Source organism: Triticum aestivum, chromosome 4A (assembly GCF_018294505.1).
Source record: "Triticum aestivum cultivar Chinese Spring chromosome 4A, IWGSC CS RefSeq v2.1, whole genome shotgun sequence".
NCBI lineage: Eukaryota > Viridiplantae > Streptophyta > Magnoliopsida > Poales > Poaceae > Triticum > Triticum aestivum.
In genome coordinates, this window is record NC_057803.1 from 414,644,952 (window position 1) to 414,789,130 (window position 144,179).

Below are 144,179 nucleotides of genomic sequence, written 5' to 3' on the forward strand. Positions count from 1 at the left end.
TATTTATATTCTTATGAAATTCCATTTTTATTTGTGCTTTTTTCTATAGCCTTTTTTCTGCTCAACCTACAGAGATGTGGTGACACATGACATGTAAAACTCTTTTTTGCAGCTCAATAGATGCCATTATTAGGTACTCTAGTCAATTTCAAAGCAACTTTGTTACTAATAAATCACAATGTAATTTCCCTGAAAATAGCTAGACGATTTTTTGGCAGTCTGGTGACATTTTACATGAGAAAATTCATGCTATACTTAACTTTATGTGCTGCAGTATGTCACTTAATACTCATGCTCATTGCCTTCTTTTCATTTATTCACATATATATATACCTAAATTATTTCTCAATTTTCCACCGCAACGCATGGGGTATCCTCTAGTTACTTTAATCTTTGCAAGCAAGCAAGTCTTATTGCAACAATCCTTTCACCCTGACATCTCTTGAGTAATTGTGTGTGTAGCAATATGGAATTAAATTGGCATGTGGATGTTGTATAGAGAGACCTTGGTGGCAAGAGGCTCCTAAACACCTTCTCGCTCTTCATCTCCTAGGTGCACCGCTTTAGCGTGTGCAACCTCGCCGCGTCCATGTACGCATCCCGGCTAGTGGCGGTCGACCTCTAGACGTTTGTGCTACTTGTAATCTGCGTTAGGATTTCCCCGAAGAGGAGGGGGTGATGAAGCACACCAGAGGTAAGAATTTTTCTCAGTTATGAAATCAAGGTTATCAATCTAGTAGGAGAACCAAGCAACACTATGTAAACAACACCTGCACACAAACAACAAATACTTGCAACCCAATGCGTAGAGGGGTTGTCAATCCCACAACGCTATTGAGATAGATTAAATTGCATGAGATTTGATAAATAGATCTAACTAAAAAAAAAGAAAATAAATATAAGAAAATTGCAGCAAGATATTTTGGGTTTTAATATATGATAGGAAATAGACCCCGGGGCCATAGTTTTCACTAGAGGCTTCTCTCGAGAAAATAACATACGGCGTGTAAACAAATTACTATTAGGCGATTGATAGAAAAGCAAATAATTATGACGAAGGCAATGATCATGTATATAGGCATCACGTCCAAGATTAGTAGACTGAAACGATTCTTCATCTACTATTATTACTCCACACATCGACCGTTATCGAGTATGCATCTAGTGCATTAAGTTCATGGGAAAACGGAGTAATGCATTAGGCAAGATGACATGATGTAGGCAATATAAACTCATGTATGAATAAACCCCATCATATTACCCTTAATAGCAACGATGCATGCATGTCATGTCTCTTTCTGTCACTGAGATTGAGCACCGCAAGATCGAACTCATCACAAAGCACCTCTTCCCATGGCAGGACAAATCAATCTAGTTGGCCAAACCAAACAAATAAATCAGAGAAGAAATATGAAGCTATAACAATCATGCATAAAAGAGAGAAGAAGCCATCTAGCTACTAACTCATGATTCATATATAGATCTGATCATACACTCATAATTCATCGGATCCCAACAAACACACCTCAAAAAAGAGTTACATAAAATAGATCTCCAAGAACAATGTATTGAAGATCAAAAAGAGAGAAGAAGCCATCTAGCTACTAACTACAAACCTGTAGGTCTGTAGTAAACTACTCACGCATCATCGAAGGGGCAACAAGGATGATGAAGAACCCCTTCATGATCGTTGCCCCCGGTAGAGTGCTGGAAAAGGCCTCGAGATTGGATCTCGTGGTTCCGGAACTTGCGGCGACGGAAAAAGTATTTCGTCGACTCTCCTAGGGTTTTTGGGACTTTAGAGTATTTATAGAGGCGGAGGTAGGTCAATGGGTGCATGTGGGCCCTACTACCCATCAGGGCGCGATAGAGGCCTCTGGTGCGCCCTGGTGTCTAGTGGGCCCAACAGGCCTCCTCTTATGTACTCCAGAAGCTTCCAGGGTCTCTTATCATCAGAAAAAATCTCTAAAAAGTTTCGTGGCAATTGGACTTCGTTTGGTATTGATATTATGCAAAGTAAAAAACAAGCAAAAAACAACAACTGGCACTAGGCTCTAGGTCAATAGGTTAGTCCCAAAAAATGATATAAAGTTGCTAGTAAATGTATATAAAACATCCAAGATTGATACTTTAATAGCATGGAACAATAAAAAATTGTAGATACGTTGGAGACGTATCAAACATCCCCAAGCTTAATTCATGCTCGTCCTTGAGTAGGTAAATGATAAAAAGTAAGTTTTTTATGTGGAATGCTACCTATCATGTTCATCACATATTCTTTTCTTTTGTAGCATGGAAATTTGGACTTTAAGTGATTCAAAGCAATAGTCTATAATTTGACCTGAAGACATCAATACTCAAGCATATCAACAAGCAAACATGTCTTTCAAAATATCAACACTAAACAAAGCTACCCCTAGCCCATTATGCTCAATCATTGATCCTTTCATGAAAAACACTCAAATATTAGCTATATCCAATGCACAAGTATGATAATAGTGTTCCCTAGTTGGTGCTTTATAAGAGAAGATGGAGACTCAGTAAAAGTAAAAATTGCATAAAAGTAAATAGATATGCCCTTCGTAGAGGGAAGCATAGATTTGTAGAGGTGCCAGAGCTCATAGCTTAAACTGAGAGATAAAATTGCTTTGAGAGGCATGCTTTTCCTGTCAACAAAAATGACCGAAATTTCCAATATCTTCCATGCTAGATAAATCATAGGTGGTTCACAAACATAAAATAAATTTTATTTCCTTTCCTATCCACCCTTCTTCACAATCCATAGCTAGCCGTATCCATGGGTGCCTTCCATACTAACACTTTCCAAGGAATTTATTATTATAGAATTTTTTTCATTTTGGGACTGGGAATCCCTATTACCCACCTCACTCACGTGCAATGACAAGTGAATAAACACTCATCTTGAGAATAACCTACCTTCCATGGAAAGTATTGGCTACCTCCTGTCGCTTCATGAGCGGCACGGGCACACAAAAAGGAAATTCATTTTGAAAATTAGAGTTGGCACATACAAATTTACTTGGAACAGCATGTAAATACCACATATAGGTAGGTATGATGGACTCATCTGGCACAAATTTATTTAGGACTTGGATGCACAAACAGTATTCATGCTTAGTACAAGGAAAGGCTAGCAAATAGATTGAGAAGCAACCAACCAAAAAACAAAGACGATCATAAACAAGCATTGAACATAACTAACACCGAATAATGCTCCACAAGTAGGTTGTAACTTCATTGCATAACTATTGACTTTGTGCTTGCATAGGGAATCACAAACCTTAACACCAATAGTCTTACTAAAGCATAATTACTCACCAACATGACTCACATACTACTATCTCCATGTCGCAAAACTATTGCAAGGAATCAAGTTTTAATATCCAATGATCTTCATGAAAGTTTTTATTATATCCCTCTTGAATATCTATCACTTTGGGACCAAATTCACATTTTAAGCACCATTGCTAATAACAAGCTCTCAAACAAATTTAAGTGAAGCATGAGAGCATAAATATTTCTTCAAAATTTTCAACTTTCAAAATGATATAAGTGAAGCATGGGAGGATATTTCTTCAAAATTTTACTAACTCTCAAAATAATATAAGTGAAGCATGAGAGTATTTCTTCAAAATTTTACTAACTTTCAAAATAATCAAGTGAAGTATGAGAGTATTTCTTGAAAAATTAAACCACCACCGTGCTCCAAAAGATATAAGTGAAGTACTAGAGCAATTCCATAGCTAATAAATAAATAAATAAGTCGAGTGAAGTACTAGAGTAATAAACCACCACCAAACGGGCGACGCTTGGTATACCCGGCCATAGTGCCTAGTCTGTCCCAAGCCCACCTGTACCGGGTGCCACTTGGTAGACTACTAACACTACCTACAAACACTAGAAACTAGTTGCAACTCCTGGACAGAGATCGGGTTGATTAATAAGTCAAGAGAGCTTGGAGTGCCCGGAGCCCAATGTGTGGTAGTAACTGTTCATGGATCACAAACACAGGACTCAGTTCCTGAGGACGGCTTCAATGAGACAACCCACCATGTACTCCTACATGGCCTCTCACCGCTACCTTTACCAAATCATGTTCACACACTTAGCTCTCAACAGTAGGACATGTTCACGACTTTCCAATTCATCCCTGACGAATCAGACCTGACACAACTCTAAGCAATAGCAGGCATCCTACTTATGGTGCATTATTCAGTGTTAGTTATGTTCAATGCATGTTTATGACCATTTTTGCTTTTTGGTTGGCCGCTTCTCAACCTATTTGCTAGCCTTCATTTGCACTCAGAGGTAATGCTACTTGTGCACCCAACTCCTTAAAATCAAAGTTGTGCCAAATGAGTCCACCATACCTACCTATATGATGTATTTCCATGCCATTCCAAGTATATTTGCATGTGCTAACTCTATTTTTTAAATCTCCCCATACCGCCCATGAATCGGCAGGGGGTGGCCAATATTTTCCATGCTAGGTATTTTATTCTCGCGATGAGAGTTTATCCACTTGTCATTGCACGAGAGTGTTGTGACGCCCCCGATTCAATCGTACACTAATCATACACGCAAACATGTACGATCAAGATCAGGGACTCACGGGAAGATATCACAACACAACTCTACAAATAAAATAAGTCATACAAGCATCATATTACAAGCCAGGGGCCTCGAAGGCTCGAATACAAGAGCTCGATCATAGACGAGTCAGCGGAAGCAACAATATCTGAGTACAGACATAAGTTAAACAAGTTTGCCTTAAGAAGGCTAGCACAAACTGGGATACAGAATGAAAGAGGCGCATGCCTCCTGCCTGGGATCCTCCTAAACTACTCCTGGTCGTCGACAGCGGGCTGCACGTAGTAGTAGGCACCTCCAGTGTAGTAGGAGCCGTCGTCAACGGTGGCGTCTGTCTCCTGGGCTCCATCGTCTGGTCACAGCAATCGGGTATAGAAAGGGGGAAAAGAGGGAGCAAAGCAACCGTGAGTACTCATCCAAACTACTCACAAGCAAGGAGCTACACTACATATGTATGCATTGGTATCAAATGGATTAAGGGTATCATATGTGGACTGAACTGCAGAATGCCGGAATAAGAGGGGGATAGCTAGTCCTATCGTAGACTACGCTTCTGGCCACCTCCATCTTGCAGTAGGAGAAGAGAGTAGATGGTAAGTTCACCAAGTAGCATCGTGTAGCATAATCCTAACCGATGATCCTCCCCTCGTCGCCCTATGAGAGAGCGATCACCGGTTGTATCTGGCACTTGGAAGGGTGTGTTTTATTAACTATCCGGTTCTAGTTGTCATAAGGTCAAGGTACAACTCCAAGTCGTCCTATTACCGAAGATCACGACTATTCAAATAGATTAACTTCCCTGCAGGGGTGCACCACATAACCCAACACGCTCGATCCCATTTGGCCGGACACACTTTTCTGGGCCATGCCCGACCTCGGAAGATCAACACATCGCAGCCCTACCTAGGCACAACAGAGAGGTCAGCACGCCGGTCTAAATCCTATGGCGCAGGGGTCTGGGCCCATCGCCCATTGCACACCTGCATGTTGCGAGGGCGGCCGAAAGCAGAACTAGCCCCCTTAATACAAGAGCAGGCTTACGTTCTAATCTGGCGCGCGCCGCTCAGTCGCTAATGTCACGAAGGCTTCAGCTGATACCACGACGTTGAGTGCCCATAACTGTCCCCGCGTAGATGGTTAGTGCGTATAGGCCAGTGGCCAGACTCAGATCAAATACCAAGATCTCGTTAAACGTGTTAAGTATCCGCGAACGTCGACCAGGACCAGGCCCACCTCTCTCCTAGGTGGTCTCAACCTGCCCTGTTGCTCTGCCACAAAGTAACAGTCGGGGGCCGTCGGTAACCCAGGCCCACCTCTACCGGGATGGAGCCACCTGCCCCTTCAGCCCGCAACTCTGAACAGTACCACAGGTAATGTAAAAGTGTAAAGTATTTAGTATATGCCCGTGATCACCTCCCGAAGTGATCACGGCCCAGTAGTATAGCATGGCAGACGGACAAGAGTGTAGGGCCACTGATGGAACACTAGCATCCTATACTAAGCAGTAGGATAGCAGGTAAAGGTAACAACAGTAGTAATAAGGACATGCTATGCATCAGTATAGGATTAACTGAAAGCAGTAACATGCTACACTACTCTAATGCAAGTAGTATAGGGAAGAATAGGCGATATTTGGTGATCAAGGGGGTGGGCTTGCCTAGATGCTCTGGCAAGAAAGAGGGGTCGTCAACACCGTAGTCGTACTGGGTAGCAGCGGCGTCGGTCTCGATGTCTAGCGAGAGAAGAGGGGGAAGAAACAATAAATATAATGCAAACAAATGCATGACGATGCATGACATGACAAAGCGTGATGCTAGGTGTGCCCTAACGCGGTACGAGGTGGTACCGGTGAAGGGGGAAAACATCCGGGAAAATATCCCCGGTGTTTCGCGTTTTCGGACAGATGAACCGGAGGGGGAAAGTTGCGTGTTTGCTATGCTAGGGATGCGTGGAGGACGAACAGGCTACGTATCCGGATTCGTCTCGTTGTTCTGAGCAACTTTCATGTAAAAGTTTTTCCATCCGAGCTACGGTTTATTTTATATTAATTTTAAAAGAATTAAATCATTTTTAGGATTTATTCAATTATTTTGATCCAACATTATCCAAAATAGTGTTGGCTGACGTCAGCATGACATCAGCAGTTGACCTAGTCAACCTAACAGGTGGGTCCCACCTGTCAGTGACACATCTAGTTATCCAGTTTAATTAACCTAATCAGGATTAATTAGGGGTGGGCCCCACTGTCATTGACTGATTAATTAATTACCTAATAGTTTAATTAGTCTAGTTATTTGATTAGTTTAATTAATCAAAATTAATTAAGTTAATTAATTCTTTATTTATTTATTTTTATTATTTTTGTTTTAAAAAATTGTTCTGGGCAGGGCCCATGTGTCATAGGCCCAAAGGGTCCATGCGGGTTAGCGGGCGCGCGGACGTGCGGGTGCGGACGATGGGGCGCTAGAGGTGCCCGACCAGGACGAGGGCCAGCGGCACGGAGGGGCGCCGGAGATGGCACCGGCGAGGCCACGGCGGGGCAGCACCGGGGCTGGGCGGCGCAGGGCAAGGAAGGCACAGGGGAGCGGGAAAGGGGGCGCGTCGGGCAAGGCCGGCGAGCAAGGAGGGGCCGGTGAGGTGTGGCGTGGCCGGTAGCGGCACGAGGCGCGGCGGGGCAGCGGGGTCGCTGTGCGGCGGTGGCACAACGAGGCCAACATGGGACCGCGATGGGGCACGGCCACGCAGAGGCGGCGAGGCCAGGAGGGCGCGAGCGCGGCGCTGGGTGCGCACGGGGAGGGGGCCGCGGATGCGGTGACCGCGGCCGCGAGCGGGGCACGTGCGCGGTGAGCAGGGGGAGGGGTCGACGACGGGAGAGAGGGAGTGAGGAGGGGAGGCGGCGGCTCACAGGGGTGCTGCAGGAGTTCGGGCAGCGGGGGAACGAGGAGGTGGACGGGGACGACATGGCGATGGGGAGGCGAGCGGCAGCGGTGATCCGGGCGGCGTGCATCGACAACGTCCGGTGAGGAGGGGGTGAGGACGAGGGCGGTGATGGGGTCGACGACGGCGGGGACGAGGCGACGGGGTCGGGGTGGCAGGGGGCTCCGGCCATTTGGCTCCAGGCGTCGGGGTTGTTGCCCCCGATCCAGATCGGGGGGGGGGGGGGGGGGGGAATGGAAGGGGATCGTGGGAGAAGTGGGGAAGGGGGTTAGGGTTTGGCCAGGGGAGGCCATATAGTGGACGGGGTGGGCCGGCCTAGGTGGTGGCCTGGTGGGCCTTGGCCGTTTGGCCAACTGGGCCGTGGCCCGGGGGTGGGGGGGTTCTTTGTTTTCTTTCTTTTGTTTTCTATTTTTTGTGTTTTCTTTTCTTTATTTATTTTCTTCTCTATTTTTATTTTAGTTCCACTTTATTTTTACTTAGTAAAATATGACAATAGCTCCTAAATTAATGTTTCAAAACAACCCTCATCCACAAAAGGTTTTAACCCAAAATAAAATAGTTTAGTGTTTTATAAAATACCAAAGGCATTTAAATAATGTTTTTGCTACTGTTTAAATCATTTCAGTGCATATCTACATTATATAAAAATGTGGATTCTTCATCATAATCATCTATGCATTAGCTGGCACAACCCGAACATTTTAGTTCTAATATTTGAAAACTTCTATCGTTTTGCTTGATTGTGATTTTGAGTTCGAACCGGTTTCGAACTAACGCAAGATTAGCAACAGTAATTGAGGTGACGTGGCATCATTAGCAGAGGTTCACTGTAGCTTAATTATCTGGGCATCACAATTCTCCTCCACTATAAGAAATCTCGTCCCGAGATTTAAGAGGTGGGATAAGGGGGAAAGGTCTGGTTACGAAATTCTAACGAATCTTATCGGTCTTGGTTGCTATTCTCGACGAGGTCGATCCATTACATTGACGTCTTCATTTGTCTGCTTCAGGTCACCATGATGAAGTCATCATCTTTTCTTCAGAATTTCACCGTACTTACAAAAGAATAAAGGGTGGGCATTCCGGGAGAACAAACCTCTGCAAGGTCGACTATCTAGTCGATAACATCGGGGAAGGTGTCGGAAAGTAACTCTTGAATTGAACTTAAGAAGATATCGAGAGCAAGTAATAAGGTACCATGAGAAGTTTCAAGCAGGCAGGCAATCGTTCGATGCCTGAAACAGGGCGTGAAGAGGGGTTCAGAGGAATGAGAATAAGTATTGCGTCTGATACCAGAATAGGTCACTAGGAAGGTGGCTCGTGAATTACATACGAGGTCACGCGCGAGGAACAACCTTAAGAACATGGGGTGTATAGGAGAGTCAGGTTTCGATCCTGTGGAACTGTGGGTTATGGGCCCACCATGTGGTTTACAAGTAGGAAGGTCGGTGACATCTTGTACAATCAGGTAAGCCAGGCATGTCAGAGGATAGTCTGTCGGTTATGTCGGCAACAACATCGGTACCAAGGGCGAGGGACGAAGGGAACCATTTTCCTGCTCGATCAACAAGGTGGACCAGTAGGCAAAGTTCTCGTCCATCGGTGGTTACCAGAATGTCATCAACAAAAGTAACAGGGTCTTTCTGACAGAATTGTACACCGAGGTGTTTGCAAAAGCAGGAGAATATTACTGCTTAGATCATATAGATCACAAGAAAGGTTAAACCAAACAATGGAAAGGAAAATGTGATTATCAGATTAAATAGAACAATAGAAAGGAAAATGTGTTTAAACACATGTTCCAAGGGTATATCCTTCCCAAGGATAAACAGAGCATGATATCCATGACAGCGGTGTTTGGATAATTGAGCAGGAAACATTTAGCATTGGGCTTCAAATGTTCTTGTTGAAAATCGGAGTACCACCGACATGCATCGAGATAGCATTGACATGGTCTTCAGGTAAAGATCAGGCTATGGATACACAAAGGATCCATCAGGAACAACTTATAGAATAAGTCTTACAATTTCCTTGTGGGAGAATGGATAACCTTGCCAAAAAGGATAATATAACAATAGGTCCTCCGCCTAGGTGTGCTAGGCATGACAACACCTTACCGGGTCTTAACTCTTGGAAAAATGTTCCAACCATCAAATCTGACCGAGATTCAGATCTGATTGGTGTCAGGATACCTCAGACTCAATATGCATGAGAAGAAAAGTGCAACACAAATTGACGAGATGACACTGTAAGATCCTCGGGAAATGAAGTATGGAAGCGAATCCCGAAACAAGAGTTCATCATTAAATCAAGGAGAGGGTGAGGAGGTGGCTGATGGACTCAACGCCAATTCATTGAGATTTCCAAAAAGATGGATTTCCACAATTACATGAACAAGGACATAACATTAGCTAGATCAAATGACTTAATGATGTATGCTCGAGGAAAACATACACAGTTAAACATTGGTTGAAATGTGCACCCGAAATATGGGCTAGGTAGCATGATCAATGTTCAAATGATGATTCAATAAGCCATAGACGTAGCATGAAACTATAGACCAATAACTTCAAAGCAATAGGGTTGCTAGAAGTTTAGAATTTACACATCACATACCATTTGTCGGTATTCCGATTAGAAACAACACGGGGACCAAGAAAAGAATGGTGATGATGATCATGACAAATTTTGTCGAGAGGTTTCATGGAGATGTAATCGGTCAGCGATGACATCAAGTCAAAGGAATGATGAAGCGAAAAGTTATTGGAACCACGAGTATGCCACAAACTCGAAATCCAGCTTGTTGTTCAAGGCAAAAAAAGATCTGACGTGGAAAGTTGACGTAAGCTTAGCTCATCATCGAAAGTTGTGCTCCGGGATTAAGGACCATGTAGCATAGTTAAAATTTAGCACGATAATGATATAGCCGATCAGGCTTGGAATGACTTGAATGATTATTAAACTCATAAGCAACGAAGATTACTTAGAGTTATCGAACCACAGTCCGGAATCGGTTCACTTACCGGTGTTCTTGAGCGACTTAACAACTCAGAACCCATGAAAAATCAGAATCAGTGAGAAATAATAGCTGATGGAGACTCATAAGGTGCAAGGCAGTTCTTAGAGATACTCGAGATACCAGAGGGTAATACTCGACTGTAGATCAAGGTATAGGTTTTACTGGTGTATTGACTTGCAAAAGACAAGTGCTTTAACTTGTCCGAGAAATGGGATCAAAGAGAAAATATGGTCGAAACCACGATTGCATATGATCAGTTCACAGATACCAGATGATATTATATCAACAAAATAGTTATTATTACAAGAAGCTTTTGTGGTAGGATCTACATCGTGTCCATGGGCATGAACACAAAGTTCAAGGTCGACTCCCACTTCTTCAATGTATAACCTTCCATTCACCTCTCACTTTCAAAGAAGTCGTAGTGTTGAGATTTTTATCTAGCAAAACACCAGAAGAGTATGACTCATGAAAACTTTCGAGTTCACACATATTAAGGAAGGCATAGGTTCAACCCGTCAGGGTATCATGGAAACATATACCACAAGCTTCAATAGTAAATACCACAAGGTCGACAGCAGAGCATGGTCGGTCAATCAGAGGATAGGATTTACCAATGGAGAAAGAACTTCCAAAGTGATTGAACATGAAGGACGCTATCGGATAAAATCCAACAAAGGAGATGGTGGTCCATAATGGAGCTGATGTCAGTATCGGCACACGATCAGAGGACAAAACAAAGCAAGGGCTTTGGATTATAGAAACAACTGACTAATTCAAAGCTCAAGGCAAAGGAATTAAGATTTCCAAATCAAAGGATCAGAAGCAAACGCTTCGATTAAGGATGGATAAGTTGAGTAAGCTTAGGGGTAAAATCGACAAAAAATTGATTGGTCGAGATCGAGCTCATGTTTAAAAACGTCTGAGCCAGAAAGATAATTTAAAAGGATCAATTGATGATTGCGTGCATTCGCACTCATGTTGAATCAAAAGGATCAAAATGATGGTGCCTAAGGATACTAACGAATCTTGCCAGACATATGGAAAGCATCCATCATGCAAGCAGACAAGTATTGCAGAGCAATAAGCTACTAAGGATTTTTGGAGGATCGAATAGTATTTCGAAGACCATTGTGAAACACATGGACAACCGGGGGATGAGCGGATACTCGATAAGTGCGAGAATTATCCGTTGGGGTGTTCATGTGGGTAAAGAACAGCAAGGCAGTAGGCACAAAGTATTCTCAGAACAATAGAGAGAATTTTCGGGGTATCTTGTAATAACAAGATCAATGGGATTGAATGGACAAGTGTATGTAGTTATCCATAATAATATAACAGTGGTAGGGAATTTGCAAGGGTGGTGGGTAGAAGTGTCTCGAGAGAACATCGGAGATTTATCTTCGGAATCTTCTGGTGAAGCAGTCGATCATCTGTAATGAAGGGGCTCTCCGGCAAGAAGTGGTAACGAGAACCTAGAGTTAGCTTTTAGCAAAATCATTTAACTCGAATAGAAGAGAGATCAGAGTCCTAGAGTATAGGTCAAGGAATAAAAGATCCTAATACCACCCAATGGCGACATGGGCCCATGGGGCGCACAGCCATGTTAGTAAAATAGTTTTCATCGACTAGACTCAACTTCGGCCAAGGAGTGTGGAAGGGGGATTCCTACAGGCAGTTGGCTCTGATACCAACTTGTGACGCCCCCGATTCAATCATACACTAATCATACACGCAAAGGTGTGCGATCAAGATCAGGGACTCACGGGAAGATATCACAACACAACTCTACAAATAAGATAAGTCATATAAGCATCATATTACAAGCCAGGGGCCTCGAAGGCTCGAATACAAGAGCTCGATCATAGATGAGTCAGCGGAAGCAACAATATCTGAGTACAGACATAAGTTAAACAAGTTTGCCTTAAGAAGGCTAGCACAAACTGGGATACAGAATGAAAGAGGCGCATGCCTCTTGCCTGGGATCCTCCTAAACTACTCCTGGTCGTCGACAGCGGGCTGCACGTAGTAGTAGGCACCTCCAGTGTAGTAGGATCCATCGTCAATGGTGGCGTCTGGCTCCTGGGCTCCATCGTCTGGTTGCAGCAATTTTGTATAGAAAGGGGGAAAAGAGGGAGCAAAGCAACCGTGAGTACTCATCCAAAGTACTCGCAAGCAAGGAGCTACACTACATATGTATGCATTGGTATCAAATGGATTAAGGGTATCATATGTGGACTGAACTGCAGAATGCCGGAATAAGAGGGGGATAGCTAGTCCTATCGTAGACTACGCTTCTGGCCACCTTCATCTTGCAGCAGGAGAAGAGAGTAGATGGTAAGTTCACCAAGTAGCATCGTGTAGCATAATCCTAACCGATGATCCTCCCCTCGTCGCCCTGTGAGAGAGCGATCACCGGTTGCATCTGGCACTTGGAAGGGTGTGTTTTATTAAGTATCCGGTTCTAGTTGTCATAAGGTCAAGGTACAACTCCAAGTCGTCCTGTTACCGAAGATCACGGCTATTCGAATAGATTAACTTCCCTGCAGGGGTGCACCACATAACCCAACACGCTCGATCCCATTTGGCCGGACACACTTTTCTGGGCCATGCCCGGCCTCGGAAGATCAACACGTCGCAGCCCTACCTTGGCACAACAGAGAGGTCAGCACGCCGGTCTAAATCCTATGGCGCAGGGGTCTGGGCCCATCGCCCATTGCACACCTGCATGTTGCGAGGGCGGCCGGAAGCAGAACTAGCCCCCTTAATACAAGAGCAGGCTTATGTTCCAATCCGGCGCGCGCCGCTCAGTCGCTGACGTCACGAAGGCTTCGGTTGATACCACGGTGTCGAGTGCCCATAACTGTCCCTGCGTAGATGGTTAGTGCGTATAGGCCAGTGGCCAGACTCAGATCAAATACCAAGATCTCGTTAAACGTGTTAAGTATCCGCGAACGCCGACCAGGACCAGGCCCACCTCTCTCCTAGGTGGTCTCAACCTGCCCTGTTGCTCCGCCACAAAGTAACAGTCGGGGGCCGTCGGGAACCCAGGCCCACCTCTACCGGGATGGAGCCACCTGCCCCTTCAGCCCCCAACTCCAAATAGTACCACAGGTAATGTAACAGTGTAAAGTATTTAGTATATGCCCGTGATCACCTCTCGAAGTGATCACGGCCTAGTAGTATAGCATGGCAGACAGACAAGAGTGTAGGGCCACTGATGGAACACTAGCATCCTATACTAAGCAGTAGGATAGCAGGTAAAGGTAACAATAGTAGTAATAAGGACAGGCTATGCATCACTATAGGATTAACTGAAAGCAGTAACATGCTACACTACTCTAATGCAAGCAGTATAGGGAAGAATAGGCGATATATGGTGATCAAGGGGGGGGGGCTTGCCTGGATGCTCTGGCAAGAAAGAGGGGTTGTCAACATCGTAGTCGTACTGGGTAGCAGCAGCATCGGTCTCGATGTCTTGCGATAGAAGAGGGGGAAGAAACAATAAATATAATGCAAACAAATGCATGATGATGCATGACATGACAAAGCGTGATGCTAGGTGTGCCCTAACGCGGTACAAGGTGGTACCGGTGAAGGGGGAAAACATCCCGGAAAATATCCCCGGTGTTTCGTGTTTTCGGACAGATGAACCGGAGGGGGAAAGTTGCGTGTTCGCTATGCTAGGGATGCGTGGCGGACGAACGGGCTACATATCCGGATTCGTCTCGTCGTTTTGAGCAACTTTCATGTACAAAGTTTTTCCATCCAAGCTACGGTTTATTTTATATTAATTTTAAAAGAATTAAATCATTTTTAGGATTTATTTAATTATTTTAATTCAACATTATCCAAAATAGTGTTGGCTGACGTCAGCATGATGTCAGCATGACATCAGCAGTTGACCTAGTCAACCTGACAGGTGGGTCCCACCTGTCAGTGACACATTTAGTTATCCAGTTTAATTAACCTAATCAAGATTAATTAGGGGTGGGCCCCACTGTCATTGACTGATTAATTAATTACCTAATAGTTTAATTAGTTTAGTTATTTGATTAGTTTAATTAATCAAAATTAATTAAGTTAATTAATTCTTTATTTATTTTTATTGTTTTTTTAAGACGTTTTGGGCAGGGCCCATGTGTCATAGGCCCAAAGGGTCCATGCGGGTTAGCGGGCGCGCGGGCGTGCGGGTGCAGACGATGGGGCGCTGGAGGTGCCCGACCCGGACGAGGGCCAACGGCACGGAGGGGCGACTGGCACCGGAGATGGCACCGGCGAGGCCATGACGGGGCAGCACCGGGGCTGGGCGGCGCAGGGCAAGGGAGGCATAGGGGAGCGGGGAAGGGGGCGCGTCGGGCAAGGCCGGCGAGCAAGGAGGGGCCGATGAGGTGTGGCGTGGCCGGTAGCGGCACGAGGCGCGGCGGGGCAGCGGAGTCGCTGTGCGGCGGCGGCGACACGACGAGGCCAGCACGATGGAGGCGTAGCAGCAGGCCGCGGCGGGCGGCACGGCAGCAACGGTCGGAACTCAACCGGAGCTGCGCGAGCGGAAAGCCGCGGGCGGAGCGGGGCAAGGCGCGCCCGGGGCGCGGCCACGCAGAGGCGGCGAGGCCAGGAAGGCGCGGGCACGGCGCTGGGTGCGCATGGGGAGGGGGCCGCAGATGGGGTGACCGCGGCCGCGAGCGGGGCACGTGCGCGGTGAGCGTGCGGGGGGGGGGGTCGACGACGGGAGAGAGGGAGTGAGGAGGGGAGGCGGCGGCTCACAGGGGTGCTGCAGGGGTCCGGGCAGCGGGTGAACGAGGAGGTGGACGGGGACGACAGGGCGATGGGGAGACGAGCAGCAGCGGCGATCCGGGCGACGTGCGTCGACGGCGTCCGGTGAGGAGGGGGTGAGGACGAGGGCGGTGACGGGGTCGACGACGGCGGGGACGAGGCGACGGGGTCGGGTGGCGCGGGGCTCCGGCCATTTGGCTCCAGGCGTCGGGGTCGTTGCCCCCGATCGAGATCGGGGGGGAAGGGGAATGGAAGGGGATCGTGGGAGAAGTGGGGAAGGGGGTTAGGGTTTGACCAGGGGAGGCCATATAGGGGACAGGGTGGGCCGACCTAGGTGGTGGCCTGGTGGGTCGAGGCCGTTTGGCCAACTTGGCCGTGGCCCGGGGGTGGGGGGTTCTTTGTTTTCTTTCTTTTCTTTTCTGTTTTTTGTGTTTTCTTTTCTTTATTTATTTTCTTCTCTATTTTTATTATAGTTCCACTTTATTTTTACTTAGTAAAATATGACAATAGCTCCTAAATTAATGTTTCAAAACAACCCTCATCCACAAAAGGTTTTAACCCAAAATAAAATAGTTTAGTGTTTTATAAAATAGCAAAGGCATTTAAATAATGTTTTTGCTACTGTTTAAATCATTTTAGTGCATATCTATATTATATAAAAATGTGGATTCTTCATCATAATCATCTATGCATTAGCTGGAACAACCCGAACATTTTAGTTCTAATATTTGAAAACTTTTATCGTTTTGCTTGATTGTGATTTTGAATTCGAACTGGTTTCGAACTAACGCAAGATTAGCAACAGTAATCGAGGTGACGTGGCATCATTAGCAGAGGTTCACTGTAGCTTAATTATCTGGGCTCACAAGTGTGGCAGGTAATAGGGATGCCCAATCATGGAATGAAAATAATAATATGGTGATAATAATAAATTCCTTGGGAAGTGTTGGTATGGAAGGCACCCGTGAATATGGCTAGCCATGGATTGTGAAAAAATGGTGGAAAAGAAATAAAATTTATTTTCCATTTGGGAACTGCCTATGAGTTGTCTAGCATGGAAGATATTGGGAATCTCGGTCGTTTTCGTTGATAGGAAAAGCATGCCTCTCAAAATAATTTTATCTCTCAATTTAAGCTTTGAGCTCTGGAACCTCTGCAAATCTCTGCCTCCGTCTGCGAAAGGCCTATCTATTTACTTTTATGAATTTTTTTATTTTGAGTCTCCATCTTATCTTATAAAGCACCAACTAGAGAGCACTGTTTTCATACTTTTGTATTGAATGCAGTTAATATTTGAGTGTGTTTCATGAATGGATCAATGATTGAGCATAATGGGCTAGGGATAACTTTCTTTAGCGTTAATATTTTGGAAGACATGGTTGCTTGTTAGTATGCTTGAGTATTGATGTCTTCATGTAAAATTATAAACTATCATTTTGAATCATCGTTCAAATATCCATGCCACAAAAGAAAAGATTATATGATGAATATGTTATTGGCATTCCACATCAAAAATTCTGTTTTTAATTGCTAGTTTATCATGACGAGTTTTGTGAGAAAGAGTTACTATTATGATGCTAGGAAAAGTGATTGAAATTATCATTGATCAAACTTATACACTATGCTAGCATTCACACTTCATAAATTGTTTCTTGTATCATTTACCTACTCGAGGACGAGCAGGAATTAAGCTTGGGGATGCTTATACGTCTCCAACGTATCTATAGTTTATGAAGTGTTTACAACAATTTTATATGGTTTTGGTACGATTTGAATGGAACTAACCCGAACTGACGCTGTTTTCACCAGAACTACCATGGTGTTGTCGTTTATTTTGTGCAGAAATAAAAGTTCTCCAAATGCTGCAAAACTTTTTGACGGTTTTTTTGAACAAAAGAGGCACTAGAAGCTTCATGCGAGGACCAGAAGGAGAAGGATGTGGCCACTACCCACCAGGGTGCACCAGGGGCCTTGGCCCTGGGTTGGTGGGTAGTGGGCACCCTGTGGCCCATCTTGAGACTAACGCCAAAAAATCCTATAAATAGAGAAACCACCAAAAATAATCCTAGTACTTCGACTCCGCCGCCGCAAGCCTCTATACCTTTGAAATACCATTTGGAGCCCTGTTCCGGCACCCTGCCGGAGGGGGAAATCATGACCGGAGGCCATCTTCATCATCCCGACGGCCACCATGATGAGGAGGGAGTAGTCCATCCTCGGGGCTGAGGGTTTGTACTAGTAGCTATGTGTTTGTTCTCTCTCTCTCTCTCTCTCTCTCTCTCTCTCTCTCTCGTGTTCTTGATTTGGCATGATTTTGATGTATCACGAGATTTGTTAATATAGTTGGATCATATGATGTTTTCCCCTCTCTATCTTGTTTTGATGAATTGAGTTTTGCCTTTGAGATTTCATTATTATCGGATTGAATACTTTTATGAATTTGAGAACACTTGATGTATGTCTTGCTATGAATACCAGTGGTGACAGTGGGGTATCATATTGATTCACTTGATGTATGTTTTGGCACTCAACTCGCAGAATCCCGAGGTGACATTGGGGTAATCTATGCACAGGGGTTGATGCACATTTTCATCTTTGTTTCTCCGGTAGAAATCTTGGGCCACTCTTTGAAGTTCTTTGTGTTGGATTGAGTATTACAGATCTGATGTTGTTTGATGCATATCATATAATCAACTCATGGATACTCGTGGTGACAGTGGAGTATCTAGGTGACATTAGAGTTGGTTGATGTGTATCATATTGTGTTATTTTAGTACGAACTCTTGGGCTGTTTGTGACACTTATAGGAATAGCTCGATAGAACGATTGGAAAGGATAACTTTGAGGTGGTTTCGTACTCTACAAACAATTTTGTCTTATGTTCTCCGCTAGATAAGAACTTTGGAGTGATTCTTTATCGCACGTTGAGGGATTACAATATGAACGAACTATGTTAGCACAGTTGAGAGATTGCACTAGTGAAAGTATGAACCCTAGGCCTTGTTTTCAAGCATTGCAATACCGTTTGTGCTCACTTTTGTTACTTGCTACCTTGCTGTTTTTTATTGTTCCTATTACAAAAATAAATATCTACTATCATTACTAGACTTGTATCACCATCTTTTCGCCGATATACATTTTACCATTGTATTTGGTGCGTTGGGGACATAAGAGACTCTTTATTATTTGGTTTGCAGGGTGATACGTCCATTTTGCATCATGCTTTTATATCGATATTTATTGCATTATGGACTATTATTTCACTTGTCACAATACTTATGGCTATTTTCTCTTATTTTACAAGGTTTACATAAGGAGGGAGAATGCCGGCAGCTGGAATTCTGGGCTGGAAAAGGAGCAAATATTAGAGACCTATTCTGCGCAACTCCAAAAGTCCTGAAACTCCATGGAACATCTTAAAATAAATAAAGAAAAAATCCTCGCCAAAGATGAAGGCCAGGGGGCCCACACCCTGCTCACGAGGGTGGGGGCGCGCCCCCCCTAGGGCGCGCCCCCTACCTCGTGGGCCCCTGGTGGCTCTCCGACGTCCATCTTCTCCTATATGAAGTCTTTCGATGAGAAAAAAATAAGAAGGAACTTTTCGGGACGAGACTCCGCCGCCACGAGGCGGAACCTTGGCGGAACCAATCTAGAGCTCCGGCAGAGCTGTTCTGCCGGGGATACTTCCCTCCGGGAGGGGGAAATCATCACCATCGTCATCACCAACGCTCCTCTCATCGGGAGAGGGCAATCTCCATCAACATCTTCACCAGCACCATCTCATCTCCAAACCCTAGTTCATCTCTTGTATCCAATTCTTGTCTCAAAGTCCGGGATTGGTGCTAGTAGGTTGCTAGTAGTGTTGATTACTCCTTGTAGTTGATGCTAGTTGGTTTATTTGGTGGAAGATCATATGTTCAGATCCTATATGCATATTATTACCCCTCTGATTATGAACATGAATATGCTTTGTGAGTAATTACGTTTGTTCCTGAGGACAAGGGAGAAGTCTTGCTATTAGTAGTCATGTGAATTTGGTATTCGTTTGATATTTTGATAAGATGTATGTTGTCTAGCCTCTAGTGGTGTTATGTGAACGTCGACTACATAACACTTCACCATTATTTGGGCCTAGAGGAAGGCATTGGGAAGTAATAAGTAGATGATGGGTTGCTAGAGTGACAGAAGCTTAAACCCTAGTTTATGCGTTGCTTCGTAAGGGGCTGATTTGGATCCACATGTTTCATGCTATGGTTAGGTTTACCTTAATACTTTTGTTGTAGTTGCGGATGCTTGCAATAGAGGTTAAGCATAAGTGGGATGCTTGTTCAAGTAAGAACAACACCCAAGCACCGATCCACCCACATATCAAATTATCAAAGTATCGAACGCGAATCATATGAACGTGATGAAAACTAGCTTGACGATATTCCCATGTGTCCTCGGGAGCGCTTTTCCTATTATAAGAGTTTGTTCCGGCTTGTCCTTTGCTACAAAAAGGATTGGGCCACATTGCTGCACTTTATTTACTTTTGTCACTTGTTGCTCGTTACAATTTATCCTATCACAAAACTATCTGTTACCACTTATTTCAGTACTTGCAGAGAATACCTTGCTGAAAACCGCTTATCATTTCCTTCTGCTCCTCGTTGGGTTCGACACTCTTACTTATCGAAAGGACTACGATAGATCCCCTATACTTGTGGGTCATCAAGACTCTTTTCTGGCACCGTTGCCGGGGAGTGTAGCGCCTTTGGTAGGTGGAATTTGGTAAGGAAAAATTTATATAGTGTGCTGAAATTTACTGTCACTTGCTACTATGGAAAGTAATTCTCTGAGGGGCTTGTTCGGGGTATCTTCACCCCGTCCAGTAGAGCAAAGAGTTGCTCCTCAACCTACTGAACCTATTGAAAATGAAACTCCTTTTGAATTTCCTTCGGGTATGATGGAAAAACTGCTAGCTAACCCTTTTACAGGAGATGGAACAAAGCATCCTGATGAGCACTTAATATATGTGGATGAAGTTTGTGGATTATTTAAGCTTGCAGGTATACCCGATGATGTTGCTAAGAAGAAGGTCTTCCCTTTATCTTTGAAGGGAGACGCATTGATATGGTATAGGCTATGTGATGATATGAGATCATGGGACTATAAAAGATTGAAGTTGGAATTTCATCAAAAGTATTACCCTATGCATCTTGTTCATCGTGATCGCAATTATATATATAATTTCTGGCCTCGCGAAGGAGAAAGCATCGCTCAAGCTTGGGGGAGGCTTAAATCAATGTTATATTCATGCCCCAATCATGAGCTCTCAAGAGAAATGATTATTCAAAATTTTTATGCTCGGCTTTCTGATAACAATCGCACCATGCTCGATACTTCTTGTGCTGGCTCTTTTATGATGAAGACTATTGAATTCAGATGGAATTTATTGGATAGAATTAAACGCAACTCTGAAGATTGGGACCTCGACGAAGGTAAGGAGTCAGGTATGACACCTAAGTTTGATTGTGTTAAATCTTTTATGGACACCGATATTTTCCGTAAGTTTAGCACTAAATATGGACTTGACTCTGAGATAGTAGCTTCTTTCTGTGAATCTTTTGCTACTTATGTTGATCTCCCTAAGGAGAAGTGGTTTAAATATCATCCTCCCATAGAAGTAAAAGTAGCTGCACCTATTAAAGTTGAAGAAAAGACTGTCACTTATAATGATCCTATTGTTCCTACTTCTTATGTTGAGAAACCACCTTTCCCTGTTAGAATAAAGGATCATGCTAAAGCTTCAACTGTTGTTCAATATTAGAACTTATACACCTCCTATGCAAGTTAAAGTAGAACCTAATATTGCTATTGTTAAAGATCTCTTGTCTGATAATATAGATGGGCATGTTATTCAGTTCGAAGGTGAAACTGCTAGAATTGCTAAACCTTGTGATAAAGATAAACATAGACCTGTGGTAGGCGTGCCTGTTATTTCTGTTAAAATAGGAGATCATTGTTATCATGGCTTATGTGATATGGGTGCTAGTGCAATACCTATTGACTTATACAAAGAAATTATGCATGACATTGCACTTGTTGAGTTAGAAGAAATTGATGTTACCATTAAACTTGCTAATAGAGATACTATTTCACCAATGGGAATTGTTAGAGATGTTGAAGTCTTGTGTGGGAAAACTAAATATCCTGTTGATTTTCTTGTTCTTGGTTCCCCACAAGATAGCTTTTGTCCCATTATATTTGGTAGACCCTTCTTAAATACTGTCAATGCTACCATAGATTGCACAAAGAATGTTGTTACTGTTGGCTTGGATGATATGATTCATGAGTTTAATTTCTCTAAATTTAGTAAACAACATCGTGAGGAAGAATTACCTAGTAAGGATGAGATTATTGATCTTGCTTCTATTGCCGTACCTCCTAGTGATCCATTAGAACACTATTTGCTAGACCATGAAAATGATATGTTCATGAATGAAAGAAGGGAAATAGATGAAGTATTCTTTAAACAGGAACCTATTCTGCAACACAACTTGCCTGTTGAAATTTTAGGGGATCCTCCTCCACCCAAGGGTGACCCCGTGTTTGAGCTTAAACCTTTGCCTGATAATCTTAAATATGCTTATCTTGATGAAAAGAAGATATATCCTATTATTATTAGTGCAAACCTTTCAGAGAAGGAGGAAGAAAAATTATTGAAAACTCTAAAGAAGCACCGCACTGCTATTGGATATACTCTTGATGATCCTAAAGGCATTAGTCCCACTCTATGTCAACACAAAATAAATTTGGAGAAATACGCCAAACTAGTTATTGATCACCAACGACAGCTGAATCCTAAGATGGAAGAAGTGGTAAGAAAGGAAATATTAAAGCTCCTTGAGGCAGGTATAATTTATCCTGTTGCTGATAGTCAGTGGGTAAGTCCTGTCCATTGTGTCCCTAAGAAGGGAGGTATTCCTGTCGTTCCTAATGATAAAGATGAATTGATTCCACAAAGAATTATCACAGGTTATAGGATGGTAATTGATTTCCGCAAATTAAATAAAGCTACTAAGAAAGATCATTACCCCTTACCTTTTATTGATCAAATGCTAGAAAGATTATGCAAACATACACACTATTGCTTTCTAGATGGTTATTCTGGTTTCTCTCAAATACCTGTGTCGGCTAGAGATCAATCAAAGACTACTTTTACATGCCCTTTTGGTACTTTTGCTTATAGACGTATGCCTTTTGGTTTATGTAATGCACCTGCTACCTTTCAAAGATGCATGATGGCTATATTCTCTGACTTTTGTGAAAAGATTTGTGAGGTTTTCATGGACGACTTTTCCGTCTATGGTTCCTCTTTTGATGATTGCTTGAGCAATCTTGATCGAGTTTTGCAGAGATGTGAAGAAACTAATCTTGTCTTGAATTGGGAAAAGTGCCACTTTATGGTTAATGAAGGTATTGTCTTGGGGCATAAAGTTTCTGAAAGAGGTATTGAAGTTGATAAAGCCAAGGTTGATGCTATTGAAAAGATGCCATGTCCCAAGGACATCAAAGGTATAAGAAGTTTCCTTGGTCACGCCGGATTTTACAGGAGGTTCATTAAGGACTTCTCAAAAATTTCTCGGCCTCTGACTAATTTATTGCAAAAAGATATACCATTTGTCTTTGATGATGATTGTGTAGAAGCATTTGAAATACTTAAGAAAGCATTAGTCTCTGCACCTGTTGTTCAGCCACCTGATTGGAATTTACCCTTTGAAATTATGTGTGATGCTAGTGATTATGCTGTAGGTGCTGTTCTAGGGCAAAGAGTTGATAAGAAATTAAATGTTATTCATTATGCTAGTAAGACTCTAGACAATGCTCAAAGAAATTATGCTACTACTGAAAAAGAGCTTTTAGCAGTTGTATTTGCTTGTGATAAGTTCAGATCTTATATTGTTGATTCTAAAGTAACTATTCAAACTGATCATGCTGCTATTAAATATCTTATGGAAAAGAAAGATGCTAAACCTAGACTTATTAGATGGGTTCTCTTGCTACAAGAATTTGATTTGCATATTGTTGATAGAAAGGGAGCTGAGAACCCCGTTGCAGACAACTTGTCTAGGTTAGAAAATATTCTTGATGACCCACTACCTATTAATGATAGCTTTCCTGATGAACAATTAAATGTTATAAGTACTTCTCGTAGTACTCCATGGTATGTTGATTATGCTAATTATATTGTTGCTAAGTTTATACCACCTAGCTTCACATACCAGCAAAAGAAAAAGTTTTTCTATGATTTAAGACATTACTTTTGGGATGACCCACATCTTTATAAGAAGGAGTAGATGGTGTTATTAGACGTTGTGTACCTGAGCATGAACAGGAACAGATCCTACGCAAGTGTCATTCCGAGTCTTATGGAGGACACCACGCTGGAGATAGAACTGCACATAAGGTATTGCAATCTGGTTTTTATTGGCCTACTCTCTTCAAGGATGCCCGTAAGTTTGTCTTGTCTTGTGATGAATGTCAAAGAATTGGTAATATTAGTAGACGTCAAGAAATGCCTATGAATTATTCACTTGTTATTGAACCATTTGATGTTTGGGGCTTTGATTATATGGGACCTTTTCCTGCCTCTAATGGATATACACATATTTTAGTTGCTGTTGATTACGTTACTAAGTGGGTAGAAGCTATTCCAACTAGTAGTGCTGATCATAACACTTCTATTAAAATGCTTAAGGAAGTTATTTTCCCGAGGTTTGGAGTCCCTAGATATTTAATGACTGATGGTGGTTCACACTTTATTCATGGTGCTTTCCGTAAAATGCTTGCTAAATATGATGTTAATCATAGAATTGCATCTCCTTATCACCCACAGTCTAGTGGTCAAGTAGAGTTGAGCAATAGAGAGCTCAAATTAATTTTGCAAAAGACTGTTAATAGGTCTAGAAAGAATTGGTCCAAGAAACTTGATGATGCATTATGGGCTTATAGAACTGCATACAAAAATCCTATGGGTATGTCTCCGTATAAAATGGTTTATGGAAAAGCATGTCACTTACCTCTCGAACTAGAACATAAGGCATATTGGGCTATTAAAGAGCTTAATTATGATTTTAAACTTGCCGGTGAGAAGAGGTTATTTGATATTAGCTCACTTGATGAATGGAGAACCCAAGCTTATGAAAATGCCAAGTTGTTTAAAGAAAAAGTTAAAAGATGGCATGACAAAAGGATACAAAAGTGTGAGTTTAATGTAGGTGATTATGTATTGCTATACAACTCTCGTTTAAGATTTTTTGCAGCAAAACTTCTCTCTAAATGGGAAGGCCCCTATGTTATCGAAGAGGTCTATCGTTTCGGCGCCATAAAAATCAACAACTTCGAGGGCACAAATCCGAAGGTGGTAAACGGTCAAAGAATCAAACATTATATCTCAGGTAATCCCATAAATGTTGAAACCAATATTATTGAAACCGTAACCCCGGAGGAATACATAAGGGACACTTTCCGGACCGTTTCAGACTCCGAAAAGGAATAGGTATGTGGTACGGTAAGTAAACCGACTCCAAAACAATTTTTAAGGCAATATTTCTCCGTTTTGGAATATTTAGAAAAATAGAAAAATAAGTAGCAGTCCGGGAAGGACACGAGGGCCCCACGAGGGTGGTGGGCGCGCCCTACCCCCTGGGCGCGCCCCCTACCTCGTGAGCACCTCGTGTGCCTTCCAGACTCCGTTTTCTTGCACGATACGTATTTTGGTCGGTAAAAATTCATTATATAACCTCCCGAAGGTTTTGACTCCCGTATCACGCAAACCTCCTCTGTTCTTGTTTCGAGCTGTTTTCTGTCAGGGTTTTCCAGGCTAGGCATCATGTCGTCTCCCTCCTCCAACAATGGTGACAACGATGCTTGGCTAATGAAGATAGATCTGAAGAGGGAAGAACCCACGAGGGTCAACAAGGATGAAAGGATCAAGAAGGCCACGGAGGATCAAGCTCCAGCAACAAAAGACACCCTTCAGCTTGATCATAACCTTCTTACCCCAACTGAGATCGAAGCTTTCAAGATGATTGAGTTAGCTCGTATACAAAACAAGTATCTCACACAAGAAAATATTTTGTTGAAGGAGCATATTGTTGCACTCAAGGGCATTATTCGCAAGCTGGAGGACCTCTTACGCTCGATGTGCGATTATCCGTCACCTCCACCTTCTTCACCGACAAAGGAGATATAATCACATGGGTATGGGCACTCCCATTGGCAACTGCCAAGCTTGGGGGAGGTGCCCCGGTATCGTATCACCATCACAACTCCTATCTTTATCGTTTTTCTTAGTTCGATCCTATTAGTAGTATCTTGATCTAGTAGAATAAAGTTTATGGCATGATCTAGTTTTGAGTTTTGCTTTATGATCTCTCTATGTAATCGAGTCCGTGAGCTATATATAATAAAGATTAGTGTTGAGTCAAGGGCTTGATTATTTTTGCCATGATCTTGGGTGAATAAAAGAAAAGAGAAAAAGAATAAAAAGAAACAAAAAGTTCATATTGATCTTATTGAGAGTAATGACTTCACATAGAAAGAGTATGATGATTAAAAGTTGTTGGGAGTTGGCAGACATAGCTTTGGTCATTGTTGCAATTAATAGGAAGTAATAAGGAAAGAGAGGTTTTCACATATAGATATATTATCATTGACATCTTTTATGATTGGGAGCACTCATTAAAATATGACATGCTAAAGAGTTGATGTTGGACAAGGAAGACAACGTAATGAGTTATGTCTTTCTTATATCTGAGATAAAGTATGTTGTCATGGATCCTCTAACTTGTTGAGCTTGCCTTTCCCCCTCATGCTAGCCAAATTCTCAGCACCAAGTAGAAATACTACTTGTGCTTCCAAATACCCTTAAACCAGTTTTGCCATGAGAGTCCACCATATCTACCTATGGATTGAGTAAGATCCTTCAAGTAAGTTGTCATCGGTGCAAAGCAATAAAAATTGCTCTAAATATGTATGATTGATTGGTGTGGGAGAAATAAGCTTTATACGATCTTGTGATGTGGAAGTAATAAAAGCGACGGACTGCATAATAAAGGTTCATATCACAAGGGGCAATATAAAGTGACGTTCTTTCGCATTGAGATTTTATGCATCCAACCATAAAAGCGCATGGCAACCTCTGCTTCCCTCTGCGAAGGGCCTATCCTTTATTATTATCTTCTACCTTATGCAAGAGTCATGGTGATCTTCACCTTTTCTTTTTCATTTTATCCTTTGGCAAGCTCAGCATGTTGGAAAGAACATGATATATATATATCTAATTGGATGTAGGGGAGCATGAACCATTATTGTTGACATTACCCTTGAGGTAAAAGGTTGTGGGGCAAAACTATAAGCCCCTATCTTTCTCTGTGTCCGATTAAAACTCCGTAACCACAAGTATTGCGTGAGTGTTAGCAATTATGGAGGACTAAATGATAGTTGAGTATGTGGACTTGCTTTTTAGCTCTGACATAGACTCTTTCCGATGTTATGATAAATTGCAATTGCTTCAATGACTGAGATTATAGTTTGTCGGAGCCCAATAAGGTTTATGATTTATACTTTTGCATTGTGAATAGATCATCACTTGAACATAAGTAATCATATGACAAAATCTATATATGTTGCTGTTATGAGAATAATCATGATGCCTTCATGTCCGTATTTTATTTTTATCGACGCCTCTACCTCTAAACATGAGGACATATTTATTGTTATCGGCTTTTCGCTTGAGGACAAGCGAGGTCTAAGCTTGGGGGAGTTGATACGTCCATTTTGCATCATGCTTTTATATCGATATTTATTGCATTATGGACCGTTATTTCACTTTATGTCACAATACTTATGGCTATTCTCTCTTATTTTACAAGGTTTACATAAGAGGGAGAATGTCGACAGCTGGAATTCTGGGCTGGAAAAGGAGCAAATATTAGAGACCTATTCTGCGCAACTCCAAAAGTCCTGAAACTCCACGGAACATCTTAAAATAAATGAAGAAAAATCCTCGCCAAAGATGAAGGCTAGGGGGCCCACACTCTGCTCACGAGGGTGGGGGGCGCGCACCCCTCCTAGAGCGCGCCCCTACCTCGTGGGCCCCCTGGTGGGTCTCTGACGTCCATCTTCTGCTATATGAAGTCTTTCGATGAGAAAAAAATAAGAAGGAACTTTTCGGGACGAGACTCCGTCGCCACGAGGCTGAACCTTGGCGGAACCAATCTAGAGCTCCGGCAGAGCTGTCCTGCCGGGGATACTTCCCTCCGGGAGGGGGAAATCATCACCATCATCATCACCAACGCTCCTCTCATCAGGAGAGGGCAATCTCCATCAACATCTTCACTAGCACCATCTCATCTCCAAACCCTAGTTCATCTCTTGTATCCAATTCTTGTCTCAAAGTTCGGGATTGGTGCTAGTAGTTGATGCTAGTTGGTTTATTTGGTGGAAGATCATATGTTCAGATCCTATATGCATATTATTACCCATGTGATTATGAACATGAATATGCTTTGTGAGTAATTACGTTTGTTCCTGAGGACAAGGGAGAAGTCTTGCTATTAGTAGTCATGTGAATTTGGTATTCATTTGATATTTTGATAAGATGTATGTTGTCTAGCCTCTAGTGGTGTTATGTGAACGTCGACTACATAACACTTCACCATTATTTGGGCCTAGAGGAAGGCATTGGGAAGTAATAAGTAGATGATGGGTTGCTAGAGTGATAGAAGCTTAAACCCTAGTTTATGCGTTGATTCGTAAGGGGCTGATTTGGATCCACATGTTTCATGCTATGGTTAGGTTTACCTTAATACTTTTTTTGTAGTTGCGGATGCTTGCGATAGAGGTTAATCATAAGTGGGATGCTTGTTCAAGTAAGAACAGCACCCAAGCACCGGTCCACCCACATATCAAATTATCAAAGTATCGAACGCGAATCATATAAACATGATGAAAACTAGCTTGACGATATTCCCATGTGTCCTCGGGAGCGCTTTTCCTATTATAAGAGTTTGTTCCGGTTTGTCCTTTGCTACAAAAAGGATTGGGCCACCTTGCTGCACTTTATTTACTTTTGTTACTTGTTGCTCGTTACAATTTATCTTATCACAAAACTATCTGTTACCACTTATTTCAGTACTTGCAGAGAATACCTTGCTGAAAACCGCTTATCATTTCCTTCTGCTCCTCGTTGGGTTCAACACTCTTGCTTATCGAAATGACTATGATAGATCCCCTATACTTGTGGGTCATCACAGGGTTGTTTGAGAGAGACCATCTTCATCCTACGCCTCCCACGGATTGATAAACCTTAGGTCATACACTTGAGGGAAAATTGCTACTGTCCTACAAAACTCTGCGCTTGGAGGCCCAACAAGAGTTTACAAGAATAAAGTTGCATAGTACATATCACCTGCATGATCGTTCCTCCTCGATCTAGCCATCGACGTTTTCTGGGACGGCCGCCGGAGATGTTGCTCATGATATCTGGATTGGTTAGATTTCGGTCGTGCGTGCTCATATCAGCCTATGTGGTTCTGAGGGCGGTGCACGAAGCTCTGTTGGTTGATGACACCTTAGGACATGTCGGCTTCTCGATTTACATGGTGAAGACAGCGGTGGAGAAGGTCATGATGGCCGAGATCGAAGGATCAGTTATACGGACGGAGCCTTGGAGGCGATGGAGTCACCCAGGTGTCAGATAACTCTCAGGAGCAGCAGTGATAAGGGGGTGGCAACACTGGCGGATTTCATTTTTTGGTGGTACTTCTCGAGTGTTGAGTCATGACTTTCAGGGTGAAAACCTAAGGTCTGACCTTCATTGGTTATGCCTAGCGATTGCCTTGTTGAAGGAATTGTTTTGACAGCGTGAACTTTCTTTAGGGTGAAAACCTAAGATCTTGGATCGGACAACGACGGAGCTTGTGCACTGTTACCTTCTTGAAGGTGTTGCTTTTGGAGATCTTTTATGTTTTTCGGGTGTTGTATTAGGTGGTGGTAGGTGTGCTGCTGTTGAGAGGAGTCAATCGCTGTGGCGGAACTTTTCTTTTTTATTTATTTCTCTTCCTTTGGCTGTGTGCATCCTGGATATCTTTGTGACATCTTGTAGGTGCAGAGGCTAGGTGTAATTGGTATCTTCGCGATATTAATATATTTCCTTTTTTTAAGTTACACGCATACAAAGTACCAGCTCAGCCTGCAGCCCTCAATTCTCGCGCACAATTACTCCCCTCTCCACCTCTCTGGATGGAGGCTCTCTCTCTCTCCTCTTCATTTATTTGCATCTCTCTCTCCGTTTTTGCATGCATGCGACTATCTCTCTCTCTCTATGCAAGCATGCCTTGGGAAGGGACGGGGAATATGGGAGAGAGAGATGGGAATTATTGTGGCTGCGTGTGCAGCACAGTTGGAAAGAGCAGCACAAAGATGCTAAGAGGGTGCTTGGATATGTTTTAGTCCCATGACTAAAAGTAGTGGGACTAAAACTTGCTAGCCTCACCCATGCTTGAATCCAAATACTAAAGAGACTAAAATCAAATTAATGAGCATTTATTATCCTCCAAACCCTTCAATCCAGAACTCGCATGTGTTAAAGGAGAGGAGTTAAATGAGGAGAGAGAGGACTAATCCATATTTTAGTAGGGGTACTCTTGACTAAAAATTTTTAGTCTCAAGACTAGTTTTAGCCCTTCTTTAGTCAGGGGTGCTTGAAACTTTAGCCTCTTAAAGAGACTATTTTTAGTCAAACTAAAATAAGTCCCTTGGATCCAAGCACCCTCTAAGGCGCAGACCATTGCCAGAAAAGTGAGGTTTCCTTATATGCATACAAAAAAGGATCGGAGGGAATACTATAGTGCTATCAAGCTTTCAGCTTTTCTTTCATGTATGTATCTTGACTCCAAGGTTGCCCCGTTACAACATTCCATAAAATACAAAGTAAAACTAACAAGCATGATGATGCATCTCAATGATTCATAGATCATAGCTGATATTTACTTCAAAAATAAATACGAAAGTTGTGAGAGTGTCTACAAATAAAGAAAAAAACGATTGATGTAGTCCCTAGGCCTTAGACTCTAAACCCTAAACAGACTTTAATTTCCTGGCGAGGTAGAACTCGTCGAAGAAAGAAGCCTGGAACCCATGGACCATCTGATGATCCAGGGCATCCCTATTGGCAAAGATATTGAAGAAGTATGATTAGAATAACTAGTCATCAACCCGTGCACCAGTACGGACTAGACATTTCTCTACTTCTTGACCATTATTGTATAAGTAAATATACAATCATACAATCTTTGTGGTACACTTTGTAGGCCTGAAACACGGTGCATGTTTTTCACTTATATTTTGATATTGTTTTTGTGTTCAAATTTCCATGGATGTTTGCACGTGAATGTTAAAATTCATATATACAAAAAATATTTAACCATAATTTTATAGTAAAGGCATATAAGAACTAACTTTTGTAGATAGAATTTAAGTCGATGTTGGTTCAGATGTTTGTTTCTACGGCTACATATATAGGCATATCATGTTCCCCACGGATCAAATAGGAGGTAAACGGAGCTATATTTACGAAGAGTGTCAGACCCGGCCTATAAATATGAAAGCAAAGCCACATAGAAATTAAAGAGGGAGAAGTGAAAAGTGAACCTGTATTAATTCTCAAGTTCACTGATTAAGCGCATGGAGTTGCTATCTTCAATAACTGATAAGTATAAATAATCTAACATCTTCAGGACCCAAATACATGTTTGCACGCAAAATTGAAACACCCAGGTTTAGATAATCCACTCTCTTGTAAGTAATTATTTATTTCCTCATGTTTTCTTACATCATCATACTCACACAAACAAAATATCTCAAATAAACATCCATTTTCTTTGAATCAAAAGGATGTAGCTGACGCTATAAAATATGGAGTATATGTTTCCTCATACTATCCTATTATTGTTAGAATAGTTGTAGGAATAAGATCTTTTCTTAAATAGTTTGTAAATATGACTAATTTAGACATGGTACATAGAACTTATCTTAACAGGACCTAAGCATGACCGTTCACGTGATGGCATGTAATTGTGTCTGTGTGACCTGTATTGCATCTTGCGTGTTATGCTGCTCCAACCCTGCTTGAAGGCTCTATCCAGCGCATCATCCGATCAGACGGCAGTAGTATGACATAACAGAAGGTACTATGGATGTTGTGCACGCTACAAATATGTACCTCGAATAGTAGAGGCCGGCTTTTAATAGGATTCCATAGAGTTGCTGCAAATTAATATAGTTGACTCCCTGATGAGATCAAACTAAGTTCTGAAGTTCAGAAGTGGTAAACCAATAATGTAGAACAAAATCATATTCTATTATACGACCTCAGGTTGTAGTACGTTGGAACACCTAGATGTGCTTTACATATACACGCCCGCTAGATTAAACAATGGAAGTGGACACATATTAGAGTAAAGCAATGTGACGTTACCTGAAATCAAAAGCCTAGAAAGGGCGATCCAGAAAGAAAAAAACATTAACCGCTACATGGTTGCGTGTCACCCATTGTAATTTCGCCATCCAATCTCATAGAACGGACGTTGGTAGCCAGTGAGGCATCAGCAGGTGGTCGCTATGTACTTCTCAATCTAACTTTTCCCTAATCAAAGAATAGACAGTAGAGTCCAACAACAGCAAGATGCAGAGTAGGAAAATAGGCCGTCAAATCTATTGGCGGAACAACAGAAAAGAAAACCTACTATGACATAAATTATGATTACAAGAATGAAAAATGTCCCTGTGCATTTTCACAATTAGATCTTAACATAGACAAATTTAGTCTTACTTCTATGTGTCCATACTTAATACAAATATAAAATGGAACTAGCAAAGCTTACTATCCCTCCACATGTTCAGGTTACACTTGAGACAAAAATCTGGTCCAACGAAAAGACCAAAAAAACACTAAAGAGAATCCACCAGTATATTACCGGAACATGGGATACCAATATGGGATCGGAAACCTTCAGATAATCCATTTTACCATGTAGGGATAGATCAAAGTTTCATCTGCAATGCAAGCGGTGGAGAGGACATGATCCGTGCATGATTGGGCGGAATATTTTTCTTCTACATAAATAAGCAATTTTGGTGCCAAGAGTACAGTTTATGTAACTCCAAGTTTCCATGTATAGATACAGATTTATACTTCTTTCTTTGCATATAAGTAAACAAATAGTCTAAGCTTTCAATGTAGCATCACTGCCTGTCTTACGTATTATATATGGTCCACTTTTTTGGTTCTCTACCTGCAACGATCAGTTTTACCAACTGATATAGGTACCATGAGTCCATGGGAGATAAAACGAAATTCTCTTAAAGGAATACATGTTGAATGGTATGGGATAGATATTACATACCTAGAAGTATAGCGCTATGGGCATCTTGTTTGCTTGAGCGCAACTTTCTGAGGCAAAACATGAAGAACTCCATTAAGGTTATAGCTAAAAAACTGCACTAAGGTTCAGCCATTCATGCCATATTAATGAAAAACATAGAAATGAATGTGTTTACTTAACAGAAGTAGTTACATAGGTGGAGTGGTGATCGCTCCTAAGCTGTGGAATAAATAGCTTTAGTCTTTCACCATTAAGAAAACTACAACCACACATACCCTGCTATTTGATACTCCCTCCGTTCCGAATTACTTGTTGCAGGTATGGATGTATCAAGATGTATTTTAGTTCTAGATACGTCCATTTCTGCAACGATTAATTTGGAACGGAGGGAGTACATGCAACAAATATATCGATGTGGTATGTTATATTCTTTTCTTTTTGCAACAATAGATCAACTCCTGGTCATTACTTTTGATTCCTGTCTAATTAAGCGGACATATATAGGTAACTACTAATTCTATATTGTTAGATGGCCTAGTAAATACTTGTGTCTCCACATACCACACATAATAACAAATAAGATCTTGCAATCTCCAAACATTATTTAACTGTGTAAGGAATGTATTTCAGTCTATGGAGATTCTACTCATTGTCATACCTCGATGATGCATGAAGAAATAAGACGCTCAATCTTCAGAATAACTAATCATTACAGCGGATCAACACCTTAATCAAGAAATAAGTCGATAGTCAGGTCACAAAGCAGATGTGTGCATTTCAACATGGTCCATTAAAAACATGTGAAAATAGAAACTTCATAATCAAAATATGCTTATTATTATTCATATCTTTACCTAGTTAATTTCGCCGGAGGAGATTCTGTTCCAACAAATAAGCAAGTAAGCGGATGCAACTTGATCTAATGATCTCTTGGACGTCCTTCAATTTGATCTGTCTGTTCGAAAAGCCATTGTATTGAAGGGCACCAACAACTCGTATTCTTATTAATTCTTTACTAACATAAGGAAAATAAGAAGTTGTGATGAGATCACTCCATTCGACTATTTTAGTGGATGGACACACATTTTTTTGTGGGACGCTCCATCTATTAAACCATAATATTAGTGTTGATATCTTATTGAAATAAATAAAAAGTAACACGATAGCAACAATGACATGAAACTATAGAAATATTTATCTGAAGGTCATCTAAGCATTGGCACGCCCTACAGAAATTGCTTCCATATCATCTTGCATCAGCAACGACCTATCAGGAGAAGCTCTATCTCCTGGTCCAGCCGCCGGTCAGAAACATGTTCAGACCTGATCGTTTGTGTCATCAAGGAGAAATCTAATGCCTGAGGCGGCCTATTGGCAAGCTTGGATGCGATGAAAACCTGGACGAAGTTGTGGAGACCTTGGCCAGTTGAACCTCATGAGATGAGAACATGGGGGGGGGGGGGGGGGGGGGGGGGGGGGGGGGGGGCAGACACCTTGGCCCGCTGCTCAGCATGGGCGATGTGGAGTCCACACGAATCTTGAGAATACCATGGCGGAGCTGGTGAGGAGGTGGTGGACTTTGGCCGGCTGTACAGCAAGGGCGACATATAGGCCATGCCGATCTTCAGGATACAATGACAGAGGCAGCGCTCAAGAAGGAGAGGTACGCCTGCATTTCTTTAGGGATAGGTATTTGGTGTTGTTCGCAAAGGGATTCATGGTACTAGACTCCTAGACGATCACGGCTATAGGTATGCACCAATACGTGTAGGCTAGTTCAGTTTTGGTCTTTTTTTTAGAATTCCAAGTTTGGTCTTTGTCACACGTAAGTTGGGTCTTCTTTTTCCACCGTCGGGGTAACGTAAATCATGAGGTAAAGATTGATGTATTAAATAGATCAATGGTGTAATTAATTTTAATGATGTGGATTATTGTGGAGACTCGATTGGTGCATCCAATTAATAAATATAAGATATAAGATAATAGTGGCACTAGTTGATGAGACATAAACTCATCACAAATATAAGCTGATAGAGAAGTAGAGAAAGATCCACATGGAGATGAGCTACGTGGGGAGCTGCCGCAGTGGAGCAAGCCGGCTCCAAAAGGAAGTTGTACCTAAGGGACGTCGGGATGTATGCTAGGAAGGCGGTGGGAGGCGGCATCAGCCCATACCATGGGGAGCCCGGATCCGGATGCACCGACAGTGGGTTTTCTCCATCGCCGCTACCGACCACGTCTACGCAGAACATCCTCCCCTTCCCCAGGTGGCGGGATCCAGCCGGATATGTGACTAGTGATGTGGCCACCATCGCTCTATGTGAGAGAGTGTGAAGCGAGCAACCCCCAGCAAAGAGGCATGTAGCTTAGGCTCCTAGCTAGTATTATGTTATTATGTACTAGTGTATATATAGTGGAGAGCAGTTTTCTTTTTCTCTCCATATCAATATTTTTATATTGCGTACGTGTCAGTGAAGAGTGAAATAATGGTTGCTTCGTCCAACCAACTTATTGTGTCATTTGACTGCTCATTAGTCATATTACACAGCGAAAGAAAGAAGAACGAGTTCCGATGACTGAGAAGTGGTATTTCCATGCAAACAGATCTTATGATGCATGAGTTGTTTGTTGTGTTATCGACCAAAATACCCATACCTCCCTACATGCAGGTTTGTCTCACTCCTATGTGCCCTACCTACTCTAACATCCATCATTTCAGCAAGGGGTAATGCAGTATAAAACTGAGTCCACACAGTACATTATGGGATTTTGGCCAAAAGCTTATGCGCACTATAAAACGGAACAGAGGAAGTATGTTTTACCATGTTTGTATTTCCATGCTAATACTTGGTCGTCGAGAAGATAAGGCATTGATCTATCACTTGTTTCTGAATGAGAGAGTGAATTGGTGATATAGTGATCTCCATTTGAAGGTCTATGATGTACGCATGAGTAAACGGAATATAGGGAGTATGTTGCATGTTGTGGCACGATGTTTTCTTACGCATGTTCATGTGGAAGTATTGTGATTTAAAACCCACTGAGACTAATGCATGTTGCGTGGTAGAGGATTCTTGAGCATACTTCATCAAACGGATTGTAGTGGATCTAGCTGGTAATCCGTCTATACTAGGCCATGTGTCAGTTAATGGAAGAGAGAGGTGCGTACGCGTAATTGCATAAGCGTGCTCAACTGGCAGACATGATGGCATTACAAAGTAAGGCATGTATTGTCACTTCACTGTGAAGACTGGTTGAATAGTTTTCTCTGACCGATGGGGAACAATGCCTCTACGCGCATCCTGTCCAATAACAACAACCACCCACCAAGGCTTCGGGCGCCAATTATGTACCTACTCCCTCCTCCTAGTTTACTACTAGTAGATGATGAGTCCTGAAATACTTTTTGTACTACTACTTTGCAAAAGTACCCAATTCATGGGCTCGGTTTTCTCAAGAAATTGTCTTTACCAATGTATTAATATCGGCAATGCATGCATGCATGAATCCATGCGTGAACAACGAATGATTAAACCTTGCATGCAATTTTTTAACGAAGCTTTGACATGTGAACATGTGAATGTGTGGGACTACAATCCTCATGCATGCATGCAACAGTCACACGTACAAATGCACAAAACAACGCGCGCGACGCCCTAATGCATGCATGCATGCAACACACAAACGTACACATGCATGCACTCATGCATGCATACATGACACAATGAAACACACACGCTCATGCTCAAGTGCTCAACCTACATGTGCATGGACACACACACACAACCAGGGTGAGTTAGTGATCGTATAAACACCAAAAAAATGTATATATTGACCGCAATGAGCATATTAGGAAGTCCATTGACTGTATTTTTATAAATATACAGTGACTGCCAGTGTATTTATCTCGTTTCAAATTAAGCCATATTAACAAGAAAGGAGGCAGTACGGGCTAGCACTACTTTGTTGTGTCCCGTTAACTCGCAGAACGAGTATGCCCTCTCCATCTACCACACGCGCGGTGGCTCGTAGGATGAGGAGAAGCTTTTGACTAATGCAACCTCTCCCTCGCGTGAGGCGGTGGACGTGCAACAGCTCATTCGGTATCAGATTGCCAGAAGCATACACGGTAGTACCATCATTGTTCAACTTCCCAAAGAGGCGAAGAGCCAAGCACAAGGTTTAGTAGTACGAGTAGTATTAGGAACCGCATGGTGGAGCGTCTGCACTCTTATTTTATTTTTAAATTTGCGATAAAGTACACATTTATTTTGGAGAAGTGTGAAAAACGGCAGCCCAATGAAGTGGTACTATTCAAAAACATTGAACATGTATAGATTACATCGATCAACCATGCTCTAATATTTCTTGTCCTCCGTGCGACACCTAGCCCGTCTGTGTTATCGCTCCTCGTCTCTCTCAAGAGCCCGTCTATGTTCTCGCTCCTCATCTCTCTTAAGGAGCGGTGGGTTGGCCATTTTGCCATCAATTGAGATTGGTTTGCTCACACTCCGGTCCCACTTGTCAGTGATATGCCAAGAGGAAGCGCGTTGACCGACATGCCATACACGCATTTGGTTTTGCACCTTCATAGTAGTAGGAGTGGATTCAAGGAAGAGTGTATTGATGGTTGCTTCGTCTGAGCAACTTACTGTTGGAAAGGTGGGGCTTATGATTTGACTGCTCATTACTCACTATTACTGTGGCACAAGGACCAGGCTGAGTCTGCCATGCAGTTGTGCACTCTAATATGGTGCATGGCACATGGACCTGGATGATGAATGGTTTCTGGCAATGCTATCAAGCTTCCAGCATATGTTAACATAATTGAAATTGTACAATGCTCTGAAGAATTCAGCTTCTGTTTCATGTGTGTTGCCAGCTGGAAGGTTCTCTCGTTACAACATCAATCAAATAGAAAGGAAATTAATATCCATGCTCTTTTGCAAAATATAAAAAACTAACTTCCTTGCTAATGCATCTCAATAATTAATAGATCAGAGCCAATATTTACATCATAACTAAAGAAAAAGTTGTGAGAAGGTGTTACAGAGAAAAATAAAAGTGATCCATGCTTTCATTGGGAGCAACTTTCCAGCAGCTCTGTCTAAATCAACAAGACATGTTGGGAAAAAACTAGTTGTCATGAGCATGGAACATTCCGATCATTTTGTGCAGTTCCACTAGAATAGAGCTGAGCGTCCCTATTCCAAAGATATTGAGTAAGTGTGATTACAATAATAGAGGAATGTTGATGAGACAATAAACACAAAAATAGAAGCAGGTCACCTTTGCACTCTCTGTTAAGACAAACTAGTTGGAGAAGATTAAGAAAATAGTTGTAGAAGATTAGGCTCGGAGCTGGATGTGGAGGATAGAGCAAAACCAATCTCCCTTTTGTGCAGTCCCACTGAAATGTAGAAACATTGCCTGTGTGACATTTCAACAAAACTGCACAAAACACTCTTAATAAAAAAATGAGCTGTGCAGTTCACCAAAAGGTCACAATAGCAATAAGGTGAAATGGATAGCCCTGTTTGCAAAAAGATGTATAAAGGAAACAACTATTGGACAATAACAATTGATGACACATACGTCGACAAAACAAAAGCATATTCCTTGTCCTAATGGAATATAGTAGCACAGTTGTTTGTCTAAAATAGTGTGAGGATGCGATTGCAACATGGAGATTACGCTGGCCGAGCAACGCTTTTGGCAAAGAACTAGGGCATATCCACATGCAACGACATGGGAAGATGGGCAGTAGAGCAAGGCCGGAGGGGAGGAAGCTGTACCTGGGGGTTATCGGGATGTAACTAGGACGACGCCGGCGGGCGGGATCTGCCATACCGTGCCAGAGCTTGGTCAGAGAGAATGGCAGGTACCGTAGATCGGGACGTGTTGCCTCGACATTGTCAAACGGAGCAACGATGCACGTCGTCCCTTTCCGCCGGCAGATAGGATTGAGCCAGATCAGTGACCAGCGGAGAGAGAGAGAGAGAGAGAGAGGCCACCACCGTCTTGTGTGAGAGAATGTGAAGACATACCAACCCCAACAGGCAAGCTCCATTGTATATAGTGGAGCGGATTGCTTTTTTCTTGATAACAATCATTTTATATTCTGTACCTGCCATTGAGCAATATAACCTTATTGAAAAATAATGCGCCAATGCATCAAGTCGAACTTTGTTTCGTGCACGCGTGGTACATGACCCTCTATCAAGTAAACAACCACTACACGCTCATAAATTAGCACGTGGGCTGCCTTTTCATATAGAAATGAGCTCCACCGTGTATCCGTGCGGGTGTGGCTGGGAACGAGACATGAGTACGTGCGTTGTGTGTGCACCTATTCTCTTCATGTACGTACAACACCTACGTGGGTGTGTGTGAGAGAGAAAAAACCTAGAGAGAGATGGTGTGTAGGTTCGTGAGTGTTTTTTGGGGTGCGTAAGAGATAGATAGGGAATATGTGTCGATGATATCTCAAACAAAAAATGTAACATATGCGGTGTGTGCGAAACAGAGGCCTAGATATATCATATATAGTGGGGGCGATCCACAAGAAGAGATTGGGGGGACAATCGGCATGAGATATCGACAGAATCAAAGAGAGGGATGAAGTGTATGGGTGCACGCTCGATAAAGGGAGCCAACGTAATTGTGTGTGGCCATGTCAAAGATATAGGGCGGCTGGTCTATTGAACGTGAGAGAGGAGATCTACAGTTTGTGTGTGTGGCATGAATACTTACCTACAATGTTCGACTATCGGTGTGTGTGTGTGGGGGGGGGGGGGGGGGCAGCGACATAACTATTGAGAGGTAGATCGACTGGTATATGTGTGGAGAAGGAGAGAGACCTAGCAATGTATTGAGGGAGATCGATCGGCATCCATGCATATGTTTAGGAGAGGAACAAGGTTGGTAGAGAGACAAAGCTAGATGGTGGGAAAGGCCTACTAGACAAACTGAGCGTACGATTGCAATAACAATCAGAGAGGGGATGCATGTCTCTATGTGCATGTGCATGTGAGAGATGGGTCGGGAGGCATGCATGGATGATGAGAGGGGCGATATGTATGTGGTAAGCAGACCTAACTAGATAGGTAAATCAATCATCGTGTATCGGAGAAAGTGAGAGACATAACTAGTGAGGTACATCAATCGGTGCGTGGGGAAAGAGATTTATAGTCGACCTAGATATATGTAGGGAGATCGATCAGTATACATGCATGTGTTAGAGGCAAATAAGGCCCGGATAGACGGATATATATAGAGAGAGGTATGCAGCTAGGAGGTGGTGCGAGGGGCATACTATGTCGAGATGGGAAGGACTGTGCGAGTGCGAGATCGATCAAAAGAGGGGCGAGAGTGTGCATGTGTGTGGGACCGTATTAGACACAGGGAGGTATGGATAGTGTGAAGAGACGAGGGAAAGTGTGTGTTTGTGGTAGGCAGACCTGGCTAGAGATATATATTAATCGGTGTGTGTTGGAAAGAAAGGGCTGGGGAGACCTGCAAACACCGTGGGAGAATGACCTAAAGAAAAATAAAAAATGTGCTCGATGGAGAGAATGCTGAGGGAGGGTGACGGGAAGGCGGGCGTGTACATGCAGAAGATAAAGTTACTGCTAGCTACAAAGAGAAGAGGATTGTGTGGGTGTAAAGGACTAACTGAGATCATATTTTTTTATAGAACTGGATTTGGATATTTGAATAAGAGATCATAGTGGTTTAAACCCACGCATGCATGAATATAATGGTGATATGCATGGTGTGGTTGTGAACATGTCATACTATATAACATTTTATTTGAATTTGTGATAATGTGTGGCTTTTTCAACTCACGTCTAAATACCTGTCGTAACATAGGGGATGGGGCACTATACATTGTGTGATAAACACATTATACATATGAAACATGGTTTAGATTACGAACATCTAGCTAACACTTCAACTGTACTATTATTTTGGAATCCATATCAAGTGGATTCAAAATTTTGAATTCGAGTTCATATCTAACTTTACAGTAATCATGTGGTGTGTTGTAAAGATAATATACAGATGATGGTTTAACTTGGCAACAATCATGATTGTAGATTCTTATTCCAATAGAGAAATGAATTTGAATTTAGTTCGAATTGTAGCGGCAGTATATACATTTGGAATGCACCAATACGTTTGTACGAGTAGGTTACATACATTACACAACTAGCGAAAAAATTTAATTGGACATAACATGGATTCATAGTTTTGAATAGCATTTGTATAGTAAAAAGGGACAAGACTCTCTCTTTGTGTGGTGCGAATAGTTTTTTTTTGTTGAGGGAAGTGCGAATTGATTTAGTATGTACATTATTACACGTTAGGCTTCACTACTACAGGATGGTCCAAATGCGACAGTAAAATCAGAGACCCTTCGATGAAACTGTGTCCAATGCATTAATCACAAACGATGATGTAAAATAACCGTAAAAATGATACAAAACATTTGCGATGGCGGAGAAAGCAAACACAATTCATATTTTAGTTGCTTGTGCAATGCGTGGCATACGATTAATCCATACAAACAGTTTGCGATGATCTAGAACAACAAAAACGGGCAGCCATATAAAGGTATGTGTGATATATGACATACACGTTCACTCGGTGAACTATGTGCGATTAGGGAACGCAATAGTAACAATCAGCGATATCAAGGTGTGTGTGATATACGACATATAATTCAATCGAATGAATTGTTTTCAATTAGGCAAGACAACATAAACGATTCAACTTAACAAGATGTGTGTGATATGCGGTATATAGTTCACATAGATGAACTGTTTGTGATGAGCAAAAAGAATACAAATGATTCATGTACACAAGATGTGTGTGATACGCGACTAACAACCCACTCAAGTGAACTCTTTGCGATGAGAAAATATAACACAGACGGTTACTATAGTTAATTCATTGTTGTAGAAAAAACTTTGAAAAATGCAAACTAGTTGCTTGCGAGGGCGGACTATCACAAACGATGCGTGTGCGAGTACTCGTGTGCGATGATTAGTAAGTTACACATATATTTCCTTATGTTAACACGTGTGTGGTAACACATCACACCGCATGCGGTTGTCGGTTGTGTGCTCCACTTAGTCTTCCCGTGCTCCAGGGAAGGTTTTCTGCACTCCATAGGGGTGAATTGTAAAATCCCCAATCCCCTAGCCAGTTGCTAGCTATAAATAACCACAGCAATGGCCGCCGGCGGTGACTCACTATTGATCCACTTGCTAGCTAGTTAGTTAGACATACTGGCATACCCCCAATGGCCAACGACATGATGGAGTTGCGCGACGGGAAGGGGTACTGGAGATTATAGTTTAGGCTAATTAATTATACCTCCAGAGCCGGATAATTCCGGCTCTGGAGGTATAATTAATTAACACAATTTGAGATCAAATAACTAAAGCTTCCCCAACATGATTGTGTGCCATCCCCAACTGCTAGCAGTGCATGCGTGCGGAGGGACGCGACCCGAGGGCGCCTCGGTGCCTAAAGGGCGAGCAGAGCTTGTAGAGGGATGCGAGGAGAGTACGCAACAGTCGCCTAAATGGTGAGCAAGCACATGCATAATTATTGCATATAGCAGATGAACATAGCTAGGAATAGCCGCCCAACAATATTATTTTCGATGACATGCATTTCTTAGTTAAATGTAAGGTCAAAGTCTGGTACTACAAAATACAAAGGAGACCAATAAACCACGACGGAGGTAGTATCTATACGAACACAGACGCCTAGTGCAGAAATTAATGATGTTATACACGTGTCCTGCAATCCAAGCCAATGCTTCCCGAATCTTCCCTCATCAATTTCCCGCCACCAGCAAGTGGCTTGCTCCATATGACCGAGGCGGCAAAGCACTGTAGCGACACTATGCGCAAATCTAGACCACACCCATATACCATTAGTTATTCCAAGCATGCCAGGCACTGACGAAAGCTTCGACGTCAACCCCTTCTTGCATTACATCTTCGGCGAGGATAACGAGCCGGAGCATGTTAGGGAGCAAGATCTTCATTGGCCGATGCAGGTGCCATGGTCCATTGGCAGGGATATCACCATGCCAGTCCTTGAGGGCGCAATGGACATATTGAAGCGGAAGTGTGATGAGTAGTTTGCCATCCACCATGCAAAAGATTCAGAGCTGCTAGGCAGCATGATCGATGATCCACCCGAAGAGCCGCCATCACCGGTGCTCACCGAGAGCCCGATGCCCTGCCAGGAATGGGCAGAGGACCTCTACGATTCAGTTATGAGACAGCCAACCTGCGACTTCATCATTGCAGGCGGTGGCCGTGTCAACCTCGATCCCAATGATGTTGTGGCCAGGCTCGAGCGCATCCTTGGCTTAGTTGATGTACTGACGAAGTAGAACATCACCAATGTGATATCTTGAGGATGCAGGTGATGGACAAAATTTGCTACCAGGGCAGAGACATGGAACTGGAGCAGTTTCACGGGCGTGCCATGCACACGATTGCACGTTGTCAAGCTCTACTGGAAGAGGCCTAACAGCCCCAAGAGCCTCCCAGCGCCAGCAGCTCTGTAGGCGGAGATGGGTACCGTGGCTGCAGGTCGTGACACCAGCTCAACCTTAGCCTATATTTTATTATAATTGTATGCAAATGTCACATATTGACATTTTAAGTCACTAAGCATATGTAGCTCGTGTGTGTCTCGAGCATTGCCGCATGTGGCATTTAAAATTATCATGAATATGTAAGACAATTATTAACCATTGCCATTGTAAATTTGCCTCAATGCCGAGCAGAGCGGGCGCACCGCTAGAGCAGAGTGTGCCGTGACCACCTCAATGGCAAGCAAAACGCGTGGATGGACACGAGCAGAGAGCGTCTTGGCCACCTTAACGATGAGCAACCACACCTGCATATTGCAATTCTGGTAAACCTTCTGGCACCCCGTGGGAGGCGCGATGGCCCATCAATCGGACATGATGATGATATCTGGACCGTGTGATAGTGTGCAGACACATACAGATCTGAGAACGCGGGCCCATGTACGCCATCTGGGAACCATTTCAGGCTTCGAGCCTAGAACCATCAATAAATTTTGAGCGTTTTCTCATCACATTCCAGATTACCACACAATAAGTAATTGCAAATCTGTTCACACTGATCAAACCTAAACGTGTTCCCACTTAGCACTGGGCTATAAAAACTACCCACTCGAAAATTACTTCACAATCCCTTTCCTCATCACCAAAAAATAGGTCCTTCATATCAAGTCGTTCCGCCATGATAGGTAGGAGGAGTTTTGGGTCGACATATAACCAGGGAGCAAACACTACGAAAAAAGACACATCCGTGATATTTTGGCCCAAATGAAATATTTTTCTATCATGCTTATGACGTGTCTATGACGATAATTGTGACAAAACCACGTATCATCATAGATGTGGTGGGCTCCTAATTATATGACAAAAAATCATGACAGAAAATGGGCTTTTCGTCTTGGGCGGGCCAGGGACGCACTTGCATGACATTCTTTGGGCAGTCCATGACGGAAAAAATCGTGCTAGAAGTGAGGGCGAGGAATGTTTCGGGGAGTTCCCAGTTACGGTGGGTGATTGGGGCCGAGTGATGCACAAAGGTTTGCGCGTTTCTCTCGTACACGTACGCGTGTGTGTGCAAGGAATTAGGATCTAACTGAAGCCGAGCGAGGCTTCACTTACTGAAGCCGAGCGATTGCACTAGCTACGTTACTGAACACGAGCGATCAATCCCTTGGCTTTTAACTAAACCCGCACGATTCCTTCGCTACTGCTGTTAACTGAAGCCGATCAAACCCGCCTCTCGATGAACAATGACTGTTGTTGGGGTTTGGATGAACAGTTCCTGGTGGGGGTTGAATGAACAGGACCCCCGTGGTAGTATAGGTCGTTGCCGCTGGATGAATAGGACCCCGATCGAGGAGGAAGCCACAACCCCGAGCCGGTTGGGGGTGGATGAACAGGACCCCATGGAGAGCTGGTTGAATAGTAGCTGGTGGAGGCTGGATGAACAGTAGCCCGTAGATGAACAGTAGCTGGTGGAGGCAGGAGGAAGATGCAGTGGATGAATGGTAGCAGGTGGAGGCTGGATGAATAGTAGCCCGTAGATGAACAGTAGCCCGTGGAGGCTGGAGGAAGTCGATGGTGGATGAACAGTAGCCCTTGGAGGCTCAAACGAGGCAGTAGACAGTGGATGAACGGTAGCCCATGGAGTCCTATTTTGTGGTACGCCACACCCCTCCCGATGAACAGGACCCCGTTTCGACCATAGGCGCTCCAACACAAGTCCGTTTCCTCCATTTTGCGGTACACCACACCCCCGATCAACAGGACCCCGTGTCGACCATAGGCACTCGAACGGATGGCTGTTTCCTCTGTTCTATGGTACGCCAGACCTCATTTCGGCTATTTCATCCAAGACGGTTGGCTCCCGATGAACACGATGTATTCCGACCCAGTCGGTTGCCTCCCGATGAATACAACGCTGCTTCATCCATTTCAACACTGCTGGTTGTCTGCCGATGAACAGGACAACGTTGCTGCCGTCCGTTGCCTCTGCATGTACACGAGCCGTGGTCGTACATATGCGCGAGTACGCGTTTGAGACCCTGCCCGTATGTATGTACATAGCCGTATTTACTTTCTTGCAGCGTGGTTGTACGTACATGTACACGATATATATAGACGGGACGGCATGACATGCTACGTCCGCGCCTCTACTATGACATGTGCCGCTCCTTGGTCGGCCACGATTCATCGCTGCAGAGAGACCGATTGACCAGTATGTGCTACTTCTTGAGCTTGCGTTGGTTTTTCCCTTGAAGAGGAAAGGGTGATGCAGCAAAGTAGAGATAAGTATTTCCCTCAGTTAGAGAACCAAGGTATCAATCTAGTAGGAGGTACAAGCAAGTCTCTAATCTATGCACCTGCACAAACAATCAAACACTTGCACCCAACGTGATAAAGGGGTTATCAATCCCTTCATGGTCAATTGCAAAGGTGAGATCTGATAGAGATAGGTATAAAAGGTTACTAAAATGTAAAGTAAAATAAAAGTAAATAAATTGCAGCAAGGTATTTTTGATATTTTTGTTTTGTAGATCTGAAAATATATAGTGAAAAATAGACTTGGGGGCCATAGGTTTCACTAGAGGCTTCTCTCTTGAAGGTAAATAGTACAGTGGGTGAACAAATTACTGTCTAGCAATTGATAGAAAAGTGCAAAGTTATGACGATATCCAAGGCAATGATTATGCATATAGGCATCACGTATGTGTCAAGTAGACCGACTCCTGCCTCATCTACTACTATTACTCCACACATCGACCGCTATCCAGCATGCATCTAGATTATTAAGTTCATAAAGAACAGAGTAACGCCTTAACTAAGATGACATGATGTGGAGGGATAAACTCAATGTAACACCCTAGTGCCATGCTATAGTAATCCCCTGTTAATGGTGCCATGTAATCACATTACTGTTGCTAATCTTCACTTGATGCAAATCACAATTCAAATTCAAATCCAATCTGAAGTCAAAAATTCATATTTGTCAGACATGAAAACTAAAATGTTCATCAGGTGGCAAATAATCATTTGTTAATTTTGGTGGTGAACCAACATTTTTGCAAGGTGTTTAAATGGCCTAAATCAATTAAAGCAGTGGCTAAAACAATAGTTTAAATGCCTTTTTTAAATAATAAATGGTTGCAAACTTTTTCAAAGCTATCCGAACCTTTTGTGGCAGTGCCAACTATTACAATGTAATTATGTGGCCAAGTCCCACATTTCACATAACCCTTTTTGCAACTCAATTATTACAAAACATTTTCTGTAAAAAAGGGGAAAAGGGCAAAGACTTAAAAAAGAAGAAGAAAGGGAAGTGGCACTGTGCCACGACCCAGCCATGGCAATAGTGCCAGCCCAGCCCACCTGCCCTAGCCTTTTGTCCTCCTCCTGCAACAGGAGAAGGCAAGCCGCCATGGCTGCGGGGAGCTCGCCCCCGCGCGCTGCTGCACCGTGAGTGGATAAGAACACCCCCACGATGCTCTCCCTCTCTCGCCCAAACCCTAACCCACATCAGATCCCCCTCCTCCTCACTCTCTCTCGCTCGCTTCTCTCTCTCACGTACCCTAACACGCCCGCTGCCGTCGCCGCTTTGATCCCGTGGCCACCGTCATCGCCCTGCATCGCCGACATGCCGTAGGCGTCCGCCATCATCCTCCACGTCGACCAGTGCCCGCTGTTGGAGCCGAGAGGCACCACAACGCCAGATCTACCTCGTCCCCTTCCGCCTCGGTCGCTGGTGATTCCCGTCGAGAGCGGCCTCCCTCTGTGCTCTCGATCACTCACGGGGCCTCCTTGTGCCCGCACGGTGAGCACCGCACGTCCTCCCCCTGCCTTCCCCTCATTCTGCTGCACATAACATCGCCGCCATGGACGATCGAGCTGAGCTCCGCCATGCCGCTCATCGTCATTGCTTCCATCGATGCCATGGCCGTCCGAGCACGGGAACATGCTCAGCGTATCCCCGCGGTTCAAACGCGCCCCACTACGCCACTAGCCGAACCCTCTAGCCTCGTCTCCAACCGCCGAACGCCGGCGTCCGCCCCGCCTCTCACCGTCGTCGTTCCAGCCCGTCATCCCCATGCAATGCTGACGTCATAATTCCATTTCTGTTAATTTAGATAATTCCATAAAATGTTTAAATCTTTAGAAAATCATAGTTAATAAACCGTAACTTGGATGAAAATGTTTTCTACATGAAAGGTGCTCAGAAAAATCCAAAGAAACCAAATACGCGGTCTGTTCACCTGTCACATGCCCCTAGCATGCTAAACATGGAACTGTCCCCTCTCTTCCACCTGTCCGAAATCCGTCTAACATCGGGAATTCATCCTCGGATGTTTTCCCCCTCCGTCTGCAACATGTAGTAATATGTTAGATCGACCCTAGTTTTGCATATCGTCATGTCATGCTTAGTGTTGCATCTATTGCTTATATTTACTGTTTCTTCCCCCTCTTCTCTCCGGTAGAACCCGAGGCCGATGATGCCCCGGTGATTGACTAAATCGATGACACTTCTTCCTTTTCAGTAGAGCTTCCAGGCAAGCAACCCCCCTTGAGCATTTCGATATCGCCCATTTCTTTCCCTCACATGCTTGCATTAGAACTGCTACTACTTTCTGTACGATCTTACTCTAATGCATAGCCTATTTTTGTTACCTGCTTTCATACCTTACCTGCTTATTCTAAACTGCTTAGTATAGGTTGGTTAGAGATCCATCAGTGACTCCCACCTTGTCCCAGTTGCGCCTGCTTTATGTTTGATGACTCGATCAACGAGATCGAAGACCAGGCCCTGGCACCGCACATCACTTTCCCCTTAGTTGCTCGACACTACTGGGTTACTATTGAGTGCCGAGGGTGATACCTCATCAACACTTTTGATGTTAACCTTGTAGGTTAGTTCATCAGTTATGGTCATCGAGGGTGATTCCTCCTTCTCCACTCCCTATCATGACTCTGTCGTGCAAACCCTCAAGTGTGGACCAACGAGGGTGGATCCTCTTACGTTCACCTTGATGATAACATCGAGTGGGATTCACCGGGGGTGATTCCTTGGGTTTTCCCCTTGGTGTTAGACACACAGTTACTATGGTTACTATGACTTACACTGAGCCATGTTACTAAAGACGGGTCGACCCTGAGGGGTACCCGCGCGAGCTTAATTGCGAGTGATGTGGAGTCGGGTTGACCTGGAAGGTGCCCGCGAGATACTTACGAGGCATGGCCGGGCATTCTTAGCCCTTGCCGCAAGTACTCAAGACGGGGCGACGGGGTCACATCAATTGTGAGTCTCTGCTCGTTACCGCGCGTTCCTAATCCACTACGATTTGGATATTTGATCCGAAGGGCCTCTGGCCTGATAGCACTAACCATCACGTGGGCATAGTATGGGCGTTCTACGTCGTATGTTTAACCCGAATAGACGAGAGATCAGAGTCCTAGAGTATAGACGTCAGTGACTGAGCGGCGCGCGCCAGGTTGGACTGCGTAAGCGCATGCCTTGTTGAAGGAGGTAGCTAGGTCTGCTCACCGGCCCGCGTTCGCAATGTGCAGGAGTTCCTGGCGAGATGGCCCATGACCCCTGGGGGCATAGGTTAGTCTGGCGTGTTGGCCTCTCTATTAGGGCCTAGGTCGGGTTGCGGCGTATTGTTTGGCCGAGGCCGGGCATTACCCAGGAAAGTGTGTCCGGCCGGAGTTAATCGAGCATGGTGGGTAAGTTGGTGAACCCCTGCAGGGAAGAAAACTTCTATCGATAGCCTGTCCTATGGTAACGGACACTTGGAGTTGTATCCTGATCGATACAACTAGAACTGGATACTTGTGATGAGAAATGGATTGTGATGAGAAATGGATGGTGATGAGAAATGGATAGTATGGCTCTAGGATTGCTTTCTCGCAGGGAGTCGAGAAAGGATCTCTGGCGAGGTTGATAACTCTACTGCTACTTTACTTTATGTTACTCTAGTCCCTCCTGTTCCTGCAAGATGGTGGTTTCTAGAAGATGATAGTCTTTGATAGGCTAGGCTTTCCCCTTCCTTTCTGGCATTCTGTATTTTAGTCCATATATACAACCCATTCCTTTGATACAGATGCATACTTAGTTTAGATCTGATGTAAGTCTTGCGAGTACTTTGGATGAGTACTCACGGTTGCTTTGCTACTTCTTTTCCCCCATACCCGATTGTTGCGACTAGATGACGGAGCCCAGGAGCCAGACGACGCCAGTGATGAATACTACTACCCAGAGGATGCCTACTACTACGTGAAGACCGCCGACGACTAGGAGTAGTTAGGAGGCTCCCAGGTAGGATGCCTTGCCTTTTCGACCGTTGTTGTTTTTGTGCTAGCCTTCTTAAGGCAAACTTGTCTAACTTATGTCTGTATTCAGATATTGTTGTTTCCGGTGACCCTTGTGTATTCGAGCGTATGTATTCGAGCCCTCGAGGCCCCTGACTTGTAATATAAAGCTTGTATTAATTTAATTTGTGTCTAGAGTTGTGTTATCATATCTTCCCGTGAGTCCTTGATCTTGATCGTACACATTTGTGTGTATGATTAGTGTACGATTGAATCGAGGGCGTAGCAAGTTGGTATCAGAGCCGACTTCCTGTAGGTAGCCCTCTTTCCAACTCCTTGGCCGAAGTTGAGTCTAGTCATCCAAAGTTGTTTTACTAACTTGGCTATGTGGCTTATGGGCCCATGTTGCCATTGGGTGGTATTAGGATCTTTACTCCTCGTCTATACTCTAGGACTCTGATCTCTCGTCTATTCGGGTTAAACATTTTACTAACTCTGACATTAGGTTCTCGTACGCACTTCCTCCCGGAGAGTCCCGACATTATCGATGATCGCTTGCTTCGCCAGAAGATTCTGCAGATACTCCTCGATGTTTCTCGAGACCCTGTGCCAACTGCCTGGCAGTTTCCTGACCACCAATAATCCCCATGAATAACATCCTTGCCGCTTGTACCTTCATCCCAAGTTGCTCCTGTTATTACAAGATACCACTAGTACTCTCCGTTGTTCCGAGAATCCTTTATGCCTTCTGCTTAGCAGCTTCTTTTCGAAACTGCGGATAATTCACTCAACAGGGGTTCGTTCTTCCCCAGTTGTTCATATGCTTTCCAAAATACCTGAAAATGCTATCTGATCATTCTAAAATCCTCAGCAGCCTATTATTGTTGAAATTCGTGTTTGCTTGCATTATGGTTAATTCCATATTTCTAGTAATCTTCGTTGACATCCTCCGTCACTATCGTTTCGAGTCCCTTGATCCAATATGTCGCGAATTCTCGTAATCCTCAATCAGATCCTAGCATTCAACCTTCCGGCTCAGACGTCACTCCAAACATGAGCTTGTTCTTGTCAAATCAAACCTTGATTGATTATCGATCTATGTCTATTGTACTTAATTGTCTTTGATCAGAGCCTCTTTCTCTGATCCCCCATTTTGGAAATCATAATTCCCTTTGTATTCAAGATTTGAGGTTATCCAGTTATATCTATAACTCGATGCCTTTGCATTATTTCTCCTTCTAGGTGAGTATCGATGCTCACATCAGATCTTTTATGGACCGCCATATCCTTGGTTGGATTATTATCTCACAATGTCCTTCATATTCATTAAACATGTGAGTTTTTCCCTGACATATAATGCCTTTGGTAAATTCTATCATCTGCTTTTGTCAACCATGTTGTGCTTTCGAGTTGGTATATTTTTAATCCTGAAGTTAGTGGTATATGTTCGTAAGATACACCTATGGGTTGAACCTATGCCTTCCCTAATCCGTGTGAACTCAAAAGAGATGTGAGTCATACTCTTCTGTTGCGTCACTAGATAAATCTTCAGCACTAGAATTTCTTCAAATACGAGGAGTGAATGAAAGGTTATGCATTGAAGAAGTGGGAGTCAACCTTGAACCTTTGTGTTCATGCCCATGGACCCGATGTAGAACTTATCATGGAAGCTGCTCGTAAAAATGATTACCCCTTGTTATAAGTTCATCTTGTATCGGTGGTTTGATCATTCATAACCATGGTTCCGACCATAGTTTCTCCTTAACTCCATTTTCCCGGACAAGTTAAAATACTTGTCTTCTGCAGATCATTTCATCTGTCTAACCTCTATTTTTGTTCTACCTCAAGTATTTCCCCTTGTTGTCTCGAGGATATTGTGTCATTGCACTACCTCTTGTGAATCCTCATTGGAATGATACTCCATCACATCATTCCTAGCTTGATCGGTTATCATGCTAAATTTTAGCTGTGCTACCAGGTCCTTTCCGAAGCACAATTTCGACGATGAGCTAAGCTTATGTCGATCTTTCTCGTCATATCAGTTCGCCTTGAACAACAAGCTTGCTTTCGAGTTTGTGTCATACTCATGGTTCCAATAACCTTTCGCTTCATCATTCCATTGACTTGATGTCATCGTTGATCGATTACATCTTCCTGAAAACTCTCGACAAATGTGCGATATCATTCATCAACTTTCTGAGCTCTTCCAGGATATCAATTGAATTTATGATGAGAAATACAATCCTTGCCCCTCGATGATTTGTGTTATCATGGACAACATTCTTGCCTTCTGTCGGTTCAAAACCGGCGGATCTCGGGTAGGGGGTCCCGAACTGTGCGTCTAGGCCGGATGGTAACAGGAGGCAAGGGACACGAAGTTTTACCCAGGTTCGGGCCCTCTTGATGGAGGTAAAACCCTACGTCCTGCTTGATTAATATTGATGATATGGGTAGTACAAGAGTAGATCTACCACGAGATCAGAGAGGCTAAACCCTAGAAGCTAGCCTATGGTATGATTGTATGTTGTGATTGTTGTCCTACGGACTAAAACCCTTCGGTGTATATAGACACGGAGAGGGTTAGGGTTACACAAGGTCGGTTACAAAGGAGGAGATATCCATATACGTATTGCCTAGCTTGCCTTCCACGCCAAGTAGAGTCCCATCCGGACATGAGATGAAGTCTTCAATCTTGTATCTTCATAGTCTAACAGTCCGGCCAATGGAGATAGTCCGGCTGTCCGGAGACCCCCTAATACAGGACTCCCTCAGTAGCCCCTGAACCAGGCTTCAATGACGATGAGTCCGGCGCGCAGTTGTCTTCGGCATTGCAAGGCGGGTTCCTTCTCCGAATACATCACAGAAGAATTTGAATACGAGGATAGTGTCCGACCCTGCAAAATAAGTTCCACATTCCACCATAGAGAGAATAATATTTTCGCAGATCTAATTTGCTGGCTTGTTTTGGCAACACGACGTTACGTCATGGCCCGGTGATTATTCGAACCGTTCCTTTTAACCAGCCCGCACATAACGCGAGGCAGTTTTTCGACACGTCTTGTCAAAGCAGAGATCGTGTCCCCTTATTACGGGATTCTCATCAATACGGGCGTGGGTAACCCAACCGCGCCATCAATTGCGGCGCTTGGGGGATAAGCGAGTTTTACCAAGCAAGTGGGGACGCTTAGTTTTGTCCGCCCATATAAAGGGATAAGGATTCACCTTTCTATCCACGCCTTCTTCCTCCTCTGCTCATCCGCTCCTGCACACTCGAGCTCTAGCGCCCAAGTCCTCACTTCCATCTCAACCTTCTCCAACCAGGTCCGGAGCGGGAGGCAAGTGGATGGTCTCCTCCGTCATGGAAGGAGACGTCAAGAAACTGAGGAGAGCCGGATACCTACCCGACGACATCGCGCACCGGCTCCCAGATGAGGGGCAGCTCATCCCCACCCCCAGGCACCATGAGAGGGTGGTATTCCTCACCCATTTCCTCCATGGACTGGGATTCCCTCTCCATCCCTTCGTCCGGGGGCTCATGTTTTATTATGGCCTGGATTTCCACGATCTGGCCCCGAACTTCATCCTCAACATCTCGGCGTTTATCTCGTGTGCGAGGCCTTCCTCCGCATCAAGCCCCACTTCGGCTTATGGCTGAAGACCTTCAATGTCAAGCCGAAGGTGGTGGGCGGCCGCCAGGCGGAGTGCGGAGGCGCCATGGTGGGCAAGATGCCCAACATAACATGGCTCGAGGGCTCCTTTGTGGAAACCATAAAGGGGTGGCAATCGGGGTGGTTCTATATCACCGAGCCGCGCGACCCCGCATGGGTAGCGGCCCCCGAGTTCCGATCTGGCATCCCCATGCGGCTCACCTCCTGGAAAGAGAAGGGCCTGTCCTGGGGTAATTCAAAAGAGCTGACCGGACTCCAGACATGTATTCAAAACATGGTGGACAAGAAGCTCAAGCTCGTCAACATAGTCCAGGTTATGCTCATCCGCCGGATACTCCCGTGCCAACAACGGGAGTTCACCTTGTGGGAGTTCAACCCGGCGCAGCACCGAACTCTGAACAGGCTCTTCGACACGACTCATGAAGATGCCTGGAGGGTGCTGTTCAAGAGCGCCGAGGTCCCTCCCCCCATTACTGAGGATCGCGGATTCAGCGCGAAGCGCCAAGCCAGTGCGGTAAGCTGTTTTACCTTTCACAGGATACTTGTTTTTTATATAGATTGACTCTATGCGGGATCTAAACTCCCGTGCCTTTGACAGGACTGGCAGAAGATGGCCGGACAGATCGACTGTCCGGCTCCTTTGCCCGAAGGCCCCGCAGACGCCCTTCTGGCGAAGATGTTGACTCCGGCCCCTTATAAGGTGCCGGAGAAGACCAAGAAGGCCAAGGGAGCTCGAAAGAGTTCCCGACGCCAGGCGTCGTCGGACTCACCGTCCGATGACTCTGCGGCGCACTCTTCCCCCGAAGACGAGGAAGAGGAAGAAGAGGCTCCCCCACCGACTGGGGGAGACAAGAAAAGGAAGGCCGCCCCAACTGGGGAGGCCGGAGGGTCCAAGAAGGGAAGGACTCTCCTTCCGGACAGCTCCACCGCCGCCGACAAAAGTGAAGACGAGTGGTTGCCCAGGGCCAAGCCCCCGGGGAGATCGTAAGTATTCGGATACCAAAGTTACCCATAGGATTCCTTTGTCGCACTACTTTTCCTAACGCCGAACTCAATTGCGCAGGCCGCCCCAAGCCAATATCAAGGTATCATCGGACGGCTCCCTGGGCTCGTCGGACATGGATAGCGATCCAGTCCCGACCGCCACCTCCCCTCATCCAGCCGACGACGCCGAGGTGTTGTCTCAAGAGGCACCGGATCGAGGGGGGACAGTCCCGGAGGCGCCTCAAGGCGACCTTCCGGACTCCGGGAGCCGAGGGGACGGGGTCCCCGAGAGCTTCGAGTTTGGCCCTTAGCCGAACACTGCGCCAGACCCTCCAACGGTTCCGAGCTCGGGCAGGCGGTCCCCTTCTAAGAGGGGCAAACCGCCTGTGCCAGTGACCTCTGCCCATCCAGAGGCACCGGATAACCTGCTGGAAGCGCTTCGCAGCGCTTCCATCGACGAGGAGCACCGCACCATCATGAGTGCGGTGATCCAGAAGGTTCAGTCCGCCAAGAGCGGATTGACTGAAGCCTGTGCCAGCCTTCTAACAGGCTTCGAGGTAAGTGTGTTAAAATGTAGTAGAAGTATTACCGCATAGATAGTAGCCCCTGATGCTTTGTTCAGTGTTCACAAAGAAAAGCCGAACAGAGGATCAAATAATATTGCAGGAGTCTAATATAAGTATGTCAATATGCATATGCAGGCTTCTCTGCTGGCGTCCGCCGCACTAACTGCGGAGGTCGCCGTGCTGAAGTAGGACCTCGATGGGTCCAAGAAAGAGCTCGGCCTTGTCAAGAGGCAGCTCGAGGAGAACGAGGGTAAGTAATACCCCGTCTATAGATATGTATATATAAAAAAGGACGCGATTGCAAAATGACAGGATCATTGTATGTTTTGCCAGGGGCCACGACCGAGGTGGCGACCCTGAAGCAAGCGCTGACCAAGGCCGAAGATACAGCGGCCAAGGAGCGCACCGAGCGAGAGAGGCACGAGGCTCGGGTGGGCGAGGTGCAGCAAGAGCTCCAGGCTCTCGTGACGAAGCACGAGGCGTTGGAGCTTGACTTGAAGACGCGAGAGTCTGAGCTTGCCGCGGCCCGTGAGAGCGCGAAGAGTGCCAAGGCCGAGGCCCAGAAGGCCCTTCAGGAGATCGACGCGATGAAGAAGATAGCGGCGGGTAAGGCTTTCTATATGCAAAGCAAGCATGTAAAAGTGAATTACCGATTACTTACCCGAATCCGGAGCTCTTCAGGAGCATTCGCAGATTTGCCCCGCAGTGTGTCCGATGCCGCACAATTTTACCAGGCCGAGGACGGAAGCTCGACGGAGAAGCTGTTCTGGTCTCAGTATGCTGAGGCCGAACATCCGGTGCCAATGAGCGACCAGCTGAAGCAGATGGTCGAGCTACATAAGGCGGCCGATCAGGCCATGAAGGGCTTCATAGTCCGGTTGTGGCCTGGCGACGCCCTTCCGAACAGCTTCTTCGGCCTGGTGAGGCGGCTTGTGGATGCCTGCCCACGGCTGGAGGTCGTCAAGCGATCCGTCTGCATTGAAGGTGCACGCCGGGCTTTCGCCCGTGTAAAAATGCAGTGGGTCAAGCTAGACGCCGTGAAGCTGATCAAGGAGGGGCCGCCGGAGGGCAAGGAGCACCGCCACCCCGAGATGTACTACGAGGGTGTTCTGCCGGGTGCCCGTCTTATCGCGGATGAGTGTTCACAAAATGTAATATTTGAATGAGACTTGCTCGTTTTGTCCTGTATGTATGAAAACTTGTATCATATTCGCTATGCAACGCTTGTTAGAATTTAAAATATTACCTTCTATTTGGCTGTTTATCCAATCTGAGAGATGGCTAGTCCTCGGCTTCTGCCCCCATGCCACGAGTGCTGGGGTGTTCGGGATAAACCTGAGCACTCTTGTTCCCATGTTTGGGTCCTTCGAGGGAGGTGCTCAGCACAACGAACAAGGCAACCGGACTAATAATGCTTTATCACTCTCACTTAGCCATAGAATTCTATAATTTTAAATTTCGGCGAAGCCCCTGGTATTCGGAAGGCCGAATTCGGGGCGCGATACACGCCTGTAAGCCGGACAGAGCCGGCCCCTCGCCCTAAGCGGCATAAGTCTTTAGGGACTCGAAAAACCTCGCCGAACAGCGACCAGTCTCTCGCCTTATTATGACAATCAGTTTTAGCTTTCTCTACGCAGGTGCTCAGCCCGACAGAATCCGGGCACAATCGCAGTAGTTCTCCTAACACTACCTTAGCCGATAGAGCAGAACGTGAGGTACCAAAACATAGGAGCCGGGCAAACCCAACATTTGACCAAAGACATGATTCGGAGCTGATGCATATAATGCTATAAGTTCGGGGTGCCGCACTTGTGAAAGTGTTCGGACTTTTCACACCGCATTGTGGGGTATGTGAGCCCCTAGTGTGTTGGCCGTACCAAAGTGTACGGTTGCAAGGCGTCATTAATAAACACACATATATATAACAAGAATGCGTTAATAGCTGTAATGTCATGCATTGTTTATTGAAAAATTGCGTTAAAGCAGAGTGATACAGATAGTGCGATAAGCAAAAGAGTAGAACTATGTCCCTTCCAAGGGCGAGCTGAGGAATGATATAAAATCTGTAATCAACCTGGGAATTACGTTGTATAACGTAGCTGTCTGCCTCCTTGGTTGCTGTATCATGTGTTCAGCAATAGAGCTGCCGGACAGTGTTTCCAGAGATTAAAGTCCTGAAAGAAAAAGAAAAATAACCAAACGGGAAGCCCCTAGTGCGGTTTAGGCCGCATTTTGGGGCGTGCCGTAGTTGTGCCCCTCCCCACATGTGCCCATGGTATTTTTAATGCGTAATTATGTACACGCGGCACGAATATCGCTGTTGGGCTGGGATTGGGGTGGCGGCCGTATTGCTACGCGAGCTCAGATCGCTCCAGGCGGTCTATTTGCTGATTGCCCCGAGCGCGCTTGAAGGTGTCCGGGCTTTGAAACGCCGAACTGGTAGATTGCCTTGAGAGGCTGCTTTGCGCTTCTGCTGCGAGGGCCGCGGTGTGCTCCTCTGTTCGGAGAGAGCGCTCTGTGTTTCCATTGACTATAATAACTCCGTGAGGTCCTGGCATCTTGAGCTTGAGGTATGCATAATGCGGTACCACATTGAATCTAGCAAATGCAGTTCGTCCGAGCAGCGCGTGATAACCACTGCGGAACGGGACTATATCGAAGATTAACTCTTCGCTTCGGAAGTTATCCGGGGATCCGAAGACCACTTCCAGTGTAATTGAGCCTGTGCAATGGGCCTCTACGCCTGGAATGACGCCCTTAAAGGTCGTTTTTGTGGGTTTGATCCTTGAGGGGTCTATACCCATTTTGCGCACTGTGTCCTGATAAAGCAGGTTCAGGCTGCTGCCGCCGTCCATAAGGACTCGAGTGAGGTGAAATCCGTCGATGATTGGGTCTAGGACCAGTGCGGCGAATCCGCCATGACGGATACTAGTGGGGTGGTCCCTGCGATCGAAGGTGATCGGACAGGAGGACCAAGGGTTGAACTTTGGGGCGACTGGCTCCAACGCATATACGTCCCTGAGCGCACGCTTCCGCTCCCTCTTGGGGATGTGGGTTGCGTATATCATGTTCACCGTCCGCACTTGCGGGGGAAACCTCTTCTGTCCTCCAGTGTGCGGCTGCCGGGGTTCTTCCTCGTCATCGCTATGCGGCCCCTTGTCCTTGTTTTCGGCAATTAACTTGCCGGCCTGCTTGAACACCCAACAATCCCTGTTGGTGTGATTGGCTGGCTTGTCTGGGGTGCCGTGTATTTGACACGAGCGATCGAGTATGCGGTCCAAGCTGGACGGACCCGACGTACTTTGTTTAAATGGCTTTTTCTGCTGACCGGGTTTAGAGCCTTTGAATCCGGCATTGACTGCCGTATCCTCAGTATTTTCGCTGTTAATGCGGCGCTTATGCTTGTTGCGACGTGACCTGCTATTGCCGTCCTTGGTATCTGAGGTACCATGGTTCTTTGATATGTTATTACTGCGAGCCAGCCAGCTGTCTTCTCCCGCACAAAAGCGGGTCATGAGCGTCGTGAGGGCTGCCATAGATTTCGGCTTTTCCTGACCAAGGTGCCGGGCTAGCCACTCGTCTCGGATGTTGTGCTTGAAAGCTGCTAAGGCCTCCGCATCCGGACAGTCGACGATTTGATTTTTCTTTGTGAGGAATCGAGTCCAGAATTGCCTGGCCGACTCTTCTGGCTGCTGAATTATGTGGCTTAGATCATCGGCGTCTGGTGGTCGCACATAAGTGCCCTGAAAGTTGTCGAGGAATGCGGCTTCCAGATCTTCCCAACAGCTAATGGAGTCCGCTGGCAAGCTATTAAGCCAATGCCGCGCTGGTCCTTTGAGCTTTAGTGGGAGGTATTTGATGGCATGTAAGTCATCACCGCGGGCCATGTGGATGTGGAGGAGGAAGTCCTCAATCCATACTGCGGGATCTGTTGTGCCGTCGTATGATTCAATGTTTACAGGTTTGAAACCTTCTGGGAATTGATGTTCCATTACTTCGTCTGTGAAGCATAAGGGGTGTGCGGCGCCTCTGTATTGGGCTATATCGCGACGCAGCTCGAATGGGTCTTGCCCGCTGTGTTCGGCCCGACCGGATTTGCTTTTACTGTATCCGGCGTGACGTTTACCGTCTCGCAGAGTGGTGCGCCCTCGTGATCCGTAGATCGATCTTGAATGCTTTGCTTTGTCCTCCAATATGTCTCGCAGGTCTGGCGTATCTCCCCATGCCTTTTTATTTGAATGGCGTTGGGGTGGAGGCTGAGCTTTTGGCTGGAATGTCTCTCTATCGCGGCCACGAGGTGGCCGATCAGCCATATCATACGCTTCTTCCTCCAGTCGGGGTAGTAACCTGCGCCTTGGGTAACTCTTGGAGGGGCGCTCGAGTTTATAGTTCTCGGCTGCGAGGACTTCAGTCCATTTGTCAGCTAGCAGATCTTGATCAGCTTGAAGCTGCTGCTGCTTTTTCTTCAGGCTATTTGCCGTGGCCATAAGCCGGCGCTTGAAGCGCTCTTGTTCGACGGGATCCTCTGGGACGGCGAATTCATCGTCGCGAGGCTTGCCTCGTCTTCGGAGGGGGGCATGTAATTGTCATCCTCCTCCTCTCCGCCAGCCGCTCTCTCAGGAGAGCTGGCTCCTTCATCCTCCTGCTCTAAATCTTGCTGGAGGGGATTGTTGTTGTCTTCGGCGCTATCCGGAGTGTTATTATCTCCTGTGCCGGTATCACCACTTTTGCTTTGGCGGGACTTAGAGCGGCGCCGCTGACGTCGGCGCTTGGGTTGCTTCTTGGAGGGGTCATCCTCCGCTATCTCGTCGCCATTGCCCTCGTTGGGTGTATCCACCATGTATATGTCATATGACGAGGTGGCTTTCCAGTGCCCTATAGGCGCTGGTTCGTGTTTGTCTCCTACATCGTCGTACATACCGTCGATGTCTTCGGAGTCGAAGTCGAGCATGTCGGTTAAATCATCGACAGTGGCTACGAAGTGGGTGGTGGGTGGGCGTCGAATTTCTTCGTCTTCCGCATCCCAATCCTGTTGGCCATAATCCGGCCAGGGCTCTCCTGACAAAGAGAGAGTCCTTAGTGAATTCAGAATGTCGCCGAGGGGCGAGTGCTGAAAGATATCCGCGGCGGTGAATTCCATGATCGGCGCCCAATCGGATTCGATTGGCAGGGGCGCGGACGGTTCGGAGTCCGGGAAAGAGTCCGACACCTTGGAGTCACGGGCTGCGCAGAGGTTTATGCTGGTGTTTGGCTTGATCGCCGTCGAGACTGCAGCCCCTGAGGTGGTGTCTAGCCACCCGTCCTCGATTGGCGCAGTTTGCTCCGAGCTAAGGGTCGGAGCAGATGCGGGCGCGGCCTCTGGGGTACTGTTCGGCGGCAGAGCTAGGTCATACCCATCGCGACAGTGGGGCGTGCCCGGCTGTGGCTCGAATCCGTCGAAGATTAAGTCTCCGCGGATGTCGGCCGTGTAGTTCAAACTTCCAAATCTGACCTGATGGCCAGGGGCGTAGCTTTCAATCTGCTCCAGATGGCCAAGCGAATTAGCCCGCAGTGCAAAGCCGCCGAATACGAAGATCTGTCCGGGGAGAAAAGTCTCACCCTGGACCGCATCGCTATCGATGATAATAGGAGCCATCAAGCCTAACAGCGACGACACAGAGGAACTCTCAATGAAAGCACCAATGTCGGTGTCAAAACCGGCGGATCTCGGGTAGGGGGTCCCGAACTGTGCATCTAGGCCGGATGGTAATAGGAGGTCGGGGACGCGATGTTTTACCCAGGTTCGGGCCCTCTTGATGGAGGTAAAACCCTATGTCCTGCTTGATTAATATTGATGGTATGGGTAGTACAAGAGTAGATCTACCACGAGATCAGAGAGGCTAAAACCTAGAAGCTAGCCTATGGTATGATTGTATGTTGTGATTGTTGTCTTATGGACTAAAACCCTTTGATTTATATAGACACCGGAGAGGGTTAGGGTTACACAAGGTCGGTTACAAAGGAGGAGATCCATATACGTATTTCCTAGCTTGCCTTCCACGCCAAGTAGAGTTCCATCCGGACACGAGACGAAGTCTTCAATCTTGTATCTTCATGGTCTAATAGTCCGGCCAATGGAGATAGTCCGGCTGTCCGGAGACCCCCTAATACAAGACTCCCTCACCCGTGTTGATTCTAACCGGAATACCGGCAATTGAACTATGAAGTGTGAATTCAAAACTTCTAGCAACTCTATTGCTTCGAAGTGAATGGTCGATACTTTCATTCTAAGTCTTTTGGTTATTGAATCACCATTCCAACATTGATCATGCTACTTGGGACATATTTCCAGGTGCATTTTCGTTTAATGTTTAATTAAGGATGTTCTCCTCCAACATACTTCAGTAAATACTTTGGTATGTCTTATGCTATCACCTTGATCACTTAATTGTGAACATCCATGTTTATGGAAATCTCAATGAATTGTTGTTGAGCCCGTTGGCAACATCCTCATCTCTTGCTTGTTGAAATTGTATGACTTATTTTATAAGTTGTTTCCGATGGATCCTTTGTGTATCCAAAGTCCGACCTTTATCTGATGACGTTGTCAATGCTATCCCGAAGCATGTCTGTGATACTCTGATCATCAACATGAACATTGGAAGCGAAATGCTAAATCTTTCTTAATCGATTATCCAAACACCATTATATGGGTAACATCATGAAATTTCTCGCCCCTTTACCTAATTGATTCTCTACTTGCTGTCCTGTCATGGATGGGAAAGATATACTTTTGATACTCCGGTATAAACACCTTTTCCTATCCATTGTTCTGATTAATATACAAATCACATTTTCCTTTCCATTGTTTTGTTTAATCTTTATTGTAATCTGACTTACCTAAGCAATGATAATTCCCTGCTTATCTAAACACCTCGGTGTACAACTTTGTCAGTAGGACCCTGTTACTATTGTTGATGACATTTCGGTAACCACCGATGGATGAGAACTTTGCCTATTGGTCTGCCTCGTCTTACGAGCAGGAAAATGGTTCTCTTCGCCCCTCGCCCTTGGTACCGACATTGTTACTGACATAACTGACAAACTATCCTCTGACATACCTTGTTGTCGAGACCGGTAAGATAACACCGTTCTCCCTACTCTCGATCAACCCTCATCACAGCTCCACAGGATCAGAACTTGACTCTCCTGTATATCTTTGATTTTGAAATGTTCTTGCATTTGGCTTCGTATCATGTTATGAGCCACCTTCCGAGAGATGATCCATTCCAGATGCTCTGAACCCCTTTCTCACACTCTATTCAGGTATCAATCATTTATCCATTCGCTTGAAACTTCCTATTGTACCTTCATAATTTGCTCCCGATGTTTTATTAAGTTTCAACTTGAGAGATACTTATGCGTCATTCCCTGAATTATTCACCAGATAATTAACCCTATAAGGGTTAGTTCTCCCGAAGTTACTCCTTACTTCCCCACTTAAATCTCAGGACGAATTTCTTGTAGTGGAGTAACACCCCCAGTGTCATGCTACAGTAATCCCCTATTAATGGTGCCATGTCATCCCATTACTGTTGCTAATCTTCACTTGATCCAAATCACAATTCAAATTCAAATCCAATCTGAAGTCAAAAATTCATATTTGTCAGATCTTCGATAGGAGGTAGTAAAATTGCCAAACCTAAGAAGACCATTTCATTGCTGTCGCTCTAGCCCTACCGGGAGGGGGCTTAGCCGGGTCCAACAAACCTTATGAGTGGGTCCCACGCACTTAGGCAAAGAGCAGCCGATGAAACGTAAGATGGCTCCATACCGGGTGGTAAAACACAAATGGTATGGGAAACTGTTCAGTTGCCACTAGACAACTAAAATGTTCATTAGGTGGCAAATAATTATTTGTTAATATTGGTGGTGAACCAACATTTTTGCAAGGTTTTGAAATGGCCTAAACCAATTAAAGCAGTGTGTAAAACAATAGTTTAAATGCCTTTTTAAATAATAAAAGGTTGCAAAAATTTCCAAAGGTCTCCGAACCTTTTGTGGCAGTACCAATTATTGGAACGTAATTATGTGGCCAAGTCCCACATTTTACATAACCCTTTTGGCAACTCAATTATTGCAAAGCATTTTCTGTAAAAAAAAAGGGGAAAAGGGCAAAGACTTAAAAAAGAAGAAGGGAAGTGCCACTGTGCCACGGCCCAGCCGCGGCAACAGTGCCAACCGAGCCCACCTGCCCCAGCCTTTCATCCTCCTCCTGCAACTCGAGAAGGCCGAGTCACCATGGCCGCGAGGCGCTCGCACCCACGCACTGCTGCGGTGCGAGTGGATAAGAATAGCCCCCCCTGACGCTCTCCCTCTCTCGCCCAAACCCTATCCCACATTAGATCCCCCTCCTCCTCGCTCTTGCTCGCTCGCTTCTCTCTCTCACGCAGCCGAATGTTCCCGCCGCCGTCGCCACATCGATCCTGTGGCCACCGTCATCGCCCTACATCGCCGACATACCGTAGGCGTCCGCCATTGTCCTCCACGATGACCAGTGCCTGCCGATGGAGCCGGGAGGCACCACAATGCCGGATCCACCTCGTCCCCTTCCACCACGGCCACCGGTGATTCCCGTCAACCGCGGCCTCCCTCTACGCCCCCGTTCACTCACAGGGCCTCCTTGCGCCCGCACGGTGAGCACCGCACGTCCTCCCCCTGCCCCCTTGTTCTGTTGCACATAACATCGCCACCATGGACGGCCGAGCTCAGCTCCGCCGTGCTGCTCATCGTCATCGCTTCCGTCAATGCCATGGCCATCCGAACGCGGGAACATGCTCAGCGTATCCCCGCGGTTCGAACGCGCCCCACTACGCTGCTAGCTGAACCCTCTAGCCTTGTCTCCAACCACGGCCAAACGCTGGCGTCCGCCCTGCCTCTCGTCATCATCGTTCCAGCCCGTTACGGGCCGCGCCGCCACCGTATGTGGATGCGGCGTCGAACACCCGTTCGAACGCGACCAGCCGCATCCGATTTGGCACCCCGTAGACTTTTATCGACGCGCTCCCGAACGCCAATGCCGCCTCCGCTCGCCACCGGCAATGCTCCGGTCATCCCCGACGTCGGTCGTCATCACCATCGTGTGCACGGTTCCGGGCCGCACCCATAGGTCCATGCCGCAGGTCCGGAGGCCCCTTATAGCATAGCTCCGGCCAACTCCGGCGAGGCGCCGTCGTTGTTTTGGTCGTCGTAGCCGCTCCGTCGCCGGCGTCCGACGTGGCGCCGCGTGGCCTCTCCTGTGAGGCTGACGTGTGGCCCCGGTGGGTCCTGTTGACTGGTTTGACCCAGTCAACTGCTGACCGGGCACCCCCAGTGGCACGGACATGCAAGCCCCACCGCTTCATTTAACTAATTAAAATGATTTTTTAAATGAACTTAAATAGGTAGTTTAGTGTGTCACTGACATGTGGGGCCCAGCTGTTAATTAACTCTGTTTATTAGTTTTAAAACTCTGTTAGCTCCCTATTTACGACATGTGGGTCCCACTGGACCCACAGGTCAGGTTTGACCTGGTCAGCGAGTTTGTTGACTGCTGACATCATCCCTACACAATGTTGATGTCATAATTCAATTTCTGTTAATTTAGATATTTCCAGAAAATGTTTAAATCTTTAGAAAATCGTAGTTAATAAACCATAACTTGGATGAAAATGTTTAATACATGAAAGTAGCTCAGAAAAATAAAACAAATCTAAAAACGCGATCCTTTCACCTGTCACATGCCCCTAGCATGCTTAGCATGAACTGTCCCCTCTCTTCCACCTGTCCGGAATCCGTCTAACATCGGGAATTCATCCTTGGATGTTTTCCCCTCCGTCTACAACGTGTAGTACTACGCTAGGTCGACCCTAGTTCTGCATATCGACATGTCATGCTTAGTGTTGCATCTGTTGCTTATATTTACCGTTTCTTCCCCCTCTTCTCTCCGGTAGACCCCGAGGCCGATCATGCCCCGGTGATCGACTACGTCGACGACACTTCTTCCTTTTCAGCAGAGCTTCCAGGAAAGCAAAAACCCCTTGAGCATTCCGATATCGCCCATTTCTTTCCCTCACATGCTTGCATTAGAGCTGCTACTTCTTTCTGTATGATCCTACTCTTATGCATAGCCTATTTTTGTTACCTGCTCTCATACCTTACCTGCTTAGTATAGGTTGGTTAGAGATCCATCAGTGACCCCCACGTTGTCCCAGTTGCGCCTGCTTTATGTTCGATTACTCGATCAACGAGATCGAAGACCAGGCCCTGGCACCGCACATCACTTTCCCCTTAGTTGCTCGACACTACTGGGTTACTATTGAGTGCCGAGGGTGATTCCTCATCAGCACTTTTGATGTTAACCTTGTAGGTTAGTTCATCAGTTATGGTCATCGAGGGTGATTCCTCCTTCTCCACTCCTGATAATGACTCTGTCATGCAACCCCTCAAGTGTAGACCAACGAGGGTGATTCCTTCAAGTCCACCTTGATGGTTACATCGAGTGGGAATCCATCAAGGGTGATTCCTCAGGTTTCCCCCTTATTGTTTTAGACACACAGTTACTATGGTTACTATGACTTTACACTGAGCCATGTTACTAAAGAAGGGTCGGCCCCGAGGGGTACCCGCGCGAGCTTAATTGCGAGTGATGTGGAGTCGGGTTGACCTGGATGATGCCCCTGAGATAATTACAAGGCGTGGCCAGGAATTCTTAGCCCTTGCCACGAGTCCTCGAGACCGGGCGACGGGGTCACATCGATCATGGCTCTCTGCTCGTTATTGCGCGTTCCTAATTCACTATGATTTGGATATTTGATCCAAGGGGCCTCTGTCCTGATAGCACTAACCATAATGCAGGAATAAGTATGGGCACTCTACGTCGTATGTATTAGCTAAAAGCTCAACGGACATCAGCGATTGGGCGGCGCGCGCCGGGTTGGACTGGAACGCCTCGCCTTGTATAAGGGGGGCTAGGTCTGCTCACCGGCTGCGTACGCAACATGCAGGAGTGCAAAGGGCGATGGGCCCAAGACCCCTGCGCGCTTAGGATGTAGACCGGCGTGCTAGCCTCTCTGACGGCCCTAGGTAGGACTGCGGTGTGTTGATCAGCCGAGGGCGGTCATGACCCGATGGTGTGTCCGACCGGAGTTGATCTAGTGTGTTGGGTAAGTTGGTGCACCCCTGCAGGAAAGAAAGCATCTATCGATAGCCCGTCCTGTGATAACGGACACTCGGAGTTGTATCCCGATCGATAAAATTAGAACTTGATGCTGAGACATGTTATGGAAATGATGGCTCCGGGATTGTTTTCTCGCAGGGAGTTGAGGAAGTGATCTCTGGCGATGTTACAACATACTTACTAATATTATAATATGCCACTCTTATCTCTTCTGATACTGCAACATGTTGGAGCTTCTTGAAGATGCTAGTCTTTGATATGCTAGGGTTTCCCCTTCTCTTCTGGCAGTATGAAGATTAGTCCACACATACCACCCATTCCTTTGATACAGATGCATATTTAGTATCGATCTGATGTAAGTCTTGCGAGTACTTTGGATGAGTACTCACGGTTGCTTTGCTACCTCCTTTTTCCCCATACCGGATTGTTGCGACCAGATGGTGGAGCCCAGGAGCCAGATGCTACCGCCAACAACTACTACTACCACGAGAGTGCTTACTACTACGTGGAGGCTGCCGCCGACTAGGAGTAGTTAGGAGGCTCCCAGGTAGGAGGCCTTGCCTTTTCGATCGTAGATGCTTTTGTGCTGGCCTTCTTAAGGCAAACTTGTTTAGCTTATGTCTGTACTCAGATATTCTTGCTTTCGCTGACTCTTGTGTATTCGAGCTCTCGAGGCCCCTGGCTTGTAATATAAAGCTTGTATTATTTTAATTTGTGTCTAGAGTTGTGTTGTGATATCTTCCCGTAAGTCCTTGATCTTGATCGTACACATTTGCGTGTATGATTAGTGTACAATTGAGTCAGGGGCGTCACACTCAAGCAATATGATGAAAACCCCATCTTTTTATCCTTGATGGCAACAATACACTACTAGGGAAAACGTTATACACAGAATCTTAGCAGCAGCGCGGTTTAAAAACAGGCACTACTGCTAACTAGCAGTAGCGAGCTTAAAGGAACCGCACTACTAATAACTAGATAGCAGTAGCGCTCTAGGTGAAACAAGCGCTACTACTATAATTGCCACGGATTTGCCCCCAGGCTAGATATAGTAGTAGCGCCCTTCCTTGGACGCGCTGCTGCTAAAGTACTTAGTAGCAGCGTGTTTCTGCAAAACTCGTTGCTGCTAAGTGTTGCACCTAATTAAGTTTAGTCCCATATTGCTAAGCAAACAAGGTGTTTACCACCTTAAATATGTTGACTATTTAGATTCTACACAAAAATATCAATGATGACCAACGTATATTTTTGATGCGTGCTTAGACTTAGCAGTAGCGTTTTTCCTGAAAACGCGCTATAGCTACTTTAGCTATAGCGCGTTTCCTGAAGTGCGCTACTGCTAGTTCGACTTAACCACCCGCCCGCTCAAAATTTTGCTAAGTTCTCCTTCCCCCCACTGTTCCCGTACTCCTCTATCGCCGCCGCCCAAGCCCGAGCCTGCCCTCACCGCCGCCGCCCGTGGCCGCCGTCAACCTCACTGCCGCCGCCCGCCGCCGCTCTCGACCTCACCGTCGCTGCCGCCTCCCCCAACCCCGCCACCGCCTCCCGATCCCGAGCCCGCCCTCGCCGCCCCTACCTCTCCGTCGCCGAGCACCTCCCCACCACCGTCTCTCCCCTCTCTTTAAGCCCCCACCCTCCCCCACCCTCGTTCTCTCTGCTTAGTTAGTACTAGATGTTTTTTAGTAGTAGTAGTAGATGTTAATTTAGGGTTCATAGATAATGATTTTTAGCAGTGGTAGATGTTAATTAGTAGTAGTGATGGTACTAGTTAACTATTGTATAATGTAGTTTATTTTTACTGTTTTTAGTAAGTGTTTAAAATAATTAGTAAGTAAATTAATAAACTAGTTGAACTACTTTAGTTGTAGTTGAACTAGTTTAGTAAGTAAATTAATAAACTAGTTGAACTAGTTGAATTAATAGAACTAATGTATTTTTAGTAAGATAATTAATATAACTAATTGAACTACTTTATTTTTAGAAAGAACTAGTTTTTTTCTATTTATAGTAAGTTTATATTTAGTAAGAACTAGTTGAATTAATAAAACTAGATGAACATGCCATATTTGTTGTTATTTTGTAGTTTAAGCAATTATTCGGGATGTATTAGTGATAACTTATACGGTTTTTGCTTTTGCAGAAATCAAGGATCCCCTCCATCATCCCCGCCGTTGTCCCCGTCACCGACCCCCTCTGACATCGAGGTGAGACCAGCCAAATATCCATGTATATCTTGTGTTGCTCAAATAGGATATGTGGTTGACCAAGTGACCGTTCATGTTCAGTTTACACCTCCGAGTGGCCTATGTTTTGCTGGAGTGTTGATTAATTTCTGTTCCGGCAAATTTCAGGCGCTCGATATGACCTTTTTTTAAGCAAAGGTCATGCTGGATTTTTCCGTGAATTCTGGCATGGCTTGTGCTAGAATATGTAGGAAATATCGAGTGGCCTAGATTTTCTCGAAAAATAATGATCTAATTTAGGTTTTTCAGTACATATATTTAATTGTACAAGTTTAATATTTGAATTATGAACGTAGGAAATGTCGTACTCAGACGACGACAGTCTCCCGGAGGAGTGCAGCTGGTGCCACGATGATCGAGGTATGTTAGACAGGTTCGTTGAGCTGGACGAAGATCGGCGCTTCAGCATTAAGCTCGAGGAGACCTTCGATGTTGAAACGGTACGCAACAACGACAAGTGTTTTTTTCGTAATTAACCATGACTTCAACTATTTCAATGTCTAATTTTCATCTTTTACAATTCGACTAACTTATCCCATTCCATGCAAGACACTATGTCTTCGAGAGGATGGGTTTTGAAGGCCATAAAAATTTTCAAACAAAGAAAATACACCTAAGGACCCATCATGATATCGATTTTGAAGTAAATCTGTACAATTCTCAGAGCGTAACCCATTTTGGTTGCCAAAATTGGGAAGCACTTTGCAAAATGTATGGTTTTTATGAGGGTATGATTGTCACCATGGATCTTGGTGATCCTGACATCGAGCAAGACAATATGGACATTTGGGTCCTTGTTGATACGCTTCCGATTCTACTGCAATGTGAGTTTCTCAAACATAGTTATTAACTAATTTATATTGTTTATTTCAAAATAGTTGACAGCTTATTTCCATTGACAGCTTATTTTGAATCTTCAAAGAATGTGCAGAAGATGGTAGACAAAACCCACTACACCGATGGCTCCGAATTAACTTATAAGGAGAAAAGTCATCTGATTGCTTATTGTACTTATCTTGAGAATTACAATACCTATTATCGAACTCCTCTAAATTATGGTGAATATGCCACTAGTGCATGTGTTGAACCACGGTAACTTCTATGGAGATACCCTGGTAAGATTTTTTACTATTACAACATCAGCGCATCTTTTGCATACTTCTAAAACTAGTACATCATTGCTCACTACGAAGTTATTACTATGTTTTTTAACAGAAAATCCCGATGGATTGTGTTCCTCATCTGATGCATCAGAATGGTCGCCTTGCAGTTCTGAACATACAACCAGGTCAATCTAAGGAGCTCACCTGTGCATATCAGATTTCTAAAACCGGTGAACACATGCTAATCGAAGAATGGAAAAAATGTTTGGACATTCGCAAGGAGGTTCTTGGAAGTAACATTAAGCGAAAGGCAAGAATTGGAGACAGGATAATCTCCATTCTCCATAATGGAGAGTCAGGGGCTATCTTGTTTTTTGCTATTTTACCTTAGAGAATATAGTAGGTCCTAAGACAATGTAGTAGGTCCTATGAGGTACAATATGTTTATTATGTGATACAATGTGTTAGAGTTGATGATGAGGAGTACTTGTGATTACGACTAGTGACCAATTTGCTATGTGATGTCTCATTGATGAAAACGATGATCTTGAGGATGTGTTATATGACAATGATGTATTATGATGATAAGTTGTTAATGATATGATGATGATGATGATATTTATTATATCATTGGGTGAAAGAACCACGGATTAGTTTCAAGTGGATGTCCATCCACTTGAAACTAGTCCATGGTTCTTTCACCCCGTGATGTAATAACTCATTATGATGTAAAAACAATTTCTAAATTCCTGTTGTATGAAAACTTGTGTAAAGGTGTACGAATACAACATGAAATAAAAAAGAAATAAAATACGAAATAATAGTAGCACCGCGGGTAGGGAGAAGCGCTACTACTAATTACCAGTAGCGCACCTCCGGGAAGTCGCTACTACTAAGTCGATTTAGCAGTAGCGTGGGCGGAGGCACACTACTTCTATATGTTAGCTGTAGCGCCTTATCAGTAGTGCATCGCCCCGCGCTACTGATAGGCCTAAAACCCGCGCTATTGCTAGGCTTTTCCCTAGTAGTGATAAAATACGTGTCTCGCTACCCCTACTTTGTCACTGGATGAAATCACGCAAGATTGAACCCAAAACAAAGAACCCTCCCATTGCAAGAAATACCAATCTAGTTGGCCAAACCAAACCAATAATTCAAAGAGAAATACAAAGATATCAAATCATGCGTATAAGAATTCAGAGAAGATTCAAATAATATTCATAGATAATCTGATCATAAATCCACAATTCATCGGATGTCGACAAACACACAACAAGAGAAGATTACATCGGATAGATGTCCAAGAACATCATGGAGAACATGGTATTGAAGAACATAGAGAGAGAAGAAGCCATCTAGCTACTAGCTATGGACCCGTAACTGAGGTAAACTACCCACGCTTTATCGGAAGGTCAATAGGTTTGATGTATATGCGCTCCGTGATCAAATCCCCCTCCAACATATCGCCAGAAAAGGCCCCAAGATGGGATCTCATGGGAACAGAAGGTTGTGGTGGCGGAAAAGTATTTTCATGGCCTGTTCTGAGGGTTTTGGAACATATCTGAATTTATAGGACGAAGAGGTAGGTCGGTGGACTCCCGAGGGGGCCACAAGCCAGGGGTCGCCCCCCTAGGGCGTGCCCCTACGGCTTGTCACCGCCTCGTGGGTCTTCTGACTTGGACTCCAAGTTCTACGGGTGTCTTCTGCTCCAAGAAAAATAATCGCGAAAGTTTTATTCCGTTTGGACTCCGTTTGATGTTTCTTTTCTGCGAAACTCAAAAACAAGGAAAAACAGAAACTGGCACTGTGCTCTAGGTTAATAGGTTGGTCCCAAAAATAATATAAAATAGCATATTAATGCGTATAAAACATCCAAAACAGATAATATAATAGCATGGAACAATCAAAAATTATAGATACGTTGGAGACGTATCAAGCATCCCCAAGCTTGATTCCTGCTCGTCCTTGAGTAGGTAAATGATAAAAACAGAATTTTTGATGTGGAATGCTACCTAACATATTTATCCATGTAATTTTATTTATTGTGGCATGAATATTCAGATCCATAAGATTCAAAACAAAAGTTTAATATTGACATAAAATAATAATACTTCAAGCATACTAATGAAGCAGTCATGTCTTCTCAAAATAACATGGCCAAAGAAAGTTATCCCTCCAAAATCATATAGTCTGGCTATGCTCCATCTTCATCACACAAAGTATTAAGTAATGCATAACCCCGATGACAAGCCAAGCAATTTTTTCATACTTTTGATGTTCTCAAACTTATTCAACTTTCACGCAATACATGAGCATGAGCCATGGATATATCACTATAGGTGTAACATCCCAAAATTTCAAATTTGGATGTTAATTGTATCATTCCTTTACATCATGATTTATATGCACATTTGAAATTTAGGAGGTTATGGATTATTCTAATGACAGGGAATAAAATGACTTTCCCACACATTCATTTGCCTTGATTTCACAAGTATTCAAATCATTTTCAACTCAAGGAAAAATATGTGAGAAGTAAATATGACTTCTTCAAAAAAATTGTTGAAATATGCATTGAATAATATTTGGGTATTTATTTACAGTTGAAAAATATTTTATGGAACATTTATGAAGCCCCAAATAAATTTTGTAAAAATATCATGTGTATTTTATTTTATTTTGGACTGGAAAAATGTGCACTGTTTTATATGCTAGTAGTAATCTTTTTATTGTGTGTTCTGGTATTTTTATAGGATTTAATTTCCTATTTATTTAGCTATATTTTACTTCTTGCAGCAAGGTTAAAAAAGGAAACGGTCACACTATGCAGTCTGGCTGCACAGCGGCCCAGCTCTTGCCCCCCCCCCCCCCGCACGCGCTAAGCAGCAGCCGCTAGCAGGCCAACCCATTTCGGTGCAACGCTGGAGCCCATCACCGCAACACACCCCGCAGTCCTCTCATTCTTTGTTTTTTCTTTCTTTTCTTCTCTGCCACTGACGCCTGGGGCCTACACGATCATCTCTCTCCTCTCGCCCAATTTCCTGCACGCACACGAGTTCGTCTCCTGATCCAAACTCTATCGATTTGATCGATCTATTCTCCCTCGACCACAGAATCCACCTATATGTATTTCCCTTCCGTCTCCTCTACTGATTTTCGCAAAAACAGAGTCCTCCCGTGCCCTAGAACACCGTCTTGATCTCGCCGGAGTTCCCGCTTGAAGCTCATGTCGCCGGACAAATCTATCACCACTTGAGGTTTCCAGTTTCTCATATTGGTTCAGTTATTTTTGCCTTGGTATTCTTCTTATTCCTCACCTTCTATTCCACTCAGGGGAGCACTAGGATGACCGCAACGACCTCGACCCGAAGCTTGACGCCACTAGCTTGGTTCTAGCCGGTCCTCACCGACACTAGCAGAAGCCCCGGTCGCCCAGGATGACGTTTTCGAGTTCGCCGTGTCCCTCCTCACCTTGTTTCATTGTCCCCGAGCTTAGGAGGTTTCCATAGAGACCGCATGCTCCAAGTCTGAGCCGTCGTACGCTCTTCTTCTCCAACTCCGGTGGCCACCAGTTGTCCTTTGTTCTTTCTCCGGTGAGTCACATTGCACCGTCCGATCCCCCTCCGATGGTCAAGATTAGATCTGTTGTTTTTATTTAAGGCCGAACCATTTTTCTCTAATTACTGGACGTTCATTGTTTAGGCCTAGCAAGAAAACACCCTCCAGCCTTTCACACTGCGCCACGTGGCAAGGATTTTGTTTTAAATAGAAAGAAGGCATATTTGTTCGTGCTTTTCAAACCTTCATAACTTTTGCATCGTCTGTACTAATTTGATGAAACCAACACCAAATTTTTCATCATGATCCCCTCTACCCAGTATACCTATCCAATATAATTTTTGAACTGTTTAAATTTGAATTTGCTCAAATTTGAATTTAACCTTTCGGAGGCCATATCTTTCAAACCGTTGATCCAAATTAGTTGATTATTTTTGCATCTTGATCCTACTAGCATGTTGATAATATATACCTATTGATATTTTCTGTTATTTAAGTTTTTATTTAAATTCATTGCTTTTTTTACTTTATTATTGTGTTATGTGAGTACGGTTTATTTATCGGTGGCTTTGTTAATTATATAGATTGTCCAGAGTGCGAAGCGGATCAGAATTAAGCATTAGAGTACTCAACACCATTCAAGGCAAGTTTGCACTTTTGATTTTGCTTATCCTATATCCTGCTATGCGTGTGTGGTTTTATGCTCTGCTATATGTTCGGCTTGATATGTGTATTCTGTGTTACCATGTTTTGTTGTTGATTGTGGTATGTGATGGTGTGATCGACTTGCTATGGTAGACGCGGGCATGTGCCGAGTGATCCATGAAAATGGTGAGTGTTTACAGCCATAGGCTTAGGATTATTAACCAGGTGAATGCATCACTAGTAGAGTGCTCTATTATCCCTAGAGAATGCGCCATTGACAGAGCGCGCTTGAGGCGAAGTATAGTTTTCGGAACTTAAATCAGGTGAATGTGTCCTTGGCAGAGCGCTCTATTGTTCCTAGAGAACGCGCAACCGATAGAGCGCACTTGAGAGATATTTCTCAAGTTCTTGTCATGTTTATTTAGAATCTTTGGGTTATCTTGGGCGAGTTAATTAGGGACGGCTGTGAGTTCAGGTAGTGGAGGTAGGTGAAGACATTCTTCTCCAAACTAACTTGTATGTTTTGTTTGTCATACATTGCTTTGTGGATGTAGGTTTGCTATATCATATTGTGTGATTTGCCAATAGATTCAATGTATTTACCCTTTGTGGCTACAATTTATCATGTTGCAGGATTTTCAGATGATTAGTGAGATATAGTAGGGTCGCTAGTCTTCACTCAACATGATCTCTAGTGGGCATTGATGGACTCATCATTTATTATGCTACCTTTCCGCTATTATTATTGAATAAAGCTATCTATGTGCTACTCAGTTTGTAATACTTTATGAATTTTGGATCATACATTATAGTAAATGATGCACTTGTTATTTGATATTCATATGTGCTGTGTGTGCTAGCGAGTCAATCCATGGACTAGAGACATCGAATCTTATCAGATTCGTGTCGTTACAGATGGTATCAGAGCAGTGTGTTAATTGTAGGTCGTGGCCCTAGATAATGGAGTAGAAGAGCCATAGGAGTGAAAACTTGGTTTACAACTTGTTTTCTACTTGTTTGTTCATGCTCTTGTATTCATATCTTTTGATAATGACCTCCTATTTTTGATAGTAGATGCCCCTTGTAGTTGTATTAGTATCATTTGAGCACTTTTAGTTGGCATACCACCACTATTAACTTGAGTTTGATAATCAATTTGCGGTAGTATGATGAGATCATATCTCTTGTGGATATGACCTTACCTGTAGGTTTTGCTTGTGTGGTGTGACTGTGTGAATTGTGTGAATTTAGTGTTTGATTTTTTTGTTGGAGTTTTTGTTGCTACCATGAGCATATGGGTAGTGATTTCCCTGTAAGTCTTTATTCTATCTATATCCTAATACATGCTACAACCTAGTGATGATTTCAAGTTTTACCACATGTGCGAGGATCCGACAAGAAGCAAACACAATCTTGCTGAAGGGAGAACCCTAGAGGAAGATATGATTCTTTAGTAGATGTTTTGTAGTAGTTGACACTAACCTGATAGTTGACATGAACGATAGCTGATTTGTTTGGCATGCAAAACAAATGGATTTATCCGAACCTGGTTCGTGAACAAGAGAAATTCCTGCAATGCCTGTGAGGATGCCTGAGTGTTAGAATACGAGATTTACTAAACCATGTACAAGGTAATGATTTGGGTGCGAAATGGATTGATCACCATACCGACTTACTCTTATTATTCGCTCTTGCTGTGTGGGATGGTAAATCTAGAGTGCCTTACCTATAGTAGAGAGAGACGATGTTAAGCCTAAACCTTAGAATGGTATGATGTTTGACCCTTGTAGAAGGCAGTCGCTGCCAATAGTAGGTCTTAACGGTGAGGATGAACCAAGATCCTTTTATGCAGGAACCCTGAAGGATTATGCTTGATGACCACCATGAGAGAATCAATTTTGTTTAGTATTGGCGGAAGACCTGTCAACCATGAAGGTCCAACAATTGGAAGACCACTCTTTTGATAGCGGACCCAAAATTTCAAAGGAGCGTAGTGCTTATACCTAAAGAATGTCATCGACGGAATAAGTTTCTTGAAGACCCAATGACTTTGATTCTAAGGGTGGTAGCACCCCACACTCTCAGGTGACAATGGATATTCAAGTAAACCTGGACCTAACCATTTTCTTTCTAGCCTCTTTGAATCTCGAGGACGAGATTCATTTTAAGGGTGGTAGATTTGTAACATCCCAAAATTTCAAATTTGGAATGTTAATACGATCATTCTTTTACATCATGATTTATATGCATATTTGAATTTTTGTAGGTTATGGAATATTCTAATGAGAGGGAATAAAGTGACTTTCCCACACATTCATTTGCCTTGATTTCAGAATTATTCAAATAATTTTCAACTCAACGAAAAATATGAGAGAAGGAAATATGACTTCTTCAAAACAATTTGTTAAAATATGCATGGAATAATATTTGGGTATTTATTTGCAGTTGAAAAATATTTTATGGAACATTTATAAAGCCCCAAATAATTTTTTTTTAAATATTTTGTGTATTTTATTTTATTTTGGGCTGGAAAAATGTGCACTATTTTATATGGTAGTAGTAATCTTTTTATTGTGTGTTCTGGTATTTTTCTAGGATTTAATTTCCTATTTATTTAGCTATATTTTACTTCCTGTAGCAAGGTTAAAAAAAGTAAATGGTCACACTGGGCAGTCAGGTTGCACAGCGGCCCAGCTCTCGTCCCCGCGCGCGCTAAGCAGCAGCGCAGCAGCAACCCCTAGCCGGCGAACCCATTTGGGCGTAGCTCTGCAGCCCAGCACCACAACCCACCCCGCAGTCCACTCCTTCTTTGTATTTTCTTTCTTTTCTTCTCTGCCACTGACGCCTGGGGCCTAAGAGATCATCTCTCTCCTCTCGCCCAGTTTCCTGCACGCGCACGAGTTCGTCTCCCGATCCAAACTCGATCGATTTGATCGATCTATTCTCCCTCGACCACGGAATCTGCCAATATGTATTTCCCCTCCATCTCCTCTACTTATTTTTGCAAAAATGAAGTCGTCTCATGCCCTAGAACACCGTCCTGAACTCGCTGGAGTTCCCGCCTGAAGCTCCTATCGCCTGACAAATCTGACGCCACCGGAGGTTTCTAGTTTCTCATATTAGTTCAGTTATTTTTGCCTTGGTCTTCTTCCTCTGCCTCACCTTCTATTCCACTCAGGGAAGCACTAGGACGACCGCAATGACCTCGACCCGAAGCTTGGCGCCACTAGCTTTGCTCCAGCTAGTTCTCGCTGATGCTAGCAGAAGCCCCAGTCGCATAGGAGGACGTTTTTGAGTTTGCTGTGTCCCTCCTCACCTCGTTTCGTCATCCCCGATCTTAGCAGGTGTCCCCAGAGACCGAATGCTCCAAGTCCGAGCCGCCACACGCTCTTCTTCTCCAACTCCGGCGGCCACCAGCTATCTTCTGTCCTTTCTCCGGTGAGTCACCTTGCACCGTCCGATCCCCCTCCGATGGTCCAGATTAGATCTGTTGTTTTTATTCAAGGCTGGACCATTCTCTCTAATTACCAGACGTTCATTGTTTAGGCCTAGCAAGTAAACATCCTCCAGCCTTTCACACTGCGCCACGTGGCAAGGATTTTGTTTTAAATAGAAAGAAGGCAGATTTGTTTCCGTTTTTCAAACCTTCATAACTTTTGCATCATCTGTACTAATTTGATGAAACCAACGCAAAATTCTTCATCATGATCCCCTCTACCCAGCACACCTATCTAATATAATTTTTGAACTATTTAAATTTGAATTTGCTCAAATTTGAATTTAACCTTCTAGAGGCCATATCTTTCAAACCGTTGATCCAAATTAGTTGATTCTTTTTGCATTGTGATCCTACTAACATGTAGATAATATATACCTACTGATATTTTCTGTTATTTAAGTTTTTCTTTGAATTCATTGTTATTTTATGTTATTTTATTGTGTTATGTGAGTATGGTTTATTTATCGGTGCCTTCGTTAATCATATAGATTGTCCAGATTGCGAAGCGGATCAGAATTAAGCGTTAGAGTACTCAATGTTCAAGGCAAGTTTGCACCTTTGATTTTTCTTATCCTATATTCTGCTATGTGTGTGTGGTTTTATGCTATGCTATATGTTCGGCTTGATATGTGTATTCCGTGTTACCATGTTTTGTTGTTGATTGTGGTATGTGATGGTGTGATCGACTTGCTATGGTAGACGCGGGCATATGTCGAGTGATCCATGAAAGTGGTGAGTGTTTATAGCAGTAGGCTCGAGATTATTAACCAGGTGAATGCGTCACTGGAAGAGCGTTCTATTGTCCCTAGAGAATGCTCCATTGATAGAGCACACTTGAGGCAAGGTATAGTTTTCAGAACTTAAATAAGGTGAATGCGTCCTTGGCAGAGCGCTCTATTGTTGCTAGAGAATGCGCCACTGACAAAGCGCACTTGAGAGATACTTCTAAAGTTCTTGTCATGTTTATTTAGAATCTTTGGGTTATCTTGGGCGAGTAAATTAGAGATGGTTGTGAGTTCAGGTAGTAGAGGTAGGTGAAGACATTCTTCTCCAAACTAACTTGTGTGTTTCGTTTATCATACATTGCTTTGTGGATGTAGGTTTGCTATATCATATTGTGTTATTTGCCAATTCATTCAATGTATTAACCCTTTGTGGATGCAACTTATCATGTTATAGGATTTTCAGATGATCAGTGAGATACAGTAGGGTCGCGAGTCTTCACTCAACATGTTCTCAAGTGGGCATTGATGGACTCATCGTTTATTATGCTACCTTTCCGCTGTTATTATTGAATAAAGTTAGCTATGTGCTACTCAGTTTTGTAATACTTAATGAATTCTGGATCATACGTTATAGTAAATGATGCACTTGTTATTTGATATTCCTATGTACTGTGTGCTAGCGAGTCGATCCATGGACTAGCATAGTGAGCACAGAGACATCGAATCTTATTAGATTCGGGTCGTTACAATAGGTGGAATAGAATATGGTGGTTGTGGAGAATACAAAAATAAGGAGATAGTCTCACAACAACTAGGCGTATCAATGGCCCATGGAGATGCCCATCAATAGATATCAATGTGAGTGAGTAGGGATTGCCATGCAACAGATGCGCTAGAGCTATAAGTGTATGAAAGCTCAAAAGGAAACTAAGTGGGTGTGCATCCAGCTCGCTTGCTCACAAAGACCTAGGGAAAATTGATGAAGCCCATCATTGGAATATACAAGCCAAGTTCTATAATGAAAATTTCCCGCTAGTATATGAAAGTGACAAAACAGGAGACTCTCTATCATGAAGATCATGGTGCTACTCTGAAGCACAAGTGTGGAAAAAGGATAGTAACATTGTCCCTTCTCTCTTTTCTCTCATTTTTTGGTGGGCTTCTTTGGCCTCTTTTATTTTTTGTGCGCTTCTTTGGCCTCTTTTATTTTTTTTGTAAAGTTTGGAGACTCACCCCAACTTGTGAGGGAATCATAGCTTCCTTCATCCTTTCCTCACATGGGACAATGCTCTAATAATGATTATCATTATAGTTTTATTTACTTACAACTCAAGAATTACAACTCAAAACTAGAACAAATATATGCCTCTCTATGAATGCCTCTGGTGGTGTACCGGGATGTGCAATGACTCAAGAGTGACGTGTATAAAAATATGAATGGTGGCTTTGCCACAAATACGATGCCAACTACATGATCATGCAAAGCAATATGACAATGATGAAGCGTGTCATAATAAATGGAACGGCGAAAGTTGCATGGCAATTTATCTTCGAATGGCTATGGAATTGCCATATAAGTAGGTATGGTGGTTGTTTTGAGGAAGGTAAATGGTGGGTTTAATGCACTGGCGAAAGTTGCGCGATACTAGAGAGGCTAGCAATGGTGGAAGGGTGAGAGTGCATATAATCCATGGACTCAACATTAGTCATAAAGAATTCACATACTTATTGCAAAAATCTATTAGTCATCGAAACAAAGTACTATGCGCATGCTCCTAGGGGGATAGATTGGTAGGAAAAGACCATTGCTCGTCCCCGACCGCCACTCATAAGGAAGACAATCAATAAATAAATCATGCTCCGACTTCATCACATAATGATTCACCATACGTGCATGCTACGAGAATCACAAACTTTAACACAAGTATTTCTACCAATCCACAATTACTTACTAGCATGAATCTAATATTACCATCTTTATATCTCAAAACAATCACAAGGAATCAAACTTCTCATAGTATTCAATGCACTGTATATGAAAGTTTTTTATTATATCCCTCTTGGATGCCCATCATATTAGGACTAAATTCATAACCAAAGAAAATTACCATGTTGTTTTGACAGACTCCCAAAATAATATAAGTGAAGCAAGAGAGTTCAACAATTTCTATAAAATAAAACCACCGACGTGCTCTAAAAAGATACTAGTGAAGTACTAGAGCAAAATTGCATAGCTCAAATGATATAAGCACATAGAGTATTCTAATAAATCACGATTCATGCGTGTCCCTCTCAAAAGGTGTGTACAACAAGGATGATTGTGGCAAACAAAAGATGAAAGACTCATATCATACAAGAAGCTCCTAGCAAAACATATATCATGTGTGAATAAAAATATAGCATCAAGTAAATTTATCGATGGATGAAGACGAAAGAGGGGATGCCTTCCGGGGCATCCTCAACCTTAGGCTCTTGTCTATCCTTAAATATTACCTTGGGGTGACTTGGCATCCCCAAGCTTAGGCTCTTGCCACTCCTTATTCCACAGTCCATCAAATCCTTACCCAAAACTTGAAACTTCACAACACAAAATTCATGAGATCCATTAGTATAAGAAAATAAATCACCACTTTTGGTACTGCTATGAACTCATTCTTTATTTATGGTGTAATAATTACTTTATTCGAACTTCTGCATCGTTCATACCCCCCGATACTACCCATAGGTTCATCAAAATAGGCAAACAACACATAGAAAACAGAACTTGTCAAAACGAGAATAGTCAGTAGTAATCTGTAAACCTCGAATACTTCTGTAACTCCAAAAATTCTGAAAAATTAGGACAACATAGGAAATTTGTATATTTATCTTGTGCAAAAAGAATCAGTATTTTATCGCACTTCTATTAAAAACTGAAAATTATTTTATTGGGCGCGAAAGTTTCTGTTTTTTGGCGAGATCAAATCAACTATCACCGTAAGCCATCCCAAAGGTCTTACTTGGCACAAACACTAATTAAAACGTAAAAACACATCTAACCAGAGGCCAGATGAAAAATTTATTGAAAAATAGAACAAAAAAAGAAGGAACAAAAATAAAATTGGGTTGCCTCCCACAAGCGCTATTGTTTAACGCCCCTAGCTAGGCATATTGCAATAGATCTAGGTATTGTCATCTTTGTATGCAATCCTAAGTAGCTCTGATAATAAATTCATATCGCAACTTAATTTTCTTTCGAGGAAAGTGCTCAATGGCCTGCCTTAATGGAAATTGAAATCTAATGTTTCCTTCTTTCATATCAACAATTGCACCAATCGTTCTAAGGAAAGGTCTACCAAGAATAATAGGACATGTAGGATTGCAATCTATATCAAGAATAATGAAATCTACTGGCACATAATTCCTCTTTGCAACAATAAGAACATCAATAATCCTTCCCATAGGTTTCTTAAGAGTGGAATACCCAAGATGCAAATTTAATAGTGGAATCCGATATTTTTTTGTATGATTATCCATAAACTTAAACCATGAGTAGGGCAATTTCTTATCATCAATTTTATCCTCTCTCAATATTGTGCAAGATGTTCATGATTAAGTTGCTTAAAATTCATAATATCATTGGTAAGGGAGATGATCTTAGTGGGAGGAAAATACTTTAAATAAAAGCATCATTACACTTGTTCCATGAATCAATACTATTTTTAGGCAAAGATGAAAACCAAGTTTTAGCTCGATCTCGAAGTGAGAATGGAAATAGCTTCAATTTAACAATATCATTATCCACATCTTTCTTCTTTTGCATATCACACAACTCAACGGAAGTATTTAGATGGGATGCGGCATCTTCACTAGGAAGGCTAGAAAATTGTTCTTTCATAACAAGATTCAACAAAGCGGCATTAATTTCATAAGATTCTGCACTTGTGGCAGGAGCAATCGGAGTACTAATAAAATAATTGTTATTAGTATTGGAAAAGTCACACAACTTGGTATTCTCTTGAGTCACCGTGACAAAACAAGCAATCTAACACACGAGAACCAAAAAGAAAAAGAAAAGACGAACAAAAGAAGGGCGAATAAAAAAGGCAAATCTTTTTGCGTTTTTATGAAAATTGTTTTAGAAGTGGGGGAGAGGAAAATGACAGGTAAATGGCAAATAATTAGTGCAAGAGATGAGAGTTCATGGTGGGTACTTGGTAGGCTTTATGTAGACCTCCCCGACAATGGCGCAAGAAATTCTTCCTGCTACTTCTTGAGCTTGCTTTGGTTTTTCCCTTGAAGAGCAAAGGGTGATGCAAAAAAGTAGAGATAAGTATTTCCCTCAGATAGAGAACCAAGGTATCAATCCAGTAGGAGGTACAAGCAAGTCCCCAATCTGTCCACCTGCACAAACAATCGAACGCTTGCACCCAACCCGATAAAGGGGTTATCAATCCCTTCATGGGCAATTGCAATGGCGAGATCTGATTGAGATAGGTATAAAAGATTGCTAAAATGTAAAACAAAGTAAAAGGAAATAAATTGAAGCAAGGTATTTTTGGTATTTTTGTTTTGTAGACACAAAAAATATAGTGGAAAATAGACCCGGGGCCATAGGTTTCACTAGAGGCTTCTCTCTTGAAGGCAAATAATACGATGGGTGAACAAATTACTGTCGAGCAATTGATAGAAAAGTGCAAAGTTATGACGATATCCAAGGAAATGATTATGCATATAGGCATCACGTCCGTGTCAAGTAGACCTACTCCTGCCTTCATCTACTACTATTACTCCACACATCGACCGCTATCCATCATGCATCTAGAGTATTAAGTAAGATGACATGATGTAGAGGGATAAACTCAAGAAATATTATGAAAACCCCATCTTTTTATCCTTGATGACAACAATTCAATACGTGTCTCACTACCCCTACTTTGTCGCTGGGAGAAATCACGCAACATTGAACCCAAAACTAAGCACCTCTCCCATTGCAAGAAATACCAATCTAGTTGGACAAACCAAACCGATAATTCGAAGAGAAATACAAGGATATCAAATCATGCATATAAGAATTTAGAGAAGATTCAAATAATATTCATACATAATCTGATCATAAATCCACAATTCATCTGATCTCGACAAACACACTACAAAACAAGATTACATTAGATAGATCTCCAAGAACATCGAGGAGAACATGGTATTGAAGAACATAGAGAGAGAAGTGGCCATCTAGCTACTGGCTATGGACCCATATGTCACGCCCAATATGCGACACTATCCTAAAGGGACTCGAAGGTCCTACCAAGGATAGAACCGCATATTGACATGCTTTTGCAAGGTGGATATCATTACATCGTTCCATTACATAATAGTTGGGGATTCATACAAAAGGCATACAATGCCACAAGAATACATCACATAATACATAAGCACTGCATCCGACTACGGATGAAACACAAACAAAAGCTCAAATGACATCCACCCTGCTAGCCCAGGCTTCTGACCAGGAATCTAACCCCAGATCGACGAAGAAGAAGAACTCCTATACAACAAACATCACTCTTGCATCGTGATCATCGCATTACCTATACCTGCAACTGTTGTGTAGTAATCTGTGAACCACGAGGACTCAACAATCCCATTACCATGGGTATCAGGACTAGCAAAGCTTAATGGGTATGGAAGGGGTAAAGTGGTGAGGTTGCAGCAAGCGACTAAGCAAAGTATGGTGGCTAACTTACGAGTACAAGAGTAAGATGAGAAACTACACAAACGGTCGCAAACTAGTAGTGATCAAGAAGTGATCCTGAACTACTTATGTTCAAACATAACCCAACCGTGTTCTCCTCTCAAACTCCCTAAAAAGAGACAATCGCGGTTACGCAATGCGATTGGTGTATTTTAATTGAGTTTATTTCAAGTCTTCTACAACCGGATATTAACAAATTCCCATCTGCCACATTACCGCGGGCATGGCTCTCAAAAGTTTAAACCCTGAAGGAGTGTCCCAACTTATCCCATGACAAGCTTACGTTCCGCTGGGACAATCGTCCATCGCGGGACACCCGATTAGACTCAGAATCCTCATGCACAAAACATTTCGACAATGGTAAAACAAGTCCAACAAGACCTCCCGATGTGCCGACAAATCCAAGGGCACACCAGATGGGAAAGACGTCGGGTTGGCTGAGACCCTGGTTGCCCAGGGGGCACCGGACATCGCCCGGTTTGGACCAACACTCGGAGGAGCACTGGCCCGGGGGGTTGATTAAAAATCCTCAGGGTCCGGAGATTCCCAATGCAAGTTTTAGTTGTTATTAGGCAAATGGTAAAACCAATGTTGGGCCTTGCTGGAAGAGTTTTATTCAAAAAGAACTATCAAGAGGGTCCCATACCCCTCACCGTGTTAGGGATGCAAAATCAAGGAACATAACACCGGTATGACGGAAAGTAGGGCAACAAGAGTGGAACAAAACACTAGGCATAAGGCCGAGCCTTCCACGCTTTACCAAGTATATAGATGCATTAATTAAATAAGAGATATTGTGATATCCCATGATATCCATGTCCCAACATGGAATAACCTGCACCTGCACCTGCAACTAGCAACGCTATAAGAGGGCTAAGCAAAGTGGTAACATAGGCAAACAACGGTTTGCTAGGAAGGGTGAAAAAGGTTAGAGGCTATCATGGCAATTTGGGAGGCTTGATAAACAAGTGGTAGGTAGCGCGACATAGCAATAGCATCGAGACAACTAGCATAGCAAAGATTGTAGTGAGATCCAATGTGACAGTCATCTTTCTTGAAATCCCACTAGGAAGAAGAACAAGTCCATGAAGAAGACGAAGCCACATAGTCGAATGAATCCTCACAATCACAACGAAACAGGAACTATCGAGAAGGAGCACAACCGGAAAGAAGCAAACAACATGGTAAACACACAACACATAAACAAGACATGATGCTCGGCCAAGTATGATGCATGACAAGGCTACATGATGCTACTCATGGCAAGAGATGATGCATACAATAACAACACATCAAAGCAAGTTTAAATGAGGCCGGAAACAACATATAACAACTCCGGTAAGTCCTAATATGAAAATTTAGAAATTGTTCCAGATCTGAACAAAACACAATGTTGACGTTGTTAAAAAACAAGTTAAAATGTACCAAGATGATCTACACGGTTTTCTAGTCAAGTTACATATAAAGTTCGTTTAATTCGGAGCTACGGCCTAGATGATATGAGCAAAACAAGTTAAACATGACATTGATGCAAATGCAAGCAAAGCAACATCACAAACACTCCAAAACAAGGATGCAACAAGGCATGATGAAGCTATATGCAAAACTAAGCAAGTTTTATATAGATCATACTCCAAACAGAGCAACGGATCAACACATGCACCCAATACAAGCTCCAAACAAAATCTGCCCAAAACAGCAACTAAGCACTTTGCAATCAAGGAAACAACATGCTACATGAAACATAAGGACACAAACTTGACATGCTCTCAAAGTACAGACAACATGCTTCAAATAACATTAGGGTTCCAGTTCATAGGCATCAGGATTAAACCAAGATGATCAATGCAAAAAGAAACTTAATAACACAGATTATGACTTAGTGAAAAATATGGCACACATGTGAGCAGAAATAACATGTTGACATGTTGGAGGCATGAGACAATGATGATATAGTGCATGATCATGGCAAAAAAAGCATGGCATTAAAGTACAGGTTGAACATGGCAAAACATGATTACTAAGCATCTCCATATGAGCCCTAGATCAATGGCAATCAACAAGACAAGATGCAACATGATATAAGCTGATTCTCAGACTCAGGAGATCTGGGAATCCAAAACAATAACATTATGATGCTGACTTTGTAGGCACATAACAGCAAGCATAGCACTTTAATAAATATGCAAAATACATGGGCATGTGGTAGACACGATATACTTCAACTTAGTCCATGTGCACAAGTTCATATGAAGCATGGAGTAACTACTATGATGCTTGCAAAAAGGAACATGCTGTTAACAGGTTGACAGATTTAGCATGATGGCAACTTGAGAACAAGAAAGAGACAAGCTACAGCAAGTTATATGGCAACCAAGGGCATGACATCAAACTACACATAAAAAGGAGCAAATAACATCAAGGCATCATATACATATGGCTTAAGGACTAGTGGGAACCAACAAGACAAGTTTGAATGTTGTAACAGTTTCAGCAAGTGTAAAACAGCAACATCAGCATAGCATGTTTGCAAACTTGGAACAGAGGTCATATGAAGTCCAAAATTACCAAACTTGGCATGTGGACAAAGCACACATAGCATAATTCAAATCATGAAATTGGAGCATCATCAAAAGAGGTATAGATTGATCAATAACAAGCTCACAACATGGCATCATGAAGTTAACAGAAAACTGGAACATTATTTAGGCATGTTCATGGCAATGAAAACATATGCTACAAGATATATATTAGGCATCCAATGGCATGGCATGAAATATCATAACATGGACATCAAAACATGTCAACTAGGCATCTCCAGATTATGCATGGAATATATGGTAGCATCAAACTAACGTAGCAACACAATGTAACAGTTACAGACTTTGCAAAAATCACTAAGTCTCAGAAATTAGCAACATCAAGTAGCGCACTTCACAAGCTTGTGATAGTCACCACAAGGAACATAAAAATACATGGATGGCACCACTGTAAAGATGGCATGAAGATGCTCCTAAAATATGTAGACATGATGCTCAACAGACAAACACACAAAATACTATGAAAATGACAAATCAGCAAGTTATGACAAACTTCAGCAGGTAATAGCACATGGCACTTTCGCAACGATGATTAAGGCATCAAGATGGACAGTAACATGCATGCAAATGACACTATCATGTAGAGCATCACGAGATGAACATTTTGGTATATCATACACGCAAAATGGAGCAATATGCATGGAGATATGCCATGATGAAGATGCACACATGAAGTTGGAATCTCAGGACTTGGAAGAATTTATACCCGCGAAAACTGGAGGAAGAAGACCCGGGACGGAGATATCCAGGGATGGTGCCGGCGTTTGGATGGAGGTGTTGGTGGATCTGGTCCACGCGACCGGATCCACCGACGGAGGAGCTCCATCGATCTCCATCTCCGACGAGCGGCGACACGGAGGCGAACGGGGCTTCGGTGCGGTGACCGGCCGGGGGCGAGGTATGGCGGTCGGTGGCAATGACCGGCGTGGGCGAGGCGGCGGCGGCGCGCGAGCGGGGTGGTGACGTGGTGTAGGGCGGAGGAGGAGTGACGCGGCGAGGCAGTGGCAGGGCGGCGCGGGACGTCGCCGATGAGGCGCTGTGGCGGACGGGCGGCAGCGCACCCGCGCAGGGCACGGGAGGCCGATGGGCCGGGAGGGCCGGCCGCAGGCTTCGGCAGGCCCGGCGGCTAGGTGCAGTGGGAGTCAGCAGCGGGGACGCGTGGCAGACTGTGGTTGGATGGATCGCCGCGGAGCGGACGTGTCCAGCCATGGATGGACGTGTCCGGCGGCGCGAGGAGGAACATGGCTAGGGTTTTGCCTGCAAATTTCGGGGGGGGGGGCCTTTATATAGATAGAGGGAGGTAAGAGAGTCCAAATGAGGTGCGGTTTTCGCCCACACGATCGTGATCCAACGACGAAGAGCATGGAGGCGGTTTAGATGGGCTATTGGGTTGTTCTGGAGGGGTGATGGGCTGCAAGAGAAGGAGGGCTTCGGTTAGCGTGGTTAACCGTTGGGGCATCAAATGATCTCCAAAAGAAACGAAATTTGACAGGCGGTCTATCAATGATGTACCAAGACCACTCGACAAATCTTGACGGAGAGCATGGAGGGGCAACGGGTGCATGTGAGAGTGTCGGATGTCCAAATGGACAACAGAGAAAGTGACCGGGACGGATGCAAGTTTTGAAAACATCATGATGCAATGCACATGATGACATGGCAAGATGCAACACGCAAGAAAATGACAAGGCAATGATAGCGAATAACTGAAAGACATCTGGCGTATCGGACTCGGGGCGTTACACCATAGGTCTGAGGTAAACTGCTCACGCTTCATTAGAAGGGTAATAGGGTTGATGTAGATGCCCTCCTTGATCGAATCCCCCTCCGGCAGATCACCGAAAAAGGCGCCAAGATGGGATCTCATGGGAACAGAAGGTTGCGGTGGTGGAAAAGTATTTTTGTGGCTTGTTCTGATGGTTTGAGAATATATCTGAATTTATAGGACGAAGAGGTAGGTCGGTGGACTCCCGACGGGGTCACAAGCCATGGGGGCGCCCCCCTAGGGCGCGCCCCTACGTCTTGTCGCCGCCTCATGGGTCTTATGACTTGGACTCCAAGTCCTATGTGTGTCTTCCGGTCCAAGAAAAATCATTGCGAAAGTATTATTCGATTTGGACTCCGTTTGATGTTCCTTTTCTGCGAAACTCAAAAACAAGGAAAAACACAAATTGGCACTGGGCTCTAGGTTAAGAGGAGTCCCAAAATAATATAAAATAGCATATTAATGCATATAAAACATCCAAAGCAAATAATATAATAGCATGGAACAATAAAAAAATACGTTGGAGACGTATCAGTATGTACGTACACATTCGTGACCAGACAGACAACGCTATGTATGTTTCAATCGAGTGGGTCCCTGCTTTCAAGGACGATAAGGAAGCACTTCCTTGCGTGCGAAGATATAGCTAGTGGGTCCCAGTTGTTAGGGGGAAGAAACATTTTTTGCCCGTAATATGGATGCACTTCCTTGCATGCAAAGATGTAGCTGGTGGGTCCTAGCTGTCAGGGGGGAAACATCTTTTTTTCGAAAATATGGTGACCCTTCCGATGGGTCCCTGCTGTCAGGTGGAGGATCATTATTTTGCGCATAATAAGGAGGCACTTCCTTGCTGCGGCCATGGATCCAGCTGTCAGCCTCTCCACGTATAGTCCTCTTCCAATGGAAGTCATTCGTTGACCATGTTGACCATGCCGCGTTGAGAGCACCAAGGCGGTGGATGATGGCGAGTCCTAAGAAGGGAATGACTCGGAGCTGGGGAACACTCGGAAGTTGTTTCTCCCGCATAGGGGAGTACGAGGGTTTACTAGTTCGGCTGTAGTGTGAGGTTGTTGTCTCCGGAGAATAACATGTTGTCTGGGTGAATATAGGAATGGCCAGGCCAGCGATGGGAGTAGCATGGGGCGGTGAGGCCTGCGCGGCAGCACAACCGGCCATGAGACGCAGGAGTAGGTGGCATGGCCGGCGATGGTTTGGGCGACTGGAGCAAGAAGACCAGAGGTTGAAGAACCACGACGGTCGTTGGATGGAAATCATACGGTCACTGCGGCTAGAATCGTTTATATTAACGAAGTTGACAAATCCCGCATCCCTGTCAACTTAGTAGGCCCACAAGTCAGCCTCCAAATATGGTGGGTCCCAGCTAGCAGGGGGAGTATTCATTTTTTTGTGCGTAATAAGGAGGCAGTTGCTTGCGTGCAAAGATATAGCTGGTGGGTCCGAGCTATTAGCGGGAGGAACTTTTTCTGGTGGGTCCCCACTATTAGGTGGATGAATCATTATTTTGTGCGTAATAAGGAGGCCTTCCTTGCGTGCGGGCCATGGACCCAGTTGTCAGCCTCTCCACGCACATTCCTCTTTCGATGGATGTCATTCATTGACCACGCCGCGCCGATAGCACCAGGGCGATGTACAACGGTGAGGCCTTGGAAGGGAGTAGCCCAAAGGCAGGGAAGAATCGACAGTGGTTGCCCATTCGGTGGGGAGTACGAGGGTTTACTGGTTCGGCTCCCGTCGCCGGTAAATAAAAGGAGGTGTGGGTGAGTAGAGGAATGGCCTGTGCAGCGATGGAGTAGGGTGGGGCAGTGCGGCCTGCATGGCAGCACAGTCGGCCTTGGGAGGCGGGAGTAGGCGGTCCCACCGACGCTGGTTTAGGTGTCTAGAGCAAGAAGATTAGATATTGAAGAAGCAGCACAGCCGTTGAGTTAACATCCAACGGTCACTTCTGCTAGAATTGTTTGTAGACTAAGTTGACAAAGCCTTTCGTACATGTCAACCTAGTAGACACACAAGTCAGCCTCCAAATCTGTCCCAAACAACATACAGCTCAAAATTTCTAGCCAGATTCAAATTAATTTAAAGAACTAAACATACCTTAATTTAAAATCTAATGAAATTTTACCCGCACAAAAACAATGTAATTTAAATATCAAAAACCGAAAGAAAAAAATAATTTGGAACTAATTGCCTGTTTGATGTATTTTTTTATTTTACATCCCATTTCTTATTACTTATAGCCTATTTTCTGGGCAAGCCAAATGCATCCCTCGTCATCTTGAAAGATAGACGGCCCAGTAGGGCATAGAAAAGCAAGTAGGCCTCCGTTGGTTATTCTGCAGAAAGCAAAATAGCTGGGCTAGCCATTTTCAGAAAGAAAAAAACTGGGCCGGTCATGTGGTAAACATATGAAATAAAAGGTTGGGCTAGATGGGCCACAACTCCTGCACAACCTAGTTGATACCCTGCTCCATCCCGAAAACAAAAAAAATACTGCGCGAGCTGCTTGGTCCCGGGTGTTAGCCGCTCCTTATGCAGTTAACTCGCTTATTGACTACGTTGACAGTGGCATGTGACCCATATGTCAGGAAATCATCAGGAGAAACCATTTTTTCTTGTAATAAAGGAGGCACTTGCTTTCCTACTACCATGATCCTGGTGGGTCCCTACTATCATCCTCACCATGTATAGTCATCTCCTTATTCCTTTCGGTTGTTGACCATGATGACAACACCGGAGGGTGGTGCTGTGGCGAGTGAACCAAGGCAGAGTATGATGGTGAGGCCTTGGATGGAAACGAACTAGAGCTGAGGAAGATGTGTAGCATTTTAGGGCAAGATGTGGCTGTGATGCATGTGCAGAAGCATAGCTAGCCGTGGGAGGCGAGACCAAGCGGTCTCGCTGGCACTAGTTTTGCTTTGGCGGCTGGAGGAAGAAGAGACTGAAGAAACACGACAGACATTGAATGTCAATCCAACTGTCAAGGTTGGCACAATCGTTTGTTGACTAAGCCGACGCCATGTAGCATAATTTTTTATAAGAAGAAAAGAAAAACTGGGCTTGTTCGCCAGATAACATTCCCGAGACTGCCACCGTTTGATCTTGTGTCTCAACTAAAACTGCAAGGCAAATGCGTTCGTTTGCCGTCCTCCTCCCAGGGAACATTCGCCACATAACATTCTCGAAAATCAAAGACTTGAGAAGGCGTACAGAACAAGCTAATGTGCCAGTAAGGAGACGTTGCTGAGTTTTAGAAAAAAGAGAGACGTGCTCCTATAGTTGGTTCGAATCCAAACCTAGACCATGACTATATATAGTGATATGCTACTCTGCAAGTAATGAAACTGACATATCCAACGTTCGCTTCTCCTCTTCTCTAGTTACTCTGCCTAGCATCAAAAGCTCCACCAGTAGCAACCATATCCGCTGGAGGCTCGTCCACCTGTTCTTCAGTACACAAAAACCAGATATGCGCCAAGTCGGCACCTGTACAATCGCCTGTGGGTCTCATCACACCCCCGCCGGCACACTCACCGTAGCCGGTTTCTCATCACAACCTGCTACCGTTGGTGTGGTGCCACTGCTGCAAATCACGCAGAGTCATCCATCACGTCTCAACTACAATCGTCAACCATGGCTGAGTCTTCTACAAATTCCCTAATCATGGGGTAATAATATGTTTAAGTGTTGTTCGCCTACTTTTAGGTGCTAATTTTTTAATAGTTTGTTTGATGATCTTCCAATTTGATTCATGCAGAAAAGGGAAGATTCGTGTGATTTGTATTTTTGGGAAGTTGCTGATGTGGGAGAATGAAACTACGCTGATTATTTGGTTAACCGAGGAATCCCAATACCAGCAGGTTGGGGTGTTGGACAAGTAACTGAAGGAATGACAGAAGAGGAAGATGCAGAGTAGAAGGTTAAAGATGCAGTTCATCTGATCATGGCCAAGCAACAACTGCTGAACAGCCTTGACAGCAATGAGGTGATGAAAGAGCTTGTGAAGATAATGGGCAAGATCATTGTGGTCTGTAGGTTGATTGTCTCTTTATTTGCAGTGTATTGATCATTCGTGATGTACTTGGTGGCTATGACATGAGCACTTTGTTGAAACTAGTAATGAATGAAACCTATTTAGCAGGCTGGGCATAGTGTTGTGAACAGCTAATGATTTCTATTAAAGGAAATTGGGGGGTATCCCCTTTTGCTCATAAATAAATAAATAGTGGAGGCCTTTTTGCTAATAAATAAATAAATTAGCAGAGGCCCCTTCGGGTCAAATTTGTTCCCATTCGAAGACGTAGAGCATATTGCAGTCCAACAGCAAACTATGTCATCAAATACAAGTTTCCCAGCGAAATATGAGTACAACTAAACAACAATGACATCATGTTTTAGTTGTCATACAATCACCAAACACAAATCAACATACATAATAAGTGATGTTCTCACAGCAAAATACTAAAAAAAACTTCATCTAGTTTTAGTTGTCATAGCATACACAATTTCACATAGTAGATAAAAAGTCGTCTTCTCACAGGAAAATACGGCAAAACCAATAAAATCATCATTCGCAGCAGCAATGTCAACATCTTCGTCATGTGTAACAATTTGAATCGTAATTCCCCCCAATTTCATCTTCTTCATCCTAAATGTCCTCGAGCATTGGCGTCTTATTGATCAACTCCTGTACGTCCATAGCCGACAGGGAAACTTTTCGCCATTTTTATTGATGTGATGGTTCTCAAGGATACTACAAACATATGTGGAATCTTCTACATCAAGAGCAGTGTAAGCATCATCTTGTCGTGTAACTTCATGAAGCGAATTCCTCTGCTCAAACCTTTGCAATACTCTCCGCTCATCGCTACATGCATATGTGTATTCCAAGAAAAATATCTGTGTTGCTTGATTTGTGAAAATAAAAGGCTCATCGGTGCGGTACGCCGCCTTGACATTGATGGGTTTGAAATAATCATCAGCTTTAGGTTTTGCGATCCTGGAAAACAAGTTGTACCAATGACATCAGAACAAAACCACACATCGATGAAACTCGAAACTGAAGATATACTACAGCCGAACAATGTCCGTTATGTTAGCATACATTTCAGTTGTCTCTCCACCGTACGTATCAGTGCTCATGACGACAGTGTTTGTTTCTTCCTTCCTTCGTTGCGTGCAAGGGTGTTGTAGCACACATCTCCAACAACGCAAGATTCATTCTTACCCGAGTATCATGACACATTGCTAGTGCGTAAAGGGCATCATTAACTGCCTGCCCATCCTCTCGCATCTTCTTAACCTATGGTTAGAAAATAGACAAGCTGATCATCTTATGTACTCAATATATCAAAAAATTGACAGTGCAATTCAAAAGCTTACACGACTCTTGAACCATTTCGCAAATCCCGCCATAACCAGTTTGTCAATGTTTCTTGGATTTTGTGGCAGTAACTCCTTTTTGTAGATGCTGCACAACATAGTGATTGTGTCAAAGATCTAAATATATAAGAATGTGTTGCAAGTTTAGTAGATTACGATGTATAAGTTGCAGTACTTAGCACTTACTCAATATAATGTAGAATCTCAGGATAGTTTTTCAACACATACCAAACCATTTTTTCCAAATCTTTAGGTTTGTCATCTTGTCGACTCTTCCCTATAACTCGAACAGAACAATCGAAAACATTGAGCTCGGGATTGTCTTCACCCACCTTTTCGCTAAGCTGATCAGTTGTTTCAATGTATTTTGAGAAAAATGTCAACGCTTCTGTAGAAATGTAGGCCTCTGCAATGGAACCCTTAGATCTAGGTCTATATATTCCTAACATAGCCCTTAAAAGTTCCTAGCCGCCTTTCAATAGGGTACATCCTAGCCGCCTTTCAATAGGGTACATCCATCTATACTGTATTGGACCTCTAAGTAGTGCCTCATCAGGTAGATGAATAGCAAAATGCACCATCACATCAAAGAAGGCTGGAGGATATATCTTCTCAAGGTCGCATATGATAGTTGGTATCTTGTCTCTAAGACGCTCCAAAGCATCTATCCTGTTATTTATACTAGAGATTTCCCTGAAGAATTGTCCCAACTCTGCAACTGCTCTATATAAGTCAAAGCGACCCAATCCTCTAAGGATAACATGTAAAACCCTTTGAAGTAGGACGTGGCAGTCAAGAATTTTCAACCCTTGTACCTTGTTTCCATCTGCACTGACTCTCCTTTTAGGGTTGGAAGAAAATCCATGTGGGAATCTCACACGTGAGAGGACCTTGGAGAATTATTTTCTTATTACCTTATGCAAGACGTACACAACTGATGTCATATCCCCTGATACACCATCATCTTTCACCTACAAATCGGATCTCATACCCAGGTGTGTCAAATCAATCCTAGATTTTATGGTAACTTTCGTCTTGCCTTCAATGTTAATAAGTGTGCCGATAATGTTGTCACATATATTTTTCTCAATGTGCATCACATCAAGATTATGCCGTAGATCCAAATCTTTCCAATACTCCAAGTCCCACAAAGTGGGCCTGCGGGTAAACAATAACCTCTCTTCTACCCTGCCACGCTTACTTTTTCCACTACCATTATCGGGATGGTTTCTTGGTGCAATATGCATGACCTTCTCTAATTGCTCTTCCAACTCATCACCGCCGAGCCTCTTTAGTGCATCACGGTTTTCATGCTTTGCATTGAACACAAGTCTTCGGTATTTTGTAGGACATGGCTTGTCCTTGGCAAGGAAACGATGGTGTCAAATGTAAAAGATGTTGCTAAGTATTGCGTATGACAGTGGATTCTTGTCATAGCGAACACATGCATTGTAACCATGTGTCGTTCGCCCTGACATAGTGCCCAAAGCCGGATAATCATGGATGCACCAAATTATAACAACACATAGAAAGAAATCAGTTGATGGGCTGCTATATAGGTCTCGAGTGAGAACACCCCTCCATAGCTATTGAAGTTCCTCCACAAGAGGCTCCATGAATAAATCAAAATCCTTTCCAGGACTTTTTGGACCTGGGATGAGCAAGGACATCATGTAGTTTGATTCGTTGGTGCAAACATTTGGTGGCATGTTGTAAGGGATAACAAGCACTGGCCATGTGCTATATGTGGCGCTCTGGTGGCCAAATGGGTTGAATCCATCTGTAGCTAAGCCAAGTCTAATGTTTCTTGGCTCAGTAGCAAACGTTTTGTGTTTCTAATTGAAGCTTATCCAGTCACTACCATGAGATAGATGTCTCATTACATTTTGATCTCTGTACTCCTAGTTCCTAGAATGCCACAGTACATCCTCTCTTGTTTTAGTATCATGAAACAACCTCTGCAATCTTGGTATAATTGGAAAATGTCTCAGAACATTATTAGGAATCCTCTTCATAGCATCGCCATCTTTCCATCCTGATGATTTACATTTTGGACATTCACTAAAGTTGGCATAATCCTTCTGAACAGAACACACTTATTCTTACAAAGATGGATCGTATCATACCCAATTACAACTACACGAAGGAAATTCTTCATTCTACTATAGGTGTGTGTCAGATCAGACGCATCTGGGTAAGATTTGAAGAAAATACCCAACATCGCATCGAATGATTTGTTGGTCATCCGCTCAGATATCCTCACCTGAAGAAAGGTGACCATGGCTGAGAATACTGAGAACTTATTTCCTGGGGTGACTGCCACGTTGCATTGTTCCAACATGCAAGCCCATCGTTTTTCTTGTGCAGGTGAAACTTCACAAAGTGCGTGAGCATTTCATAGCATTGTTTCAATGTTGGTCAAACTCACTAGCTCCACCACCACCTCCTCCTCCTCCTCTTCCACCTGAGCATCAGGCATATCAAGGTGGTGATCTGGAGGATCGTCATGCATCCCCTTGATGAACCGCGATGCTGATGTATCAACGCGATGGGGAGGGCGGCTTTGGCAGAGCGAATGGAGTGGAGGGGGCCGGGTGAGGGGGTTTGGGTAATATTACTGACTTGTTGGCCGAAGGGCAATTGAATTTGAGATTTGGGGGGAATTTCCGCACGGTGGGCGGGGGAGTTTGGTGCATGGTCGGTTTCTCCAAATCTGGTCCCACATGTTAGTGAAGAGTGTCGGTGTCAAAACCGGCAGATCTTAGGTAGGGGGTCCCAAGCTATGTATCTGAGGATCGATGGTAACAAGGGATGCAAGGAACACAGTGTTTTACCCAGGTTCGGGCCCTCTTAAAGGAGGTAAAACCCTATGTCCTGCTTGATTATATTCGATGAGTATAGGGATTACAAGAGTTGATCTACCTCGAGATCGTAATGGCTAAACCCTAGATGTCTAGCCTATGATTGTTCTGATAGCCTCTACGGACTAAACCCTCTGGTTTATATATACACCGGAGGGATCTAGGGTTGTACAGAGTCGGTTTGCAGAGGAAGGAAACAACAGATCCAGACACAAAACTTGCCATCCACGCATATAGGAGTCCTATCCGGATACGGGGGATAGTCTTCTGCTTTATCCTTACGGCCCATTAGTCCGGCCCATATTGAATAGTCCAGACACCTGAGGACCCCCTAATCCAAGACTCCCTCAGTAGCCGTTGAACCAGTCTTCGATGACGATGTGTTCAGCACGTAGATTATCTTTGGCATTGCAAGGCGGGTTCCTCGTCCTGAATATTTTAAGTCAGCTTCTTGCATAAAGAAGCTGCGTCCGGCTCTGCCTAATAAATGCAACCCTTAGCCACGAAGGCAAAACATCAAAACAAGAAAAATGTCTTTTACTGACAACTTTTTCGGCGAAGGGTCACACTTGACCCTTCAACATTTTGAACCATTTTCACGCTTTCTGTTTCGTGTCTCGAGGCTTAGCCTCTATTGGCACGTATTGTCAAAACAGAGATCATGCCCGCCCATTACGAGATTCTTATCAATATGGTTTGGGTAACCCAACCGCGCCTTAACACATGATCTCGTTGGGAACAGGCAAGGTTTACGGCTTGAGAGGGGGGCGTTTCGTATTTTTGCTACCTATAAGAGGGTAAAAATCCCTTCTTTCTTCCCCATGCCTTCCTCTAGCTTCTGTTTTCCCATCTCCAAGCTCCACATCACAAAAACTCGAATCTTTCCCACCTCTGCCTCCCTCCCCAGCAATGGCCGGATCCGGTTCCAAGGGCAAGTGGGAGACCTCCTCCATCACCGAGAAGGACATCAAGGAGCTCCGGAGCGCGAGCTATTTGTCCGCGGATATCGCGCATAGGCTCCCTGACAAAGACTGGGTTATCCCCACTCCAGAGGCTGGCGAGAGGGGCGTGTTTATTCCTCATTTCCTCCGAGGGCTAGGGTTTCCCCTCCACCCCTTTGTCCAAGGCCTCATATTCTATTATGGGCTAGATTTCCATGATCTAGCCCCAATTTCCTTCCTCCAGATATCGACATTCATTATCGTGTGTGAGGCTCTTCTCTGCATCCCCCCACACTACGGCTTATGGCTCAAGGTCTTCAATCTGAAGCCAAAGGTGGTCGGTGGATAGCATGCAGACTGTGGCGGGGCCATGGTGAGCAAGCTTCCCAACACCGCCTGGCCCAAGGGGGCTTTCGTGGAGACGGTCAAGGTGTGGCAGCAGGAGTGGTTCTACATCACCGAACCTCGTGACACCAACTGGGCGGCCATGCCTAATTTAAGATCTGAACCCCTCACGAGACTTACCACGTGGACCGCTAAGGGCCTAGATTGGGGGTCCCAACCAGAGGTGAAGATGCTGCAGAAACAAATCTCCAACGTGTTGCGTTCGAACACCAATCTCAGAAACGTGTTTCAAGTGATGCTCTTCCGCCGCATCCTTCCCTGCCAACTTTGGGCCTCCCGCATGTGGGAGTTCAATCCAGAGGAGGCACAGACCTTGAAGCGCTTCTTCGATACCACGCACGAAGATATATGGAAGCAGCTTTTCAAGGCCCAGAAAAGCTAGCCAATGAAGACCGAAGACATTGGTCTCGACATCAAGAACCCGGCCTCGCCTGTAAGCATAATTTTTCCGAAGACCTATCATGTCCATTAGTTATATATAATGTATTGCATGTCTTCCGTACAAGGCTGGACGGCAAAGGCAGAGCGGATCAACTGTCCATCACCGCTGCCCGAAGACCCAGCCATGCTGGTCCCGGCGCCCTATCAGGCGTCAGAGAAGAAGGCCAAGAAGAAAGGCAAGGAGGCCAAGGGCGGCCCCAGCCACAAAGGCCCTTTGGACACGATGTCCGGAGGGACCAAAGCCCTCTCTTCCCATGAGGGAGATGAGGAAGAAGAGGGGGGAGGTGGAAAGCGATTCCCTACGCAAGGGGAGCAAGAAGAAGAAGGCGGCCTCTGAGGACCCAAAGGGGAAGGCGCCCAAGAGAGGGAAGGTGATCCTCTCTGACAGTTCGGACTCAGAGTCCAAACTAGTCCCCAAGAGACCTCTCAAGGTGAAGCCCCTGGCCGAATTGTAAGTATTCAGAAATCTACTTCTTATCTTCGGTCTTCCTGTTTCCATTACATAAGTTATTTTGTTATTTGCCTTTCATCCCTCCATGCGAGCTCCCACAAACACCGTTATCGGAGGGGAACTCTCTGCCACCCGAAATGGCAGAAAGTGACACGCCGCCGCGAGCTCCCTCGTCTATCACCATGGAGGACGCTGAAGTGTCATCCTGAAGGACCCCTCTAAGCCGAGGCTGGCGAGCGAGGTCATCGAGAAAGCTCCTAAGGTTAATACCTCGGTCGCCGAAGATCTAGGGGGGACGGCCCCTATGACAACCGATGGTGGGGAGCCCCGACAATCCGGGGCCCAGCCGAAGACCATATCGGAGACCAAAATGGCTCCGGTATTAGGCGAGAAGCCCCCTTTGAAAGAGGGGGAAGGAGCATCAGCTCCGTCGGCCACCTCCACTAATACGGAGGCACCCGACGCTTTGGAGGAAGCACTGCAGCGTGCTTCCATCATGGAGGAGCACCGCACCCTGATGGGTCTGGTGGTGGAGAAGGTTCAGTCTGCCAAGAGCAGACTGAACGAAGCCTTTGCCAGCTTTTTGACAGGCTTTGAGGTATGCGATGTAATGCTCTAAAAACTTTTCATATAGAGGAATATACCTGTGTACAAACAATAGCCCCCAAGGCTCTGTCCAGATTTAAAAGAAATTGGACAGAGGATCCACATACAATTTGGGAGAGCTAACATGCTGTGTTGTTATTGTAACAGGCTTCCCTGTTGGCGGCAACCGCCTAGGCCGTAGAAGTTTCTGAACTCAATCGGAAGCTTCAGGTGGCTAATGAAGTGATCGACCGCATTAACAAGCGGTTCGACGAGACGCGAGGTATGCGTATAATGTTAATAACTTAGTTGTATATTAGAAGTGATATGTGAGTTTAGAGGTTAAATCTTTGAATGCTTTGATTATGATCATAGCTAGCGCAGTCGAGGTCGAGACCCTCAAAGGCTCTCTCGCCTACGCCAAGAAAGAGGCAGAAGCGAATAAGGCAGCGCTGACAAAGTGGCTGCAGAACTAAAGACCGAGCAAGCTGTCCGCCGTCAACACAAAGCTCAAGTGGCTGAGGTCGAGCAAGAGCTGAAGGATGCCATCCGCAAATGTGAAACCTTGGAGGAGAAGGCTTTGGACCAATCATCTGAGCTCGCCAAGGCTCTTCAAGATGCCAAAGAAGTGCGGGACGACTCCATAAGTGCTCGCGAAGAGATCCATCAGGCGAGGTAGATAGCGGCTCGTAAGGCCTTTCTTTTGGAGAGTATTTTTGGAGGCCATAGGTATGCTTTGCTTACCTGAATATGGAGTTCTCCAGGCCCATTTGCGGATCTTCCAAAGGGTGCCGCCGGTGCCACGCAATTCTTCCAAGCCCAGGAGGGGAACTCAACCAAGAAGCTGTTCTGGTCGCAATATCTCATGTCGGAACACCCGACGCCTCTGAACGACCAGCTAAAGCAGCTATCAGAGCTGCATAGGGTGGCAGGCTTGGCCACGAAGGATCTAATACTCCAGCTCTGGCCGGCCAAGCCCATTCCCAGCAGCTACTTCGGATTGGTGTAGCGGCTCATCGACACGCGGCCTCGGATTGATGCTGTGAAGCGTTCGGCCTGCATAGAGGGTGCCCAGATGGCCTTCGCTAGCGTCAACATGAAGTGGGCGAAGATGAAGGCTACCGAAGTGGAAACCGCAGGCCCGCCCGAAGGCAAAGATCATCGGAATCCAGAGAGGTACTTCGATGACGTCCTAGAAGGGGACCGAATAGTAGAGGGCCGATGTTATAAGGACGTGATATTTGAGTAGATGTGTTCGGGTTGTAAAAACTATGTTATGAACCTATGCTTGTTATATATCTATGTTATGAACCTATGCTTTTAAGCGATTTTTTCCTCCTGTGCGGCCATTTTATTGCTATATTGCTGAAAGTTGCCAATCGTGGGCTTCGGCCCCCATGTAGATGCTACAGGGGTGTCCGACATAACGCGCGACCACACTTTATCCAACGTCTTGGTCCATAGAGGAGGTGTCCGTGGGGTCAACCAGGCAATCAGACTATGCGGCTTTATTACTTTCACTTAGCCATAGGACTTTGACTGTGGTGCTAAGTACTAGCCCCTGGTGCGTGTGCAGCAATCCGGACTATGGTACCTTTTCCATGCAGCTAGACGAAGACCAGCCCCTCGTATAACATGCAGTGAATCGCGAATGATTTGTACTATAACACTAAGTCGCCGAATCGCCGACCAGCTCTCGCCTATCATGACAATCAATTTTCGGCTTCTTCTACTGAGGTACTTGACCAGACGAATCAGAAATACAATCATAGTAGTTCTCCCTTTACGACCTTAGCCGGACGAGCGGAACATAAGGTGGTAAGCACAGGAGCCGGGCAACCCAACTATAGAGCAAAGAAATGAATTAGAGCTGATGCATATAATGCAATATCCGGGACGCCGAAGAGTTTGATACGGGTGTTCAGACTTGAGATGTGCAGGGCCGAGTGCAACCCCCGATGTTAAGGCCGGATTAAAGCACATGTGGCAGTCCGAAGTGGGGAGGGAATGCAGGTGATAATAGAAAATAAATGAGTACCAAACAAAGAGTGGTAATCAACTGCTTCCTTTATACCCCTATTAATACATCAAGATGTGTTATTACAGATAATGCCATAAATATCGAGGCCATTTTACATGCCAAGAGTTTACACAAGGGAAAGGTTTATATAGGGCCTAAAAGTAGCGGTTCGAAGATCCCAATGATTCCCTGATGCACGTCTACGCCATTTATCCATGGTGAGAAATCCTTTGAGAGGACGGATCGATGGTCGTCTGCGAAAAGGAGGGACCTAAAAAAGAGCCCCTGTACAACCATAGCGTAAGAAGGTTTTAAACAAACCTGAAGTGGGAAAAAATATGTAAGGTCCGAATAAGGTCAAGCCGTACGATAGACCTTTTCCACAGTGTGCCTCCGACGCTGCCCAAGGTATTTTAAGTGTGTAGTTATGTACGCGCGATGCATATGCTGTAACCTTATGGGGCGGTCAACGGAGGCCAAACTGCTATTTAAGCTCCGGTTCCACTGTGCTATCGCATTGTAATGCGGATCGGACTCGCTTAGCAGTGTCATGGGTCTTGATGACCGATGAGTTGTTCGGCTTGATGAGGCCACCCTGTACATCGGTTGCTAGGGCCGCGGTGTGCTCCTCAGTATGGAGGGAGCGCTCCATATTCCCATTTACTGTGATGACGCCATGAGGTCCAAGCATTTTGAGCTTCAGATAAGCATAGTGCGGGACCGCATTAAAACGGGTGAAAGCCTTTCGTCCGAGCAGTGCATGATAACCACTCTGAAAAGGGACGATGTCAAAGATCAAGTCTTCACTTTGGAAGTTCTTTGGAGAGCCGAATACTAGTATCAGTGTTAAGGAGCCCGTGTAGCGGGCCTCCATGCTGGGTATTACTCCTTTAAAGGTAGTATTACTTGGCTTGATTCTTGACGGGTCGATACCCATTTTACGGACAGTATCTTGATAGATCAAGTTTAGGCTTCTACCGCCGTCCATAAGGAATCTAGTGAGATGGTATTCATCGATGATAGGATCAAGGACCACGGCCGCCGAACCTCCGTGATGGATACTGGTTGGATGGTCCCTGCGATCAAAGGTAATCGGACAAGCTAACCATGGGTTGAATTTTAGGGCGACAGGCTCTAAGGCGTAGACGTCCCTTAATGCGCGCCTGCGCTCCCTCTTGGGGATGCGGGTGACATATATCATGTTCACCATTTTTACCTCGGGGGGAAACTTCTTCTGTACCCTAGTGATCGGAGGGCAAGGCCCATCATCGTCCTCTCTTTGAGCTCCTTTCCCCTTATGTTCGGTATTTAATTAACTGGCTTGTTTGAAAACCCAACAGTTTCTGTTGGTGTGGTTAGCAGGCTTGACAGGGGTTCCATCAATCTAGCAAGGCCTATCCAATATTTTATCCAAGTTGGAGGTGTCCGATTCAGGGCTCCGCAGACCCTTGAGAGGTTCGAACACTGGGGTGCGTATGAAGAACTCCTTCCTCCCAACCTGCTGGCCCAACGATTCCAAAGCCTAGCTCGACGAACCCAAGAGACACAACAGTTTATCGTGGTTCTGGCCGCCTTGCGGTGTAATACTCTATTCCAGCTTTGTGCTGGATTGCCTCGAGGGGCCGAGGATGAACAGCCTCAGGAGGTGAGGTGTTCATGATCTCGATGAGCTAGAGAGGTGGTCAGGGGGCAATGGATCTGATCCCCTTCTATGGTGGTGGCTAAGTCCTATTTATAGTGGCCTTGGTCCTCTTCCCAGATGTAGGCGGGAAGGGATCCCACAACGGCCAAATTCAAAGGGAGACAACTAGTACAAGTTATCCTGACAAAAGTAGTCTTCACCTGCAAAGGCTCTGGTGGTGACGCTGTAGTCGGCTCCGTGATGACCTTCGTCCCGTCATCCTGGCGGTCTTGGCCCTATTGCACCAATATGGAAACCATTGCTTGATTCCTTGGGACTCCGCGCCTGCGCTTGCCCCCTTGGAACTAAAGGGGAAGCTGGTACACTGCGCCCGCTGGCACCCGCCTGGCCTTGGTCATCATGGCTCACGTCATGCGAACCTCGTGAGGTGCACCTTTCCTTGATATCTTCGCTCCTCAGGAGCCGGCCTGGTGAGGCCGCCCCCTGGGGAGGTCTTGGTGTCATCTGCCTCGTGAGGCTTGGCCCCTCGCAAGGGTCTCGAGTCATGGCTGTTGAAACTGGGCCATACCAGGCCGCTGACGGAGCCACGCCATGGGCCGCAGGCAAGCAAGTCTGGGCACCCCCGTTCCTAGGACACCGACAGTAGCCCCGGGCCCAAGGATGCGCTCGTGCTTGGCTTCGAGGCGAAGCCAAAGGGCAAGTGCGGAGCACCATGGGCCCCAACCGCCTGCAGCATTAGTCGACACGTGGAGATTCATGGGACGTGGGCACCTCCGCTTCCCCACGCTACCTCGACAACCGTCCGACTTGACAAGGCTCTCCTGCAGGCAAAGGAAAGTCATCATTACGTGCGATCGTGGGAGCCCACGGTTGGCCTCCAACTGGCTATAAATGAGGGAAGGGGCAGAGCCCCCTTGCTCATCTCTGTCTTCTCGTAGTCTCCTCCTCCTTCTTCCTGTTGGTCCCTCCATCTTGCTAACTTGCCGAAACACCTATGGCGCCGATCAGGAGGGTTTCCGCTATGGAAAAAGGAAAGACTCCCCTCGCAGAGCCTAAGCTGCTTCTGCTGAAGAAGAGGTCCCAGCACCCTCACGATCCTGAGGCGAGGCAGGAGGTGATGCGGCCCTGGTACGAGTAGCCACCCCCTTGATACGTCCATTTTGCATCATGCTTTTATATCGATATTTATTACATTATGGGCTGTTATTACACATTATTTCACAATACTTATGCCTATTCTGTCTTATTTTACAAGGTTTACATGAAGAGGGGGAATGCCGGCAGCTAGAATTCTAGGCTAGAAAAGGAGCAAATATTAGAGACCTATTCTGCACATCTCCAAAAGTCCTGAAACTCAACGGGAGCACTTTTCAGAATATATAAAAAATATTAGGCACAAGAAGTACCAGAGGGGGGCCACCCACCAGCCACGAGGGTGGGGGCGCGCCCTACCCCCCTGGGCGCGCCCCCTGCCTCGTGGGCCCCCTGGTGGCCCTCCGATGCCCATCTTTGGCTATATGGAGTCTTTCGTCGAGGAAAAAATCAGAAGCAAGCTTTCGGGAAGAAACTCCGCCGCCACGAGGCGGAACCTTGGGGAACCAATCTAGGGCTCCGGCGGAGCTGTTCTGCCGGGGAAACTTCCCTCCGGGAGGGGGAAATCATAGCCATCGTCATCACCAACGATACTCTCATCTGGAGGGGGTCAATCTCCATCAACATCTTCACCAACACCATCTCATCTCAAACCCTAGTTCATCTCTTGTATCCAATCTTTGTATCCAACCTCAGATTGGTACCTCTGGGTTGCTAGTAGTGTTGATTACTCCTTGTAGATGATGCTAGTTGGTTTACTTGGTGGAAGATCATATGTTCAGATCCATTATGCATATTAATACCCCTCTGATTATGAACATGAATATGTTTTGTGAATAGTTATGTTTGTTCCTGAGGACATGGGAGAAGTCTTGCTATTAGTAGTCATGTGAATTTGGTATTCGTTCGATATTTTGATGAGATGTATGTTGTCATCCCTGTAGTGGTGTCATGTGGAGGTCGACTACATGACACTTCGCCATTGTTTGGGCCTAGAGGGAGGCATTGGGAAGTAATAAGTAGATGATGGGTTGCTAGAGTGACAGAAGCTTAAACCCTAGTTTATGCGTTGCTTCGTAAGGGGCTGATTTGGATCCACATGTTTCATGCTATGGTTAGGTTTACCTTAATACTTCTGGTGTAGTTGTGGATGCTTGCAATGGGGCTTAATCATAAGTGGGATGCTTTTCCAAGTAAGGACAGTACCCAAGCACCGGTCCACCCACATATCAAATTATCAAAGTATCGAACGCGAATCATATGAACGTGATGAAAACTAGCTTGACGATAATTCCCATGTGTCCTCGGAAGCGCTTTCCTTCATATAAGAGTTTGTACAGGCTTGTCCTTTGATACAAAAAGGATTGGGCCATCTTGTTGCACCTTATTTACTTTTATTACTTGCTACTCATTACAAACTACCTTATCACAAAACTATCTGTTACTGATAATTTCAATGATTGCAGAGAATACCTTACTAAAAACTGCTTATCATTTCCTTCTACTCCTCGTTGTGTTCGACACTCTTACTTATCGAAAAGCTAAGATAGATCCCCTAAACTTGTGGGTCATCAAGACTCTTTTATGGCGCCTTTGCTGGGGAGTGAAGCGCCTTTGGTAGGTGGAATTTGGTAAGGAAAAAAAATTATATAGTGTGCTGAAATTTACTGTCACTTGTTACTATGGAACATAATCATTTGAGGGGTTTGTTTGGGATATCTTCACCTCGTCCTGAACCACAATTAGTTACCCCTCAACCTACTGAACCTACTGAAAATGTTTACTTTGAAATTCCTTCGGGTATGATAGAGAAACTGCTAGCTAATCCTTTTGCAGGAGATGGAAACATTGCATCCCAATTTACCCTTAATCTATGTGGATGAAGTTTGTCGATTATTTAAGCTTGCAGGTATGCCCAATGATGTTATCAAGAAGAAGGTCTTCCCTTTATATTTGAAGGGAGATGCATTGACATGGTATAGGCTATGTGATGATATGGGATCATGGGACTATAAGCGATTGAAATTGGAATTTCACCAGAAGTTTTATCCTATGCATCTTGTTCATCATGATCGTAATTATATATATAATTTTTGGCCTCGCGAAGGAGAAAGCATCGCTTAAGCTTGGGGGAGGCTTATGTCAATGTTATATTCATGCCCCAATCATGAGATCTCAAGAGAAATTATTATTCAAAAATTTTATGCTCGGCTTTCTCTCAGTAATCGCTCCATGCTCGATACTTCTTGTACTGGATCTTTTATGATGAAGACTATTGAATTCAAATGGGATTTATTGGAAAGAATTAAAGACAACTCTGAAGATTGGGACCTCGACGAAGGTAAGGAGTCAGGTATAACACCTAAGTTTGATTGTGTTAAATATTTTATGGGTACCGATGCATTTTGTGAATTTAGCACTAAATATGGACTTGACTCTGAGATAGTAGCTTCCTTTTGTGAATCCTTTGCTACTCATGTTGATCTCCCTAAGGAGAAGTGATTTAAATATAATCCTCCCATTGAAGTAAAAGTAGTTGCACCTATTAAAGTTGAAGAAAATACTATCACTTATAATGATCCTATTGTTCCTATTGCTTATGTTGAGAAACCACCTTTCCCAGTTAGAATAAAGGATCATGCTAAAGTTTCAACTATAGTCAACAAAAGTAATATTAGGACAGACAAACCCCCTGAGCAAGTTAAAGTTGAACCTAATATTGCTATGGTTAAAGATCTCTTGGACGATAATATTGATGGGCATGTTATTTACTTCTGTGATGAGACTGCTAGAATTGCTAGACCGGATACTAAAAATAAACATAGACCTGTTGTAGGCATGCCTGTTATTTTTGTTAAAATAGGAGATCATTGCTATCATGGCTTATGAGATATGGGTGCTAGTGCAAGTGCAATACCTCATTCCTTATATAAAGAAATTATGCATGATATTGCACCTGCTGAGATAGAAGATATAGATGTTACCATTAAGCTTGCCAATAGAGATACTATTTCACCAATTGGGATTGTTAGAGATGTTGAAGTCTTATGCGGGAAGGTTAAATATCCTGCTGATTTTCTTGTTCTTGGTTCCCCACAAGATAGCTTTTGTCCCATTATATTTGGTAGACCCTTCTTAAATACCATTAATGCTAAGATATACTACAATAAATATATTGTTTCTGTTGGTTTAAGGGATATGTCTCATGAGTTTAATTTTGCTAAATTTCGTAGACAACCCCATGATAAAGAATTGCCTAGTAAAGATGAAATTATTGGTCTTGCTTATATTGACGTGCCTCCTACTGATCCTTTAGAACAATATTTGCTAGACCATGAAAATGATATGTTCATGAATGAAAGAAGGGAAATAGATGAAGTATTCTTTAAACAGGGACCTATTCTGAAACACAACTTGCCTGTTGAAATCCTAGGGGATCCTCCTCCACCTAAGGGTGATCCCGTGTTTGAGCTTAAACCATTACCTCATACTCTTAAATATGCTTATCTTGATGAAAAGAAGATATATCCTGTTATGATTAGTGCTAACCTTTCAGAGAAGGATGAAGAAAAATTATTGAAAACTCTAAAGAAGCACCACGCTGCTATTGGATATACTCTTGATGATCCTAAAGGCATTAGTCCCACTCTATGTCAACACAAAATAAATTTGGAGAAATACGCCAAACCAGTTATTGATCACCAATGACGGCTGAATCCTAAGATGGAAGAAGTGGTAAGAATGGAAATATTAAAGCTCCTTGAGGCGGGTATAATTTATCCTGTTGCTGATAGTCAGTGGGTAAGTCATGTCCATTGTGTCCCTAAGAAGGGAGGTATTCCTGTCGTTCCTAATGATAAAAATGAATTGATTCCACAAAGAATTATTACAGGTTATAGGATGGTAATTGATTTTTGCAAATTAAATAAAGCTACTAAAAAGATCATTACCCTTTGCCTTTCATTGATCAAATGCTAGAAAGATTATCCAAACATACACATTTTTGCTTTCTAGATGGTTACTCGGGCTTCTCTCAAATACCTATGCCAGCTGATGATCAAGCAAAGACCAGTTTTACTTGCCCTTTCGGTACTTTTTCTTATAGATGTACGCAGTAACGCCCTCGATGCGGCTATATCTCCTACGTGTCGAAGCATGACTTAGAGGCATAACCACATTGAAAGCAATGTCGCAAGTAAGGTAATCTTCACAACAACCCATGTAAATAGATAAAAGGGGTAAAAGGTACATAGTTGGCTTACACTCGCCACGTCACACAAATACATAAATAACATTACAATCATACAATACACTCATGGTCCAACTACGGTACCAAAATAAAGATCAACCCCCACATGCGACAAAGTCCCCGATTGCCCCAACTGGGCACCACTACTGATCATCTGGGAAAGACACATAGTAACGGCGAGAGTCTTCATCGAACTCCCACTTGAGCTCAAGCGCATCGTCTGGAGCGGTATCATTGGTCCCTGCATCTGGTTTTGGAAGTAAATTGTGAATCATAGGGACTCAGCAATCTCACACCCTCGCGATCAAGACTATTTAAGCTTATAGGTAAGGCAAGGTATGATGTGGAGCTGCAGCAAGCGACTAGCATATATGGTGGCTAACCTGTTCGTAAAAGAGAGCGAGAAGAGAAGGCAAAAGCATGGTCGAACAACGATGATCAAGAAGTGATCCTAGAACAACCTACGTCAAACATTACTCCAACACAGTGTTCACTTCCCGGACTCCGCCGAGAAGAGACCATCACGGTTACACACGCGGTTGATTCATTTTAATTAAGTTAAGTTTCAAGTTATCTACAACTGGACATTAACAAATTCCCATCTGCCCATAACCGCGGGCATAGGTTTCGAAAGTTCAAATCCCTGCAGGGGAGTCCCAACTTAGCCCATCACAAGCTCTCACGGTCAACGAAGGATATTCCTTCTCCCGAGATATTCCGATCAGGCTCGGCATCCCGGTTACAAGACATCCTCGACAATGGTAAAACTAAACCAGCAACACCACCCAGATATGCTGACAAATCCCGATAGGAGCTGCACATATCTCGTTCTTAGGGCACACCGGATGAGTAAGACGTCAGGTAGGCCAGCCCAGAGTTGCCCCTGGTAGCCCCAGACATCGCTCAGTTGGACCAACACTTAGAGAAGCACTGGCCCGGGGGGGGGGGGGGGGTTAAAATAAAGATGACCCTTGAGTCCGCGAAACCCAAGGGAAAAAAAGGCTAGGTGGCGAATGGTAAAACCAATGTTGGGCATTGCTGGAAGAGTTTTATTCAAGGTGAACTGTCAAGGGGTTCCCATTATAACCCAATCGCGTAAGGAACGGAAAATTCGGGAACATAACACCGATATGACGGAAACTAGGGCGGCAAGAGTGGAACAAAACACTAGGCAAAAGGCCGAGCCTTGCACCCTTTACCAAGTATATAGGTGCATTAAGATAAACAAGGTAATATAGTGATATCCCAACAATAAACAATGTTCCAACAAGGAACGATCTCCAATCTTCACCTGCAACTAGCAACGCTATAAGAGGGGCTGAGCAAAGCGGTAACATAGCCAAACAACGGTTTGCTAGGACATGGTGGGTTAGAGGTTTGACATGGCAATATGGGAGTCATGGTAAGCAAGTGGTAGGTATCGTAGCATAGGCATAGCAAAAGAGCGAGCATCTAGCAAGCAAAGATAGAAGTGATTTCGAGGGTATGGTCATCTTGCCTGCAAAGTAGTCAGAGTTTACTTGATCCTCATAAGAGAACTCAACGGGCTCCTCGTTCACGAACTCGTCTCCTGGCTCTACCCAAACAAGATAACAAGCAAAAAGAACACAATCAACCACGTGCAATGCTCAAACAGCATGATGCAAACATGGTATGATATGCGGGATGCGGTATGCGATGCATATGCAAGATTTGACAAGGAATGATTGAACCTGGACTCAACTTGGAAATCCAAGAGTGCCACTGGAAAGGTGAGGTGATTTCGGTTGAAATCGATATAAAGATCATCGGAATCGGATGTACGGTTTGGAAATGGCAAGCAAAACAAATATGACACCGGTCTGCGATAATCAGCAAGTAGCCATCTAAATGCATCAAGATAAATATGCTACATCACTCAAACATGACAACAAAATACATGGCAGGGATCCACTCATGAAGCTTGACAAAAGATGAACAATGGGCTACGGCTAATTCATCAAATAACAGGTTCAAACAAGCATGGCAAAAGTGCAAATGATAACATGTTTCAGACTTGGTGAAATTAACACAAGTCTGGAATTTATCATCAGGAAGCATAATTTAAAGCATGAAAACTACAAGCTACAGGAACTTAACATGGAAAAGAAAGACATGGAATGAAGCTACTCAGAGCACTTAACAAAAGTCCCTTAGTGACCTTGAGCCAAAAGGGAGCAGAAAGTACAATTGCAAGCATGTGAACATGGGAAAAACACAAACAGATTCAGACTTAGTGAAAAACGGGAGCATGCAAATCAGTTAACGAGTAGGCATGTTTACGAGCTCGATGCACTCACTACAGAGCATGGCATGACAAACTAAGCCTACACCCATCAAGAATACATGGCATAGGATCTAGACATGGCAATAACAATAACATAACATGCACGGATCAATAGCAACATCCTCGGCAAAATTGCTAAACATGTCAACAATCTGCCAGGATTCACGATATAGCAAAAGTAGAGCTCGATTGACTCAAGCTAGGTTGCTCCATAGTTACAAACAAAGACATGGACGGATATAGCACCACAATGTTAACAAAACATCCTTACTGATCATCCTCAAAAGAGGCACAGATCACTAGGAAACAACATGAACATATGGCATAACAACAAAATCAGGACAAGGACTTAGTGAAATTCTAAGTCCCTGAAATCAGCATTATCGATTACGCTACTTTGCAAGCTTGTGCTAGTCACCACAAATATCACAAAAATACATGGCAAGCACCTCTGTAAAGATGGAATGACATATAACAAAACATATGTAGAGCTCAGGATCATATCATGCACACATTAATCATGGCAAAAATGACAAAATGCCATTTGATGAAACAGATCTGACAAATTCATCACATAGCCCTCTTCCAACAGCATTTCGGGCATCAAGATGAGTTCAAATGAAAATGATACAATGAAATTAAATGATGTACTCGTCGAGGGAACATTTTGATATGCTACACGCATAAATCGGAGCTACGGATGCAAAGTTACGACATGATGAAGATTGCCAAAAATTAGGGTTTCGGGGATAAAAAGTCAACCGTCTGCGTTTTGGACCTGGATCTGGCACGAGCACTGTAGCACGCACTGTTCACCGGAAGTTCGTCGGAACGAAGAATGCGGCGGCCGGAGGAGGAGGACGCCGGGGTGTGCCGGCGACGGAGAGAAGGACGGCGGCGTCGGGCGCCGGTGGCCGGGGCGGCGACCTGGGCGGCGGAGCGGCGGACGCCGGCGTCGAGGTGGCGCGGCTGCTCCGGGCGGTGATGGAGAGGCGGCGAAGCGGCGGAGGCGCGGCGCCGGCAAGGTGGCGGAGCTCGGCCGGCGCGGTGGTGGCGGGGAGCCGGCGAGCAGCGCGAGATGAAGGGGACAGCTCGGTCGGCGGCGGAGGAGACCCGGGCCGCGGGGGCTCTCCTCAGGCCCGGCGGGCTGCGGGTGGCGGTGGAGGTGGCCTGCCACGTGGCGGGCGGCGATTGGCGGTGGCGAGATGTCCATTAGGCGGCGGACATGTCTGGCGGCGCCGAGAGCAAACTTTTTAGGGTTAGGGTAGAATGATCCGCGAATTTCGGAGGAGGGGCTAGTTTTATAGGTAGAGGGAGCTAGGAAGCTCCAAATGAGGTGCGGTTTTTGGCCACGCGATCATGATCAAACTCTCTAGATGATGGAAAGGGTTTTGGTGGGTTTTGGCCCAAATTGGAAGGGTGTTGGGCTGCAACACAAATGAGGCCTTCTCGGTCCCTCGGTTAACCGTTGGAGTATCAAACGAAGTCCAAATGGCACGAAACTTGACAGGCGGTCCACCCGTAGTAAACCAAGACCGCCTAGCAAGTCTCGGTCCAATCCGGAAATGTTTAACCCCCACACACGAAAAGAGGTAGAAAGGGGCGCCGGAGGAGATAGGAGCGTTGGAATGTAAAACAGACAACGAGGAAAATGCTCGGATGCATGAGACGAACATGTATGCAAATGCAATGCACATGATGACATGATATGAGATGCATGACAAAGGCAACAACACACGAAGACAAAAACCCAAAAACAGAGAAAATAAAATAACTTAGGCCGAAAATGGCAAGAGTTGGAGTACAGATAAGGTAAATTACATCCGGGGTGTTACAACACTCCACCACTACAAAAGGATCTCGTCCCGAGATCTAGGACTGGAAAAACGTCGGGTACTCAGAATGGAGGTGATCCACGCGTTCCCAGGTGGCTTCATGGTTGGAATGGTGTGACCACTTGACTTTGAGGAATTTGATTGACTTATTGCGAGTCTTGCGCTCAGTTTCTTCAAGAATAGCAACTGGGTGCTCACGATAAGAAAGGTCTTCTTGGAGATCAATGTCTTCGAAGTTGACGGTGCGGTCAGGAGTCTTGAAGCACTTGCGGAGCTGAGAGACATGGAACACGTCGTGCACGTTTGCAAAGTTGGAGGGAAGCTCGAGTTGATAGGCGAGATCGCCTCTCTTGCTGACGATCTTGAAAGGACCCACGTATCTAGGGGCAAGCTTCCCTTTGATACCGAAGCGACGAGTACCTTTCATTGGAGAGACGCGGAGGTAAACATGGTCTCCGATCTTGAAAGCCAAATCACGATGCTTACTATCATAGTGGCTCTTCTGGCGCGTTTGCGCTGCTTTGAGGTTATCACGAATGACTTTGCACATCTCTTCTGCCTCTGTGATCAAGTCATTTCCAAGAAGTTGACGTTCACCAGTCTCTGATCAGTTAAGAGGAGTACGACACTTCCTGCCATAGAGAATTTCAAATGGGGCCTTCCCCGAACTTGCTTGGAAGCTGTTGTTGTAGGAGAACTCGACATATGGAAGACAATCTTCCCACTTCATACCGAAGGAGATAACGCAAGCCCTGAGCATATCTTCAAGAATCTGATTGACACGCTCGACTTGGCCGCTAGTTTGAGGATGAAAAGCTGTGCTGAAACGGATGTTGGTGCCCATGGCCTTCTGAAAAGAATCCCAAAAATTGGAGGTAAAGATGCTGCCACGGTCTGAAGAGATCAACTGCAGAATGCCGTGTAGAGAGACAATCCAAGAGGTATAAAGCTCTACCAATTGAGCTGCAGTGATAGACTCTTTGATGGGCAAAAAGTGAGCCACTTTAGTGAGTTTGTCGATGACAATGAATATAGCATCATTGCCACGCTTGGACTTTGCAAATCCCATCACGAAGTCCATCTCAATGTGGTCAAACTTCCATTCTGGAATGGCAAGAGGTTGGAGGAGACCAGCTGGTCGTTGGTGTTATGCTTTCACTCTTCTGCAGACATCACATTCATTCATGAACTGAGCAATCTCACGCTTCATTCGAGTCCACCAATACGCCTGCTTGAGGTCCTAGTACATCTTCGTACTTCCAGGGTGGATGGAGAGGAGTGAATTGTGAGCCTCGTTCAAAATGACTTTACGAAGGTCACCTTTAGGCACAACAATGTGATCCTCGAAGAAGAGAGTATCCTTGTCATCAAGGTGATAGCACTTGTACTTGGGTTGACTCTTGGCCATCCCAATCTTCACCTTCTTCACCATAGCATCAAGAAGTTGAGCCTCGCGAATCTGATCTTCCAAAGTAGGAGAGACTTGAAGGTTGGCGAGGAAACCTTGAGGAACAACTTGCAGATTGAGTTTGCGGAAAGCTTCACAAAGCTCGGGTTGGTAAGGCTTGAGAATCAAACTGTTGCAGTAAGCCTTCCTGCTCAATGCGTCAGCAATTACATTGGCCTTACCTGGAGTATATTCGATGCTCAGATTATACACTTGAATCATTTCGACCCAACGAGTCTGCCTGAGGTTGAGATTAGGCTGAGTGAAGATGTACTTGAGACTCTTGTGGTCAGTGAAGATGTCCACTTTTCTTCCCAATAAGAGATGTCTCCAAGTCAAAAGAGCATGCACAACTGCCGCCAACTCGAGGTCATGAGTGGGGTAGTTCTTCTCGTTGGGCTTCAACTGGCGAGAAGTATAAGCCACAACTTCTTCTCTTGCATCAACACTGCACCAAGACCTTGGAGAGAGGCATTGCAGAAGACCTCAAACGGTTTGGATTCATCAGGAGGAGTCAGAACTGGAGCAGTGACTAATTTCTCTTTCAAGGTGTTGAAAGCGATGTCACATTCAGGAGACCAAACGTACTTCACGTGCTTCTGGAGAAGGTTTGAAAGAGGCTTCGCGATCTTTGAGAAGATCTCAACGAACCTTTGACAGTAGCTTGCGAGACCAAGGAAGCTGCGGAGTTGCTTCATGTTCTGAGGTGGTTCCCAATTCACAATTGCAGACACCTTCTCAGGATTCACCACTATGCCCTTGGCAGAGATGATATACCCAAGATAGAGAACCTCATCGAGCCAAAACTCGCACTTTGGAAACTTGGCGTAGAACTGATGTTCTGTGAGCTTATCCAGCACCAAACGCAAGTGCTTGGCATGATCTTCCTTGTTCTTGGAAAAGACCAAAATGTCATCGAGGTAGACCAAGACGAAGTCATTTGTGTAGGTGTTGAAGATGAAGTTCATCATGCCAGAGAAAGTTGGCGGAGCGTTGACGAGGCCAAAAGACATGACAGTGTATTCATATGAGCCATAGCTTGTTCTGAAAGCCGTCTTGGGGATATCTTGCTCACGAATTCGAATCTGGTGATAGCCCATACGGAGATCAAGCTTGGAGAATACTTGAGCACCTTTGAGTTGTTCAAATAGCTCGTTGATGTTGGGAAGTGGGTACTTGTTCTTTATAGTCTTCTTGTTCAACAAACGGTAGTCAACACAAAGTCGGTCCATTCCATCCTTCATCTTCACAAAAAGAAGTACACAACCCCACGGAGAAGAACTAGGTCGGATGAGACCCATACGCTCTTGTTCATCGACTTGCTTCTTCAGCTCATTCAACTCTTTAGGTCCCAGCTTGTAAGGACGTTTGCAAACAGGTTCCGTGCCAGGATCAAGATCGATGACGAATTCAACTGGCCAGTGCGGAGGCATTCCTGGAAGCTCTTCTGGGAAGACGTCCTGATATTCGCAAACGATTAGAATTTGAGAGATGGCATCCAGTTCACCCTTCTCATTGAGTGAAAACAAACGGATGGAATCGTCACGAGCGGCAAAGACAATAACATCCTCAGACGAATGAGTCAATTGAATCTGCCTGGCAGCACAATCAAGCTGAGCCTTGTGCTTAGAAAGCCAGTCCATTCCAAGAATAAGATCAATATCCGAGTCACCAAGAACCGTAGGAGAAGACAGAAACTTGTAGTCACCCAAAGTGATAGTAACATCCAGAACAATGGAGTTAGCATTCATGCGCCTACCGGGAGAGATAACTGCTATCGGTCTAGGCAAACCTTGCAAAGCCAACTCATGCTTAGATGCAAAAGGTCTTGAGATGAAACAATGTGATGCACCAGTATCAAAAAAAACTCTTGCGGGAATGTCATTGACAGGAAGGTTACCCATAATCACATCTGGCAAGTCCTCTACCTGAGTTGCATTCAACAAGTTGACCTTAGCAGACTCGGGGTTATGCTTGACCACAGCTATACTTGCCGATCTCACAGGAGGAGGAGGAGGGAGACGCCTCTGATTGAAGCATTTGTTGGCATAGTGACCCTTATGTTGGCACTTGTTGCACGTGACCTCTGAAAGCGGACGGTGATACGGAGCACTTGATCTTGGAGCTTGAGACGAAGTCTTGTTCTGAAAACCAGGGTTGGGTGGGTGGGAAGATCCATTGCCACCTTTGCTCTTCTGCTGATAAGGCTGACGGAACGGAGGAGGAGGAAGTCAATACTTCTGCTGCTTAGCCACTTGAGTTGAGGAAGAAGGAGTTGCATCTCTGACTCGCTTCTTGGAAGCATCTCATTTCAGTTGAGCAGTCTCTTGCTTCATTGCCATTTTGTAAAACTCATCGTACCTCTTGGGCTCAAAGAGAATGAGAGCTAGCTGGATTTCTTCTCTGAAACTACCCCTGAACTGATATATCATGCTCTTCTCGTCAGGGACGTCTTGCTTAGCAAAATGGGCGAGCTTCTGAAACATTTTATTGTACTCGTAAACAGACATAGTGCCTTGCTTCAGGTTGCGGAATTCCTCATGCTTGCTCTCAGTCACACTCTGAGGAATATGATGAGCTCTGAAGTCTTGAGGAATTCATCCTAGGTAATCACACGGCCTCCTCTGGAATCTTTGTACTGCTGAAACCATTCTGCAGCTTGGTCCTTGAGTTGGAAGGAAACGAACTTGACAAAGTCCTCAGGCCCGACGTTACTGCACTCGAAAATGCTTGCATATGTCCACGAGCCAATCATCAGCATCTATTGCCTCAACACAATTGCTGAAGGTCTTCGGCTGGTTAGCAAGGAACTGATTGAGTGTAGTGAACTGATTCTGATTGTTGCCATGGCCCTGGTTCCCTTGGTTGCGCTCTTGAAGAAGTTGCATGATCAGCTGCGTGTTTGCATTGGTAGCGGCCATCACAGCTTGCCATGCTTCCGGAGGTGGAGGTGGTGGTGGCAGATCAGGATTCGGAGTCGTGCGTGTTGGAGGAGCCATCCTAAAGAGGTTGACATCCGTTAGCAACTTGACAGACAAATATTAAAACTGAATCAAACGGGTTGAAATTGCAACATAAAGTCTTCACATCCGAACCAAATGAACGAATGCATTTCAATCGAAATGGTCACATTTCCATAAATTGAGAAGCCACTTAGAATTGAGGTAGAAGAATAAAAACAAGGTACAGATAAGAACGAATACTTGGTGAGGATTACCCAATCCCAAACCGAATATCTGCGGAAGAAGAACTTGAGCTACAAGAATTCCCACCTCTGAAACTCCCGAACCTTTCCGGTTATGCAATCAGGTGTTGGGGATACATGGGAAGCATAATATCTCACCCAAATCTAGCAAATCCTACATCCATCTGTATCCATCCTTCAGCACATAACCGAGAAACCTTCAGAAATCATTTACCTCAACCTTCGAAAAGCATCCATTATACGAGTTATGGCAATACTCCCGAACTCCCGCCCCAGTACTAGGTGGAGTCGAGGTTATCTCACCAACAACTGCATAAAAGAGATTTTCGATGTCGGCGAAACTCAGGTATTCCAGAATCTCAACGATAAAATTGTGACGACAACACCTCGGAGCTCAACTCCCCGGGACACTGCCACAACCCCTAAATGACAAGACGCACCAAGAATAATGTTCTCATCACAAATCGATCGGAATGATTCCAAGATACCCGCGTTATCCTAAATTTTTTTAGTGAAACTTGAGAAGAGGAGAGTCAAAACTCTACGTCAGGATGCCTCACCAGAGCGATGAAGGGACTGGGGAGTAAAAAGAATTCCTAAACTCTCCGATATATATAATCCTCAATGACTCAAAACATTTTTCTAGACTCAACAACACCAACGATTCGATCAAGCAGGGGGCTCCTAAGGTCGGGGAAGGCTCTGATTACCAACTTGTAACGCCCTCGATGCGGTTATATCTCCTACGTGTCGAAGCACGACTTGGAGGCATAACCGCATTGAAAGAAATGTCGCAAGTAAGGTAATCTTCACAACAACCCATGTAAATGAAGGAAATATGCCCTAGAGGCAATAATAAAGTTATTATTTATTTCCTTATATCATGATAAATGTTTATTATTCATGCTAGAATTGTGTTAACCGGAAACATAATACATGTGTGAATACATAGACAAACAGAGTGTCACTAGTATGCCTCTACTTGACTAGCTCATTGATCAAAGATGGTTATGTTTCCTAACCATAGACATGAGTTGTCATTTCATTAACGGGATCACATCATTAGGAGAATGATGTGATTGACTTGACCCATTCCGTTAGCATAGCACTTGATCGTTTAGTTTGTTGCTATTGCTTTCTTCATGACTTATACATGTTCCTATGACTATGAGATTATGCAACTCCCGTTTACCAGAGGAACACTTTGTGTGCTACCAAACGTCACAACATAACTGAGTGATTATAAAGGTGCTCTACAGGTGTCTCCGAAGGTACTTGTTGGGTTGGCGTATTTCGAGATTAGGATTTGTCACTCTGATTGTCGGAGAGGTATCTCTGGGCCCTCTCGGTAATGCACATCACTTAAAGCCTTGCAAGCATTGCAACTAATGAGTTAGTTGCAGGATGATGTATTACGGAATGAGTAAAGAGACTTGCCGGTAACGAGATTGAACTAGGTATTGAGATACCGACGATCGAATATCGGGCAAGTAACATACCGATGACAAAGGGAACAACGTATGTTGTTATGCGGTTTGACCGCTAAAGATCTCCGTAGAATATGTGGGAGCCAATATGAGCATCCAGGTTCCGCTATTGGTTATTGACCGCAAACGTGTCTCGGTCATGTCTACATTGTTCTCGAACCCGTAGGGTCCGCACGCTTAAGGTTTCGATGACAGTTATATTATGAGTTTATGTGTTTTGATGTACAGAAGGAGTTCGAAGTCCCGGATGAGACCAGGGACATGATGAGGAGTCTTGAAATGGTCAAGATGTAAAGATCGATATATTGGACGACTATATTCAGACATCGGAAAGGTTCCGATTGATTCCGGTATTTTTCGGAGTACCGGAGAGTTACGGGAATTCGTCGGGGAGTATATGGGCCTTATTGGGCCATACGGGTATAGAGGAGAGAGGCCAAAAGGAAGGAGGTGCGCGCCCCCCCTCTGGTCCGAATTGGACAAGGGGTGCAGTCCCCTTTTCCTTGTTCCTCTCCCGCTCTTTCCTTCTCTCCTACTCCAACAAGGGAAGGAGGAGTCCTACTCCCGGTGGGAGTAGGACTCCCCCCTGGCGCGCCCTCCTCCTAGGCCGGCCGCCTCCCCCCTTGCTCCTTTATATACGGGGGCAGGGGGCACCCCATAGACAACAATTGATCATTGATCTCTTAGCCGTGTGCGGTGCCCCCCTCCACCATAATCCTCGATAATATTGTAGCGATGCTTAGGCGAAGCCCTGCGACGGTAGAACATCAAGATCGTCACCACGCCATCATGCTGACGGAACTCTTCCCTGACATTCTGCTGGATCAGAGTCCGGGGATCGTCATTGAGCTGAACGTGTGCTAGAACTCGGAGGTGTCGTAGTTTCGGTGCTTGATCGGTCGGGCCGTGAAGACGTACGACTACATCAACCGCATTGTGCTAACGCTTCCGCTTTCGGCCTACGAGGGTACGTGGACAACACTCTCCCCTCTCATTCCTATGCATCACCATGATCTTGCGTGTGCGTAGGAAATTTTTTGAAATTACTACGTTCCCCAACAGTGGCATTCGAGCCTAGGTTTTATGCGTTGATGTTGTGCACGAGTAGAGCACAAGTGAGTTGTGGGCGATATAAGTCATACTGCTTACCAGCATGTCACACTTTGGTTCGGCGGTATTGTTGGATGAAGCGGCCCGGACCGACATTACGCGTACGCTTACGCGAGACTGGTTTTACTGCCGTGCTATGCACACATGTGACTAGCGGGTGTCAGTTTCTCCAACTTGAGTTGAACCGAGTGTGGCTATGCCCGGTCCTTGCGAAGGTTAAAACAGCACCAACTTGACAAACTATCGTTGTGGTTTTGATGCGTAGGTAAGAACGGTTCTTGCTCAGCCCGTAGCAGCCACGTAAAACTTGCAACAACAAAGTAGAGGACGTCTAACTTGTTTTTGCAGGGCATGTTGTGATGTCATATGGTCAAGACGTGATGAGATATAAGCTGTTGTATGAGATGATCATGTTTTGTTGAAGTTATCGGCAACAGGAAAAAGCCTTATGGTTATCTCTCTATCGCATAAGATGCAAGCACCAAATAATTGCTTTACTTTATCGCTATGCGATAGCAATAGTTGCAAGAGCAATTGTTAGCGAGACAACCATGTGACGACACATTGATATAGATCAAGATGATGTAGATCATGGTATCATGCCGGTGACAATGGAGATCATGACGATGCTTTGGAGATGGAGATCAAAGGCACAAGATGATGATGGCCATATCATGTCACATATTTTGATTGCATGTGATGTTTATCTTTTATACATCTTATTTTGCTTAGTTCGACGGTAACTTTATAAGATGATCTCTCACTAAATTTCAAGATAAAAGTGTTCTCCCTGAGTATGCACCGTTGCCAAAGTTCGTCGTGCCCAGACACCACGTGATGATCGGGTGTGATAAGCTCTACGTCCATCTACAACGGGTGCAAGCCAATTTTGCACACACAGAATACTTAGGTTAAACTTGACGAGCCTAGCATATGCAGATATGGCCTCGGAACACTGAGACTGAAAGGTCGAGCGTGAATCATATAGTAGATATGATCAACATAATGATGTTCACCATTGAAAGCTACTCCATTTCACGTGATGATCGGTTATGGTTTAGTTGATTTGGATCACGTGATCATTTAGATGATTAGAGGGATGTCTATCTAAGTCGGAGTTCTTAAGTAATATGATTAATTGAACTTTAATTTATCATGAACTTAGTCCTGGTAGTATTAGCATATCTATGTTGTAGATCAATAGCTCGCGATGTTGCTCCCCGTTTAGTTTTTATATGTTCCTAGAGAAAACTAAGTTGAGAAATGTTAGTAGCAATGATGCGGATTGGATCCGTGATCTGAGGATTATCCTCATTGCTGCACAGAAGAATTATGTCCTTGATGCACCGCTAGGTGATTGACCTATTGCAGGAGCAGATGCAGACGTTATGAACGTTTGGCTAGCTCAATATGATGACTACTTGATAGTTTAGTGCACCATGCTTAACAGCTTAGAATCGGGACTTCAAAGACGTTTTGAACATGATGTTCCAGGAGTTGAAGTTAATATTTCAAGCAAATACCCGAGTTGAGAGATATGAAGTCTCCAACAAGTTCTATAGCTAAAAGGTGGAGGAGAATAGCTCAAGCAGTGAGCATGTGTTCAGATTGTCTGGGTACTACAATCGCTTGAATCAAGTGGGAGTTAATCTTCCAGATAAAATAGTGATTGACAGAATTCTCTAGTCACCATCACCAAGTTAGTAGAACTTCATGATGAACTATAGTATGCAAGCGATGATGAAAACGATTCCCGAGCTTTTCATGATGATGAAATCAATGAAGGTAGAAATGAAGAAAGAGAATCAAGTGTTGATGATTAACAAGACCACTAGTTTCAAGAAAAGGGCAAAGGGAAAGAATGGGAACTTCAAGAAGAACGGCAAGCAAGTTGCTACTCAAGTGAAGAAGCCCAAGTCTGGTCCTAAGCCTGAGACTAAGTGCTTCTACTGCAAAGGGATTGGTCACTGGAAGCGGAACTGCCCCAAGTTTTGGCGGATAAGAAGGATGGCAAAGTAAACAAAGGTGTATTTAATATACAGATTATTGATGTGTATTTTACTAGTGTTCGTAGCAATCCCTTGGTATTTGATACTGGTTCGGTTGCTAAGAGTAGTAACTCAAAATGGGAGTTGCAGAATGAACAGAGAATAGTTAAGGGTGAAGTGACGATGTGTGTTGGAAGTGGTTCCAAGATTGATATGATCATCATCGCACACTCCCTATACTTTCAGGATTAGTGTTGAACCTAAATAAGTGTTATTTAGTGTTTGCATTGAGCATGAATATGATTTGATCAAGTTTATTGCAATACGGTTATTCATTGAAGTAAGAGAATAAATTGTTGTTCTGTTTGCATATATGGTTACACACCCAATGAAAATGGTTCGTTGGATCTCGATCGTAGTGATACACATATTCATAATATTGAAACCAAAAGATGCAAAGTTAATAATGATAGTGCAACTTATTTGTGGCACTGCTGTTTAGGTCATACTGGTGTAAAGCGCATGAAGAAAAACCATGCTGATGGGCTTTTCGAATCACTTGATTATGAATCAGTTGATGCTTGCGAACCATGCCTCATGGGCAAGATGACTAAGACTCCGTTCTCCGGAACAATGCAGCAAGCAACAAATTTGTTGGAAATCATGCATACTAATGTATGTGGTCCGATGAATATTGAAGCTCACGGCAGGTATCATTATTTTCTGATCTTCACAGATGATTTGAGCAGATATGAGTATATCTACTTGATGAAACACAAGTCTGAAACATCTGATAAGTTCAAAGAATTTCAGAGTGAAGTGGAGAATCATCGTAACAAAATAAAAGTTTCTACGATATGATCGCAGAAGTAAAATATTTGAGTTACGAGTTTGGCCTTTAGTTAAAACAATGTGAAATAGTTTCACTACTCACGCCACCTGGAACACCATAGTGTAATGGTGTGTCCGAACGTCGTAACCGTGCTTTATTAGATATGGTGCGATCTATGACGTCTCTTACTGATTTACCGCTATTGTTTTGGGGTTGTGCATTAGAGGCAGCTACATTCACGTTAAATAGGGCACCATCTAAATCCGTTGAGACGACACCATATGAACTATGGTTTGGCAAGAAAACTAAGCTGTCGTTTCTTAAAGTTTGAGGTTGCAATGCGTATGTGAAAAAGTTTCAACCTGATAAGCTCAAACCCAAATCGGAGAAGTGCATCTTCATAGGATACCCAAAAGAAAATGTTGGGTACACCTTCTATCACATATCCGAAGGCAAGATATTCGTTGTTGAGAATGGATCCTTTCTAGAAAAGGAGTTTCTCTAGAAAGAAGTGAGTGGGAGGAAAGTAGAACTTGATGAGGTAACTGTACCTGCTCCCTTATTGGAAAGTAGTTCATCACAGAAATATGTTCCTGTGACTACTACACCAATTAGTGAGGAAGCTAATGATGATGATCATGTAACTTCAGATCAAATTACTACTGAACCTCGTAGGTAAACCAGAGTGAGATCCGCAATAGAGTGGTACCATAATCCTGTTCTGGAGGTCATGTTACTTGACCATGACGAACCTACGAACTATGAGGAAGCGATGATGAGCCCAGATTCCGCGAAATGGCTTGAGGCCATGAAATCTGAGATGAGATCCATGTATAAGAACAAAGTATGGACTTTGATTGACTTTCCCAAAGATCGGCAAGCCATTAATATTAAATGGATCTTCAAGAGGAAGACGGACGGTGATAGTAGTGTTACTATCTAGAAAGCTAGAATTGTCGCAAAAGGGTTTTCGACAAGTTCAAGGTGTTGACCACGATGAGAATTTCTCACTCGTATCTATGCTTAAGTCTGTCCGAATCATGTTAGCTCTTGCCGCATTTTATGAAATCTGGCAAATGGATAAACAAAACTGCATTCCTTAATAGGATTTATTAAAGAAGAGTTGTATATGATGCAACCAGAAGGTTTTGCCAATCCTAAAGGTACTAACAAAATATGCAAGCTCCAGCGATCCATCTATGGACTGGTGCAAGCATCTCGGAGTTAGAATATACGCTTTGATAAGTTGATCAAAGCATATAGTTCTATACAGACTTGCGGTGAAGCCTGTATTTACAAGAAAGTGAGTGGGAGCACTACAGCATTTCTGATAAGTATATGTATGACATATTGTTGATCGGAGATGATGTAGAATTATTCTGCAAAGCATAAAGGAATGTTTGAAAGGAGTTTTTTCAAGGAAAGACCTCAGTGAAGCTGCTTACATATTGAGCATTAAGATCTATAGAGATAGATCAAGACGCTTGATAAGTTTTTTCAATGAGTACATACCTTGAAAAGATTTTGAAGTAGTTCAAAATGGAATAGTCAAAGAAGGAGTTCTTTCCTGTGATACAAGGTTTGAAGTTGAGTAAGACTCAAAACCTGACCACGGCAGAAGATAGAGAGAGATGAAAGTCATTCCCTATGCCTCAGCCATAGGTTCTGTAAAATATGCCATGCTGTGTACCAGACCTATTGTATACCCTACCCTGAATTTGGCAAAGGAGTACAATAGTAATCTAGGAGTAGATCACTGGACATTGGTCAAAATTATCCTTAGTGGAATAAGGATATGTTTCTCGATTATGGAAGTGACAAAAGGTTTGTCATAAAGGGTTACGTCGATGCAAACTTTGACACTGATCCAGATGATTCTAAATCTCAATTTGGATACATATTGAAAGTGGGAGCAATTAGCTAGAGCAGCTCTGTGCAGAGCATTGTTGACATAGAAATTTGCAAAACACTTACGGATCTGAATGTGGCAGACCCGTTGACTAAACTTCTCTCACAAGCAAAACATGATCACACCTCAGTACTCTTTGGGTGTTAATCACATAGCGATGTGAACTAGATTATTGACTCTAGTAAACCCTTTGTGTGTTGGTCACATGTCGATGTGAACTATGGGTGTTAACCACATGGTGATGTGAACTATTGGTATTAAATCACATGGCGGTGTGAACTAGATTATTGACTCTAGTGAAAGTGGAAGACTAAAGGAAATATGCCCTAGAGGCAATAATAAAGTTATTATTTATTTCCTTATATCATGATAAATGTTTATTATTCATGCTACAATTGTATTAACCGGAAACATAATACATGTGTGAATACATAGACAAACAGAGTGTCACTAGTATGCCTCTACTTGACTAGCTCGTTGATCAAAGATGGTTATGTTTCCTAACCATAGACATGAGTTTTCATTTGATTAACGGGATCACATAATTAGGAGAATGAAGTGATTGACTTGACCCATTCCGTTAGCATAGCACTTGATCGTTTAGTTTGTTGCTATTGCTTTCTTCATGACTTATACATGTTCCTATGACTATGAGATTATGCAACTCCCGTTTACCAGAGGAACACTTTGTGTGCTACCAAATGTCACAACATAACTAGGTGATTATAAAGGTGCTCTACAGGTGTCTCCGAAGGTACTTGTTGGGTTGGCGTATTTCGAGATTAGGATTTGTCACTCCGATTGTCGGAGAGGTATCTCTGGGCCCTCTCGGTAATGCACATCACTTAAAGCCTTGCAAGCATTGCAACTAATGAGTTAGTTGCGGGATGATGTATTACGGAACGAGTAAAGAGACTTGCCGGTAATGATATTTGAACTAGGTATTGAGATACCGACGATCGAATCTTGGGCAAGTAACATACCGATGACAAAGGGAACAATGTATGTTGTTATGCGGTTTGACCGATAAAGATCTTCGTAGAATATGTGGGAGCCAATATGAGCATCCAGGTTCCGCTATTGGTTATTGACCGCAAATGTGTCTCGGTCATGTCTACATTGTTCTCAAACCCGTAGGGTCCGCGCATTAAGGTTTCCATGACAGTTATATTATGAGTTTATGAGTTTTGATGTACCGAAGGAGTTTGGAGTCCCGGATGAGACTGGGGACATGACGAGGAGTCTCGAAATGGTCGAGACGTAAATATCGATATATTGGACGACTATATTAGGACATCGGAAAGGTTCCGAGTGATTCGGGTATTTTTTGGAGTATCGGAGAGTTATGGGAATTCGCCGGGGAGTATATGGGCCTTATTGGGCCATACGGGAATAGAGGAGAGAGGCCAAAAGGAAGGAGGCGCGCCCCCCCCTCTGGTCCGAATTGGACAAGGGGTGCAGCCCCCTTTTCCTTGTTCCTCTCCCCCTCTTTCCTTCTCTCCTACTCCAACAAGGGAAGGAGGAGTCCTACTCCCGGTGGGAGTAGGACTCCCCCCTTGGCACGCCCTCCTCCTAGGCCGGCCGCCTCCCCCCTTGCTCCTTTGTATACGGGGGCAGGGGGCACCCCATAGACAACAATTGATCATTGATATCTTAGCCGTGATCGGTGCCCCCCTCCACCATAATCCTCGATAATATTGTAGCGGTGCTTAGGCGAAGCCCAGCGACGGTAGAACATCAAGATCGTCACCACACCATCGTGCTGACGGAACTCTTCCCCGACATTCTGCTGGATCGGAGTCCAGGGATCATCATCAAGCTGAACGTGTGCTAGAACTCGGAGGTGTCGTAGTTTCGGTGCTTGATCGGTTGGGCCGTGAAGACGTACGACTACATCAACCGCGTTGTGCTAACGCTTCCGCTTTCGGTCTACGAGGGTACGTGGACAACACTCTCCCCTCCCGTTGCTATGCATCACCATGATCTTGCGTGTGCATAGGATTTTTTTTTGAAATTACAACGTTCCCCAACAGTAAATAGATAAAAGGGGTAAAAGGTACATAGTTGGCTTACACTCGCCACGTCACAAAAATACATGAATAACATTACAATCATCCAATACACTCATGGTCCGACTACGGTGCCAAAATAAAGATCAACCCCCACATGCGACAAAGTCCCCGATCGCCCCAACTGGGCACCACTACTGATCATCTGGGAAAGACACATAGTAACGGCGAGAGTCTTCATCGAACTCCCACTTGAGCTCAAGCGCATTGTCTGGAGCAGTATCATCTGTCCCTGCATCTGGTTTTGGAAGTAAACTGTGAGTCATGGGGACTCAGCAATCTCACACCCTCGCGATCAAGACTATTTAAGCTTATAGGTAAGGCAAGGTATGATGTGGAGCTGCAGCAAGCGACTAGCATATATGGTGGCTAACATGTTCGTAAAAGAAAGCGCAAAGAGAAGGCAAAAGCACGGTCGAACAACGATGATCAAGATGTGATCCTAGAACAACCTACGTCAAACATTACTCCAACACAGTGTTCACTTCCCGGACTCCGCCGAGAAGAGACCATCACGGTTACACACGCGGTTGATTCATTTTAATTAAGTTAAGTTTAAAGTTATCTACAACCGGACATTAACAAATTCCCATCTGCCCATAACCACGGGCATGGCTTTTGAAACTTCAAATCCCTGCAGGGGAGTCCCAACTTAGCCCATCACAAGCTCTCACGGTCAACGAAGGATATTCCTTCTCCCGAGACATTCCGATCAGGCTCGGCATCCCGGTTACAAGACATCCTCGACAATGGTAAAACTAAACCAGCAACACCACCCAGATGTGCCGACAAATCCCAATAGGAGCTGCACATATCTCGTTCTCAGGGCACACCGGATGAGCAAGACGTCGGGTAGGCCAGCCCAGAGTTGCCCCTGGTAGCCCCGGACATCGCTCAGTTGGACCAACACTTAGAGAAGCACTGGCCCGGGGGGGTTAAAATAAAGATGACCCTTGAGTCCGCGAAACCCAAGGGAAAAAAAGGCTAGGTGGCGAATGGTAAAACCAATGTTAGGCATTGCTGGAAGACTTTTATTCAAGGCGAACTGTCAAGGGGTTCCCATTATAACCCAACCGCGTAAGGAACGGAAAATCCGGGAACATAACACCGATATGACGGAAACTAGGGCGGCAAGAGTGGAACAAAACACTAGGCAAAAGGCCGAGCCTTCCACTCTTTACCAAGTATATAGGTGCATTAAGATAAACAAGGTAATATAGTGATATCCCAACAATAAACAATGTTCCAACAAGGAACGATCTCCAATCTTCACCTGCAACTAGCAACGCTATAAGAGGGGCTGAGCAAAGCGGTAACATAGCCAAACAACAGTTTGCTAGGACATGGTGGGTTAGAGGTTTGACATGGCTATATGGGAGGCATGGTAAGCAAGTGCTAGGTATCGTAGCATAGGCATAGCAAAAGAGCGAGCATCTAGCAAGCAAAGATAGAAGTGATTTCGAGGGTATGGTCATCTTGCCTGCAAAGTTGTCAGAGTTTACTTGATCCTCATAAGAGAACTCAACAGGCTCCTCGTTCACGAACTCGTCTCCCGGCTCTACCCAAACAAGATAACAAGCAAAAGGAACACAATCAACCACGTGCAATGCTCAAATAACATGATGCAAACATGGTATGATATGCGGGATGCGGTATGCGATGCATATGCAAGATTTGACAAGGAATGATTGAACCTGGCCTCAACTTGGAAATCCAAGAGTGCCACTGCAAAGGTGAGGTGATTTCGGTTAAAATTGATATAAAGATCACTGGAATCGGATGCACGGTTTGTAAATGGCAAGCAAAACAAATATGACACCGGTCTGCGATAATCAGTAAGTAGCCATCTAAATGTATCAAGATAAATATGCTACAGCAATCAAACATGACAAAAAAATACATGGCAGGGATCCACTCATGAAGATTGACAAAAGATGAACACTGAGCTACGGCTAATTCATCCAATAACAGGTTCAAACAAGCATGGCAAAAGTGCAAATGATAACAGGTTTCAGACTTGGTCAAATTAACACAAGTCTGGAATTTATCATCGGGAAGCACACTTTAGAGCATGAAAACTACAAGCTACAGGAACTTAACATGTCAAAGCAAGGCATGGCATGAAGATACTCAAAGCACTTAACAAAAGTTCCTTAGTGACCTTGAGCCAAAAGGGATCAGAAAGTACAATTGCAAGCATGTGAACATGGCAAAAACACAAACAGATTCAGAGTTAGTGAAAAACTGGAGCATGCAAATCAGTTAACGAGTAGGCATGTTTACGAGCTCGATGCACTCACTACAGAGCATGGCATGACAAACTAAGCATACACCCATCAAGAATACATGGCATAGGATCTAGACATGGCAAGAACAATAACATACATGCACGGATCAATAGCAACATCCTCGGCAAAATCGCTAAACATGTCAACAATCTGTCAGGATTCACGATATAGCAAAAGTAGAGCTCGATTGACTCAAGCTAGGATGCCCCATAATTGCAAACAAAGACATGGATGGATAGAGCACCACAATGTTAACAAAACATCCTTACTGATCATCCTCAAAAGAGGCACGGATCACTAGGAAACAACATGAACATATGGCATAACAACAAAATCAGGACAAGGACTTAGTGAAATTCTAAGTCCCTGAAATCAGCATTACCGATTACGCTACTTTGCAAGCTTGTGCTAGTCACCACAAATATCACAAAAATACATGGCAAGCATCTCTATAAAGATGGCATGGCATATAACAAAACACATGTAGAGCTCAGGATCATATCATGCACACATTAATCATGGCAAAAATGACAAAATGCCATTTGATGAAATAGATCTAACAAATTCATCACATAGCCCTCTTCCAACAGCATTTCGGGCATCAAGATGAGCACAAATGAAAATGATACAATGAGATGAAATGATGTACTCGTCGAGATGAACATTTTGATATGCTACATGCACAAATTGGAGCTATGGACGCAGAGTTAGGACATGATGAAGATTGCCAAAAATTAGGGTTTCGGGGATAAAAAGTCAACCGTCTGCGTTTTGGATCTAGATCTGGCGCGAGCACTGTAGCACGCACTGTTCACCGGAAGTTTGCCGGAACGAAGAACGCGGCGGCCGGAGGAGGAGGACGCCGGGGTGCGCCGGCGACGGAGAGGAGGACGGCAGCGTCGGGCGCCGGTGGCCGGGGCGGCGGAGCGGCGGACGCCGGCGTCGTGGTGGCGCGGCGGCTCCGGGCGGTGATGGCGAGGCGGCGGGGCGGCAGAGGCGCGGCGCCGGCGCGGTGGCGGAGCTCGGCCGGCACGGTGGCGGCAGGGAGCAGGCGAGCGGTGCGGGAGGAAGGAGACGGCTCGGTCGGCGGTGGAGGAGACCCGGGCGCGGGCCGTGGGCGGCGGTGGAGGCGGCCTGCCACGTGGCGGGCGGCGATTGGAGGTGGCGGGATGTCCGTTAGGCGGCGGACATGTCCGGCGGCGGCGAGAGCAAACTTTTTAGGGTTAGGGTAGAATGATCCACGAATTTCGGAGGAGGGGCTAGTTTTATAGGTAGAGGGATCTAGGAAGCTCCAAATGAGGTGCGGTTTTCGGCCACGCGATCGTGATCGAACGCTCTAGATGATGGAAAGGGTTTTGGTGGGTTTTGGGCCAAATTGGAAGGGTGTTGGGCTGCAACACAAACGAGATCTTCTTGGTCCCTCGGTTAACCGTTGGAGTATCAAACGAAGTCCAAATGGCATGAAACTTGACAGGCGGTCTACCCTTAGTAAACCAAGGCCGCCTGGCAACTCTTGGTCCAATCCAGAAATGTTTAACCCCCACACACGAAAAGAGGTAGAAAGGGGCGCCGGAGGAGATAGGAGCGCCGGAATGCAAAACGGACAACGAGGAAAATGCTCGGATGCATGAGACGAACACGTATGCAAATGCAATGCACATGATGACATGATATGAGATGCATCACAAAGGCAACAACACACGAATACAAAAACCCAAAAACGGAGAAAATAAAATAACTTAGGCCGGAAACAACAAGAGTTGGAGTACAGATAAGGTAAATTACATCCGGGGTGTTACATACGCCTTTTGGTTTATGTAATGCACCTGCGACCTTTCAAAGATGCATGATGGATATATTCTCTGACTTTTGCGAAAAAGATTTGTGAGGTTTTCATGGACGATTTCTCCATTTATGGATCCTCTTTTGATGATTGCTTGAGCAACCATGATCGAGTTTTGTAGAGATGTGAAGAAACTAATCTTTTCTTGAACTGGGTGAAGTGCCACTTTTTTGTTAATGAAGGTATTGTCTTGGGGCATAAAATTTCTAAAAGAGGTATTGAAGTTCATAAAGCTAAAGTTGATGCTATTGAAAAGATGTCGTGTCCCAAGGACATCGAAGGTATAAGAAGTTTCCTGGGTCATGCCAGTTTTTATAGGAGGTTCATTAAGGACTTCTCAAAAATTTCTTGGCCTCGGACTAACCTATTACAAAAATATATTCCTTTTGTCTTTAATGATGATTGTGTAGAAGCATTTGAAATACTTAAGAAAGCTTTGATTTCTACACCTATTGTTCAGCCACGTGATTGGAATTTACCCTTTGAAATTATGTGTGATGCTAGCGATTATGTTGTAGGTGTTGTACTAGGACAAAGAGTTGATAAGAAGCTGAATGTTATCCAATATGCTAGTAAGATAGTGCCCAGAGAAATTATGCTACTACTGAAAAAGAATTTTTAGTAGTTGTTTTTGCTTGTGATAAGTTTAGACCATATATTGTGGATTCTAAAGTAACTATTCACACTGATCATGCTGCTATTAAATACCTTATGGAAAAGAAAGATGCTAAACCTAGACTTATTAGATGGGTTCTCTTGCTACAAGAATTTGATTTGCATATTATTGATAGAAAGGGAGCTGAGAACCCCGTTGCAGACAACTTGTCTAGGTTAGAGATTGTTCTTGATGACCCCCTACCTATTGATGATAGCTTTCCTGATGAACAATTAGTTGTCATAAATGCTTCTCGTACTGCTCCATGGTATGCTGATTATGCTAATTACATTGTTGCTAAATTCATACCACCTAGTTTCACATACCAGCAAAAGAAAAAGTTTTTTATGACTTGAGACATTACTTTTGGGATGACCCACATCTTTATAAAGAAGGAGTAGATCGTATTATTAGACGTTGTGTACCTGAGCATGAACAGGAACAGATCCTACGCAAGTGTCACTCCGAGGCTTATGGAGGGCACCACACTGGAGATAGAACTGCGCATAAGGTATTGCAATCCGGTTTTTATTGGCCTACTCTCTTCAAGGATGCCCATAAGATTGTCTTATATTGTGATGAATGTCAAAGAATCGATAATATTAGTAGATGTCAAGAAATGCCTATGAATTATTCACTTGTTATTGAACCATTTGATATTTGGGGCTTTGATTATATGGGACCTTTTCCTTCCTCTAATGGGTATACACATATTTTAGTTGCTGCTGATTACGTTACTAAGTGGGTAGAAGCTATTCCAACTAGTAGTGCTGATCATAACACCTCTATTAAGATGCTTAAAGAAGTTATTTTCCCTAGGTTTGGAGTCCCTAGATATTTAATGACTGATGGTGGTTCGCACTTTATTCATGGTGTCTTTCGTAAAATGCTTGCTAAGTATGATGTTAATCATAGAATTGCATCTCCTTATCACCCACAGTCTAGTGGTCAAGTAGAATTGAGTAATAGAGAGCTCCAATTAATTTTGCAGAAGACCATTAATAGATCTAGGAAGAATTGGTCCAAGAAACTTGATGATGCATTATGGGCTTATAAAACTGCATATAAAAATCCTATGGGTATGTCTCCTTATAAAATGGTTTATGGTAAAGCTTGTCACTTACCTCTCGAACAAGAACATAAGGCATATTGCGCTATCAAAGAGCTCAACTATGATTTCAAACTTGCCGGTGAGAAGAGGTTATTTGACATTAGCTCACTTGATGAATGGAGAACCCAAGCCTATGAAAATGCCAAGCTGTTTAAATAAAAAGTTAAAAGATGGCATGATAAAAGGATACTAAAGCGTGAGTTTAATGTAGGTGATTATGTATTGCTATACAACTCTCGTTTAAGATTTTTTGCAGGAAAACTTCTCTCTAAATGGGAAGGCCCTTACGTCATCGAGGAGGTCTATCGTTCCGGTGCCATAAAAATCAACAACTTTGAAGGCACAAATCCGAAGGTGGTGAACGGTCAAAGAATCAAACATTATATCTCAGGTAATCCCATAAATGTTGAAACTAATATTATTGAAATCGTAACTCCAGAGGAATACATAAGAGACACTTTCCGGAACATTTTAGACTCCGAAAAGGAATAGGTACGTGGTACGATAAGTAAACCGACTCCAAAACAGTTCTAATGGCAATTTTTCTCCGTTTTGGAATATTTAAGAAAATAGGAAAATAAGGAGACCGGAAAGGACACGAGGGCTCCACGAGGGTGGAGGGCGCGCCCTACCCCCCTGGGTGCGCCCCCTACCTCATGGGCACCTCGTGTGCTCTCCGGACTCCATGTTCTTGCACGATTCTCCTTTTGGTCGGTAAAAATTCATTATATAATCTCCCAAAGGTTTTGACCACCGTATCACGCAAATATCTCCTTTCTTTGTTTCGAGCTGTTTTTCTGACAGATCTAGATCGCCATGGCGTCTTCAAGTGCCCCCAAGGACAAGTTCTTCGAGAAGGTCATCAACCCCTACCTCGCAGAAGTGCTGCAACACCCTCAAACCATTGAGATGCGTGAGGGATTGTTGCACATCCGCGATGTGGAGGGACCGAGGAGGACCGGAAGCGTGGAGACAAGACTCGAGGCGATGGAGCAACAAGTCTTCAAGTGTCAGGAGATGGTGGAGCGTGGACTCAACTCCAATCACATAATGATCACGGAGTTCACCAACAACCACAAGCTGGACGCCAAGGACATTGGGGAGGCCATCTTCAAGCTTCACGAGAAAATCGAGCGCCTCCAAGCCCAGATCTATGACCTATAAAACCAAAACTGTGAGTATGAATATAGATTCAAGAGGATGAGTTTGGCTGCAGATTTGAGGATTCTGGAGACTCGGTCATCCTTCTATGATGGTGAGCCTATGCCTTGGAATATGGACGACAAGCCTACATCATCAACAACTCCTTCATCACCACCTCAGAGGAAGGAGACATAATCACGTGGATATGGGCACTCCCCTTGGCAACTGCCAAGATTGGGGTAGTGCCCCGGTATTGTATCACCATCACAACTTTCATCTTTACTCTTAGTTCTATCCTTTTGGTAATATCTTGATCTAGTAGAATAAAGTTTTAGTATGATCTAGTTGTGAGTTTTGCTTTATGATCCTTCTATGTAATCGAGTCTGTGAGCTATATATAATAAAGATTAGTGTTGAGTCAAGGGCTTTATTATCTTGCTATGATCTTGAGGGAATAAAATAAAAGAGAAAGAAATAAATAGATCATATGGATCTTATGGAGAGTAATGAGCTCACATATAAAGAGTATGATGAATAAAAGTTGTTGAGAGTTGACGAACATAGTTTTGGTCATCGTTGCAATTAATAGGAAGTAATAAAGAAAGAGAGGTCTTCACATATACATATACTATCTTGGACATCTTTTATGATTGTGAGCACTCATTAAAGTATGATATGCTAAAGAGTTGATGTTGGAAAAGGAAGACAACATAATGGGTTATGTTTTCTTATATCTGAGATAAATTATATTGTCATGGATCATCCAACATGTTGAGATTGCCTTTCCCTCTCATGCTAGCCAAGTTCTTTGCACCAAGTAGAAATACTACTTGTGCTTCCAAATATCCATAAACCCGTTTTTGCCATGAGAGTCCACCATACCTACCTATGGATTGAGTAAGATCCTTCAAGTAAGTTGTCATCGGTGCATGCAATAAAAATTGCTCTCTAAATGTGTATGACTTATTAATGTGGAGAAAATAAGCTTTATACGATCTTGTGATGTGGAAGAAATAGAAGCGACAAACTGCATAATAAAGGTCCATATCACAAGTAGCAATATAAAGTGACGTTCTTTTGCATTAAGATTTTGTGCATCCAACCATAAAAGCGCATGACAACCTCTGCTTCCCTCTGTGAAGGGCCTATCTTTTACTTTTATCTTCTACCTTACATAAGAGTCATGGTGATCTTCACCTTTCCTTTTTACATTTTATCCTTTGGCAAGCACAATGTGTTGGAAAGATCCAGATACATATAGCTAATTGGATGTGAGTCTGCATGAGCTATTATTATTGACATTACCCTTGAGGTAAAACGTTGGGAGGCAAAACTATAAGCCCCTATTTTTCTCTGTGTCTGATTAAAACTCCATACCCATAAATATTGCGTGAGTATTAGCAATTGTGAAAGACTAAATGATAGTTGAGTATGTGGACTTGCTGAAAAGCTCTTATATTGACTCTTTCCTATGTTATGATAAATTGCAATTGCCTCAGTGACTAAGATTAGAGTTTGTTAGCTTTCAATGAAGTTTATGATTCATATTTGAAATTGTGATTGAATTGTTACTTTAGCATAAGAGATCATATGAAAATATATATATATGTTGTTGTTGTAAGAATGATCATGATGCCCTCATGTCCGTATTTTATTTTTATCAACACCTCTATTTCTAAACATGTGGACATATTTTTTGATTTCGGCTTTCTCTTAAGGACAAGCAAGGTCTAAGCTTGGGGGAGTTGATACGTCCATTTTGCATCACGCTTTATATCGATATTTATTTCATTATGGGCTGTTATTACACATTATGTCACAATACTTATGCCTATTCTCTCTTATTTTACAAGGTTTACATGAAGAGCTGGAATGCCGGCACCTGGAATTCTTGGCTGGAAAAGGAGCAAATATTAGAGACCTATTCTGCACATCTCCAAAAGTCCCGAAACTCCACGGGATCACTTTTCAGAATATATAAAAAATATTGGGCGCAAGAAGTACCAGAGGGGGGCCACCCACCAGCCACGAGGGTGGGGGGCGCGCCCTACCCCCTGGGCTTGCCCCCCTTCCTCGTGGGCCCCCTGGTGGCCCTCCGATGCCCATCTTTGGCTATGTGGAGTCTTTCGTCGAGGAAAAAATCAGAAGCAAGCATTCGGGAAGAAACTCCGCCGCCACGAGGCGGAACCTTGGGGAACCAATCTAGGGCTCTGGCGGAGCTGTTCTGCCGGGGAAACTTCCGTCCGGGAGGGGGAAATCATCTCCATCGACATCTTCACCAATACCATCTCATCTCAAACCCTAGTTCATCTCTTGTATCCAATCTTTGTATCCAACCTCGGATTGGTACCTGTGTGTTGCTAGTAGTGTTGATTACTCCTTGTAGTTGATGCTAGTTGGTTTACTTGGTGGAAGATCATATGTTCAGATCCATTATGCATATTAATAACCCTCTGATTATGAACATGAATATGCTTTGTGAGTAGTTAAGTTTGTTCCTGAGGACATGGGAGAAGTCTTGCTATTAGTAGTCATGTGAATTTGGTATTCGTTCGATATTTTGATGAGATGTATGGTGTCATCCCTCTAGTGGTGTCATGTGGAGGTCGACTACATGACACTTCGCCATTGTTCGGGCCTAGAGGGAGGCATTGTGAAGTAATAAGTAGATGATGGGTTGCTAGAGTGACAGAAGCTTAAACCCTAGTTTATGCGTTGCTTCGTAAGGGGCTAATTTGGATCCATATGTTTCATGCTATGGTTAGGTTTACCTTAATACTTCTGTTGTAGTTGCAGATGCTTGCAATGGGGGTTAATCATAAGTGGGATGCTTGTCCAAGTAAGGACAGTACCCAAGCACCGGTCCACCCACATATCAAATTATCAAAGTACCGAACGTGAATCATATGAACGTGATGAAAACTAGCTTGACGATAATTCTCATGTGTCCTCCGGAGCGCTTTCCTTCATATAAGAGTTTGTCCAGGCTTGTCATCTGCTACAAAAAGGATTGGGCCATCTTTCTGCACCTTATTTACTTTTATTACTTGCTACTCGTTACAAATTACCTTATCACAAAACTATCTGTTACCGATAATTTCAGTGCTTGCAGAGAATACCTTACTAAAAACTGCTTATCATTTCCTTCTGCTCCTCATTGGGTTCGACACTCTTACTTATCGAAAAGCTACGATAGATCCCCTCCACTTGTGGGTCATCACCCCTTGCTTCCCACTCCCCATGTACGCTCAGGCGCCAGACTTGGGAGAAGGTGGCAGCGCTCCACGCCGTGTGATGCACGGCCGCGGGGACCAGGCTGGGGCCGCGCGGCCGGCCGTCCTGCGAACCCACGCCGAAGCCTCCTCGCGTGTGTTCTTTATGTGGGCGGTGATGCCACCACGCATGTGGATCTGGTTCCCGCACTTCTTCGCCGAAGAGATGCCGCCGAGGGGGCCGCTCGAGTAGTGGTTGCAGCATGCTGGGTGTTGCAGTCTAGCCACGAGGGCAGAGGTTGAGGTCGTCTCCCCCGGTAAGATCTTCATGACTCATGGATGGGGCGAGGTCGCCCGCGTCTGTCGGACGGAGGGGGCCCTCGCCATCCATTTTGAGTATGACGGTGCCTCCAGGCTATTCTTCAAGGTCTTCGACGAGGAAGGCCGTCGCCTAGAGTGCTGCCCCGGAGGAGACCGCCAGCATGGTGAGGCGACGGGCATAGGGCCTGCCGTTGGTCCTGCCAACAGCTCCTCTAGCAGCAGCGGCGACTCCTGGGAGTCCAGTGACTCTCCTGAGCCTAGCAAGTCTCCGGAGTTGAGCGACGACAGCTACGTGCCTCCGAGCTCTCGCCGCGCTCGGAGTGCCGTGGCGACCTCCGCCCGGCGCCGACGATGATCTGGATGGGGTTGGTGTCGGCCTCACGTGTCCCACTGTTGATGATGGTGTCGGCGGCGGCGGCGCCCATAGTCGGGGCTTCTTGAGGCTGTTCTTCTTTTGTTCCCTGCGAGGAATCGAAACGAACCCCGTGGGGGTATGTAAAAAACCTGTAATGGTTTGGCTTCAGCATTTATTGTTCTTAACATGAGATTGTGGCTGCGTGTCTCACTCAGGCATTACTCCCCCTTTTCGTTCTTGCGTTAGCTTTAGCGCTCTACGTTGTCAGGTCCTAGTCCTAGGCAGGCTTCAGCAATCGCTGGTATGCCAGGTCGGGATGCCATGGTCAAGGCCAGTAGGTGAGCTACCCGAGGTCCGGTAAGAGCTCCCGAGGCGCGATGCTCAGGAGGTCCCCTTTGACGTGCAAGCTGCTCCCTGGAGGCCAAAAAGGAAAGCAGCACTGTCGGAGCGAATTTATGAGAGCGAAGGGCTTCAGACAGATAGATTCACATTATTATGGATAGGTGACTTATCTTTTGGCAAGCCTATGGCAATTCCATGCACAACGCCCGATTCGTGCTTCAGCGGTGATGCTACTAGGTAGGGCCACGCCGGTCTCCCCTTTTCCCGCTCATCTGAATGCTCTGGGTCCTCGGGTCCCGACCCTCGAGCGAGGCTCGGCCGCCGCTGGTATGCCAGGTCACGATGTCGTGGTTAAGGCCAGGGGTGAGGGCTAGAGAGTTAGTATGAGCTCCTGAGGCACGATGCTCAGAAGTCCCCCCTTTAACGTGCAAGTGAATCGCGTGGAAAAGGGGCGTCCGGCGAGGCCGTCTGTAGTTGAGCTCCGGAGATTCCTGTGGGTTAGTTCGAGAGGAGAGCGTAACCTATAATCGTGTTCGCTGTCCTGCCTCTGTCCTTTCCTCAAGAAGATGAAGGCACTGAGGATCTGGTGAGGTGACGTGCGCGGAGCAAGCCGTGAGCCAGAGCTCGATCGCACAGGTTTATTAGCATTGTAGGGATGGACCCAAGCACAAGTGACGTGCCAGCATGTGTAGCCCCCGTTGCAAGATGAGTGAGAGGCCGGTCAGCAACACAGGGAGCCGCGAAGGGCGTCAGGCAGGTAGGTGATAACATAAATCATGTTATGGGAGAAGGTAAAGCTAGTCCAGATAGATGCAAGAACGATACATGCCGCAGGGATGGATCCTACGCGGCCTGGGGATGTTGCAGCCCGAGGGGCGCCTCCAACAAGGTAAACTAAAGATGCAAAAGGATACATGCCACAGGGACAGGCCCATGCGACTTGGGGATAATGCAGCCCGAGGGATGCCCCCAACTGAATAAACTGGAAAATATCACCCGGTGCCGCCCTGAAGAGGTGTTGAAGTAGCTGAAGATGCACCCTGAGGAGGTTGCTCCTCACGAGCCGTCTTGGTCTTGAGCCTCGTAAGGATCTGGAGGCTCGGGAGGTTCGTGATGAACCACTGCCGCCTCCGCCAGGACCGCGTGGTACCTGGCCTCCTGAGCAGCCACGATGCTTCGTAAGCGATGCTGGAAGGTGGCAGCTGCCTTCGGCAAGCCAAAAGGCATGCGAACGTAGCTATGAGGTGGGCCCTCACACAGACCAGCACGTGAAGGCCAGAAGTGCTCCTGATCTGCGGCTCTGTTGAGCCAGGGGATGTTGATGCACACGCGCAGCTCGTTGTCCTCGCTAGAACAAGGGGCCACGCCAGGTGGTCTTGGTCTTGTCGCACCAATATGGAAACCTTTGCATGATTCCTCAGGACTCCGCGCCTGTGCTTGCCCCCTTGGCACCAAAGGGGAAACTGGTACACTGCGACCGCTGGCGCCCGCATGGCCTTGGTCGTCATGGCTCACCTCATGCAAACCTCGTGAGGTGCACCTTGCCTTGATATCTCCGCTCCTCGGGAGCTGGCCTGGCGAGGCTGTCAGAGCACTAGATTTTGATTGCAATTAGTTACATAATCATCCATGCATCATGTTTAAATTCCATTTAAACTTGAAATGGGGACTGATAAACCCTAGCAGGAAATGAAATTCAACTAGGGTCAAAATTAAATATTTTCAATGAACCCAAAATGCCCTTCACAAAATGTTCATCATTTCTGGATTGGGCTAAAACCCCTGGAAAAAATGGTGAGCGTTTTTCTAGGACAATCTGGCTTATTGAATTAATTCATAAGTATTTGAATTTGGACATTTAAATAATATAAATATTTTTACATATCCAAATAATTCTGAAAGTATTTGATGGCTGTTGTAAATAATTTCACAAGTGCGCATAATTACTTTTAGAATTTTATCAAATGATTTAGTTTTCAAACTAAATCAAAATAGAGGAAAATAAATAGAAAACAGAAATAAAGGAGAGAGAGAGAGAACGTACCTGGCGCTCACCTGGCAGCCCAGCTGGCCTGGCACTGTTGGCCCAGCCCACCAGGGGCAAGGTTGTCTTCAACCTTGTGCCCACTGGCAGCCAACGCACACACCCGACCGCGCCACCTCCTGCTTCGTCGTGTCGCGCTCCCCATCAACCCAATCCCGCGCCTGGAGACGCCTCGAAGCCCCTCTCTCCTCTCCCTCACTCGCTGCACTGTCTCCCTCCCCACTGTCCCTTCCCCAGCAGCCGCCCGAGAGCCACCGAGCTTGCCGCTGCCACCCGCGTGACCATCGTACCTCCCTCGCCCTCTCACTATGCCAAGAAGCTCCGCCGCTTCATCCTCGACATCCCCACCGACCCACACATTGCCGGATGCCCCGAACGCCCTCACCGTCGTCTTCTTCAACCTCGGGTTGACCGAGATCGTCGTCGCCCGTACGTCACTGTCAGGCCGCCTCCGAGCTTGCTGTCTCCTTGATTCAAACCGCCGTGAGCCCCTGCCTCTTTTCCCCTCTCCCCCGTGCTCTTTTCCTCGCCATAGCCACTGCTTGCTGATGACCGAATCATGCCGCCGCCTGAGCCCCTCGTTGCCGTGGCCACATTCATCATAATCCCCAACCGAGCACACCCACGTGCTCACCGCACGCTTAGAGGCCGTAGGTGCTACGCCCGCATCGCCACGCCCACTGCAGCTTCGATCCCAAGCTCGCCCGAGCTCCGGCTGCCGCAGCCGAGCTCACCGGCGACGTTTCTGGCTAACCCAGCTCGTGCCGCTGCTACCCTCCGATGCGCGGAGTCGCGCTGACCTTGAAGAGCCCAAGCAAGCTTTCTCCCGTCGCCGGAAACGGCCGGACGGCCAGCACCAAAGTGCCCGGTCATCGCTGGAGTTGACCCGATGACGTGGGTGGATTATATTAGTCTAATTACCCGATTAGTTTAACCGCAGTCACTGACTATGGACCCCACATCACTAATTAACCATGGGTTAGCCCCTGTGACAAAGACATGTGGGGCCCACGGGTCAGGTTTGACCTGGACCGGCCCTGTTGACTTGCTGACGTCGCACCAATGTCATGCTGATGCATTAAGCTATTTCTAAAATTTAAATAAATCTAAATGATTTATTCATTTTCAGAAATTTGCCTAAACTTCTAAAAATCACATAAACACAATCGTACTCAGATTGAAATAATTTATATATGAAAATTTATCAGAAAGATTCAATCTATCCATCTGTACCATTTTCATGCATGACAAACGAGCTTATACCTACTGTATAAGTGAAAACATGATAATGGCATTTTAAGTGCTTAATGTGGAGCTTGCATATGAACCTTTGGTTCATATGGACTTCATTTAAATCATTGCTTGCTACATTGGCTCAAATCACATCATATTGCCATGTCACATTCATGCATCATATTGTTGCATTGCATTGATTGTGTTCCTTCTCTGTTTGCCGGTATTTGTCCCCTCTCAGTGGATGTAGTTCCGATGACGAGTTCGATGACACCGATAGAGAGCTATACTATCTTCAGAAGTTCTAGGCAAGCAAAACCCCCTTGTTCATTCTAATACAATCCCACTCTCTCGCTCTTTCTCTCTTTTACTGCATTAGGACAACAACATTTCAACTGTTACATGCTGTGGTAGTTGAACCCCTTTCCTCTGCATGACCTGTCATTGCCACAGTAAATAGATGAAACCCACTAGCATGAGTAGGAGTTGTTTGAGCCCTGATGTGCCTACTCATTCATGCTTGTTGTCATGCATGCTACTGCTTATAGTTGAGTCAGGTCTGATTCATCAGGGATGAATTGGAATGTGGTGAACATGTCTTATTGTTGAGAGCTAAGTGTGTGAACACAATTTGGTAAAGGTAGCGGTGAGAGGCCATCACTACTCAAGGATGCTGCTAACGTGACACTACGATCAGAGAACCTTCAAGAAACTGTGTGTGATGCCATAATCGCAAACGGTGCTATATGAAAACCGTCAAAAATGTGTAAAACATTTGCGATGATGGATGCATCAAACACGGTTCAGGTTTTAGTTGTGTGTGTGATGAAGGGCATACAATTCAGTTCAATGATATGTTTACGATGAGGAGGAACAAAAGAAACGGGCACAAGATGGAGGCGTGTGTGATACATTGCATACAGTTCACTCGGATGAAGTGTTTGTGATTAGGCAACACAAAAGAAACGGCCAGCCAGATCAAAGGTGTGTGCGATATACTGCATGCGGTTCACTTGGATGAACTGTTTGCGTTGACACAAGAGAACAGAAACGGCTCAACTTAACAAGATGTGTGTGATACGCGGCAAACAGTTTTGTAATCAGAAATGTGTCTGAAGACCGATAAGAACACAGACAGTTGCTGCTAATAAGACGTGTGTGTTGTTCGATGGGATTGCATACAGAACAACAACATATATGTATGCACACACTTATAAGGACATGCTTGCATAACCAAATTAAACATCCACTTACATAGGTAGCTACTACAACCATGGCATTTGCACACACCAAAGTAAATTATTACATGCATAATTAAATAGGTGGCTACTACACACATGACATTTCCACACACACCAATAAAGTAAACTATATATTACATGCATGATTAACTAGCATAAACGATCATCTGATCATCATCTACTTGTTGTGACGCTTGCTCTTCTTGTGGCTCGATCCGGGCTCGTCGATTTGGGTAACGAGGTACTTCCTCATGTCAATGATCCGCCTGTGCATCTCGTAGCATGTGTACACGATCTTAGCTGCAAACCTGAGGTGAGGTTCATCCAGTTGCCACATCTAGGCCTTGTGCCAGGATACGGGAGTTGTTCTCTGGGCATCCTGCTTCATCTTTTCGTAGTAGGGGTCGATGATGGTTGAGGCGAGTTCGACCACAGAGTCCTGTTTCGTGCTGCCCCAGACCCTGTAGTGGTCACGGATTTCGACAAGGTTCTTGCAGGCCAAGCCCGTAACACTAAGCGCTTTTACATCGTCTTTGGTATCCACGGTGGCGAACTTGTAGTCGGTGCTGTTGACAAACGTGTTGAAACAGTCGCAAGGCCCTCTGGCCATGCAGTAGTGGTAGATGAGGACATGATGGCGCACGCACAACTAGGCGACGACAACCTTCTGATCTATGCCGGGACGACCGGCGGTGTACTAGAGGTCGATGCCGACCACCTTGTACTTGTCTATAGCAAGCAACTGCTCAACGCTGTTGATGTAGTCTTCCACCACGGCCAGGTCGATGGTGTACACCACCGAGAGATCTGTCTCCCTCATGTGGGTCTCCACTCTATGCTCGCCGAACTCCATTGGAGCGCCGTCGGACATCCCCTCTCTATGTGTCGTTGTGGGTGTGCTTGTTGTGTTGTGGGGCGTGATCGAAAGGTTGAAGAGACTAAGGTTATAATGGCCGCGGGAATTAAAGGGGAAGCCAGACGGCCAGGAATATCGGCAGGCCTTGATGGCAGTTCTAATTTGCAGCATGTAACTCCGTCATGCCGCACGTAACTACATTGTGTGGCAACGCGCGTGGCGCAACCGCATGCATATGGGGCCCCGACGTGATCGTGGGCACACCCAACCGCTGGCAGAGCGCGCATGGAGGGACGCGAACAGAGTGCTCCACGGTCGCCTCAAGGAAAAGCTGTCCACAAGACGAGCGCGCCGATGGACGCGAGCACAGCGCGCCAACGGATGCGACCGAGTGCGTCGCGGCACCTAACAGCGAGCAGAGCTTGCCGAGGGACGTGAACAGAGGACGGCATAGTGATACGTGGCAAATAAGATGAACTGTGCGTGCGATGTCGGAGACATCAAGCATGAATGAGATTCGAGTTGCGTGTGCGATACATGGTAGATAGTTGATCCATCAAAGTTGTTTGTGATGGAATAAGCCGTGTGTGTTGCGGTCAAACGCTTGCTGGTGTATAACCTTAAATTTAACCAAAAAAGTGTTAATACATGTTACAAAAATTATATAGCTGGAAACTATTTTCAAATATGACTCCAACGATATAATCGTTGGTGAGCCCGTTCCCACGCAACCTCGCAGGTTCCCACGCAAGCTTCCCGCATGACTCCGTGAAATCCCCCAAAATCCCAATGCTTACCGGCCTGCTATAAAAACCCTCACGGCCAGCGAGTCCTATGTCGCATTTTCCCCTCCCTCCCTGTAGCTTATCTCGTCTGCTTCTTCCACAATCGCCAATGGCACCGGTCCGTCGTCGTTGCTCAGCCACTCCGCCATCATCAGAGGACAACTCCAACTAGGAGGCTACACCGCGGCAGCGGCGCAGTCCCCGGCTTAGTCTACTGTGCGTGGTGTCCCTGTTGGATGTGCACGGAACACCCACCACACGCTCCGCCGCCGCTGCCCGTCGGCAGCTGTTGCCGGCCGCCGTTGCCGCCAGACCACCATCGAAAGCCAAGGCCATCTCCCGCTCCACCGCTGTGGCCCAAATACGGGAGGTGGCCGTCATGGCCGCCACCCCACTGCCGTCCACCGTGGCCATCACCCGCTCCGCCACTGCCCCATCGTCGGTCGTCGTGGCCGCCATCCCACCTTCGACCGCCGGGATCATCACCCGCTCTGCCACT